A 144,179-nucleotide genomic window follows, 5' to 3' on the forward strand; every position below is an offset into this window, starting at 1 on the left:
TTTGTTGTTTTTACTTGCATTTTGTTTTCTTTCCAATTTGTTCCTTTTTGCTCTAATTTTTCTTTTACAGAATGATAGTTGTGGAAATAAGTTTAGAAGAATTGCACATGTTTAACATATATTGGATTACTTGCCATCTAGGGGAGAAGGTAGGGAGGGAAGGGAGGGAAAAATATGGAATACAAGGTTTTGCAAAGGGTGAATGTTGAAAAATATCTATGCATATATTTGGAAAATAAAAAAGCTTTAATAAATAAAAAAAGCCTTCAGGTGTTTCTAGGTATCTCAAGGATAAAATATAAGCTCTTTATCCAAGCCTAGAGACCTTCCTAGTATGTTGAGTACTTACCTTTTCAGACTTCCTCACATCATTCCCCTCATGAAATTTATTTGACAGCCAAACTGGAGAAGTAACTGTTGAATGAGCTTGATATTCCACCTCCTAACTATATTCACTTGCATTCTATAAGCTATCCTGGAATATACCTCCTAATTTATATTTCTCAGAATCCTTTTTTTCCTTCAAGGCTAAGTTCAGATTTCATGGGCTTCAAAAAGTCTTCCTGATCCAACAATGAGTTACTAATGTTCTTTTCTTAATCAATTTGCTTTGTATTTATGTAGTGAGGTTTGGGTTCATTCCCAGATCACCTAAGGTGAAAATACTAATGAAGATAATGCCAAAGATGTGCTCCTTCTGCTCTCATCCATGTGGTAAATTAATACATAATGTCTTTTCCTATTACACTCTTACCTGGTCATGTATTCTATCCTTCAAGTAGAATGTGAGCACCTTGAGGACAGGGACTATTTCATTTTCATCTTTTTATTTTCAACATCAAACATTATCTCATTTGTTCTTCCAAATCTGGGAAATAGATTGTGCAATATCTTGCTTGAAAACAAATGGAAAAGGTGGGCTAGTCTTATTAGATTGAGTCTGGTGGACAATACTCAGAAAACATAAAAAAAAAAAAAAAAAAAAAAAAAAAAAAACAGAGGCAGAGGCCTCTATGCATATATTGTTCAGTTTTAGTCATATCTGACTCTTTCTGACTCTTTTTGGAGTTTTTATGGCAAAGATACCAGAGCAATTTGCCATTTTCTTCTCCAGTTCATTTTACAGATGAAGAAACTGAGGTAAACATGATTAAGTAACTTGTCCAGGGTCACACAGCCAGTCAGTGTCTGAAGTGAGACTTGAACTTAAGAAGACAAATCTTTCTGATTCCAGATCTTGAACTTTATCCATTGTGCTTCCTAGCTGTTCCTATCCATATAATTAATGAATTCTTCATTCATTCAGAGTAAATTCTCTATGGGAAATTTAAAAGAGGACACAGATAGGAATGCTACACAATGAAAAGTCACAGGAAGTCCTCCAAGAAACTTTCCTTAATTCATCCTTTGTCTCTGTCAAATTTTCTTAGAACACTTTTTCTAGATCTGTCTTTTGACCCTACTTTGCATTAGATTTATATTTGCATGTTTCATATCTGCTATCACCTTTCCTAGCTGTTGCTGTTATTTGTTATTTGTCTTTCCTTCTCAAAGATGACCAGACTTGCAAGTGAATTGAATTTAAATCACGCTGTACAAAGTCATCAGCTTCTCTCGTTTCCTGCAAGGTCATCTGAGTCCAGTGGCAAGGAGTAAGTCAGGATGAGTGCAAATGGCCTCAGATGAAGTGGAAGACCTTGACCTTGTTAAACTAAGATCTGCCCCAGGTCCCAGTTTGTCTGAGGCAATACCCATTCAGTGATGTAAGGGTTAGTAAGAAATGAAGCAAAAGATGGCCTAGTTTGTCTACCAAAAAAATCAGACTAGAAGGGGAAGACTCAGAAACAGTTGCTCTTTACACTCACTCTGGGCCATCAAAACCCAAGCAACAACCAAGTGCAACCACACTTGGCTGGGACCTGTTATTGGCCAATCAATAAGAATGAGGTGATTTAGATTTTTTGAATCCTAATGGGCTTTATTAAAGTCTGGTTTTACAGAACTCTATTTCAAGAAATCATAGATGAAAAACTACATGAGACAAGAGTATATTAGGCTGAATCTTGCTGTTGCCTCTTGAATACTCAAGTTAGTCCATTACTATTGAAATGACAACTTCTCTGTAGTTCATAACTTCAAAAAACTTTCTCTGGTACAAATTAAGTGACTTGCCCAGCATCAGTGGGCCCTCCTTGCCAGAGGAGGGACTTGAACATGAATTTTGCTGGTTTTGAGTCCAGTTCTCTGATTCTCCATTGTTGAATATTTGTGTTTTATAATTACTATTGATAATAATATACATTTATATAGCACTCATGCATATAAATTACTTTTACAAACTTGGTGTACTAGACAATTTTATTATTTCCATTTCATAAATGGAAATGGAAATTAAGGCTCAAGGAGATTTAGTGGCTTGCCTATAGTCACAAAGCTTGTAAATGTTAATTAGTACTCTAGACCTCCTGATTTTTCTATTATGTCATAACTGTTATTCAAATAACAATTTAAAAAAATAATCTCACTGAAAACAATATATTATAATTGCCAGTAAGGTGGCTCAGTAGATAGGGCTCTGGCCTTGAAGTCAGGAAAAACTGAGTTCAAATATGGCCCCAGGCCTTGGGCAAGCTGTTAAACTTCTATATACCTCAGTTTCCTCAAATGTAAAATGGTTATAGATTTAAATCAAAAGAGACAATGTTTGCATCGTGCTTAGCACAGTGCATCCCAGATAGTAGGCACTTGTTCTCTTTCCCTTCTCTTTACTGTTGTGCTGTTTCATTATAGTGAAAAAGTAGGAGCAGGGACAATGTTCCACCAAAAACATGAGACTCCAGGGCATTTGGCAATGTCTGTACTCCTTGCATGCATCCTGGTCCTGCTAAGAGATGCTGACTGCAATTCAGGTGGTGCAGGCTCGTGCCCTTGGGGCCGTTCCACAAGGACAACGAATGACATTTATGCAATGCTTTATTGTTGTTACAAAACACTTTACAAATAATTCCCATTTGAGTCCTTGGAGGCAGTTGTGCAAGTATGAGGGTCCCTAGTTTACAGACATCCTCATTTTACAGAATGAGAGACAGAGGACTGTTCAAGGTCATACAGACTGAGGAGGGGCAAAGTTGGGCCACAAGCTGAGGAGGCCGTTGCTGGGGCTCTTTCTAACCATAGCCTTGATGGTGAGACCATGCTAGATCCCACATCACATTCTTAGTTCCACAGAAGGTAAACAATCCAAAGGCCTCCTTTTCTTTGTAGAGTTGTGAGTGCATTGCCTACCGGACAAATTCAAGTTACATGTGCTTTTTTCCCCCCTTCTCAATCTTGCTGAAAATAACATGTCACAGGACTTGATTGATGTGCTATGTTTGCTGTAATAGGCATAGTAAATAAAGATTAATATTCTGTGTGTGAGATATTGAGAGAAATGAAGTATAACCCTTATCATGGAAAGGGCCCACAATAACGAAACCCAACGTTTCTATGGTACAGAGAAGATTATGTACATCATCTCTATTAACAAAGCTCACAACACCTCTGTGCTGAAGGTATTGCAGGTATCAGGTGCATATTATATATGAGGAAACTGAAGTTCGTGAACATTGAGTAACTTGCCCATTTGAATCTGTCTTCCTAACTCCAAATCTAGCCAGGATGAAGCATCAACATTACTCCCTCTTTTCCTTTCCTACTTTCTGACATTTTAGGGTCATGCCTCTGGAGAGTCCTGGGGGAACTGCTACCCCATCTGAAAATAACTTAAGTTGTTGAAGGATTTCAGAATGAGAAGGGATCGCAGAAATCAACTGATTCAACCTCATTTTAAAGATGAGGAATCTGAGATTGCCCAAGATCACAAAGGCAGTAAGATTCAGAGGTGGGATTTGAACTTGGGTCCTCTGACTCCAGTGTCACCTTGGGAAAATTATTTCTGAGCCTCAGTTTCCTCCTCTATAAAATGACAAGGGTAGAAGATTTCTAAAATTCCTTCTGGGATTAAATTTTCCTCAGGTTTAAAATGAATTGAGGCTGACAAAGAATGTCAAGGAAAGCAAAAAAGAGGTTTTTGGTTTGCAAGAAATGTTGGGGAAAGGAGAAGCAGAAAGCCAAAATATAGTGAGCATGTTTTGGAGTCAGGAAGACTTCATCTATGTTGGCTTTGTGACCCTGGGCAAATTACAACCTTTCAGTGCCCAGGACACTCTGCATTGGTAAAAGTTGTTTCCTCATTGAGTCTTCCACATACCAGTAGAATGACAGGCCCTGTCCTATTCAATTCCATTGTGGAAAAAGAGAAGGAATTACAACCCAGGGATGGATGGGACAAGGGTACTGAAGATCAGGCAGGATAATTCAATTTTAAATTTTCTTTTAAAAATTTTTTATGTCAAAGAGAATAGAAGAAAAAAATTGGTAATCAGAAGTTGATAGTCAAAATAAGTAAGGAAATAAAGACTCTCACTCAGCTCCTCTTATATAAATTCATGCTATCTAACCAGAACTATATTCCAAGGTAATGAAAAATTCAGTAGAAATGATTATGAAACAATCTTCATTGAGCCTTCCAAGATTGAGAAGAATGGGATGGGCAAAAGACTGGGGAAGGGCAAATGATTTCATTTTCAAAGAAGGAACAAACTATTGGTCAATAAACTTGGTTTTAATTCCTGACAAAATTCCTGAATCTATTACTAAAGGGGTGAATATTAAATTTCTATAAAAGGAAGCAGTGATCACAAAAAGCTCATATAGTGTCATCAAGAACAAGCCAAGTCAGACTAGTTTCATTTTTTTTTTTTGACAGATTTCCAGAATGATGGATCAAGGAAATATTGTAGATATATTTTACCTATATTTTAGCAAAATATTTAACAAATTCTTTTCATTTTTTCTTAAGGATAAGCTATATTATATGATGGTATAGTTAGGAGGACCTGAAACTCAAAGAGTTGGATTGAAAAAAGTTGTATTAATGGGTCAATGTTATTTTATAAATAAGTCGAAAGTGGAGCACTAGAGAGATCCATGCTCAGTTCTGTGCTAGTTAACATTCTTATCAATGACTTAAACAAAGGAATAGAACACATCCATATCAATTTGCAAAAGATACAAAGCTTAAAAGGTCAGCAAAAGGTTAGATGACATAGTCAAAAGTTGAAAATTTTTTGACAAATTGGAATATTGTGCAAAATCTAATTAATTGACATCAAAGAGGATTAAATTTAGAGTTTTACACTTAGGTTAAAAAAATCTTTATAAGTACAAGATGGGGAAAGTGTGATTAGATAGCAGTTTTTCTCAAAAAATAATCTGGGGGTTTTAATGGCTCAATATGAGTCAACATTATGAGATGAAAGCCCCCAAATTGTACGTGACTTTAGGCATTATTCAGCGGCTGTATTCAGAATGACAAAGGTGATAGTCTTATATTAAGCTGTACTGGTCAGACCACATCCTGAGTACTATGTTCTAAATACCACAATTTAGAAAGCACATTAATATGTTAAAGTTCAGAGGAGGGCAAACAGGTTGATGAAGGGACTGTAAAGTGGTAACTACATGGTGATAATTTAAAGGAACTGGTGGTATTTAATTTGGAAGAGAAATTGTGGGGGTGAGGAGGAATAGGAATATCACAGCTGTCTTCAATTGCTGTCATTTGGAAGAGGAACTGCACTTGTTTTATTTTTACTCTTTGGGGGAAGAATTAAGAATAATTGATCAAAGATGCAGAGAGTCACTTCTTCACAATAAGAGATATCCAAAAGGGGAATGAATGGGTGGCCTTGGGAGATAGTAGATTCCTTTTTCCTTACTAGAGTCCCTTAATCAAAGGTGGGATAATCACCAGGAATACTGTAGAGTGGATACTTAATTATTAGTTTTATTTGTTGGATTAAATGGCCTCTGAAATATTTTTCAGTTGAAATATCCTGTTCTACTTGTTCTTCAGGCAAAATATCTTGAACTGTTAAAACAGCAAATGAATCCTCAATCAGTTTGGGCTTTGTGTTAAGCAAATCTTAAAGAACTACATAAAGTATTTTACTTATGTCTGTCATCCAAAGACCAAGCTATCAGATGAAAAAATCTTAGCACCAGAGGTTTGGTCACCAGGAAAGACGATGATGACTATTTTTTGCCCACAACAATCCATGAAAAACACTGAGGCATGTCAGAATTTCATTAGGGGATGAAATGTCCATATTGATGAAATCATAGATCCTTTTAGGAAAGAGAACACAGGTGAAAGTTATTAGGACCCTGGGCAAAGGGATTTTGAGTAGATGTATACTGTTGGCCAGGCTACTGTTGATTCGGGCAATGCCCTCTGGGCCCTGGTTGGGGGTGGTGGTGGAATTTTTAATTCCATTCTATATGTGAGGTTCTTTTGTTCCTATTGTTGTTGATCTTAACTAGGAAGCTGGTAAATCTGCTGGGGTGGGGGGGAGGATCAAAGCCAAGAAAACCCCAATAGCCGGGGATTGAAGTTTGCCCCATGTTTTTACACTTTACTTCTTCCCAGTCAAGTAAGACCTACCTAAGACATCTGTAATTCTTTCCAAAAAGAGTCTGTGGATTTCCAAATAATTCTAGTGTTGATATAATAAGGCTTCTTAACCTGGGGTTTAAAATGTCAAGATAACTGTATTTCAACACAAATGGTTTTCTTTGGAATTCTCTATTTTATTTTATGCATTTAAAAACTTCCCCAAACTTCCCAAAGGCTCTATGACAAAAAAGGTTAAGAACCTTTGATTAAGAAGCCGTTTAATGATATTAATCTTCAGGATCTTTCTTGACTGTATTGTTCTGTCATAATTTCTAGCTTGTCACAAAGGGATAGAATTTCACTGGAGAATGAGAAATCTAGTGCTTTCTAAAATGAGTTCTTCTTTGAAGGAAGATTGGTTAAAAGGAGGGTGACTTGAGGAGGGAGCTACATACTACAGAAGATAAAGGATATCACACACAGGATCATAGAGTTGACAGAGACCTTAGAGATCACCTAGTCTAATCCTCTTGTATAGAACAGGAAATGAGAGTTCAGAGATTAATTTATTTGCCCCCTCCCATATTACTTCAGTAAAGAGTAGCTATTTATGTAGTGTTTTATGATTTTCAAAGTTCTTTACACAGATAATTTCATTTGAGCCTCAAAATAAGCTTGTGAAGTAGGTTCTGTATTATCACCTCCATTTTATAGATAAACTAAAACTCAGTGACCCATGATCACAAAGTTGGCAAACCTCAGAGCTAGGATTTAAACTAAAGATCTTCTGACTCTAATGCTCTTGCCTTAATTCCTTCTCCCTAGGGGAATATAAAGGAAACCTTCAAAGAAGAAATTGGTTTGGGGAAGGGCAGAGTACCCACGGGACCCCCATATTCTTTTGGGATGGAGCTGAATGACCAATTCATTACTACCAAGATTCTGAGTTGAATCAGACTGAACTCTACAGATTTCCTTAGAGCTCATCTGCTACTACAATGGTCTGGAGTTCTAGGCACATACCCCCCTAACCGATGAGCTGTCAGATTTCCAGGGGTACCATTAGTAGAGGTAGAAAACTGAAGAAAAATCTTGTAACCAGACTCATGTAGCCTGCACAGCCTTTCTCTCTATATGTACGGACAGACTCGCGTGCCAAGTTGAAGAGAATTTCCAGCTGCCTTTAGTGTGGCTAGAAAAGATCCGTTAGAGCACTCTACTGAATTCCCTGGAACAGGTATGACTGTGAATCTGATCTTCCAGCTTATGCAGAAGGGTTTTGAGAGCAGTTTCTATGGTGATAATGCTTATGAGAGTGTTTTCATGGGTTGTTGTGGGCAAAAAATAATTATCATCGTCTTACCTGGTGACCAAACCTCTGGGGCTAAGATTTTTTCATCTGATAACTTGGTCCTTGGATGACAGACATAGGTAAAAAGTTAGGCCTCAGTGTGAGTTCAGGTCACCCAGGAGCCAATCACCACTGCCGCCATCCTCGGCTGTTGAAGTCTCAGGACCACCCCATGAATCAGGACAGAAATATCCTAGAATTCTCTCCCTTCCTGGGACTTGTACAGAGCTGTTCCACATGCTTCTAAAATGTCTCCTCTCTCACAGTTCTGGGTATGACCCTGTGAAAACTGGCAGAGTGTGACTTTAGTCCAGCCAAGATGAGAACAATTGTTCTTTACTAGCAGGACGTAACTCCCTGCTTTTTCCACCCTGTTCCCAGTATTTGGAGTGACAAGCCATTAGCTTTAAGCTGACACCGTATTCATCCTGGAGAGTCGGGGGAGGCACCTGATTAACTGCTTTTTAACTGGACAGAAGCTGCATTTACTTTCTGCTTGTAATTCACCCACCAAATGCTGGGGTGAAAATCCTTTCCTTCTGCTGGGAGTGCTAATGCTTTCCTTCTTTTTACTCTCATCATTATCGAGCCATTCCTCTACAACCCAAATCATCTACTATTTCACTTTGCCTTGTGAAGCCCGCGTTCTATTGGTGATTGTTTTCCCCTAGGTCTCTTCATTTCAAACTCTTTCCTTCTCTCAGCCCACGTGGAAACCTGGTTTCCTCCAGAAGACAACGCATTACTAGTCCCTCTTTCTTATGAGTTACACACTGGACCAGGAGGAAGAGGAGCAGGTAGTCCTTGACACTTCAGGATCATCTCTCCGCTGTTTGTGTGCACCAGCTTCTTGAGGTTTTTCTGCTACTTAAATGTGGATGTTCTCTAAGGCTCTGTGGGGGTCTCTCTCCTTCACTCTTATCTTTTTTCCCCTGGGAATCATTAGCTTCCATGAATTCAATTTTCATTATATAGCTTGCCCTCCACATCTAAATATTCATCCCTGATCTTCAGACCTCAATGATTAATTGAATATAGGGCATGTCTATCTGGATGTCTCATAACAAACTTAACAAGTAAAAATAGAACCCATTATACCTTCCTACCCAAATGTAATATTACTCTCTTCTAAACTTCCTTATTTCTATCATACATATCACCATGTTTCTAATTATATGAATTCATAACCTGAGAAACACAGCTTAATTATTCTTTCTCCTTCAATCTCCTTATCTAATATGTTTCTTGTTTTGATATCCATATCATCTCTAATGTCCATCTCCTTTTCAGCTACCATATTAGGTCTGGTCTCATCACTTCTTCCCTGGGTAACAATAATGACTTACCAATTGTTCTTGTTGATCCCATTTTCTCTTTCTCTAACCCAATATTTTCAGTTATCAGATTAACATTATTAAGAATAGGCTTGACCCTGTCATTCTGCAGATTAAGAATCTTTAGAGGTCCCTCCACTGCCAATTAAAATATAAACCCCTCATCCTGAGTTTTGAAACTCTCCACAATTTGGTTCCTAGATATACTTCCACAATGATCTCAGATTACTTCCTTCATAACTCCTTCCATAATGACATATATATATATATATATGTGTGTGTGTGTGTGTGTGTGTATGGACACATATATGTATATATGGACACACACTCATATATATATATATATATATATATATATATACATACACACACACACATATATGTGACCTACTGACTGTTTCTCAAATTTAGTATTCTGTCTTCAGTCCTTTGTAAAAGTTATCCCACCTCTCCCATAATTCCTAGCATCTTTCAAGGTCCTTTCAGTTATCCTGCAGGATAACTGTTTCTGGTCTCACCAGTTGCTCATTAAACCATTTTGTATTTACTTCTCTATGTACTTTGTGCATCTCTTAAAGGAATGTAGATTGCTTGAGGGCCTAGCCTATACATTTGTCTTTGTATTCCTAGTGCCTAGGAAGGGTGGAAGAAAAGTTATTTAGTTGACCAAACAGAGACAGTAAAGTGGAGATGTGTGACAGCCATCAATTATATGCATCTCCAGAAACCTGGGTTCTAGATCAAACTGATTTAAAAATCATGGAAGTAGTAAAGCAGTGACACTGGTTAGTCTGGAATAATTTCAGTATTCAAGATAGTGACATAAGACCCCTACCACTCGTGGTAGATCTGAATGTCAGTTTCAAGATCCCAGTACTTTCACAAATGTGGGAAAATGTATGTGTGTGTATGAGTATGTGTGTGGAAAGGGATGCAAATGGACCCAGCGTCTAGAATGTGCACTTGTTCCACTTGGAACTCACTTGGGTTTCTTTGCATACAGCTGCCAAAAAGAATTCAATTCAATATGGCCAGAATGGAACTTCCTTTTCCCAGCTTGTTTTGAACTGAAACTTGGTTTTCCTCTGAGGTCACTCCTGTTTCTACTTTCTCCAACTCACAGGGCCAGAAGGAAGGTTTAAATATCTCTTCTACTTTCTGAAGGACATAGAATCTGTTTACCCCACCTTCTCCTGATCACTTGTATAGCCATACAACCAGCTTCTAGATAACTTTCCCAATTTTCTCAAAGACTTCTGCAACTGGTTTCAACCTCATTTCAACAGGATTAAAAGTGGGAGTTAATTTGAAGAGATTAACAGAAATACATAGGGATTTACCATCCAATAGAATAAAATTTAAAAAAGAATTGTATAATGAAAGGGCAGTTGGCAGAGGGCAAAAAATGTGCTATGGTTCTATAAAGTCTGACATATTAAACTCAGTAAGAGTAAAGGCTGGTAGGGAAAGTCCAGTGCCATGAAAATGGCTCCCCCAAACCTTCCCCCCTCTTACCCTTTTTTTCCCCTCATGTTGGAAAGAAAAAGAGAACTATTGAAGGGAAAGGACAGTGACAACTGAGGTCTTATTTTGCTTTTGTTTTCTCTGGCAAGAAGAATGATATTTATTAAGGAAGTAACAACAGAAAGGCTTACAGGAAGTTGATACCAAGATAAGAAAGTGTCTATTTGCCCTTGATGAATTCAAGTTACTTGGCTCAGATAACTATATTTTAAGAGTCCTGAAAAAAGCTGGCAAATATGACATCTGAAAATGACATGGAAAATAGGAACCCTTAGAAAAAGGGCAAATGCTCCTTTTCGAAAAAGACGGGTGATAATAGAATTTTAGAATGGTGAATTTAACTTTGATTCTTGGAAAAATTCTATAGCAGGTTGTTAAAGAAATTATTGATGAGCATGTAGGAAGGGAATTGGGCATTTAAAAGAGCTAACATGGCTTTAAGAACAGGTCATGTCAGAGAAACCATATTTCCTTTTTTAAAATTTTATTTTGACAAAGTGACAACCTGTGGTTGAGGGGAATCCTAGATATATAAATTATAAGCATTTTTACATAGATGGAAAGAGGTGGCTTAGATGATATATTTAAATGTGGATTAAAAGAGGAGTTATTAATGTTTCAATGTTCATGAAGCCTCAAGTGGAGTATCCCATTTATAAAAGTACTCATAAAGAGTACTCATAAAGCTGTAGGGGGAAAAGGGAGATGATAGAATCAAGATCCCAAAAGATATTGATACATTGATTTGGATTCAATCTAATAAAATAAAATTCAATAGGGAGAAGTGTGATGTCTTGCATTTGGACTTTAAAAATAGCCACAAAAACTGAGTAATGGAAGTATGGTTGAGTAGTAGTTTGAAAGATATATTGGGGTTTCGATAGACTGCAAACTCACTATGCATCAGCAATGTAATGTGACAGTCAAAAAAGCCAATGCCATTTTGAACCATATTAAGAGGCAGTTTCTAGGTAGAAGGAGGTGATCAAGTTCCTTAGAACTCTGCCTTTATCTGACCTCATTGAGAACACTGTGCTCTTTTCTGGATGCCAGTTAAAAACCGTGGATGCTGATAAGCATCCCCATGGGCAACCAGAAGGTGCTATCCTGAAGATTAGTTGAAGGAAACGGGAATATTTAGCTTGCAGAAGAAGCCTTTGGGGTGTATGATAAGTCTTCAAGTATCTGAAAAGTCATAAGGGAGAATATGACTTCTTCACTTTGCTCCTAGAAGACAGAATAAAGAAAAAGGGGTGGAAGTTGCCAAGAATGAACTTTAAGTTGAAGTCAGGAAAACTTACACCAATCAGAACTGTCCCATGGTGAAATCAGCCGTTATGACAGCAAAGTGATTCCCAATCATATAGGGATGGGGGTGGGTAGGATATTCTTTAAATAGACTGGATGACCACTTGACAATTCTGTTATACCGGGGATTTCTTTTGCATTTATGCTTGAAATATAATTGCAGAAGTCCCTTCCAACTCTCTGTGATTCATAGCCTTCAGTCCTTCCTCATCCCCTGTCAACATCTGCAGATTTTAAGTACTCATTCTGACAGCCCTTCCATCATCTTAACTATACAATTTCCCAAACCTTTGATTTCAGACCCCTCTTCTGTCACATACAACTTAATCAAACTTTTAATTTCATCATTCATCATCTAGAATTGTACTTTTGAGATTCTGAAATCCTATTTCTGTTACTACCCACCTTTCCATCTCTCCCACTCACATTAAAACTATTCTTCATCCTTGTGACTCATATTGTAACTATCAAATCTCTCTTTTATATTCCCCTCCCAATCCAGCTTCATTCGCTTCTATATAGTCTTTATACTAGTCTGCCACCAATTTATTAGCTACTACATGAATTTCTTTGTTCCTTTAATTTTCTGCTCTTTTCAACTTGCTAACAGTGTTTATTATTTCTGGGTAACTTCTGAAATCTGATTTCTCCATTTCTTCACTAGGGGTTTTGACTGTCAGTGAAGAAAGTGAATATATTTCATTCATTACAAATTTATGGTGCATCATCTTAGGTAGCTCCTCACAACTGTTTGACAGTTATTACATGCCTCACAGCAAACCTCATGCCATGTGCTTTAAACTTAGGTTTCTAGTACACTACTTATCCTCCAACTTCAGTGAGAAAACTAAGGCCATTAGAGGGGAGAGCTCTCAACTTCCTGCACTTACTATGCACTACAGAATTTTATACATGAGCCACATCCCTTTACTAGTCCACAAGCTCTTGTGGCAATGATTGTACTTTTAACTTTTTGTCATCTCTAGGGTTCATAGTAGGCACTTAAATTTAAAAAAAAAAAAAATGGAACCACTCCTTTCCCATGCACTGCCAAAATCCTTTCTCCTGACAATTTCTTTTAATGTTACCATCATTCTTCCAGTCACAACCTTGGGGTTATCTTTGACTCTTTTTTCATCACACATCAGTCATTATATATTTTGCTGATTCCACCTCCCTGATATCTCTTACACCTGTTATCCCCTTTCCAACGTATTCTATGAGAAGCAGGAACAGAATAAAGAACTCATCTTGCATAAGTTACTTAACTATCTTAAATATATTTGTTTAAAAATTTTTTTTCCAGCTCTACATTTCTGATGGTGAGATTATGTAGAATGGTAAAATGAAAAGACTGCAACTGTTTAATCTGTAAAAGATTTAGGGGAAGGAGAATGGACAATATTGCTGTACTAAGTACCTGAAGGGTTGTCATTTGGCATAAAGGGTCTCACCCAGACGACAGAATGGGGAAAAGTGCACAGAAGTTGAAGACTGGCAGATTTAAGTTTCATGTAGGAAAAAGCTTCCTGAAAGTTATTCAAAAGTTGCAAAGAGCTGCCTCCTGAGCTAGTGGATTTTTTCCCCATTAGAGATCTTTAAGCAAAAGGTGCATGATCATGTGCCATAGATATAAGAGAATTTGCTTATTCAAGTGCAGACTGATCTAGATGGCATAGGATCTCTTTCATACGTTAAACTCAATCAAGAACAGCCTTCCCATGTTCATCTTTTTCTTTTGATATTGACTGTAGATGAGCAGCATGCTACAAACACAGCAGAGTATTTGGCAATATTTCTTAAGTTACTCTTATGAATAAGATTTGTATGTGAGTTAAAGTATAACCAAGTAGATTCAGAACTAGTTGAATAGCTATGTCCAAAGAAGTCAACTAGGAGGGAGGTATCTATTGGAATGTTCAAGAGAATTTATGCTTAGTGTAGTTTTAACATTTTTATCAGACTTAGGTAAAGGCACGGATGCATACTCATTGTATTTGTCAATGAACAAAGCTATGAAATAGAGAATTATTATCCATAAATTTGTCAACAAGGTAGAGCAATGGGCCAGCTCGAAGGGGACAAAATTTAATAGGGACACATGAGTCTTACCCAAAAAATAAGTTGAAAACTTCAAAGGTATGTGGGAAGGTGTGATTAAACACTGTAGTGAAAAATAACTTGGGATTTTAGTGGACTATATGCTTTTCTAGATGCTGTGAATGGGGAGAGATCCTTATAAATGTAGTTTCCCTTAAAAGATAAAGCAGTACCTTGCTCACTCAAAGCTCAACAATATGGTGCTCCCAATATAATCTTAACCTCTATTCAGAGATTTAATCCCTGGGGGAATGTGATGCCCTGTTTGATTAAGACATTTTTAGTACTGTATCCCTATTTCTACAATAGTATTTTTGGAAGGACATTGACTGAAAAACTGAAAGCATGTCCAGAGGAAGACATAGGATGCTTACTTAAGAGAAGACTGTGCAATGCAAGAACTGAATGAAAGAATAGGAAACATTTAGTCTGAAGGAAACCGGTGACACAACTATGTTGGGGATACTATATGGATGAGGTTAGGCTTATCTTACTCTCTTGAAACGCAATGAGTTCTCTCTCAATGGAAGTTTTCAGGTAAAGGATAGATGCCCACTTAAGATATAACTTTGTTAGGTACTTAATTGGATTAAACAATGTTTGAGGTTTTTGTAGTTCTGATTTTATGGTTCAATTCCTGTTGTCCTCAACTTTGTTCAAGTTCTTATTTTTCACTCTAAACTTTTTTATACTGCCAATGTACATAACTTTATATCCTATTGATTTGGTTTACTATATCTTGAGAGTTTTTTAAAGCTTCTACAACCTGATTTGTACTTTAACAGAGATGTACCTTTGTCTCATTAGCACTAAACAAAGACTCAAATGCTTATGATATCCTTTCTTTTCCAAGGCCCAATATACAACAAATTCTCTCCACCTTGTCCGTAATCACAACCACTAAATAGGGGCTACAGAATCACAACAGTATGACACTTAACTCCTATTATTGCAGCAATCTCTGTGGCTGCTTGTGTGGAAGTTTGTGTACGATTTTTAAAAATGCTCGATTCTAGGCTCTGCTTTATGTCACTGTCTGACAGTGGCTGGGCACTCAGCTATCTCATATGGAAAATGCTAATATTGGAGCTAATGATATCTAAAGGCCCTGTCCAACTTTCAAATTCTGATTTTATGGATTCAGATTAGAAATTTTCATTTCCTTCAGTCCCATTTTGGAGCAATTTTGCCAGTTATCTCTTCAGAAACTTTTATTATTGGGACAGTACAGTATTCAAGGATTTCTTCATTCCCAGGGATCTTTAGAATGTATCTCCTGTGAATGGGGAAAGATCCTTAAAGGATGAAGCTGTACCTTGCTCACTCAAAGCTTCTTTAGAGATAGCTCACACTTAAATCGCTTCTGCTCCAGACCCCTACAAACAGACCAATGCTGAGAAGAAAAATGACAAGTCCTAGAAAGTTCAGAGAATACAAGGAGTCACATAACAGAGGCCTAGGAGATGAATGAAATGGAAGTTCCTTTATAAGGGGGAAGCAGGTACAGAGGTGTTTCATTTGGATGGAGAAGCTGGCGTTACCAACGCGTATCAGCTAGGGCACAGAGTCTACCAGGTGGCACAGTAGGACAGAGTAAGTCAGGCACTGAATAGAAAGACCTTCTTCCCCCTTGTGCTTTCATGCTCAGACTTTGTGTTCCAAAGATAGGAAAAAGTTCCTCCTGTCTACCACACCCACATTAGACAGACCAAGTTGGGTCTCTGAGTTGCCATGGCAACTTGCCTTATTTCCATGGTAACCCTCATCAGGCAACAAGGGTTCTTGGGAGCACTGAAAGATTGCTATTGTTTTGTCACTGACACAAGAATGGAGCTAAACACAAAATAAAAGGAAAAAAAAGCTCACAAATGCATTAAAATCAATCACTCCTAATATGATCTCTTAGTTCCCAGATGCTGGCTAGAAAAGTTGAAGAAAGCGGAAAATGCCTGAAATCTTTTCCTGATATGAGATACAATATACTATGCAGAAATTGATAGAGCAAGATATCAGCAGGAAACCCATTCAACTTTTATGGACTGGGTTAACTTTTTCTTGATTTTGCGAGGTCACTCTTAGCTCTTCACCTGGTAGACTCTCCCACGGAATTATGACATTCTCTTCAAGATGACAGCAGTATCATGATACCTTTCTAAACTGTTACTACTCTTGAATTCCCATAAAAATATAGAAAGGGGGTAGGAGAAAGGATGGGAAATTACATCTTTTAATTTAAATTCCAATTGTCTTACTTATTTCCTTGCTTCACCTTGAGTTAGAAGTATTTCCTGGGACAGAACCAGAAGAACCTGGTGGAACAGGAAGGAAGCTAAGAGTGTGAATGAATGGCAAGAGAGAGAGCCTGAGCAGAAAGAGAGGCCCCATCTTTGGTAGGAGACCTTCTGCTCAGCCCCATCTTAGCACTGTTTACTACAACCTTGGCAAGTGGGAAGGGAGAAGCCATAAAGGGCCTCCATCAACAAGCCTTGAGTGCCTGTTTGGTAAGAACAGAATTCTTTGCCATTCCACCCTGTACCATCAAAGGAAAGTGCATCAACAGTGTTCTCTTTTTTGAGATGTGGTGAGTGAATCACAGAAAGGACATGGGGTCTGTCTGTCCAGGGTTGTCCAGTGAATTTGTGGCCAAGTCAAAGGGCCCTACATCTCCTGTCTCTCAGTCAGGGTTATCTACTGCCAGGCAGAGACCCAGAAAGCCTGTGGCTCAATTTATGTCACTTTTTACTCAAAAAAGCCAAAATACCTTTAGAGACACCACAGCCTCTCTTGGGAAGGTGTCTTAACCACATCTCCTTAGCTCTCTCTCACTCTCCTAACTTATCCCAAAGAGGTGGAAACAGAATCCCTCAGTGGAGAAGCCCTACTGGGTAGCAGAGAAAGAAAAAATGTCCCCTCAAAGCAACAAAGAAGATTGAGAGGATTTTCACGAGAACGCAGAGGGAGGAGAGGCAAGGTCTGGGGTGGCCAGTGGGATTCCCTGTAAGAGGCCCCTTTTCTAGGTGAGAGGGTGGCTTTTCTCACAGCCCGTCCTCCACTTGGGAGTCTTTTCTGAGTACAGCTCTCTCTACACCCGAGTCCTGTAAGAGAGTTTTTTCTGAGTGGGTCCTCTGATGCCTGATCAAGTGGTATCCTCTCCCGAAGCTTTTCCCACAGGTGGGGCAGGTGTATGGCTTCTCGCCTGTGTGTGTCCTCTGGTGCCTGACAAGGTGGTCTCTCCGGCTGAAGCTTTTCCCACACTCATTGCACCTGCAGGATCGCACAGATGCATGTCCTCGCAGGTGCTTGGCGAATGCTGTGCTGTGGCTGAAACACTTGCCGCACTCGTTACAGAGGTAGAGCTCCTCGGATGAATGGGTTTTCCGGTGAGCCAGATAACGCCTGTGGTCACTGAAGTCCTCCCCACATTCCCCACACAAATAGGGTTTACCTCCCAGGTGGATTCTTTGGTGCGTTGTGAGGACAGACTTCTGGCTAAAACTTTTCCCACAAATGCTACAGAAGAAGGGTTTCTCTCCTGTATGTGTTCTACGGTGCCTGATGAGGTCTGAAGTCCAGCGGAAGTGTTTCCCACATGTTTCACATCTATAAGGTTTCTCAGTTTGTGGGATTATCTCATGTCGGAATGACTGAGAGATTTCATCAAATCTGTCCCTGCTATGAGGAAATGTAAATGGTCCTTGTAACTTATGGATCTTTTGATGTCTGACAAGGTGTGAGCTACGAGTATAACTTTTTCCACAGTCAGGACATTTATAAGGCTTCTCTCCTGTATGGGTTCTGAGATGCCTAATAAGATGAGAGTTGCAACTGAAGTTTTTCCTGCACACAGGACACTCGTGAGATCTTCCTAATAGTGGATGGAATTGTAAGTTTTCTTGAAGGTTCATGAAATTATGTGTTGGAGAAAAACTCGTACTCATTCTCCTTTCACTAGGGCTACTTGGCTCATCCTCAAAGAGTAGTTCCCAATCAATATTCTGGGAAATTTCTGGACTTCCCAAAATAGTTCTTTGCAAGTCTTCAATATTGAGTTCTTCTTGTTCAAGAAACTCTTCCTCATCCTCACTCCTATCACCTATGAAAATAGTGACAAGAAAAAATGGAGAATCAGACACAGTCAGTGATGTTTTCCTCACAATGGGAAAAAACAAAACAAAATGACAAGTGGAGGGAGAGATCATGGAGAAGTCAGGCTAGAAATCGGGAGAGAGATCCATTGACAGGAGAACAGAAACAAGAATGTTACCTTATGTCCAAGCCCCATAAGGAAAGACTAGGTAGGAATGAGGATTTCCTCTTGGTTGTTTAGACTTAGCCACAGACATCAGCTGCTAAGTGAACACAGGGGACAGACCTACTCCAGAATGGGAAAATACTGGAGTAACTCCTAGAGGGACACTAAACTTAACATCTTATTCCTTACCTGTATAGGTAAAACTCAGAATCTCTGTTTCTTCAGGATCTGGTGGATATTCCAAATCAGGGACCCAAGATTCTTCCTCCTCTTCCACCTGGGAGACCTCATCTAGTCTGGGGATTGGAAACGCTATTCAAGGGAAGGAAATAAGAATTTCAAGATGGTTCAGCAGGTTAATCCGGCATTAGAAAAAAGCTAAGATTTGGTAAACATTGGCAAAGTAGCTATGGAACAATTGAGTAATAAGGTCAAACCCTTGTTCCCTCTAGTTTGCTATCCATATAAGTATTACATATCTTCTATTTGATTTTTTCAAGTACTCCTTTTCAATCCTATTACAAATCACTTCTGAAGCTGCTTTCCTTTTTCAGTGACTAACTTCTCCAAATTTTGCCATACCTATTGTCATATCCAAATAATAAACATGAAAATGGACACCACTTTGCTCCCATCACAGTACTCCCTTTTTCCTTTTGAAGATTTCTTTAGCACCTCCAACACTATTCTTCAATTTTGAAAGCAGTAGATACCAGCAATCCTCTCTTCACTCTAGCCTGAGAGACTAGCAACCTCCCTTCTAGCCACAAACCCACTCCATTGGTAGGGTTGGATATATAAGAAAAACCTATGTCTAATTAGACAAATGTCTATGTTTATGTTATATAGAAATATAATATATATGTAATATCTATATATCTCTATATGGAAATATACCTATACCTATATATAAGAAAAATCTATGTCTAATTAGATCAAAGAGCCTGAGTTCAGATTTTAGTTCTATTTACTACCTGCTTAACTTTGGGCAAGTCAGCCTCTTTGGGCCTCAATTTTTTTAACTGTAAAAGGAAGGGATTAGACTAGATGACGTTGTGATCTTAGAAAGTTCCAATAAGGGAGAGAGCATATGCATTAAAAATGCCTTCAAACTAACTATCAAGGGAAATGTGCCCTTACTTAGTGAGACTACAATGCCACAATCCTCCTGTAAGACATATTCTCCATAGAATTCTTTCTGTGTTGGATCCAGTTCACCCCACTGCTCCTGGGAGAAGGACAGAGTCACATCCTTAAAAGTTGCAAGCCCCTGAAACAAGAAGAAATTTCACTTAGTAACTGATGCTTCAGGAACAAGCCTATACTCTGGTTCTGGAAAGAGAGGCAGAGGCAGCTATTGTAAAGGTAGGATCCAGGGGGAGGAGGACTTCCCAACAGGACGGAGCTTTATTTCAAATGATCTACTAAAAGCAGGAGTTGGCAAATTCTTAACTTGCCATAATAATTAAATTCAAAAGATAGAGAAAGCAAATATGCTATACTTGTTATCCTGGAACTGATTCTAATCAAAAGGTGGCACTGGCTGCTAAAGTCAAAATGATGGGAATATAATTTCTGTTGAGTGGATGGCTCTCAGTTGGGAAATGGCTGAATAAGTTATATTTATGAATGTAATGGAATATTATTGTTCTAATGAAATGATGAGCAGGCTGATTTTAGAAAGGCTTGAAAAGATTTACATGAACTGATGCTGAGTGTAGTGAACAGAACCAAGAGAACATTGTACATGGCAACAAGATTATGTAATGATAAACTGTGATGGACTTGGCTCTTTTCAACAATTAAGTGATTTAAGGCAATTCAAATAGACTTGTGATGGAAAATGCCATCCACATCCAGAGAGAGAACTATGAAGACTGAATGTGGATCAAAGCATAGTTTTTTTCATTTTTGTTGTTGTTGCTGCTGTTAATCTGCTTGGTTTTTTTTTTTTCCTTTTCTTGTGTTTTTTTTTCTCCTTTTGATATGAGATATATATATATATATATATATATTTACATAGCATGATGCATATGGAAATATGTTTAAAAGAATTGTATGTTTAAGCCTATATTGGATTGCTTGTTGTTTTTGGGAAGCAGGAGAGGAAGAAAAATTTGAATCACAAGGTTTTGCAAAGGTGAATGCTGAAAACTATCTTCACATACAATTGGAAAAATAAAATACTATTTTAAAAAAGAATATAATTTTTGAGTAAGAGTCTCTTTCAATCAGGCACATTCTAAATTTTGTAATAATGAACCTCAAGCAGCCTAGAGAAAGGTTAGGTAGGATTCCACAGCCTACAATTTATAGCAGAAACTAGTAAAAAGAAGATAGGAAGTATCTATCTCGTATATAGCTTGCTTTGTATATATCTGCATGTTGTCTCCTTCCTTTGTGAGCTCTGTGAGGGTAGGGATCATTTTTTGCCCCTTTTTTGTATCTACAGCACTTTTAAGCAAAGTGTCTGGAACATAGTAGGCACCTTATAAATGTTTATTGACTAGGAGAGAGAGAGAGAGAGAGAGAGAAAATAAGAAGCTACAGGATCATTAAAACATAGATCTGGAGTCAGATAGGACCTCAGAGGCTATCTAGTCCAATCCCTTCACTTTACTGTTGGGGAAACTGAGGACCAAGGAAGTAAGTGACTTGCTTATAATCATATAGGTAGTAAACATCAGAAATTAAGATTTAAACCCATGTTCTCTGAATCCAAAGCCAATGTTCTTTCACATGTACCATACTGCTGCCTAAGTTTTCAATAAAGAAATTCTATTGAAAGGATAGAAGGAATTTGTCTAAGGCGGAAGAAGTAGATGAACAAAAGAATTCATCTGCTAAAATTAAAAAAAAAAACCTACACACACACACAAAATAAATATGGATAAGAACAGAACAGCATAATCCTATTTAAAAAAATACACATAAAGTAAACAAGGATAAGATTATAAGAATAGCATAGGCCCATAAAAATGTCAGGAATGATAAGGTTTAGAAGAAGCTGAAGCTGATAATCAGAAGTTAAGAAAACAAACAGTATTTAGCTATTCTGAAAGAGAAAGACCAAAGAAGAAACAGAAAAAACATTTTTCAAGATGCATAAGAGGTTAGAGATGTTAAAACTACTCCTATTTTGATGTCTTCAATGCCAATGAGAATAACTTTAGAATCAAAAATGTTAACAGAGAAACCTAATGTAAATAAGAGACAATCTGGTTGCTTTCCATTAATTTCAAAACATCAAGGTTAGGCAAACTGCATTATACTGAAGGAATTAGCACATAAGTAACTGCTGGACCACCTTCAGTGACTTTTCAAAGATTATGTAGAATGTGAGAGGTACAATAAATTTGGAGGAAAGTATTAATCATTTTAAAAACAGGAAAGACAATACAATAGTCAGTCTATAGGCTAGCTAACTTGAATCTGATTTCTGGATCATTAAAAAAAAAATTATCCTTTAGCATTAAAAAAATAAAATGACCATTGTGAAAAGCCAGTATGGCTTGATCATAATAAGGTTGTACCAGATTAACTTTTTATTTTCTTATTAATTTTAATTAAGTTAATTTCAATCAATCATCTTAATTAATTTTCTTTTTGATGGATCAATAGATCAGAGGAATAGCAGAGACATTATCAAACGCTTTGCTGAAATCTGGAAAAAATAGGTTTCCATCCTTATGCATAAAGCAAAAGAGATATAGCCTATTTGATAGCATAGACACCAGGCCCAAAGAGTAATGATTAAGGTCAATTTGGAAGGACTTTCTAAAGGCATATCACAGAGATTGGTTCTAGGACCTGTATATCTGAAGATAATATAAATCTGGTATATCAAACATACCAAAAGATAGAGTCAAGCTCCAAAAAGACCTGGTCAGGCTAAAACAATGAACTAAATCTAGTAAAATAAAATTCAATATGCTTAAAAGTGAAGTCCTACAGAGAGGATAAATAAATCAATTTTCACAAGTACAGGATGGAAGAAGGGAGGCTTGATTAAGAGTCTTAAAAAATATCTAGAGATTAGAATCCAAAGGTATAACATGGCATAGCAGCCAAAAATGCTAACAGTCTTAGGTTACATCAAAAAAGGCATAAGGTCCCCAACCAGAGAAGTGACTTTTGTTGCATCATGTTCTTTTCACACCAGTTTGGGGTGTCACATTTCATCAAGGAGAAAGACAAACTGAATCACATCCAGAAGATGAATGTGATATTGAAATGACTTGTGATGAGACCATACAAAAACAAAGTACAACATGCTGGCTCAGGAAATAGTGAAGTTCTCAATAAAGTTCTCTAAGGGGACTTTTGTCAGGGATGTTACAGAAGGAAATGCTATTCTGTAAGAACTCTAAACTCCCTTCTAATTCTTAGATTCTGTTATGCTCTATTCTGAGCTTGTTCTGCCTTGCATTCCTTTATGGAATACTTGTTTCAATCTTTCCATTCCTTCTCACTAATTCATATTTCTTTCCCTTTTTTCAGTCACAGTGGTTGAAAACATAAGTTCTTGGTGAAGCCATTATAAATTAACCCACTCCACACATGAAGTTTGCACTCATTTGTTATTATTTTCATTTGTTTCAAAACAAACATTTAAAAATACCTACCGTGTAAAAAGTATTGGGCTAGGAAGTGAAGACAAAAAAAAAAAAAAAAGATAACTATTATCCCTGTTCTTAATGCAAAACAAATATGCATGAAAGTAATAAACAGCATGATAAAGATTCTAAGAGAAAAGTTAATAAGTTAATTAAAAGTAGGGATGTTATTGACATGGAAAAAATTGTGACATTTGGGTTAAATCTTGATTGAAAGATGGATTAGTCCTGAGGGCAGAAATGGGTAGAGATAGGGTACGTTATAGGAATGGAGACAAGTAAAGACTCAGTAGCAGTTGAGAGTAGAATATATACAATAGAATATATTTCTTCCAAATTAAGCTATTCTCATGTATTTCAATCCCAACAACAACTAAAATAAGCTTTCTCTAAGAAGGGACTGTGGATCAAACTTCATTTGATCCAATTTGTATAGAAGTACAGAGGTCCTCCCAATTCCTTCAAGTAATCCAAAACATTAAAAAAAACAAAAACAAAAAAAAACAACCCAATTCTATAACCACACAGTTTTCCAGTCAGTAAAAAAAAAAAAAAATGTATTTTTATCAGCTTCCTCCAGCCTCTTGCTCTCTCACTTCAGTAAAGGGAGGAAAAAAAGGTTTTAGGAGTAAAAATTCAAAAACTCAAATCTAATGCGCTTTGCCACCTCATTTCAGGAAAGGCCAAGTGGGCAGTTTTACAACCCAGGCAATTCCTTGTATGTGTGTGGGGAAGGTCTGTTCCAACTGGGGCACAATTCAGAATTAGGGTCTGGGTCTAACAAACACCATTAGTAATGGGCTGCCAAATCAGCAACACTGTACCTAGGGATGGCCACCACAGCTCACCTGGGATATGGCTGTAAGAAGGTTAACCATCTCCTGGTCTCCATTGCTTCCCTCCTCAGGAAGGACATGGTCCTGGGGGACAGGAAGGCCTGAGGATAAGAAAGGAGCCAGAGCCGAGAAAGATTAGAGCTGGTATCCCTTTTTACTCTCAGTGATGAAAGAACACTCCCACTCCCCTTGGGGAATTCAAGAAGCTCTCTACTGAGAAAAGCTCAGGTCCTTTGCCTCCACCCAGCCACTTAATACTGGTACATATACTCACACACTGCCAAGGAATAGCAAGAACATTTGCATCATTTGGGGTCTGCTTAGGGAATCCAATTGAGATTGTGCCTCCTTCCAACTGCCAAAGTCTAAGGCTCAATCCCCTCTCAGAGCCCACACCAGCTCTTGGTGCTGCAAGACCCTTCCTTTCTTCCCTCCCTTGTGCTGTTCCAAGAAGCCCTTTGCCCCTTCACTCTCAGGCTCCCCACCGCTCTCCTGTAGGGGCTGGGCTTCCTCTTCGAGGCACTGGCTCTGCTCTTCCCCGCTCAGATCTGGGCTCTGGGGCCCTTCCTCATGTGACTCCTCATGGGACTCCTCCAGGGATGGGGTGTGCACAGGCTCCGGCTGTTCGACTGGTGACTCCAGGTCTTCTCCCAGACTTGATGTCTCCTCTGAGAGGACTTCCTGGCCATGCACATGGACCGTCACCTGGGAACAATCCCCATCTCCTGTCACCACAGGGCCCAGAGGAAATTCTGGGGCAATCAGAGCTTAACCTACAAGGAGCTGCCTGCAGGAAAGCTCCCCTAGGGACACAAGACAGGAAAGGAGGAAGAGTCTCATTCCACTGGGGAGCAGCAAAGGGGCTACTGGGAGCAAGTCCTAGGCCAGGAGAGGCCTGGACACTCCACTGGGGAGCCACCTTCTCCACCTCCCCCACTGCTGTCCCCAAGTCGCCTAGGCTCCCTCCCACTTCCCCTGCCCAGCCTGCAGCCCTCTCATACCTGCTTTTATACCTTACCAACCTGAAAGGGGGTTTTGTAATTGGGGACATAGGGGCACGCTTGAGGAAATGACAGAACTTTCCTCCCCCAGCAAACTGAGAATCAACGTCTGAAAAAGGGAAAACCAAAGCCAGTATCTGTGGGTGGCAGTAGCTATCAACACTGCCATAGCTCTAAGGACAGACCCCTGGCAAACATTTCAGATGCTAAACTCAGCTGAAAACTTCTCACAGACACCAACCATCTGCCCCAGACCCAGCACCCAAATTATGACTAAGAGTCGATAAACTGAAAAAATGAGGCCCATGTCACCCCCAGACCCCAACCCACCATCAAGCTTTCCTCCTCCAAATCACACAGATCAGGACTCCCCCTCCTCACCCACCGCCTTGGTCTCCTAGGCTGTTTCTGCAAACCCTCCACCAGTGTCACTGCTTCTTCGCCACTTTCTGGCCGTTGCCCCCGCACCCAGCTCTGCAGTTCCCCAGGAAGAACAGTCAGAAACTGTTCTAGCACCAGCAAGTCCAGGATCTGCTCCTTTGTCCTCCTTTCCGGCCTCAGCCACTGATGGCAAAGCTCCCGGAGCCGGCTCAGGGCCTCCCGGGGCCCTGATGCCTCTTGGTAGCGGAATCTCCGGAAATTCTGAGAAGTCTCGAGCACAGCATCATCCTGCTGCGGGTCTGGCCTCCAAATGGTATCATCTTCCAGCTTCACCATTAAGATTCCCTCCTCCTCCCAGAGGTCCTGGTCCTCGGGCTCCAGCACTGTGGCCATTATTTGGCTTTGGAGCTTGCCTAAGTACAGCTGGAGTTCACCGTGCCATTTCCCGGTCTGACTGGAAACCTGTAGAAGGGAGTTCTCCCAAAGGAACTAGAGCAGAAAGAGACATACAATGTCAGTATGAAAGCTCACATAAAGACATGTGTTTGGGGTCTAACCCAGAACCACTAACTCTCAGGCTATCCCCTAATCTATTGCATTTTAATTCACTCTATTTTTGCAGATTTTACTTTAACTTATTCCCACTTAGGGCAGGAAGGTGATTTTATAAATGTGTATCAAATTCCTACCCCAAAGGAAATCACCACGTTTCTTAAATTCATTTCTTGTTGTTACAACTGAATCATGTCTGTAAAGAACTAAAAGGGAAATTAGGAAGGACACTAAGGAAAAATCAGAGTAATTTACTATTGAAATGTGTGGTGATATAGGTTTGATTCTAAAGGTACTACATAAGCACTACAGGGCCAGTATGGTTTAGAGTAATCAGAGAAAAAAGTTTGCAAGCGACAGTAAGAAAGTTCTTCCAGTAGTGTCTCCTCCCTTCTGTCTCTCAATTTCCTCAGCTCTATGACGAATGTATTTGATTAGATGGTATCTAAACTTTCAGTTCTAACACTAAGATTCTGGGTTGGAGATTATTAAAAGATAAAATTGAACAAATAGCACAGAACCAAGATTGAATGAGTCTTGAAAGCACGGGGTTCTCGTTACATGTAGCAGAAAGGAATTGATCCATTTATATTCAACAGACACTTACTGAGTGCCTGCTATGGAAGGTAGGTGACAGGGGAGCAAAGCTGTGAATGTGTGGAGGAGGGGTTCCAAATGCTGATAAACTAAGCCTGATTAAACCAGCATTATATAACAAGGGTATTTATTCTTTTTGAGGCCCACTCACTCATGTTAAAAAATATACATTGAACTATAACTCAATATAATTGGTTTTATTTGTAATCCTATATTTTATGCATTAAAAAATTTATTCTGAGAAATCTAGACTTTACCAGATTGCCAAAGGAGCCAAAGATACAGAAAAGATTAAGAATACCTAGTTTAAAAAAATATAAGATATAAATATAGGTAATATATATAAAGAGGTAAATATATATTATATATATATGTAATAAATATACATAATACAAATAATACATCATGTTATAGAATAAATGCACAGGGCTATTGTGAGACCTGAAGAAGATATATATGTAAAGCATTTTGTAATCTCAGAAGTGTTATAAAAATATTATTAGACAAAAGCAAACACAATTTTGCTGTAGTAGGAAGAAGACAAGCTACTAAAGGGCAGAGACTATTTCAAATTTTTTCTTTAACCTGATGATCTAGCACTGTGGCTTGTACATAAGTGATTGATAAATGCTTATTGGATTGGATTAGGTCATCATGAAAGGTTTCATCCAAGAGGTAATTTTGAACTGTGTTTTGGTGAGAGGACATCCCAGGTATAGGAAATACAGCTATAGGGGTGGGATATATTGAGGGAGGCAATGTGGACAGATATGGGGAAGGAGAGGACAGAATTGGCATAGTACAGTTTGACTGAAGCACAGTGTGTATGGAGGGTGTGATTTCAGTATTAGAAAAACACAGAAGGCTCTAATTCTGGAGGACTTTGAGTGTTCACTTTCTAAGTAGGCAACAGGCAATATGTCCATATGAGGTCATATAATTGAATGTGGGGCATGCTGAAAAATCTGGCAACAGTAAAAGGTATTAAATATTCCACTAAGACTTAATCTTTATGTAAAAATAAACAAGCACATTCATCTCAATATAGAAATTTGCTTTCTTCTTTAATGAATGGTATAATTATATGTATACTAAAGAATAGTTTTAGAATAAATTTATTTATGACTTATTATCAGTAAATGTTTGATTTGCATACCTATATAACTAAGGTCACATAAAAATGTTTTGGGTGAAAAGGGGTTGCAAGTGGAAAAAGTTTAAGCCCTGTTCTAAAACTTTTGAGTAGAGGGCTAATAAGACCAGCTATAACCATAAGAAAGTTCATTCTGGCAGTGGAGTGAAAAAAAGATGGGGAAAAGGAGGAGAGGGGAGAATGGAGATGCATTTACTGCAATAATCCCTGGACCTATAATTGGAAGTGGGGCAAGAATACATCCAAGAGACGTGCAAATTTTGGAACTGATATGACTTGTAACAGGGAATATTAGGTAAGAAAAAATAGGCAGAAATAATCAAATGGAACAAATTTTAGTTATGAAGATGTAGCATGGTATATAAATTCTCCTCTGTTAACAAGCTTTGGATCAACCATTTCTTTAATTCTCAGTCTCTACTGACTCCTTCCCTGATGCCTACAAATACAAAAAATGTTCACTTGACTTTACAATCCCCTCAAGATACCTAACAAGAGCTAACATTTATATAGTGACTACTACTATGTGCTAGTCACTGTGCTAAGTACTTTATAAATATCTCACTTTATTCTGACAGGCACTACTATCCTCATTTTACGAATGATGTAACTGAGACAAAGATGTTATGTGATGTGCCCAAGGTCCCCTCACTGTTAAGTTATCTGAATCCAGGTCTAGTGATCCATTCACTACATCACCTTGCTGCCTATCTCTCCTTCCCAGCAAAGCTCAATTTCTACCTAAAGCTGTGGATTCTTATGTCTTCTATTTCTTCACATTTCATTCTACTTTAAAATCCCTGCAATAATGCTTCCCATCTCAACACTTTATTGAAACTTTTCTTCAAGCTTACTAAAGATCTTACCAGCCAAATCCACTTGTTCTCAGTCCTCATCTTACTTCTGACTACCACTTCCAATATTTTCTCCTCCCTGAATTCATGATATTATTCTCCTAGACTTCTTCCTCTCATCATTCTGACTTCTTCACTGAACCAAGAGTTGCCCCATCCCTTTGTTTGGGTGTATCTACTACAGGGTTCTAAGGCATCCTTAGAATGCGAGAATTTCTGAGGAAATTCAGGAGTCACATAGATTCAAGTATTAATCCTGTAGAAGAGTCCAAATCTACATCTTTATTTCTCATGTTTCTCCCATATTCCAGTCTCCCTTATGACCAACTGTTGGTTAGAAATCTCTTACCTACTTATCTTATGGCCATCTCAAACACCAAAACAGAACCTGTTCTTTTCTTTGAAGCCCACTTTTTAAGTTCTTGATTTCTACTGTAGTTACCAATAACCTTCTAGAAACCGGTTTGCACCCCAAGTCATCTGACTCTCCTATATTCCCTATATTTCATCAGGTAGAAAGTCTTGTTCAATTCTACCTACATCTCTTTTCTTCAGTTCCCTTCTCTCCACCTAATTGACACATTCTCACTTTCTCTCACTAAATCATATTAAACTAACTGGATCCTGAGTTTATAAGTTTTCTCCTTACTAATCCACCCTCCAATCTCCTTTGTCATCGGAAGCCCTAAGTAACCTGGCTCCCACTCATCTTTCTAGTATGGTTTCATGCCACTTCCCTCATGTACTCTTGTGTATCAGATGATTGTGGTTCCTCAAATAACCCTCCAGTCTGTGATCTTTGTACTTTGGCGCATTTGAAATGTTTTCCCCTCTTTACCTTCTGCTTCTTGGAATCCCTACCTTCCTACAAGACTTAATTCAAATGCCACATCCTCTATAAGGTGCTATGACTAGCCCAAAGATACGGTTAAAGAACTTGCAGAACCACAATTTGAACTCAGCGTCTGACCCCCAAATTCAGTGTTCTTTCATACACTGTATCATGAAACTTGAACAGCAGGTGCTTGGTAAATATTTGTGAATCAAACTGAATCCAAGTAAGGATGTTCTTTTAAGGACTTGGAGATTCAGGTCTGGAAAGCTGAAGTGATAAGAAATTTATAATAATAATGAGCACCATATGCTTAATGGTCATAATTGAAGCTATGGAAGAAAATGAGACAGCCCAATCAGGAATCTTAACCTGAGATCCATGAACTGTTTTGGTTTAACAAACTTTAATAATTGTCTTACTTCCTAATTGGTTTCTTTTGCATTCTTTTTATTTATGCATGTAAAACGTCAGAGGCATCAGACTGCCATGGGGACCAAGACCCACAAAAAAACATTTAAAAATCTCCCTCTTAAAAGAGAATAGAGTTAATGTCAGATGATAACACTAAGGATTCAGGAAGAAAACAAGTTAGCAAAGGAGACAGAAAAGAGGGGGGGAAAAAAGGAAATGGAAGATCCAAGAGAACAGTGTTTTTGAAATCAAGGGAAGTATATCCATTAGGAGGGAATGAGAAGTAAAATGCTATATAAATGTGAATAATAATGTCAAAGAATCCAAAAAGAGCAAATGGTGGAAACTGGATTTGATTACATCAGAATATTGGTAGAAACTCAACTATTAAGAGTTGATAGAAGTGGGGGCATGACTGAAGATGCACTGGGGGATCAGGATGATGGGCCTAACATAAGGTCTTGAAGAAAGGAAATAGGATCAAAGGTACTGGCAGAATGTAGACCAACATGCATTAACAGAGACAGAAATGAACCACTGTTTGTACTTAAGAAATTGGAACTGCAGAAATAAATGATGTTGCTAAGGGAGAACAGAGTGAAAAAGAGTAAAGAGAAAATTTAAGAAATGGAAAAGAATTAAAGAGGCTCTGATTAAAGGTTAAAAGAGATTTAAGATATGCTCAATGAAGCTGGAAAAATATTTCATCTGCTGCTTTATGGGAGCTAGGAGTGAGGTAAAGAAATCTGAAGAAAATGGTGGAACATTTGTTCTTAGAAATGATAAGAACTAGACTATCTTCACAATCTCACGATTGCCCATGGTCTGGCTTCAATGGTGGAATAAGCTGGTATACATACAGGACTGTGAGAAGCCTATATAAATGAACAAGGGGTTATTTCATCACCAAGAAACAAAGTACCAAAAGTGTTTGGAAATAAGTGGAAATATCTTGGTCTCCCATCTGTGCTAAAGTTTGAGGGCAGGCTATTACTACTTGGTTTTAGGTGATAAATCTTCAGCTTCCAGTACTTTCTTAATTTTCTTATGAGAAATCTCCAGTTCTTTTTGGACCTGGGGTCATTAGGGAAATAAGTCATGACAATGTGTATCAAATGAGGGCTACTGATAAAGTTTGTTTATAGATAGTCCAAAATGTATGATGTTCATAACTATTTAAAACACATACTGAAAAATCTGTATTTACACGAATCATTCTTTAATAATTAAAAGACACCAGCAATCCTATTAATAGTTATTTAACTATGCATTCCATAAGCCTGTGTGTTGAAGGGGTAGTGGTGGAGTGATGACCGATAGGAACCTTTTTTGTTCTCTGTCCATCTTTTCGTAAATCGATTCCTGAGACCAACTGATTAAAGTAGTTTTTACTACATACTAAATAGTGGCAACCAGGTGGCACAAAGGACAGAGTGCCAGGTCTGGAATCAGGAAGACCAGAGTTCAAATCTGGTTTTAGACACTAGTAGGTGACTGATTCTGGACAAGTTATTTAACCCTGTTTTCCTCAATTTCCTCATCTGTAATATGAGTGGGAAAAGGAAATAGAAAACTCCAGTATTGTTGTTGAGAAAACCCTGAATGGAATCATAAAAAATTGGCCATGACTGAAACAAAATACAGGAAATGCTCTTCTAAGTAACTGAATTCAAGAGATATCCTATGCCTGGAAAAGTCAAGGGCACATAAAACTGTCACATTCCTCTGGAATTTTTTTTCCAACTTTTATGTATTTGTGATTGTATTGAATTTAACTGGGGAGAAGTAATATGTCAGGAATTTATAAGTCGGGGGACAGCAAGAGGATCATCTTGAAGGGGGTTGGTTAAATAACCTCCTAATAAAAGCAAAGACATTTGCAAACACTGCCTCATCTGATCTTCCTAGCATCAGTGTGAAGTAGGCAGCACAGGTTTTAGCCCCACTTTGTAAACGGAGAATGAAATACTTATGATTTCCCCAGCTAATAAGAACAAGGATTCATACCTAGTCTTGTGATTACAAAATCAAATTTCTTCTCATCAGATAAGTGTGAGAAAAATGTTAAGGATAAATAAGGGTTTGCCAAGTCTGTTTTGTAACTTTAGCCAATTAACCATACTCAAATTTTTTCCTGTCCTGTGAAGTCAGAAGTCAAGTTTTATAGGTTGGAAGGGAATGGAGAGGTGAAAGGAGGAGCAGTGGTCAGGCACAGGGACAGTTGGAGGCTGGAGCAAACAATGCTGAGAAGCTGAGCAAGCCAAAAACACCAGAATAGTACTGATGCAAAAAATTTTGTCTGGGACTTGTCTGCAAAATTATTGGGGTGAGTGGTACAGATGACTTTAATGTCCCTTTCAGCTCTAAAATGTTTTTAAAAATAATTCTGTTCAGTAGTCTGTGTTGTAGAGATAAGGAGAAGGGAATGGTAGTGAGGAGGGGCGCTTTCTTGCCCTGAGAGTCCATTCTCTATGAACCTTGGCTGAAGGTATAATGCTTGTTACATGAGATGCCAATCTCAATTCTTTTGAGTAACAGCAGATAAAACGATTTACCATTGATAAAAAGTGCTTAGAACAGTGCCTGGCACATAGTAGGTACTATGAAACTCCTTATTCCTTTTCTTTCTCCCTAAATGCAAGAATTCTCTATTCCTGAATTAATTTTTAATAGCTAGTTTCCAGAACAAATCCAAATTTCCAGAAAAAAAAATCACAGGATTTTTTATCAAGAATATTACCTATTGAATGTAAAAAGATGTATATCATATCATAGACGTTTTCTCAATTTGGTGGGGTTGGGGGAAAGAGGAGTGTCAAAGGAGAGAGAACATAGATGAGATGGTTGTATACGTAAAGCTCTGCTAGAAGAGCTTTTCTCTTGAGCCCTTTCCCTCCAGTATCAGGAAAACCCATGCAGTAAATACCTCAGTCTGCTTTGTGCCAAAGGACAAAGCCCCTGTGCTGAGAGTTTATTGTGTAAGAGTAAATAAAATGCTCAAGCACAAAATAGGACCTTGTAATAGGTTCTTTAGCCAAAGTCCATGAGTCTCTACATTTGCATTGGCTTTGGCTACCAGCACTGATGCCATTCCCAGGACACCATGTCATGGGGAAAAGGGGACACAAGTATGTTCTTCTGACACCAGGAAGTGGTCCCAGACACAAATTCTTCAGGAATCTGTGTTTTAAGCCAAACGTAATGGTAAACTTAAGGGAACTGATTCATTTATATGAAGCAACAGTGACTCACAGTGGTTAAGAGAGCTGGCTTTGGTCAGGAAGGCCTAGCCAGAGCTTCACCTCTGGCACACACTACCTAGAGGGCACTGGCCAACTCCCTGACTCCTCAATGCCCCCCAGCGAATTCTAAGCCAAAGCTGTTGGAGACCAAGCAAATCTGTATTGGCAGTAAGAAGTTTCCTACCTGGAAGTCTTCTATACCAATAAAATCACAGATTCAGTGTGTGTGTATGTGTGTATACACACACATACATATATCTGTATATAGAAGTAAATCTATATAATACGTTTATATAAATAAAAAACACACACAAAACATGTAAATATATATGTATATATACATACACATATGTAAGTATAACTATATACAGTCATTTGTAAATATCTACAAATAACACGCATGGCCTTTAACAGATCTCATACCATAACCTGCAAAACTAAATTTGACCTGTAGTAGATAGTGTGGCCAGAGAACCACAGGCCTTGAGCTTTTTCTCTGAACACTTACTTTGTAAACCTTAAGAAAATCACAAGTGAATGAGCTGAGGGAGATGAACTAAGGTCATCTCCGGCTCTTAACATTTTATGGTTCAAAGTACTTTTTTAATCCAATACAATTTTTGTTTTACTTTCTTTATTTGTTCTTTATTGGGTTCAACATGATGGTATTTGAGGTGAGGAGAAATCAAAACAGAACCTGAGCTGGCAGGCAAAGGTTTGCAATGACAAAAACAAAACAAAACAAAACAAGAACAAAAACAAAAGGCAAAGGGTGGAGAAGTTTAAGAGAAGCATTAAAAAACAGAAAGTAAGAGCTGATTGGGAGGCCAAGTCACATGAGGCTGCTGAGGGGATTGGGAACACTTGGCCATAAAATTCTTGTGCGCTGACACTGCTGGGGGTTGTGACTGGGGTAGAAAATCCTGAGGGAAGAGAAAAGAATTAGACAAATATCAATGTAAATGTTTGGATTAGAAATACAATTCTTGTTTTTAAACACTCAAAGACAATCCTGGCTCTCTGTATGACCCAGTACTATTTTCAATAAATCTTAGAATCTCAGGCCTGGAAGGACTTTCCCTTCACTCCTCTTTCTACCATTGAAAAGTGGCCATCCAGCCCCTTTGCTTGATGCCCTCCAGACTAGCCCCTCAGTATCTTCCACTTTTGCACAGCTCCAAGAAACTGGTAAGACGAAAACAGGACTGGAAACAGGACTGGATTTGGCATCTGAGAACCTGGGCTCAAATCCTAGCTCTGCCAGGTAAGTAACTGTGTCCAAGTCACTCTTTCCGTGTATGATTCCTCATCTGAAAAATGAAGGAGCTGAAATACATCATTCAGTCAACAAGCATCAAGCACTAAATACCAGGCATTATGCTGAGGACAATTCCTGCTCTTAAAGAGCTTACACTCTGCTTGGGGAATGCAACATGCTCACAGATATATACAGTATATAAATTCTCAGTGTGGGGGAAAGGTGGGGGAATTGACCTCTTGAAAAATACAGAACTTGCATGGAGCCTTAGAATGTGGAAGGTGAGGACGGATAGGATTACAGGCACGAGGACAGCTCGGACAAAGACGCTGCAGAAGGAGATGGCACACTGTGCACGGGGGATGCAGAGCGCATGGGGGGGGGAGTCAGGAGCATTCAGTCTGGAAACAAGCTGGAGTTGAATGGGGAAGGAGTCTTTAAATGCCAAGCCCAGGAGTCGGCATATGCTGTTCTTCATTTTATCTTTGTACTTCTAAAACAGAGCGAAATAGAAAACCTGCACAGAAGTGCTTTAAACTCCTAATAGCAAACTCTGTACGTGTTCCTTCCACTGTTTTTCAGTTTACCCTTGCCACAGCAGCTTCCTACTAGTAACACGGGCAGACAGATGCTTTAGAAAGAAATATCAATCTAGAAGCCTAGTGGAATGGAGACAGGAAAATGAATCAGGAGACTATTGCAACAGTTCAAGAGTGAGATAAAAGTCTGACCTAGAGTAGTTGTGGTGTGACTAGAAAAGAGGGAAAGAGCAAGACAGGTAACATACCTGTCATCTCAAAATAATTGTGGAACTTAAAGGGCAAAAAATCTTTGTTCTTGTTTATCTTGTCAGTTAAAGCCGATAGAACATTTTAAAAAGAATGATGGAACTGCAAGACAAAGTCTTACTGAAGAGAAAGAAACAGGTTCTGGGTGGAAATAAAAAGCAGGCATTTCTATTCAGTTAGAGACCTGGGTCCATTCTAACATAAACAGAAGTTTAAAAAAAATAAACACTCAGAGTAAACAGTGAATGCAAGATTTTAGTTTCTCTTCTAGCATAAGACTTGGCAAACTGATTTGATGGGGATAAGTGGGGGAGAAGAGTTAGAAAAAGATGCAAGAGTTAAGGATACCTCCCTAGTTCATGAATTTGGGTAAGCAGAAGAAATTGGTTAGTTTTGGACATAATGAATTTAAGAAACTCCCTAAAGGACTAAAGCTCAGGAGGAATCAGAAGACTGGACTTGTATATTTGGGAGTATCTGAAGGAAGATGAAGGGCATGAGTTCACTTAAAGTTTAGGGGCCCTGTGTCAAGCTCTGGGGTACATCACCACATAGAAGGTGGGGATAATGAACCTGCAAAAGAGACCAAGAAGGAACTCTTTCTTTTCCTATCACCTCTTTGCAAACTTACATAGTTGCTCACACAAAATATGATTCCACCACTGGACTTCACTCTCCTGATCAGTGATGGCTTCTCCCAGAATATTAGCTGAGGAAAGCCCTAGTCATGATTCAATTTCCTCACTCAAACATAGCCATTCTTCCCCTCCCCCAGTTTGGTGACCATGATCAAATTAACTCTGCCAGTGCTCCAGGATAAGGTTTATCAATATTGATCGATTATGCTATTATTCTACTCCACATCCTTATCACCTCAAGTGCCCCTTCTTATCCACTATTGCTCATTATTTGTTGCTTAGCCGAGGGAAAGGACTAGCTCTGGTTTTGTATCTGTAGTTTTAGAGCTTAGCATAATACTAGGAAAAATTAAAGGCTTAATATTTTTTATTCACTCATTCATAGGAGGAGAACTATGACAAATGTCACAAAAATTCAGGATGGGAAAAAAGTACTCAAAATAACAGGGTTGGTCAATGCCACACATTGTAGAGAACTCAAGAAGGATGAAGACAGTGCCACTGGACATAGCAATAAACAGATGTCGCAATTTCAGAGAATAGTTTCAGATGAATAATGGGATGGAAGTCAAATTACAAAGGGCTGAAAAAGCAGAGGCAATGAATGCAAACAGTTTTTTCTAATCACAGATCATCACTGATTTAGAACTGGAAGGGATCAGCTATGAAGTTCATCTTTCTTTTCCAAATGGGAAATCTATATAGAGTCTAGAAAAGTTAATGGATCTTCTAAGAGGACACAAATGATAAATTGTCAGCTCAGATTCAACCTCAGATTTTCAGAAACCAAATCTAGTGATAAAAGGAGAAAGGCTATTTTATTATCTGAGATTGAGAAGTGGAAGTGATTGCTAAATAAAACCCTATAGCTCTTTATATTATATAATACTAAATGTTATTAGGTTTTTCCTGAAAACTGAAGTTTTCCCTGTTTCTAGTTCTGATCTATGTGACTAAGTCAAACAATTCTAATTTTTGTTCCACATGCAGTCTTTCTGATACTCAAAGGCCTGTCTTTTCCACTTTTTTTCTTCCCCAATTTAAACAGACTGTTTCTCTGAATGATTTTCAGTTTCCAACTATTCTGATACTCCTCATCTGGATATCTGACAGATTATATTCTTCTTCTAGCTCTATAATAATAATAGAAGACTTCCCAAGGAACAGTCAGGGTAGCTCCTGTAGTCCAAAGACTGAAGGTACCATATGATGAGTAAACAATCCCAGCCTCTGGAATGGAGAGTAGTTAGCAAATGCAGGGGGAACAAAGTAAACTTCATAGTGCAGCACTATCTCTGGAAGGAGAGGGATGATGAATACGTCAGCAGAGGAAATCCCACAATGGCTGAGAAGAGACTCAGAATAAAAATTTAGGCACTATACCCTTCAGTGTTTAATGCTCAATATGAAACTGGGTGTCTGAAGAACTAATTTGAAACCCATATAATCATCAAATGCATATAAATGAAAAGTTCACACACACATGATCCAGGATAGTAACTATTATTTATATATTACATATCACTTTAAGGTATACAACGTACTTCACAAGTATTATCTTGTCTTACCCTTCCAACAATCCACAGAAGGTAGGCACAATTATTTTTGCCATTTTATACAAGAGAAAACTGAGACAGACAAAAGTTAAGTAACTTGCTCAGGGTCCTTGGCTGTGTCTGAGTTTTCTTGACTTACAATGCACTAGTTTGCTAGCTAAAAGATACCTTTAGAATTAAAGCTTTGAGGAAAATTCATAACCAAAGAAGCAGATAACACAAAAATACAAAATGTACAATTTTGATTATATAAGATTAAAATGCCTTTGCGTGAGGAAATCAAACTAGAAAAATTGCCAACTGGAAAAAAATTTTCATATCAAATATCTCTAATTCAAGTTCTGATATCCAAGGCACATAGGAAATTGAGGTACATATATGTATACAGAAGTAATTCTGATTTGTGGTCAAAGTATATGAATAAACAACTTTCAAAAGAAGTGCAGATTATTGACAACCTCTCAAATGTTCCAAGAAATGTGAGAAATGCAATTGAAAGTAATGCTGAAAATAAAAGTAGAAATATGTATAGAAGAATTGCATGAGGGAAATTTGGAACACATGGTTTTGCAAGGGTGAACGTTGAAAATTATCTCTGCATGTATTTTGAAAATAAAAAGCTATTAAAAAAAAGTAATGCTGAGATTTTACCTTATATCGATCAAATTAGCAAAAGACTGAAATACTGCCTTTTGGCAGAGTTACAGCTATACAGAAACATAGCCTTTGACCTAGAAATGTCACAATTTGGCATATACAACAAGGAAGACAAAAATAGAGAATAGAATCACAGATTCCAAAGTATTTGTAGCAATTTTTTGCAGTAAAAAAACTTAAAAGAAGTTATATATGCAGATTGGGGAATGGTTATGGCAAATAAATGTAGTACAAAATTGTTGTTCAGGCACGTGACTCCATGGATCACAGACCACTGATAGATACTGTCCTGGGCAATTTTTTGGCAAAAAATTCTGGAGTGGTATGCCAAGAGGTTGTATCTTGTCCAGGGTCACACAACTACTAAGTGTTTGAGGTCAAACTTGAACTCAGGTCTTTCTGATTCCAGGCTCAGTGGCCAAAGGAAACAATGAATATAAATGAATGGAAGAGTGATAAGAATTTGTGAAGTAACACAGGCAAAACGAAAATAATACATACAAGGTTTACAAGGATGCAAACAAAAATAAAAATCTAAAAGACTGTCACAAAAAAGCAGTTAGAATTTAGTCAATACAATAACAATACAACAACAATTGACTCCACAAATGATTAAACTTATTTGATCCTCTTGAGGCAGAGATACAGAGGGTGGGTGAAAGAATAAAACCAGGGAAGAAGGAAAACATCTAGCTCTGGGACCAGCTGACATAAAAAAGAACAGGAAGAACAAAAAAGCATTTCACACAGAGCCCACATTTATCAGAGGAAAGTAATGGAAGCACTTATAATCTATCTTTGTTGCTAAAAATACTGTTTACAAATCACAACCTCTCTATAACTTGGTAGTTGTTTACTGAGAAATGCTGTGGCAGAAAAAAATCTATAGCCAACTTACCAGGTGGGATGTACAGTTTGAAGTCAGGCCCATACATACTACTTTTTTGGACTAGCAGGGTCTGTCATGGCCTATGGATAGCTCAGATTAAATCTTAAGGCCTTTAAGGTCAACTGAAGGCAAGAAAAGGACTAATGATAGTTTGCGGTGGGAAAGATGCAGATATTTGCAGTGAGCACCTAACCAATTATCAAGCAGCTTTGCTATAGAGAAGTTGATACTTTAAAATGTAATTAATTTAGATTATGACTATTGCTTGAGCCAAAAAAAAAAACCCAAAAACCAAAAACCAAAAAACGGTGATTTAGTTCTGGCCCTGCTATTTATTAAGAGAAGATAAGAAAGCTGGGTTCAAATCCTTTTTAAGACACTGTGACTCTTAACAAGTCATAATTTTTTTGCTCCAGGTTCTTATGTGTAAAATATGAGAACTACTTTTTGCTGTGAGGATCAAAAGTACAATAGTGTTAATTACTATCATTGTCTTTATGAGCCACAATTAGTTCCCAAAATGTCTAACCACTGATTTTATTTAAAGATTAAATTTATTTTAATCCAATGTCTTTTTTTTTTCTTTCAAATTTTGCTTGAATATATATATATTTTACTGGAGTCAATATGATACTTGAGGCTCAATAAGAGACTAAAAAAAAGGTAGTAATGTGTTAGGATAAGCAGATAAGTATGTAGAATGGGGAAATCAAAAGTACAATGTAGGAGGAAAACAATGGACAGAGTAAAGAGAGATCTATTTTACCATCTGGGGTAAGTCTATGCCTTTTTTAAAAAAAAAAAAAAACAACAAATTCTTTTCTTCTTCTGGTTAATAATCTTAGTACTTTAGACTGATCTTCATAGTCATCATTTCCAGTATCCTTACCAACCTGGTCGTCCTCCACTTGGCTGTCATACCCATTTACCAATGACACTTGTAAAACATGGCCCTAGTATAGAATGCACCATTCCTGACAAGGACCAAAAATCAGCTGAAAACAACAGTATCACCATTTTGTTCTAGATACATTACTTTTAAGGTAATTTAAGATCTCCCTTCTTGGGGAGCATGTAGTCAATACTATCCCCAGGCTTTTTAAATAGTAATTGCTACTTAGACAAGTTTCTTTTAAATACTTTTTACTGATGATTTTAAAATTAAATTCAATTTTAAAAATTCAATTTAAGTTTTAATTTAAGTATAGAACCTAATATATGTCCCTATTTAACCTATTTTGCTAAGATCTAAAAATCCAGTGTTTGTGATTCCAATTATCATTTCTGGAAATGGCTATTTTACTGACTTGTATTTATTTTGCTTTTAGAATTCATATAGTTACTCACCTCAGTCTTTTTTGGACTCAGTGTTTTCTCAGTTATATCCAAGGATTTTTCTCAGGAGTAAGGCTAATAGGATTACTGCTGAATTTGAAGACTGATTTTACAATTTCTATTCCACAATACATTGGAGTCTGAAGAACAACTTTATGCCATTCCTATCATGGACACTAAGCTACAACAACAAGGATAGTGCTTTGCACCTGTCCTGCATCCTAATGTGTCTTATTGCTATTTTTAACCTTTCCTATCTTCCTACAAGATCAGTTTCTAGAGAGTAAGAATAGTGGCCCATCTATCATACCATCTCACCTCCTTCAAAATCTAGTGTAAATGCCTCCCACATAGAAGGTAAATATACTAAGATCTGGGGGATAAAAAGATAAGAACTAAATGATCCTGCTCTCAAGGAGCTTACATCCTGCAGGAGGTTGTGACATATACACAAACACATACAAAATTTTAAACACTGAATTTTAACAACTGGATTTGCAGGGAGAAAACAGAAAAGGACTCACTGTAGATGGCACCTGAGCTACACTGTGAAGCAAGCCAGTTAGAAATGAAGAGGGAGTGCATTTTAGCAGGCCACCTGAACAGAGATGCATCAAAGAGAAAATATGAAATAAGGCCAGAAATGAAGATAGGAGACATACTTCAGGGAGACTTAACACAACAAAGTAAAGTCTGTATTCCATTTTAGAGGAAAATGAGAACCATTGCCGAGTTCTACACTAAGGAATAAGGTTTATGTTTTAGAAACAACAATTTTGCAGCTACGTAGAGGATGGATTGGAGAGTGGAGGCTAGAAGCAAAAGGAGTAGTTAGGAAGGTACTGCAACAATTCAGGTGAGGTCATCAGCATCAGTGCCTAAACCAAAGTAGAAGCTCTGGATGGAGAAAAGGAGACAAATGGAAGAAATTCTGAGGAGCAGGCACTTCACGTTTAGGCTTTTCTTCCAGGATAATGCTAAAGATAGTTCTTATAAATATCTGTCTTAAGAGTCTGCCCCAGCATATCACAGAAGGCTAGAGGTCTTGATTAGACTTTGAGAGGGGCAATTTCACAAAGTGGCTATATTCACAATTAGTTGGTTTTCCTGGGGCTACTTCACCTCTTTCCCAATTTTCATATCACAACGCCATTCAGGATCTGATGTCTATAATTCTTAGTAGTTTTATAGGATAATAATAATTAGATAGCATTTTAATGTGTGCCTGGCACTATGTTTAGCACTTTACAATTGCCTCATTTGATTCTGGGAGGTAGATGCTATTATTACTCCCATTTTACAGATGAGGAAATTGATGCAAATAGAAGTTAAATGACTTCCCCAGAGTCACCCAGTTAGTGTCTGAAGTCACAATTGAACTCAGGTCTTCCTGACTCCTGAACTGTCACTCAATAGCCGCTGTGCCATTCAGCTGCTACCAAGAAAAAGTAATTCCTAAAAAAGTACTAGAGGGATTACTGTTGAAATTCTTCCTTTGATCCTGGAGAGGTAGGAGAGTCAGTTGGCACCAGTTACATCCTGACACCATTCCACTTGACTAAGGGGGCGCTTCCTCCTTGAGGGCTGGAGAATCCGGACAGTGATATTGCCTGTACTGAATATTCTGCTACCCCTAAATTATTATAGAAGGATAGGAATTCTATGATCATCAGGTCAACATGTGTTACAGGGAATAAAGCGTAATATTTTAATACTAATAATATAGGTGAATAAAGTAGAATAACATACAAGTGTTACAGGTGAAAGAATAATCAAGAAACACTATGATAGGATGTGCTCAAGTGTTAATCTGAGGCTGTCTTGCTAAGTATTTTGCTAAAAAGCAACCAAAAGAGTACAGTAATTTGTGATGGAAGGCTGGTATCTCCAAACGACACAGATCCAATGCAGGAACAAAGATGAGAGAGTAGTTTTGAGGGGGATTTTTAAAGAAATCCTGTGGACTTAAAGAGTGAAGCTAGAGTAGGATGGATAAAGAATCAAAGATGTAATCAAGAAATGCTCAAACTCTTGGAGGATGTCAAGAAGTTTCTGCGGATAAAGATGTATGGACTTTTTAGAACCCGAGATTGAAAAAAGGTGGATCTCTCTAGTAGTTCAAAATCTGTGCAAATAAAACCTCAAACACTAGCTAGTCTAATCCCTTGAGGCTAAGTGACTTGTCTAAGAGCATGAAGCAAGTTCGTGCTGGGAACTATGGACACTGAAAACTCCTACGCAGTTCTCTTTCCACAACAGTATGACTGAACTGGTGACTGACAGGTCTCAAAGATGTAGTGAGAAAATGATCCTGCTGCTCCAGGAGCCCAGCGGACTGAAAGACTGGCTGACAGAGAGCTTAATTTATGGCAGGGAGTGAAAGGTGAACTGTGGAGAAAGGGCAGGGTTATACAAGGATTACTAACGAGAAGGGGAGTGTCAACAGAGAAAACCAGGCACGGGAAAGTTGTGATGTACTCCGTTTGGATATTCTTTGTATCCCAAGACTCTCACTATAGAAAAGTCATAACCCGACAGCCGCAACAGTCCTGTGAGGGGAAGGTGGGTAAGAGAAAGATGGGAAACTATGAACTCCAAAAGATGGAAAACGCGCGCCCCGCCCCAGCCGTGTACAAAGGCCCACTCCCAATTCCAAGACATGCAAGGTCCCAAGGCTACCCAAGAGCAGCCGCTGCGGGCCCTGGGAGTGACTGTCACGCTTCTATCAGGTGTTCTGCGGTTACTGCCCGGGGGCCAGTGCCGAATGGGGAGGGAGCAAAGCCCGAGGGGCTTCCTCTCCGGGGGTCAGGCCGAGCCACCCAGCCGGGCGCTAATGGTGGCCAAAACAGGCAAGACAAACCCCCCGAGTTCCGAGCAGAGGCCCGCTTCAGAGGGCTGGGTAGGGCACCGCTCCCTCCGGGCTTCGGCCGCTTGGACAAGACTGACGCAGACTGCCAGAAAAGAGGGGAGAAGCGAGGGGCTGGAGCACAGAGCTGCCCCAACGTCCGGGAGGGCGAGGAGCGGAGGCCCCAGCCCATGACACTGACACTAGGCTTCCCTCCCCCGGACACGACTAGCCGGGGAAGCCGAACCCTTCCCCGCCCCCTCCCAAACGGCCAGGGCCTTAACGGGAGAAAGAGCGGCTGCGCTGACAGAGGTGCTGGGGTAACAGACGAGTGGCCGGGCTAGGGCCCGGAGCCGGGGGCGGGAGGCGCAGCGCCGCGGGAGGGGGAGCAGGAAGAGACAGCCCCGCTCCCCGCCCCGGCGCCTCAGAGCCCACCCCCGACTCCCGGAGTAGGGGGCTGAGAGGCTGGGACCTCACGGGGGAAGGACTCGGGACCTGGGCTGACGGGGTCACCGCGTCATCTGCTGCCAGACTCAGGACCCAGGTCAGCACCTGCTTCCCCCGCCCTAACAGAGAGAGCCCCCTTTCCCTCCTTTAGCCCCCTCAACTCTCCTCTGGCCCAGGGGCGGCGGCGAGGCAGGGGCGGGTCTCCGTTCCTCTGCCCCTCCCCCTCCTTTCTGCCCAGCCTAACTCAGCCCAGCCCGTCTCGCCTGGGTACGGCGGGGCACCCACCCCCAACCCCCCGTGCCTGCACTCACGGCTCCGGCAGCTCCGGCGGTTCCTCCCCAGGCTCTCTCCCACCCACCCCGGAGCCAAGCGGCAGCGCCGGATCCGGGCAGCGCAGGGCCAGACAGGTCCCGAACACGTGGGGACGCAGCGTGCGGAACCGGAAGGCACAGGTGGCTCCGCCCCCAAACCTCGCCTGGAGCCGTTCTAGGCTACGGGAGGTTAAGTGGTGACTCTCTGGTGCTCTCCCTAGGGAAGAGGCCCCTAGCTGGGCGAACCGGAAGTGCACCCCCGCGCACGCGCCAAGCCTGCTGTAGCCACTCCCCCAGATCTGGTCTCGCCCCTCGCAAGCCCGTCAGTTACTCCTGAGCCTTCGGCTCTGTCCCCCGTGCTTCCTTTCCTTCCTGCTTACCTATTTTGTTCCTTCCTCGTGCCTCTGCCCTTCGTCTCTTCCCGACTCTCTGCAGCTGTCTCTTTCTGTGTCGTGTCTCTAGATTTCGTCTTCTCTGTATCCCCGTCCCCCTCTCTGTCTGTCTCTCTTCCCCGCCCCTCCTTCCCCCGTCTTCCTGTCTCTCTATCTCTCTGTCTCCCTGTGTCTGTTTGTCTCTCTTCCCCGCCCCTCCTTCCCCCGTCTTCCTGTCTCTCTATCTCTCTGTCTCCCTGTGTCTGTCTGTCTCTCTTCCCCGCCCCTCCTTCCCCCGTCTTCCTGTCTCTCTATCTCTCTGTCTCCCTGTGTCTGTTTGTCTCTCTTCCCCGCCCCTCCTTCCCCCCTCTTCCTGTCTCTATCTCTCTGTCTCCCTGTCTCTCTATCTCTGTCTCCCTATCTCTGTCTCTCTGTCTCTCTTCCCCGCCCCTCCTTCCCTCCTCTTCCTGTCTCTCTCTGTCTCCCTGTCTCTCTATCTCTGTCTCCCTATCTCTGTCTCTCTGTCTGTCTCTCTTCCCCGCCCCTCCTTTCCCCCTCTTCCTGTCTCTATCTCTCTATCTGTCTCCCTGTTTCTATCTCTCTGTCTCTGTCTCTCTTCCCCGCCCCTCCTTCCCTCCTCTTCCTGTCTCTATCTCTGTCTCCCTGTCTCTCTATCTCTGTCTCTCTGTCTGTCTCTCTTCCCCGCCCCTCCTTCCCCCCTCTTCCTGTCTCTATCTCTCTGTCTCCCTGTTTCTATCTCTCTGTCTCTCTGTCTCTCTTCCCCGCCCCTCCTTCCCTCCTCTTCCTGTCTCTATCTCCCTGTCTCCCTGTCTCTCTATCTCTGTCTCCCTATCTCTGTCTCTCTGTCTGTCTCTCTTCCCCGCCCCTCCTTCCCCCCCTCTTCCTGTCTCTATCTCTGTCTCTCTGTCTGTCTCTCTTCCCCGCCTCGCCTCTCCTTCCCCCCTCTTCCTGTCTCTGTCTCTATCTATCTCTCTGTCTCTGTCTCTCTTATCTCCCTGTCTCTGTCTCTCCCTCCTATGCCCAACCCAATTTTATTGTCTCTCTTTTAGCCTCCAGGAGTCTCTTTTTATACCCTTCTCTGTCCCTTCTTTGTGTTTCCATTTCTTGTGCCTCTTCACTTCTGTCTCTTCCCTCTTTCTCTCTCATGTGTATTTTTGAGTTCACGTATATGAGTTCCCCTTTTGTGTGTAGGACCCCATCTCCCTTACTCATCTTTCTATGTCTGTCTCCTTCCCGGATTCTCTTTGCCCCCCTCTCTCTATTTCCCACTATTCTGTTCTTTGTGCCTCCCTGATTTTCTATCTCTGACCGTCTCTTTGCCTTGGTGACTTTCCCCCCTCCACAAATCTCTCTGCTTTTACCAAATATATATTTTTCTTTGAACCTTTATGCCTAACGCGATGTGTCTACCTTTTTCTTTTGGCTTTCTCTTTCAATGCCCTTGGAACACTTAAGCACTTTTTTTGATGGTCAGGCTTTTAACTACTTTAAGAACTGTGCTCCAACATAGCATTTTCATTCTTTCTGTTGTTGTTTGCTTGCTTTTTGTTTTCTTTCAGCTTTTTTTCCCTTTCTTGATTCGATTTTTCTTGTGCTGCAAGATACTATATATATATATATATATATATAATTTAACATATATCTTAATATATTCAACATGTATTGGATTACCTGCCTAATTTAGGGGAAGGGGTGAGGGGAAATTTGGAACACAAGGTTTTGCAAAGGTCAATGTGGAAAAATTACCCATGCATGTGTTTTGTAAATAAAAAGCTTTTAAAAAAAGAATTATGCTCTGTATCAGCTGAGAGGTATATTATGGGGAAAACAACAAATTTGCATTTCCCCACATAAAGATTTTGCAAATTGATTTAGTAAGCATCATGAATTCCAATTTCCTTAGACCATTGGGCGTGGCCATTAATGGCCTATTCTTCAAATATTTATCAAATACACAATTTTAAGTTAATTTGCTAGGTGCTATCAAGTTAAGGCAATAGGAGGGATTGTAAAGAAAGAAATTCTCTTACAAAGGGGAAGAGAGGGTGGAAGGGAAAAGGATGCAGTTAACAGAGAAAGGATTTATAGGAGTAATTTTCCAGGTGCTAGAGCTAATGAATTCTTTACTCTAACAACCTAATGCCTGAACCAGAGGTATAGCTTGTTTTACACGATTTCCTGAGTTGAAGACTATTTTAAATGCAAGCAGTAAGAGAATTTAGTTAAAATATTTTGACATCCTTTTGTAGTCATGAACTCTTTTCTGTTTTGAATAATTCTTTTAAGTTTACATTTTCTTAAATTAGGTTTTTTAAAATGTGGAGATAGACATCCACTTATAGGGGCTATGAAGAAAGAACTTCAATCTTCTGAGCTTGAGAAGAGATCTAGTTAGTATTGTGCACTAATTAATACTAAGTTAGTACTGTGAGTTTGAATAGGACACCTGAACCTCAAAGGAAGCAACTGATTCTTAGCCACAGGAATGGCTGGCTTATATCCTGAATAGGTCTTTTCAAATACAAAGGAATAATCTGATTCTATATAAAGGCAAAGATAAGAGATAGGCCTTGTGTTTAGCAACCAACCTACTCAAGGTCTCAGTAATCTATAAATAAAATAGGATTTGGTTCAGAGCTATCTCTAAGCCTTTTCATCATTAAAAATTAGTAGAAAAATAATATCCAGGGGTCCAAAAAGAAATGATGGTAATAGGCTGTTTCTGTTTTATTGGCTGTAATTTTTTATGTGATTCCTTCCTAGTATGGCAAAAGCTATAAAGGGGCACAGGAAATTGGATAGAACAGGAGTCAGTGACATCATGATACATATTATTGAATCAAAAAATTTGAACACTCATCTGTGTTTGACCTTTTTGGTATGAATCATGAAACAGATCAAAGATATCTGGATTGAGTAATGAAGTGGGAAGGACATTCACTGGAGTTGAAATTGGATAATCTGAATTTTAGTTCTCACTTTTCCCTTGACTAATGCTAGGATGTAGACCCAGTCATTTCATTTCTCTGGGCTTCAGTTTTCTCATGTTTTAAATGAGGTAATTATATTAGGAGATAACCTAAATTTTCTTCTAGCTCTAAATCAATGCTTCTATATACTTTGATATTAAAATGTGAAGAGATAATATTATATAACAATAAGTTATATAAAGTTTTGTATTATATAAAAAAGATAATAGGGAATAATACTCATTACTATAAAATAACTAGGGGTTCTGATTCACTTCTAATGGTTTCCTTAATATGCTAATTCTGTGAGAACACCAGCTTAGTTTGAGGCTTGGGCAACTGGGTATTTCCCAGTTACTACGGTCAGTTGTAGGTATTACTAACCATGGAATGGACCTTCAGACTTGTCATATAACACATTGGGTTTCCAAAAGGTAGAAGTAATTCACTTCATGTGCCTATAAACTACCATCAAAACTTATCAGGGAAAGTATTCATATTTCTCACCTTGTACCACAACCAACTAGGGGGAAGGGAGTGTTTTTCCAAAGCAGCATTAGGTTTTTTTCCTTCCATCTAAGCCAGAAGCTCCTTTCTTTTCATAAGCAACACATTCTCAAAGAACAGATTGGTCATTTTACTTCATTGTTTTGTGTGATTGAACTAAACAATATTTTCTTAGAAACTTGGGTTCTACCCCTTTTCACACTGATTGAAGTCACTTTATTACACAGCATATCTCACTGATGGTAATGGGCTTTTTGACATGCCATTGCCTTCCACAAGGCTCCTTTTACCTCCTTGTTTCTAATGGTATAAATGAAGGGATTCAGAAGTGGGGTGAGGATAGTGTTGAGCACAGATACCACTTTGTTCAGCTTGAATGAAGAATGTGTTGTGGGTCTCAAGTACATGAACAGAACTGCTCCATACAGCAGAGAAACCACAGTTAGGTGAGAAGCACAGGTAGAGAATGCTTTCTGGCGTCCAGTGGCCGAGGGGATCTTCAGGATAGTGGACACTATATAAATATAAGAAATCACTGTGAAGGCAAGTGACCCTGGTATAATCAGAATAGTGGCCAGGAGACCCAGAAACTCCAGGAGGCTGGTGTCTGCACAGGCCATTTTCAGGATGGGGCCAATGTCACAGTAGAAATGGTTGATGGTGTTGTTGCCACAGAAAGGTAACTGAAAAAGCAGAATTGTCTGACAGAAGACAATGGTGAATCCTATCATCCAAGAAGTAAGGGCTAGCTGGAGGCAGAGCGAGCTGGTCATGAGAGTAGAGTAGTGGAGGGGCTTGCAGATGGCCAGGTAACGATCAAAGGACATGGCTGTGAGAATCAAAAACTCAGTTGTGCCCAAAAAGAAGTGGAAGAAGGCCTGCAGCAGGCAGCAGGGAACACAGATGATTGTCTTTTCCACCACAAAAGTTTCCAGCAGTTTGGGAATGACAGTGGTGGTGTACCAAATCTCCAAGAAGGACAGATTGCTAAGGAAGAAGTACATAGGGGTTTGTAATTTAGGTTCTGCCCATACAATAGCAATGATAAGTCCATTTCCAAAAATGGTTAAAATATAGATGAGGAATATCACTATGAATAGGGGAACCTGCATTCCATGGATGTCTGGAAAGCCTAGGAGAATAAACTCTGTGACCACTGTGCCATTTCTCATATCCTTTGCCGTCCCTAGAAAACAGGTAAAGAGAAAGTAGGATCTTAGAACTATCAAAATGTGGTTTGAATGTATTTCCTATACAAAGGGGAAACTTTCTTACTCTATTGTTTTAAAGTCTCCTGGAATAGAGCCAGAAAATTTGAATAGTCATCTTTCTACCCAAAATTTTATACATCTGGTTTCACTATTTGGTTTCTTTTATCTTTTTTTAGGAAGAACTGGGAACCACAAAGAAGAAGGAGGGGGTAAAGAGTGGAAAGAAGATGATAAACTTTACAGAATGTAGGGAAAGGAGAATTCTGGTTTTAAAGTTTAAAAGTTTTGATAAGTAACAAATTTTGTTGAAAAAATTTTTTGCAGAATGAAAAAATTTATCCTGAACTATTACCAAATTATTAATCTATGTATGACATCAAGTCAGATATTAAATGTGAAAAGGAAGGAGTTGGCTGAATATTCCCTGTGAGTATCCAGACGGGTACTACTGTTTGATAACCATGCTAGGAAGATTTCTTCCAAAGAATTTTTTTAAATGACAAAAAAAATTTTTTATACAATAAAACTTCTTCCTTTCTGTTCATATTCTAGCAGATGAGCACATTTACTACAGTCCTGGCTTCCTATTTATTTTATAATTGCTAGGGAAAAGAAAAAAGGAAGATAGTGACCTTTTTCCTTAAGAGTTACTTATTATATATGAACTACTACATAGAATTCCCAATCCCTCTATTTTTGTCCACCTGCGTTTTTGATTTCCTTCACAGGTTAATTGTACACTATTTCAAAGTCCGATTCTTTTTGTACAGCAAAATAACTGTATGGACATGTATACATATATTGTATTTAACTTATACTTTAACATATTTAACATGTATTGGTCAACTTGCCATCTAGGAGAGGTGGTGGGGAAAAAATTGGAACAAAAGGTTTTGCAATTGTCAATGCTGAACCCATGCATATATCTTGTAAATAAAAAGCTATAATAAAAAAAATAGTTACTTATTATGTATTCATCTTGTTTGGAGGAAGACTTCTTTGTAAAATGTTAAGACATTAATTACACAGTTTTCAATATGTGTAGTAAATCTTAGCATGGACAGCAGCACAAAATTACTTGTCATGCACTGTTTGATTCTTTCTCTATGTAATGGAATATGAACTCCTCCAGTGCTCAGGGAGGAAACCTTATTTCTCCCTTCCTATATTATCTTCTGAAGCTTGTAGTTATCTTCAAGAGACAAATGTTCTCAATTTACACGGCTCAACTCTTAACACTTTCCTGTGAAGCTTTAAGTATTTTAGTTTGTGCTTAAGAATCAAGTTACTCCATGACCCTACACATCTGGCAGATGTGATAATATCTACTCCCACAAAGGAGTGAGGAGGCATTTTCTCAGAGGCAAACATTCTTACATGTACCTGGATTCAGATCCATAGCTTGGGATAACCAAACAGCATTTATAGAAATGAAGGTGAATAAACATTGTACCCAACTGTACTTTTCAATATAGTCTTTATACTCTATGCCTTTAGAAATAATCACCATTTATAGTTTATTGTTCTTGCATTACTATTCTTGCCTAAAATCTCATATTCAAAATGCTGCTGAAGATGTCCTCTGCAGTATTTTTACATAGTTTCCTGGATGGCTGCTTTCATGTTGCTTTCTATTTTCAGTTTTCTCTTATCATAATAGTTTCCCATTCTTGGTTTGCTGCAGGCAGATCTGTTGCTAACTTTCCCTAATAATAGAGACACCATTTCATGTGGAATTGCTGGTTTGCCATGCTTTTTTTATTATCATGAAATTAATTAATTCAGCTTTCAGTATTTTGGGATTAATTATATTTATAGTACTTTCACAACTAAGGCCTTGCCTAATAGGGGAAATGCTAGTTTTTATATGAACTTTTCAGTCTTAGTTCTTAAAATCAGACAAGAAGGAAAAAGTCTTAGTTTGGTTCCTTATATTATGTCTTTAGGCCTTTAATGATTAAAACACACATTAAAACTTTCAGGTTTACAAAGACTTTTCCTCATAATCTTATGAAATAATATAAATGTTATTATCCATGTCTTACTAATGAGGAAGCTGAATCAGGACTTAAGCTCATTACAGATAAATGGCAAGGTTGGTATTTGAACATAGATCCTCTGAATCTGATTAATTTTATTTTAACTCTTGTATGACTATGCTAAAGATAATTTTGCAAAAGTAAATATGTTCAGGATATCTTCTATGTTTCTACTTTTAATTTTTTCTGGGTTAGATACAATTTTAGACTTCATGGGACATATTTGCAGTTGAAGTTGCCTTCTCTGGTACCTTACACAAAGTAGGTACTTAATAAATGGTTGTTGGATTGAATCTAAGGGAATGGACTAAGTTGATCTGAAGAAATTAAGTTAGAGCCCATGCTTCAAATGAAGAGCACAGAATACATTCAAGTCTGATATGATAGGCTGCAGAGATGATAGACTGCAGAAGGTATGAAACCACCCTCCTCCTCCTCAGGAGCTTTTACTGAGATGAAATGTGGCTACCTTGTACTTAAAAAGAAAGAATCAACATCATTAATTTGAAATTTATTCCAAGAACTGATGGTTCTGGGAAATATGCATTAAGACTTTTTCAAATAAAAGGAGATACAAGTGTGAGCTCTTCTGCACAAGAATGAAACTTAATTTAAATCAACAATCACTATTATGATCAATGCCTGACTGAAGAACTCTCATTTTTCCTTCAGAATAACACACATCATACTCACTGTACTCCTGATTCCCAAGAAAATGTTCTTAATCTTCTTCTGAAGGGCTGTGCTCCACAAGGACTTTCACAAGTGAACTAAAAAAAATGGATGATTTATGGTCATATACCAGTTAAACCAAACAGAAATCTTTTCTTCCCCTCCTTTTATGAACAAGAAAATGAGTCTGTTCTAGGACTAGTATCAAGTACCTGTGTAAATTACTGTGACAAATGTTTCCTGGAAGTGGGCAGTTTCCTTGTGCCTTAGGAGAATTATATTGAGACAGTATGCAATTTCAGTTTACTTTTGGTCAAAATTTACCTTCTCAAAATAATGACTTCTCTGGTTGGGCTTTTTCATATTGTCCCCTCTGGGACTCTAGTCTCTGTAGATTTTCACTCCCAGTTGGGAGAGACCTCAGTAGAAATTTAATCATCATTCATGCTAAGGACTTTCTTTCTGTTAAGTTCTAATTGATACAAATAATTCCTTTGCCTGTAAAATGGGAGCAGAGGAGGAAGGGTTCCAAATTTTTATACCTCTTGCATTTTGCAGCTCATTTTTGAAGTGGAATGAATGAAAAAAAAGCATTTATTAAATGCTTCCTTTGTGCCAACCACTGGCCATGCAAATAGAAAAGTGAAATTGTCTTTGCTTTCGAGGAGCATAAATTCTATATGGAGTAAATAACACATAAAAGAAAGTTCAGTTGGGAGGAACGAGGAGCATGGCAAAGCCCAAGTCTACAGCAGTGGTATAAATAGCAAGGTCTAGAGATCCTGTGGTTGTATCAATAGATCAGAAGACAGAGCCACAAAGGGTCTAAATCAGGGCTTGTTACAATGTTTTTACTCTCAACCCTTTTTTGCCTGAGGAGTTTTGACATGATCCCACATACATAGGCGTACAAAATAAGTAATACAAATCAGATATTTACAGATAAATCAAAAAGAAATTTGTTTTAAAACAATTCTTTGGTATACATATAATTTTACCATTTATCAAGGAAGAAAGCAAACTTGCATACTAATAAGATGGATGTGCTTGCTTATTTTTACATCAAGAATTACATCTTGGCAGAATATTTGATACTGCAGGATATAGATCATCTTTAACAGTTTTTAGATTTGACCAGTATTTTGATTTTATAATTGTTATTGCTGGAGAATGCGGCTTCACATAAATACATAGTACAGAATGACAGAAATATGCTTAGGGACAATTCAGAAATTGGAAATTCTGTTGTAATCCCAATTTCCCAATTGAAAATTCATTTAACATTTTTTTAGGAAACTCAAATTTCAAACCTGTGTTGCTTGATAACTTGGCAACTTCTTAACTTTTAATGGCTGATGACTGATGTTTTTTATTTCAATTGAGTGTGGTTTATGAACCCAACTTAGTTTTTAGAATCAAAATTAAAAGGAAAATATTTCTAAAACCAGGCTATTAAGATGATCAGTTATTATTCTTTCAATTAAATCTTTGGGAAGGTTATTTTCCATTATAAAATCATCTGTAGTTGTAAACATTTCTAAAAAACCATTTTTCTATCCTATTTTTTCATATATTAATTTTTTTTTAGTAAAACTTTCAATTTCATCTTTTAACAGAAATGTAACAAATTTTTCTTTGAGGGGATATGTTTAAATCATTGATTTTTGAAACTATCTGACTAATAACAGTCTTGATGCCATGTCATTATGAGAAAAATTAACAAAATTGGATTTCTCCTCAGTCAAAAATATAGATTTTACTCTCTTGAGAGCTACTTTACCTCTGGATGTAATAATAAGCTTTTGAATTTCTTCTCATTGTGTTCTCAAGATTCTGACAAGCATTATTTGAAAAACAACAACAACAACACACAGATAGTAAGCATACCTTTGATAAACAATACATTTTTTTCTGTCTAGTTGGCTTTTAATGGGATTTATATCTTAAACCATCAAAACCTGTTTATTTCCATCTGAGAAATGTTCCTAACTTATGTTATGTACATCAAGGTACAAGATTTGTTGTAGTATTTTATCTCCATCTGAAAATTTTTGTGATTCTGGAATGAAGCTGCTTCTCAGTATTACAATGTTTTTTTTTTTTTAATCAAAATTCTTTGCCCACTGGATATAAAACAAATCCCAGACTTGTTTTTAGATGTATATTTTATATTGTAAAAATGTCTATAAACTCATATAGACTTTTTGAGGATCGTTTTGGCACATAATTGCATGAAAGAGTGAATTTCATCAGTAAAAATGACATTTCTCCTCTCTCCTCAGTATTTCAGTTTTCATATTGTCTTGCTTATGAACAAACATTTTTTGTTCATAGCAATGATTTTTACTGGTATTTTTGCTATTTTGCCACCTTAAGAACCCTATACCACATAAAGGAATCAGTAACAAATCCTCCATCTGCCAGATCTCCCTGAAAATCTTTGTTTTCTAAGATTACTTTGACTGTTTTGGAACCATAATTCTAGTTTTTGGCTTTGTTTCTTATTTTTTGACCAGTGTCCTTTGTAACTGATATTATTTTGTTCTTGAAATATTTGACTTATACCAACAACTGCTATAATATCTCTAATAGTGTCTGAAGTGTACTCTTTAAGAGTCCCAATTTTGCAAAACTTTCTTGAACTAATATTCATCTCTGAAACAATGGAATTAAACACAGTAAAAGAGATCAATTGAAATGCATGACATGGAATTTTGCTCTCCATTGATAAAGAACTAATTAGAGATAAGAGATAGTCAATCTGGTTTCATTTGGACAAGGTAAGATATATTAAGTCAGCCTAGCATAAGTAGAAATACGAACATATCAATAGTTCTGTCACAAAATGAAACTATATCATAATTATTGCTTGTCTCAAGTTATGTGCACCCTACTGTAAGTAAGATGTTCCTTATCTTCCTTACTGAAGTAAGAGGCTAGGTCATTTACTATTACTGTAGCAACCTGAAGTAATTTCCACTAATTCACATGTGACTTTTCCAGATAAGTTTACCCCAGATTCTGTGTACTCTTTGGATCTGCATCCACTCAAAACAATAATTCACATATTTCTCAATGCGTTTACTTTTACTAATCCAACAGAGAACATAATTAACTCAGAGGAAAAACGGTCAGTTAATGAAATAGCATACTAAGACAAGTAGCAATGAAATATCCCTGCCCCACAAATCCATATGATCAGTGAAAATATATAGGGAATATGTATAGCCAGGCCATACATGTGAAACAGCATATTATATAAGGAACACCTATAGCTAAGACATACATGGAAGAAGTACTCATGTTTCTGATGTTGTTCCCTACTGGTTTTGTATGGCATGCATTCTTTTCTGGATGTGTAATTTTTGTTAGACATTATTTCCTGCTGGTTTTGGTTGAATGTTATTTTGTTGATCTACTGGCTACTGCTAGATGTAGTTGAACTGAAAATAAAATTGTGGACTTCACCTTTAGCTATTGTGCTATTTCTTCCTTGTAGGGATAGGAATGGGCTTTTAATCTAAAGAAAAGTTCCTTCCCTCCCCTTCCCACTCCTCCCTTCTTCTTTCCTCTCTTCTCCTTTCCCTGGACTGGTAGTGAGGGGATAGGAACTAACTAACCAAACAAGCAACAAATAACTTTTCTTATATTAAGAGGCTTCTTTTCTTTCTTTCTTTTTTTTTCTTTTCCTACAAATCTTGACTGGAATGGCCTTTTCCTCTCCAGAAGGAGACCTTGATGTCAATCTTTAAAAAAAAGAAAATAAAGTGGTCTAATAACCAAAACCATGAGACTCTATTCTAGTTCTTATCTTGTATTTGTGGTTACTACCTTCCTCAGATACCTTTGCCATTCTTCCTTAATCTTAGAAGTTGCCTTCCCTTTGAGATTATCTCTAGTTTATACTGCATTTATATCTTGTTTGTACCTAATTATTTATGGTGTAGATGAGGTATTCAAGAGATCCAACATCTCCTGATGGGAAAGCTTGCTAAGTCTTTTCAAGGTTTCTCAACTATTTTTTGTGTATACCTGACTCACCCAACTTTCACCTGAAGCTCTAAGAATATGTAGCATGCACAGAAGTTACACCCTGGTAAACCATCTTTACAAGTTGAAGATGATCAGCAAGCCTCAAACCAATCAATGACTTAGGAGCATATCTACCTTGAGTATATGAAGATTTCCCTCAATGGAAAGGATGGATGTTTTCATCCATCAATTTGTTCCAACAGCCATCAAGACAGCTGAAGCAGGTGCTGTGGAGTTCTTAGAGCTTGGTTAGACACTGAAGACACCAACGGCATCCACTACATTCTGGGTTATCAACATTTGCCTTGACTTTTGTCCTGAAACTGGATTTCAATGACTCAGAGAGAATGGAGCTGACAATTTTCTGCAACTATTTCACTTAAATCCAATTCATATGCGAGTCATGACATCACCCATTGTGTCATTAGTCCTCTTTGGAAAAATGAAAGACAAACAACAGTTAGTTTATATATTGTTTTCCCTACTAAACTGTGATTTCTTTGAGAGGGGAAACTATTATTTTTATTATTTTTGGCATTCTTGGTATTTAAACAGTTTCTTTTGTGAAAATTAAAAAGTTTGAGAGACATAGCTTCTAAGTAATTCAATCATTTTATTAATAAGAGAAGCAGGTTATTAATGAAAGGGTGGTCATTTGGCCAATTCTCAGAGAAAAAAGACTCTCGTTTATATAGGTCACAGTTTATATGCCCTTCTAAGAGAAGGTATTCCTTAGGGCTGGCAATTAATCTAGATTGGTTAACACAAAGACAAGTATAGGTTATATTAAAATGAAAGTCTTGGAATATGTGATATCAGTCACTCAAATCTTAATCAAAGAGACATTACTTTCCATATCATTTGTCTTTATAATAGAAAGTAGAAAGTAGAAAGAATCAACCTTTTCCAAGTCTGTCTGACAAACACAATGAGGAGGAATACACCTAGGAGTCCATACCTGGAATTTCTTTTACTGTCTTACTGATTTTGACCTGAGTAAATCTCTAAGAGAGATTTCCTACACTGGTTTGTTTCTACATGAGGAAGTAGAAAAGAAGAAAAACCTTAGTCCTAAAATGATAATTAGTTATTAAATATAAGAAAGAAATATTTTTTCACATTGGTACATAGTAGGCATTAAAACACACTTGTTGACTTCATCTGTTTATTAAGACAAAGTTTCTATCAAAGGTTTCACTTTGATTTAGAGTTTAAAGCTTTCTTTTATTTTCCTGCTTAATCTCTTATTACACAACTGCTTTGTGTTAGCATCAGTTTAAATTAGTTCCAATAAAATTTGATAGGGTTGCTTCATGGGAAGACCTTAATATTTTTTAACCTCAAAATTCTTATGGTCTTTCATGCGAGTGAATAAGGAGAAAAGGTAAAGGAACAGTTGCTAAGGTCAGTGAGCAGAATGCATATAGCTCATAAAATGAGGTCAAATGAGATAAGGAAAAATATTTTAAGTGATCTGTAAATCTCAAAACATTATATAAATATTAGTGATTATTAGGATTGTTAATAATAAGAAAGATAGTTTTTCTAGACTTTGAGACTGCTCTACATTTGCATGGGGAGAAGGGAAGATTAGAATAGTTGAATATTTATAAAGAAAAGACTTGTTACAGAAATTATGGGGAAAGAAGAAATCAATAACTACAGAATCTCAGAATTTAAAAAAAGTACAGAGGCTACCAATTCCATTTATGTCTGGAAAATTAGATGATGGTGATGAGGGGAGCCCCAAAACTCTTTCTCTTTCTCTCTCTCTCTGACTTTGGGGGGGAATGCTAAGCTCTTCCCTGAGAGACCCACCCCAGGGAATCAAGATAAAGTGGTTTTCATTCTGTTATCTGGGTGGGACTGGTTGAGTCTAGGACTACTCCTAACCCTATTGAGTTGGAAATTGGTCCAGAGACATTCATTCAGTTCAAAGATTTTCTATTCTGATTCTAGCTCAAATTGCTCTCAGCCCCCACTAAGAACTGCCCCCAGCTTCTAGCCAAAGTTTCAATTATAAAAAGAAGCAACTTAGGGCTCACTCCTTGCAGAAGACCTAACATGCCATGCCAAGGAACCTCTCTCTCTCCCCTTGGCATAAGTTGCAACCCTCTGGCCACTGAAATGATATTCTCTTTCAGTATTACTCCTTCTTTTTCACCTATTTCCCTTACAAGACCTTATTCACTTTCTCTGCTAGGATAGAATTTTTTTGCTAAAAACTTTATATCCCTCTATTGGGACCTTGCTACCAAGCAAGTCAGTTTTTCTATTCAGGCAAAGCAAAAGCTGACTTCCTAATGCCAATAATATACTTCTTTTTTGCCAGTCTAGCTTTTTGGGTTTGTAAATTCCTTTACAAAGGACCTCTGCACCGACCAAAGGGGTTCCCACAACTCCCTGCCCTGCACTGAATCCTAGGGGAATTGAGGGGACCCTGCACCAAACCTCATCATTTGGGGATACAACTCTGAACCTCTTCATTTGGCTCCCTGACCATCGGGAATCAAGGGGAGTGTAACTTCTTCAATGGGAGTCAACCAAGTCTAAGAATTTGTAGGTTCAGATTAGCAAAAGGTCAGAGGAACAAGGAATTCTGGGGTTTTAGCTAGTGGCCAACCCTGACATCAGGGCAAGGGAAAGCAAAGTGGGTAAATTAGATAGAGAAAATAGACAATTGAAAATGATGGGGTAGAGTGCTCCCAGGAGATGCGTAGCAGAGATGAGATCCCCTGAATTTAGAGTGCTTTTATTCTAACCCAATTTGTCTGATTCTAAAGTTTTCTGACTTTAGGATAATCCTACAAACGTTGCTGATTTTCAAATGGCTAATTTGCTGGTCAGTGATAACCAAATTTCTGAGACAATAGTGAACAGACCACTCCTCAGTTCTACTTCTAGGTCATAAAATTAGCATACCAGTGGCATGAAACACTTGATCTCCCTCTCTTTTTCCTATAAATTTAACTTCTTGCTCCTGGTTCTTTACTAAATCCTTTTGGGATTTATCCTGCTTCAACTGGAATTACAATTACAATAAACTTTGCCCTTTGACCTAGAGATGGGGTCAAGCCTTGGAAATTCTTTTGAGACACTGGGTGACATCAATCTGTGACACCAAGTTTTTGGAGTCTCCTTTCTGAGTCTCAACAAAAGGAACAAATTTCAACAAAATGTCAAAGAGTAGCTTTTGTATGAGTAGAGATTTGGAAGAGATTCTGGTAAGAGAAAAGGATTTCAGAATTCTGTATCTTGGGAAGAGAGAGGACACATGGGATAAATCATCTTAACTCATTCACGATTAGAATATGGAGATGTGGAACAAGGCAAGTAGAAGGCAGTTCTTATAGGTCCTGAAGAGGCATCAGTTCCCATGAGTTCAATTATTATTGCTATGCACCTGACTCTTAGATCTACACATCTAAACTGAGACTCGCTCCTTAGTTCTATTCCAACTACAGTTAGCATTGTGAGAATTGGATGGTGATCTAGTTTCCATAATAATGAAAATTGAATTAGAGAAAGGAAACTTAAATTAGAAAATTGAATGCTAAGAAATGGGAGACTGGGATCCAGAACAAGGAAATAAAATAATGAAATCAGGGGTGGGTCTTTTAGATTTGAAGAGTAACCCTCTGGATTTTGTCCCCTACTCCTTCTCAGATTCCTTGTAATATCTCTCCCCATAAGAATATAAGCTCCCTGAGGGCAGGGACTGGTTTATGTAACTAAGGATGAAGAATTAGAATAGGAGATACTTTTGAGATGTAATGAGGGGTAAAACCTATCAGGGAAGGGACTTGCATTTCAGGATAGGAAGTAAAAGATTGCTTTTGAGTTTTGAAAAATGTGTCCACTAACCTTAGGCAGCCATTCTTGTAAGAATATGAAATAAAATCATTCTAGCATTCTTCAGGGAATCAATGAAGTTTTTGGTAATGAATAGATTTGAGGTTCGGCTCCCCTTAATTCCTGATCAGGGAGCCAAATGATGAAATTTGGCGCAGGGTCCCCTTGATTCCCCTAGGATTCGGCACAGACAAGGAGTTGTAGGAACCCCTTTGGTCCTCTCAGAGGTCCTTCATAAAGGAATTTATGAACTCGAAAAGCTAGACTGGCAAAAAAAAAAAGTTGATTATTGGCATTGGGAAGTCAGCCTTTACTAGAAAGACTGAATTCCTTGGTGGCAAGGTCTCGACAGAGGGATATAAAGTTTCTGGTGGAAGAGTCCTGGCAGAGAGGGAGAGAGAGTTTCTAGCAGAGAAATCCCAGCAGGAAGGTAAAAAGGGTTGGGGAAGTCAGCCAGAGAGCAGGAAGGTAAAGAGGACATAGTCCTGTTAGGAAAATAGGAGAGAAAGAGATAAAAGGGAGTAAGGCTGAAAGAGAATATCATTTCCATGGGCAGAAGGTTGCTGCTTATGAGAAGGGGAGAGAGAGGTTCCTTGATATGCATTTTTAGGACCTCTGCAGAAGTTTCAACCAAATGAGATTCCCTCCATGCTGTCACAGGCCTAGATGAGACCACTTACTGGGAATGGTTTTGAGCTAATTTTCAGCTCAATAGGGATCAATAGAAATCTAGATCTCCAGCTAAATGAGATTATTTAAATTTGAGCTAAGTAGGAGTGGTCCTGGACTCAACTAGTCCCACCAAGATAACAGAATGAAACCATTTTATCTTGATCCTGGGGCAGGTCTTTCACTGAGGAAGGGTTCAAGGAGAATCTCTCCTTCAAGGAATTTCTCAAGTGCTTTACCTCATGGCTCACCCCCAAAGTCAGAGTGAGAGAAAAAGAGTTTTGGAGCTCCCCTCATCAGTAAGATATTTTGTTTCTTACAGTGTTACTTACTTACTGTTGGACATTAATCTATCAGCAAACATCCATTAAGCAATTACTATGTGATACTGTCATAAGTACTAAAAATTCAAATACAAAAATGAGATAATACTTGTCTTCAAACTTATATTCTACAAGAGAAGATAGAATATGTTAATAAATAAATACATATAGCAGGAGTAGGAAACCTTTTTTTTTTTTTTTTTTTTTTTGCCAAGAGCAATTTAGATATTTATAACATCATGTTTGGGCCATACAAAATTATTAGTTTGTAGGCAGTGGGAGGTTGTTGTACCTAGCTTTCAGTTCATCATCGTCTGCAGTTGGTGGCTTTGGCAAATGATTTTGCTGGCATTATAAGGCCTGTGGACCAGATGTTCTCCACCCTTGCCATATGGGAATGGGGTTGGGGGTGAGGGCAGCTAAGTGGTACAGTCAATAATAAGAGCACCTGGAATCAGGAGGGCTTGAGTTCAAATGGGACCTTAGGCATTGACTAGCTATATGATCCTGGGTCAAGAAAACCCCAAACCAAGTCATGGAGACTTAGTCACAACTGAAATGACTCATCAACAATAACTAGGATATATGCAAAATAAATACACAGCGATGAGGACTTTGGGGGAGGGAGAAGACACTAATGACTAATTTGCCTACAATTGTCAAGTAGACTTTTTGAAAACAACCTGTCCAAAATGGAGCCTTTTATCTTCCTTTCTAACTCAATCTCTCCTCAAAGCTTTCTTAAATCAGTTGAGAATACCTCCGATCTCACTCTCTTTTATAGTTAATAAATTTCTTTTTATATTGTAAACAATAAACATTAAAATCTCAGTGTCAGAGAGAAACAAACAAGGGGGCATTTTCTGTGAAAATTTGAACTTCCATGATGTAGTTTTTCTTTTTACCCTTCTTTTTACAATTTTTCGTGCTATAATTCAAATTTTACATGTTAATTCTGACATAACCCTTTTTGTGCTTATGTTCTTTTTGGAAATTTAATCTCTTATTAGCAAATGCTATTGGACATTTATCACTAAATGACCTGCATGTATCTCAAACTCAACATTCCTCAGAATTATTTCCACTGACCCCAATCTACATTTTATTAATGTCCCTATTTCTATTGAGGGTATTATCAGGTTTCTGGTTACCTAGGTTTATAACCATGGAAACATCCTTAACTCTTCTGTATCTTTCACCCTCTATATCTAATCATTTACCAAATATTGTTGATTCCAACTTCAATATCATCTCTAACACAATGCCACAATCAGTCAATCTTTATTTAGCTTTCATTATGCTAGGTGCTGTGTAAGGTATTAAGTATACAAAAAGAGGTAAAAAACAGTTCCTGCTCAGAAGGAGATTACAATCTAATGGGAGAAACATTATATACATACATACATACATACATATATATATATATATGTATATACATATGTATATCAAACTATATATAGGAAAAAATGGGAAATAATTAACAGAAGGAAGCCCTGAGAATTAAGAAGAGTTGGAGAACATTTCCTGTAAAAAGTAGAATTTTATTTGAGACTTAAAGCTAAGAAGGTCAATAATTGGGGAGGAAAAGAGAGAAAGCCTTCCAGACACCAGGGACAGTCTGAGAAAATAACCAGAGCCAAAAGATGGAGTGTATTATTCATAGAACAGTTAATTCTATGTCACTAGAACTAAGAATATATGTTGGTGAGCAAGGTATAAGAAGACTGGAAAGGTAAGAAGAAAGCTAGATTATGAAGAGCTTTGAATGACAAAGTGAGCATTTTGTATTTACTCCTGGAGGCAATAAAAGATTATTGCATTTTATTGGACATGGGTGTTACATGATCTATGCTTTAGGAAAATCACTTTAGTAAATAAATAGAGGATAGATTAGAGTGGGGAGAGACTTAAGGTAAGCAAATCCACCAGTAGACTGTTGCAATAATTCAGGCATGAGGTGAAGAAGATCTGCATTAGATTGGTAGCAGTTTTAGAGGAGAGAAGGACACAAATTTGAGAGATATTGCAAAGATAAAATTGACAGTCTTTGAATATAGGGAGTAAGAAATAGTGAGGAGTCCAGGTTGACTCTGAGGTTGTGAGCCAGAGGGACAGGATGGCTAGTAGTGCTCTTTACCATAATAAGAAAGGTAGGAGGGAAGAGAGCTTACAGAGTAAGATAATAATTTCCATTTTGGATATATTGGGTTTAGGATATCTACTGGATGTTCAGTTTGAGATGTCTGAAAAGCAGTTGGAATTATGAGACTGGAGGTCAGCTGAGAGATTAGGGTAGGAAAGGTAGATTTGAGAATCATTAGCAAAAAAGTGGTAATTAATTCCATAGCAATTGATGAGACCACCAAGTGAAATAGTAGAGAAGGAGAGGGGAAAAGGCCCTAGCAGAGAACATTGAGGGACACCTCTGATTAAAAAGTGTGCTTTAGAGGAGGATCTGGTAAAGGAGATCAAGGAGAGATCAGATAAGTAAGAGAAGAGCCAGAAGAGTGATGTCCAAAACCTAGGGAGAAGAGAACATCAAGAAAGGGAATGTAATCCGCAGTGTCAAAGGCTGCAGAGAGATCAAGAAAAATAACAATTGAAAAAAGCTCATTAGATTTGTCAATTAAGAGATCATTAGTAACTTTGAAGGGAGCAGTTTTGGTGGAATGATAGAGGTAGGAAGCCAGATTGTAAGGAATAAAAAAGACAGTGAGAGGAAAGTGGAGACACCTATTGTAGATGGCATTTTCAAGGAACTGAGCTACAAAGGGCAGAAAAAATAAGGATGATAGTTAACAGAAATGGAAGGATCCCGTGAAGGTTTTTTTTTTTTTTTTTTTTTCTGTAGAATAAGGAATATATGGGTATGTTTGTAGGTGGGAGGGGAAATGAGCCAAGAGGAAGAAATTGAAAATTAGTGAAAAGGGGGGATAGGATGGAATGGGATTATACAAATCAGTAGATTGCTACCTTTGATGAAAAGTAAGGACACTTCAACATATGAAACAGGAATGAAGGAGGAAATAGTACAGAAGGCAGAGTGGCAGGAGATGAGACAGAAGGGAGAAGAGGGAGTTCATAATGAATGACTTCAAGTTCTGTTTGTAAAATATAAGGTAAGGTTCTCAATTGAGGGAAAAGGAGAGTTCTGGGAGGATTGAGAAAGGATAAAAAAAAATTGGAAGAGCTCCTGTTAAGAGTAGCATAGAGAGTTGATGAGTGAAATATAGTAGGATTGCCTAGCAGCAGTAAGGGCCAAGTTGAAGTTATGTAACATAAATTTGTAGTGGACCCAGTTAGAATGATTGCATAATTTTCTCCACTTTCATCCAGTAGTACATATTAAGGAGTAAAGGTGACTGATGGTGGGGGTGATTCAAAGCAGAGAGGAGAACAGGTAGAGTTGAATTGGTTTACTAAGGAGTAAAAACTGGAAGAAGAGGAGGAAGTGACTAATATAGGAGAGAAGATCTGGGAGAGAACTGCAAGGTCAAAGTGAAGGGGGAGGAAAACTGTTCCCTTTACAGGAAGCATGTTAGTGCTCTTTGTTCTCATTTGATCTGTGATCCCTCTTGGAGTTTCCCCCCAGATAAATTATCTTTTGGGGATGCCAGACCCTTTGATTCAATTAGAAATCTTAGTCAAAAAGAATCCTTATAAAGTGTTGTTAATTCCAATAGGAGATCTGGACTGGATACCAATAAGCATTTAGGCCGGGGAACTTTGGCTTTCTGAAATCTGAAGCCTCAAGACCCCTTTTAAAGGGCAATTTCCCTAATAGGACTTTGCAGAAGGTCTAAAGCAGCTAGCTAGGATCCTGCCCACTGAGAAGGCATTCTCTACTCAGTGCCAGCCTCCATTTCCCTAATAAGACTTTGCCACTAAAGAAGTCAGTCTCTTAGGAAAACTGGCTTCCTATCCAACAATAAACTTTCATTTTTGCCGATTAATAATTCGGGTTCATGAATTCTTTCATGAAGAACCACTGCATCAACTATAAGGGGATTTTAACACCTCTGTCACTAACCTCATTAAAAGGATTAGAGGTCAAAGCACATGTGAAAAGCAGGGTTTTGTAAGGATCTTTGTGTGTGGCTAAAGTGGCTTAGAAGAGTACCCCATGCTAGCTGAGTAGATTGAGGAACTGAGTAGTTGGGGTAGTTAAGAAGGATAAAATTTATTTTGAAGTCCCCTAGAAGGCAAGAGTTGAGGAGAGAAAAATTGTGAGCCAGGTATCAAGCACATTGAAGAAGGAAGTACAAATTTGATCAGGTCATTCTCTTTCTCAAAACTTCTCAGTGACTTCTAGAACAAACTACAAACTTCTCAGTTTTGCATTTAGGAAAAGACAGTATCCTATTTCTTCTCAACATGCAAAATTAGGTTACTTTCCTTAAAAAAGAGATGATTCTGTACCAAGAGATAAATTGTTAACATTACTTCCTGATGGTTTTAGTGGGAAGAATCCATGAGGACCACCAGGAGAACTCTATGCTTGGTTAGTGAGCCAGTGAATCATAGAGGTGAAGAGAACTTCATTATTAGCAAAGGAATTGATCCCTGAGGCAGACAGGAAAAAGGCTCTGCTAGAGATCAGTTTAGCTCTCACAGAGATTAGTTTCCCATGGTTCCTCCCTCTGAGGAGGTCATCCTCTCAGAAATCCAAGTTATATCAAACCCCAGAGACTCACCCTCTGTGGAGGGCTCTAGCTGTCTCTCCTTGTCACCCCCTGCCAGAAATCCCAGTCATGTTCCTGAGGTTGTTTTCAGTATAAAATCTACTTATGGGCTATCTCATGGCTGCTGCCTTCCTTTGAGTAAGTCTGCCACAACACTCTGCCTAAGGTGTCTTTTCCTTTCCCCTTTCCTCATACTACATGGTATCTCTCCTAACTCCACTCCGCTTCCCAATCCCACTTCTTTCTTCCTTAAAGTTAACCAATTCTTTTAGGCTCCCTTTCAGGATTTAGCTTGCCAGCTAAGGACATAGCCCAACCTCATGGAGTGTTCCCTTTCGACTAGGTAATTGTGAATTCCAGTGAGGAATTTGTTTTTCATATGCTCTTCCACTCTATTTCATATCTACTATTCTCAGTGTCTATTATACCCTTTCATTTTACCAGTAACCTTTTCCCTAAATAAATCTACCTTTTGCTAAAGAGAATGGCCATTCCATCCTCAGCAACGAGATCAACCAAATCATTTCTAATGGAGCAGTAATGAACTGAACTAGCTATGCCCAGAAAAATAACTCTGGGAGATGACTAAAAACCATTACATTAAATTCCCAATCCCTATATTTATGCACACATGCATTTTTGATCTCCTTCACAAGCTAATTGTACAATAATTCAGAGTCTGATTCCTTTTGTGCAGCAAAATAATGTTGTGGTCATGTATACTTATTGTGTATCCAAGTTATATTTTAATATATTTAACATCTACTGGTCATCCTGCCATCTAGGGGAGGGGGTGGGGGCGGGTAAGAGGTGAAAAATTGGAACAAGAGGTTTGGCAATTGTTAATGCTGTAAAGTTACCCATGTATATATCCTGTAAATAAAAGGCTATTAAATAAAAATTAAAAAAAAAAAAAAAAAAAAGAGAATGGCCATTGTGAATTCTTCACATGACATGGAGCCTGATCAAATCCTCAATATCTATCCTTGTTGAATGTCTTTTTTCTAGCTCCTACTAAATCAATTTCTTTTTGTTAACTTTTTAATAACCTACTAGAGTACCATTTTATTTCATTATCAAACTTAAATTATTAGTAAACTGTACTGAGTTAGGCACAGATTGGAATAGCATTTTAAACCTTTCACAATCTGGTTCCATCTTATTAAAAAATTCACTACACATTATTCCCCTCCTTGCACAGTATGTTCCAGCCAAAGCAAGCTACTTGTTGTTCTTTGGACTTAGCATGAAGTCTTTTATATATATATATCTTTCTGCCAGTGGACAAATCATGCTTGGAATATATTTCCTTACCACCTGTATTTCTTAAAATTCCATTCTTCCTTCAGGGTGCTGCTTATGTGCCATTTTCTATAAGAAACTTTTCCTGATCCTTTTAGTTTTCAGAATTTTCTCTTCTCAAATTATAACGTATATACTTATGTTTACATATTGTATTAGCTCTGCATTGTATCATTCTACTGAAACATAAACTTCTCCAAGTCAGTGATTCTTTTTTTATTTTGTCTATCTCCAGTTTCTAGAATAGTGCCTTCTATTGCTTAAAAAAATGCTTCTTGGCCAAGATTAATTTAAAAAATAAAAACACAATAAGAATAAGTAACCTGGAGCTATTCTGTTCTTAGAGTTCTGGAAGAGTTGGTAAAATATTGACACATTCACTATATTATCTTTATTGTTTATATACTCAAAGCTGGCATTTGAACTGGGGAGAAGCTACTATTAGAAGATAGTGCAAGGAGAGCCAAATAGTGAAGAGTGCAGGAAATGGAGTTATAGTATCTCATAATAGAAAGTGAAAAAGGACAATGACTGGGAAAAATACAGTCAAAATATGCAAGTCTATAGAGACCAAAAAAGTCAGTTATTGAATAATGTCTGGACTAAAGAAAAAGCATAGAAACACTAAATTATCTTAAAAATTTATCCTTGAATGTTTATATTGATAGGAGAACAAATTAGTTGCTTGTAATTAATGAACTTAGAAATTGAACAAAATAATAATAAAAACAAGTTTCAAAAAGAAATTGTTAAAATATGGGGCCAGATTGGCAGATCAGAAAATTTGTGCTGTTTGTCCTTTGTTCTTGAAGAAGACTATGACATCAGGGACTGAGTGAATTTTAAATGAGAAAGGGCTATTCAAAGTTACCAGCTTCACTTTCTTTTTCAGACATCTGGGTCCAGTGGCAAGATATGGAATAGCCCTGGTTGCAATGGGAGACCTTGGCCTTTTTAAGCTAAGGTTCTTTCACATATGATTGAGGCAAAACTCATTCAGTGATTAAGGTTATATAAGCATTGAGGCAAAGAATGATCTCTTTTACCTAGCCAAAAAACAAAACAAAACAAAAGAACACCAACCTGGGAGAAAAAGACTCTCAGAGTTTCTGGTAACATTTGCTACTTACATTCCCAATCAAGCCCAAACAATGACCAAGTTGGAATTGTACCTGGTTACCTATTGCTGGCCAGTGAGTGAGAGTCAGGATGGTTTAAGGCATGGTCCTTAAGAAGAATTGGCTGTTGTCCTTCTGAAGAGCACCAAAATAACATCACTATGTTAGAGTAGAATCACAGTGTGTCCGGCTGGGGATGATCAGACCAACATGAGCTCCGAATGCTCTGCCACAGGTCGGACACAGATTGTTCCTTTGAACATTTGGGGTGGACTCTCTAACTTTGAGCATCTTAACATTTCTTCTGGGGTAATTCAATTTTTCTTTGCTCATAGAGCACAGCATCCTCTCTGATGAGGGCATGCCATGTGTTAGTGTCTTCCATGTCATATAATCAATTCTTAAGTTCTTAAGAGTGGGCAGCTAGGTGGGTGACACAGTAGATAGAGCATCAGCCCTGAAATCAGGAGGACCTGAGTTCAAATGTGGTCTTAGACACTTAACAATTCCTAACTGTGTGACCCTGGGCAAGTTACTTAATCCCAATTGTCTCAGCAAAAAATAAAATAAAATAAAGTTCTTTTTTTTTTTTTTTGTGATCCTCAGTTTATTTTTTTATTTATTTATTTTTTTAATTTTAATTTTATTTTATTTTAATTTAATAGCCTTTTATTTACAGGATATATGCATGGGTAACTTTACAGCATTAACAATTGCCAAACCTCTTGTTCCAATTTTTTACCTCTTACCCCACTACCCCCTCCCCTAGATGGCAGGATGACCAGTAGATGTTAAATATATTAAAATATAAATTAGATACACAATAAGTATACATGACCAAAACGTTATTTTGCTGTCCAAAAAGAATCAGACTCTGAAATATTGTACAATTAGCTTGTGAAGGAAATCAAAAATGCAGGTGGGCATAAATATAGGGATTGGGAATTCAATGTAATGGTTTTTAGTCATCTCCCAGAGTTCTTTCTCTGGGCGTGGCTGGTTCAGTTCATTAATGCTCCATTGGAAATGATTTGGTTGATCTCGTTGCTGAGGATGGCCTGGTCCATCAGAACTGGTCATCATATAGTATTGTTGTTGAAGTATATAATGATCTCCTGGTCCTGCTCATTTCACTCAGCATCAGTTCGTGTAAGTCTCTCCAGGCCTTTCTGAAATCATCCTGTTGGTCATTTCTTTTTTATTTTTTTTTATTTTTATTTAATAGCCTTTTATTTACAGGATATATACATGGGTAACTTTACAGCATTAACAATTGCCAAACCTCTTGTTCCAATTTTTCACCTCTTACCCCCCACCCCTCCCTAAATGGCAGGATGACCAGTAGATGTTAAATATATTAAAATATAACTTAGATACACAATAAGTATACATGACCAAAACATTATTTTGCTGTACAAAAAGAATCAGACTCTGAATTATTGTACAATTAGCTTGTGAAGGAAATCAAAGATGCAGGTGTGCATAAATATAGGGATTGGAATTCAATGTAATGGTTTTTAGTCATCTCCCAGAGTTCTTTCTCTGGGCATAGCTAGTTCAGTTCATTACTGCTCCATTAGAAATGATTTGGTTGATCTCGTTGCTGAGGATGGCCTGATCCATCAGAACTGGTCATCATCTAGTATTGTTGTTGAAGTATATAATGATCTCCTGGTCCTGCTCATTTCACTCAGCATCAGTTCGTGTAAGTCTCTCCAGGCCTTTCTGAAATCATCCTGTTGGTAATTTCTTACAGAATATTCCATAATATTCATATACCACAATTTATTCAGCCATTCTCCAACTGATGGACATCCATTCAGTTTCCAGTTTTTAGCCACTACAAAAAGGTCTGCCACAAACATTCGTGCACATACAGGTCCCTTTCCCTTCTTTATAATCTCTTTGGGATATAATCCCAGTAGTAACACTGCTGGATCAAAGGGTATGCACAGTTTGATAACTAATAAAATAAAGTTCTAAAAAAAAAAAATAAAAAATAAAATAAAATAAAATAAAATAAAGTTCTTAAGAGAGACCTTGACCTTGGAGAAACTTTCTTGAACTGATGCTAAGTGAAATGAGTAGAACCATGAGAACATTGTACACAGAATCAACAAGATTATGTGGTGATCAATTCTGATGGATGTGGCTGTTTTCAACAATGAGGTTGATGTAATATGATTTTGTGGTCTCCTGATTTTAGTGGAGGGGGGGGGTAGAGGAGGGGGAGGAAGCTTCATTCTAACAATAAGCCAGAAAACCTTAATCTTCTGGTTTTAGAGTCTGCCTCAGGGACTTCCCACATTCCCAATCTAAGAACAACCATCTGTCTGATTCTGAATAGATCACTCCTCAATTCATTGCTAACTGATAATCTTGTCAGTGATAATCTGGTCGGGGAGATCTAAATTCCAGAGACCATTCCTCTCCTTTCTCTGGACCGTAGAATTAGCATGTCAATGATAGAAAGCTCGATAAAGGGGTCTCCTCTTTTAGCACTTTGCTAATTTCTTTTAGAATTTAGCCTGCTTGCAATGATTTTACAATTACAATAAAAACTTTGCCCCTTGACTCAGAAATGAGTTCAAGCCAGCAAATTCTTTTGAGACATCTTGTGACACTGGTCTGTGACCCCAAATTTTTGGGGGACCCCTTTCTCAACTTCAACAAGGTGATTCAGGCCAATTCCAATAGACTTGTGATAGAGCCATCTGCATCCAGAAAGAGGACTATGGGGACTGAATGTGGATCACAACATTGTATTTTCATCTTTTTTTTTTTTTAATTTGCTTGTCTTTTTGTTTTATTTCTCATTTTTCTCCTTTTTGATCTGATTTTTCTTGAGCAGGATGATAAAAGCAGAAATATGTATAAAAGAATTGTACATTTTTTGCACATATTGAATTACTTGCAGTCTAAGGTAGGAGGTAGAGGAAAGGAGGGAGAAAAATTTGGAACACAAGGTTTTGCAAGGGTGAATGCTGAAAATTATCTTTGCATATATTTTGAAATTACAAAACCTATTTTTTTAAAAAAGAGACACCAATGGAAGAAATTCAGTTTCTTGATATGGCATTGTTATACTGTCTAGGTTTCACGGGCATTGCATACAAGAATGAAGTCAGCACAATGATTCTGTAGACTGACAGTTTGGTAGCCAGTCTAATAGTTCTCCTCTCCCACACTTTAATTTAGTGTTTTCCAAACACTGAGTTGTGGTAATACATGTGTCAGTCTCATTATCAGTGGGGACATCCCTTGAAAGTATACTGCTAAGGTAAGTGAACTTATCCACAGCATTCAAAACTTCACTATTTACTGTAACTGATGGTTCCACATATGAATGGTGTAGTGCTGGCTGCTGGAGGATTTGTGTTTTCTTAGTGTTAAGTGTTGGGCCAAAATTAGCACAAGCAGCCTAAAATTGATCCATACTTTGTTGCATCTCAGCTTTGGAGGCCACATTGAGTGCATAATCATCTGCTAACAAAAAAAATCATGTACCAACACTCCTTCCACTTAAATCTACTCCTTAAATCCCAAGATATCTTGGGAGGTTTCTCTTGGGAGAATAATTTATATTCTTTTGGGCAGAGAATTCACAGATAAGGATGTGATATCTTTTGTGGACAAAGGGAAGGGAAAGAAGATAAGAAAAGAAAAGAAAGAAAATAAGAAAGAGCTCTGTTGTGCAATTAGCCAGTTTCTGTTGGATTCCTAGTGGAGGAGCTCCAATTACAACTCACCGGTTGTTGTTTGTCCTTCTTTCTTGAAGGGGATCATGACATCAGTGAGGGGATGCCATGACATACAAGTGATCTGGATTTAAGTGAGGGAGGGCTGGACAAGATGCCCTGCCTCACTTTCCTCTCCAGAACCATTTGGGTTCAGTGGGAAGATATAATTCAGGATGATTGCAGAAAGCCCTCAGACAGGAAATCATCCACAAATAGAAGGCATCAGAATCTAGAGGAATTGAAAAAGGATTACTGTAGAAAGTGGTATTTTAGCTGGGATTCAAAGGAAACCAGGAAAGCCAGAAGGCAGAGATGAAGAAGATCATTTCAAGCATGGGAGACAGCCTGGGAAAATTCCTAGTCAAAAGTTCAAAACTAAAAAAATAAAAATAAATAAATAAATAAAAATTGTTTTAACATGTAATTGGGAGAAAAAATACACAAACACATATATAGTATACACATAAACTATATAAACTATATGTGTATGTATATATGTAATATATATGTTATACATATATATGTTGGGATATACCAAAGATATATTGCTGTGGAGCTGAGATGTATGTAGTCTCAGAAAGAATTCTAGCTCTAACATCTTCAAATTAAGCAAGGGTATTTATTTGGGGTGAGGGATGACACTCTGTGGGCTTCCTCCTTAAGAGAAAAAGGGCAATCTAGCAGAGTGAAGATAGGGATTATATAGAGAAGGAAAAGTAAGAAAAAAACAGGAGATTTGGGTAAAGCTGGGAAATTGGATAATCTCAGATAAGGATGTACATGAGAAAAGTGGCTGTGTGAATTTATTTCAGATGGAAAAAAATAAGACATTTTCTTTTAATGAAGTGGAGGTAGAGAGAGAGAGAGAAGGAGAGAAAGAGAGTGAAAGAGAGAGACAGAGACAAAGACAGAATTAGACAGAGGCAGACAGAGACAAAGAGACAGAAACAGAGACAGATAGACAGACATAAAAATAGTCTGACATTACACTTGCTTGTCCTCTAAATCTACAGTTCTCCATCTCTGATAGAAGAAAAAGGTGTGCCTTCTCTTATGATTTGTTTGAACTGTCTGGTAATTATAATTTCTGTGAATTTAGTTACAGTTTTGCTGTTGCTATTTTTATTTGTACTACATGATTTATAGTTTTAGAGAGTTGCCCAGGGTCAAAGAGAAGCTAACTGACTCATCTTGAGCTACATGGCCAACAAGGCAGAATTAAAAAAAAACTTTCCTTACTCCAAGGTCAGTCCTAAATGACTAATCAAGCACTTTTGAAAATTTTGGTCTCACAGCTCCTTTATATACTTATTAAGCACACACACACAAAAAGAATATTGAGTTGATTAGTAATACAAGAAGCTATTTAAAATATTTATATATTTAATTTTATTTTTCTCAGTTACATTAACATTTTTTAAGAACCTGTTTTTAAAAGAATAACATGATAATGTTAACTATTGGAAAATTTAATTTAAAAAAGGAGTAAAATCAAATTATCAGAATCAGAAATAGAAATGAAAGACCTATGATGAAAAATGGTATATACCTCCAAAGAAAGAACTGATGAAATCTGAATGCAAATTGATATATACTGTTTTTTTAAAATTTATTTTTCTTGTTTTTTTGGTTATGTTTCACTGAACAACTAATATGGAAATATCTTTTAATTATTGCATCTGTATAATCTTTATCAAATTGACTGCCTTCTCAATGAGGGATTAGGGGATTAAGGGTGGGAGAAAATTTGGAAGTTAAAATTATAAAAGAATAAAGGTTAAAAATTGTTTTTAACATGTAATTGAAAAAATAAGAATGTTGAGATCACAGTGAATTAAGATAAATAAAAAAAAATTATTACAATTGCTTATAAATCCCAAAGCCTGAGTATTTAAAAGAAATAGTGTGGAGACTAAATGTAAATCAGCATATGCTATATTCACTTTTTATTTCTTCTATTTTTTTTCCTCTCATGCTTTTTCCTTTTGTTTTGATTTTTCTGTCTCAACATGATCTAAAAGGAAATATGTTAAAAAAAAAAAAAAAAGAATGTACATGTACAACCAAAAAAAAAAAATAGTTAAATATTTATAAAACTATAAAATACTCAGGTAGACAAAAAAAAAAAAAAAAAAAGGAAGGAGCTGCCATATAAATAGACTAAATGAATTGTTGAGACTAGATGGATTTACAAATGAATCCCTTCTCAGACACTAAACCTATGAATACTCTCCAACATGAAAAGGAAAAGGAAAAAACAATCCCCATTAAAAATTGTGCTTTTCTGCCTATAAGAGATGTGATTTTTATCTCAAATCTGGTAATGACAAGCAAGAAAATAAAATGTATGACAAGATCATTAGCAAAGAGATACAAAAATATTAAAACAACATAAACTGAATACAATTATCTCTGTCTCTGATTCTCTGTCTCTGTCTCTGTCTGTGTGTCTCTCTGCTGTTTTTTGGTGTCTCTCCTTGTCTGTCTCTTTCTTTCTTAGGGATGTGACATTATGTTTTTAAATTTAAGAGATAACAGTAAACTTAATCATTGTATTTGGCAAGATTTTTTTTTTTTTTTTTTGTTATTGCTGCTATAGAGATGTGATTTCAATAGTATAGATAATTCCTAGTGGAGGGAAATGAAGCCAATGTAGATTAGCTATTATTTTGAAATTTAGTGTTGCCTGGGTTCCCTGAGAGATTAAGAGATTTGCTCAGGGTCACACAGCCAGGATGTGCCAGAGGGCATCTGATTCTGAGACTAGTTCACTATGTACAATATCTTGTGGTTTCTTTGGCAGGAATAGCTATATTTTGTTTGCCAGTGATGTGTATATATGCATAATATATGTATGTGTGAATATGATATATTCATATATATGATACATACAAATTTATTATGCACAATGAGTAATATGTGTATGAATAATGCAAGGAGAATATTATAAAGAAAATCTGTATAATAAGTCACATTAATAAGGAAAAACACAAAACCATGGTTATGTTAATAGATGGAGAATAAGCTTTTTACAAAAGCATAACATTAATTTATGTTAACAACTGGAAATTAAAGATATAAATAGATTTTTTTTGCCCTTCATGTGATAAAAATTTGAATTAAAATTGATTTAACGTAATACAAAAGAGAGAAACTTGACTGTCTACTATCAATCACCATCATTATTAGACACAAAAAGTCAGGAAAAAAAAATTAAGGAATTAAGTATTGTCAAAAAAGAGGCTAAAATGTTGCTATTTAGACTTGTGATGGAGAGAACCATCTGTATCACGGGAACTATGGGAACTAAATGTGAATCACAATATAGAAGGATTGCACATGTTTAATGTATATTGCATTTTTGCTGTCTAGGGATGGGGGTGAGGGCAAGGAAGAGAGGGAGAAAAATTTGGAACATAAGGTTTTACAAGGGTGAATGTTGGAAAACTATCTTGCATATATTTTGAAAATAAAAAGCTATTATTTAAAAAATTAAAAAAAAGAAAAAGAATTGCACATATTGAACCTATATTGGATTGCTTGCTGTCTAGGGAAGAGGGGAGGTAGGGAGGGAAGAAGAAAAATATGGAACATAAGGTTTTGCAAGGGTGAATGCTGAAAACTGTATTTTGAAAAATAAGCTATTATTATAAACATACTGCAATTTACAAATGATATACTACATTTAGAAAATCCAGGGGAATGATAATAAAACAGCAAATAGACTGTTTTATCAATATAGAAAAAATCAGCATTATTACATATCACTAATAAATCAGGAGAGATTAATAGAAATAATAGCAAAATATGTATCAGGTATATCAGGAATGAAAAGTACCTTACAGTCTTCTTTTATGGGTGAAATATTTTAAGCCAAGAGAGATGATGCATCTTGTCCAAACTCACAAAGGTTATAGGTAGGAGAGCAAGGATTCAAATATTTCATTTCATTCCAGGTACAATGTTCTTTCTATTACCTTCACACTGCTTCTTATATTAAAAAACCCAAATAACTATGAAATACTTATAAAAGAAATAAAGGGTAAATTAAATGTATCAGAAAAAATGTTGAATTTGGACTTAGAGAACCTGAATTTTAGTTTTAATTCTTCTACTGACAATTTCTGTGACTTTGGTCAAGTCATTTGAGCATCTGATTGCGCATCAAGTCATCTGTAGAATGATGGCGTTGTACTAGTACTACTATATTGGCCTTGATGTTTTATTATAACTATGATTCTATGAATGAAATATATACCTTTTGGTTGACTCAATATAAATAAGTATTAAAATAACCCAAATCAATTTACTAAATCTATATAAGACCAATCAAATTAGCAATTAGAAAATATAATAATAATATTTTATATGTGAGAATGGACTGGAATATCAAGAGTAGATTAAAAAGGAAGGAGACTTGCATAGCTATGGTTCAATTTTAAACTAGTAATTACAAAAAATACCTGGCACTGCATAAAAATAGAAAACTAGATCACTAAAAAAGAATAGATCAGCATTTGATAAACCCAAGATTACAAAATATAATGGAAGGAAATTACCATTCAATGAAAACCACTGGGAAAATTTCCCTGCAGTATGGAGACGAAAGGTGTTAGATCTATATGTCATACATGCCGCTTCAATGGATCAATGATCTTGATATGGGCACTCTTGGCAAGAATGTGTATCCATACCTTTTCATCTTGTGTGATTTTTGTTCATATCTTCTCATAACTTATATAGTTGGTCCAACTAACATAATAAAGACATTTCTAGAAAATCTTTAACATTTCATAGGTGCCACTGCAGCAATAAGGCTGCCTACCTGTTATTTCCTACTCTTAGTATGTGTTGGACCAATCCACCTTTCCAATCACACATCTGGATGATGTTCTTGCCTATGAGGTATAAAAGGTAATGTATTGCAGTCTATTTATGTCCACTTTTAACTGATGTATGGGGTTTCTCACAAATTTTATTTTTTGGAAATTGTGATAATTTGCTATGTGGAATCATATACTATCACTAAAAAAATTTAATGTTGAAAAGATATGAAGTGACTTCATGAAGATCTTTATTATCATTGAGATGACTGTAATTTATAATTCTGCACATTTTCTTCCTCTTATTCAATTCTGGACCCATTTCGTTGTGTGTCTTCAATGTCTTTTGCAAACAAATCTCTATATTCATGATGACATGATCCATAAGCTCAGGGTATTGCTCATTTAACTGAATCCTAGTGTAGTGGAAAGAGGATGTTGAGTCAAAGACTCATGGTTCAAACCTAGCTCTACTTTTACCCATGTCACCTTGGACAAATCATTTAACCTGTGTTCACTCCAGTTTCCTCATCTATAAATAAAAGAGTCTCAGGGATCCTCAAACTACGGCCCGTGGGCCAGATGCAGCAGCTGAAGACATTTATCCCCCTCACCCAGGGCTATGAAATTTCTTTATTTAAAGGCCCACAAAACAAAGTTTTTGTTTTTACTATAGTCCGGCCCTCCAACAGTCTGAGGGACAATGAACTGGCCCCCTATTTAAAAAGTTTGAGGACCCCTAGAAATCTAAAAGGTTCCTTCTAGCTTTGAGTTTATAATGCTATGATACCCCCTGAACAGTAGTCATTTTTTTATCTACTTATGCAGATTATTAGGATCTGCTCAGTTGAGTCAGCCAAAAAACATCTATTAGGCACTTAATGAGTATCAGGTATTATGCTAAATGCTGGAGATTCAAAGAAAGGCAAAAATAATTTCCTTTTCCTTAGAGAAATAGAATTGTAATAGAAGAGACAACATGTAAATACATACATAGATCTATATATACATGTATATATGTATGTATATACATATACATAAGATATACAAAGTTTATAGAAAGTCCTAGCGATAGTGAGGTAGAGTTAGGGAAAGAGACCAGGAAAGTCTTCCTGAAGAAGATGGAATTTGATCTAAATCTTAAAGAAAGCTAAGAGTGAGAGACAAGGAGACAGTATTCTAATCATGGGGGATAACTAATGAAAAGGCACAAAGTCGGGAGATGGAATGTCCTGTGTGAGAAATTACAATTAAGTTAGCAAAGCAGTATATCATAGAGTTGGTCAAATCTGAGAAGACTGAAAAGAGAGAAAGGATTCACTTTTGACTGACTTTAAATGGCAAACAGTGTTTTTGATAATGCTTGAAGTAGTAGGGAGTTATTGGAGATTATTGAATAGTGTGGTGGAAAATTCACTTTGGCAGTGGAGTGGATGGTGGAGTGAAGTGGAAAGAGGAAGATGAACCAAAAAGCTATTGTAATAGTCCAAACATAAAGTGACAAGTGGTGATTATGTGAATGGAAAAATGGTGACTATACAAATGATACTATGAAGATGGTAAAAACAATAAGACTTGATAACAGATTGGATATGTTTGGCTTATGGGGGGATGATGTTATCTTTGTCACTAATGGGAAAGTTGAAAATAAGGGAATGTTTGGGGAAAATATTATGACTTTTGTTTTGGGAAATTGAATTAGAAATATCTGAGGGCCATCTAATTTAAGATTTATAAAAGACAATTGATGACAACACCAAAAAGATGAAAGACTAGAAAATTTTCTCCTGTCCCCACTAACTCTCAAAAAAAATCCTTAAATGCCAAACAGAATAAATATAGCTGAATCTGCAAAACAAGAAAAGAAATCAAAGAAGGTAGCAAACATGAATTAACAATGAAGAACATTAATCCTTAACAGGTTCACTCAGTATACTTTTCCTCCCAGATTCCACATCCCTATAGCATGTATAAACTGATCCACAATATTTTATTTTAGGACCTACACAAGTTTTCCCTTCCTACTACAAAGTCTGCTGGAGATTAATCGTATTGTAAGGATTCCTTTTTACTGAAGACTTTGATCAGACCCTACTTCACTGCAATAACCAGAAGACACTGATTGATCAACAAATCAGAAAGGAGGATCAGAAGAGAGGAAAATAGGGCTTCCTTCTTTCTGAGTAGGTTTTGGGTGAAGTAACCCCAAAGCTATAGAGAAATCTCTCTAGAACACCTACTCTGTCTTCCCTTACCTCTGCAAAAAGCAGTAGTTGATTTAGCCCAGACAAAGAACTAATGAATAGATCGAATGGAGTGGTTATACCAGGCTTGAAGGAAAAGGGACTGAAGTTAACTGAGCCACATACATACTTCTAGACTCTACACATAATAAGGTTTTTTAGCATGAAAAACATCTATCCATCTTGGGTGAAGGCTGAGGCAGCTTTGCAGTCTTGGAAATATGCTTACTATCAAAAAGAAAGGAGTCCGAAAGGGAATAACAGGGAACAATGAGAAAAGAAAGCTAAAACTGTCAAAGACTTTAAAAGGAAGAAAATTCTATTAAAAACCTAGAAGAAAAGTAGATAACAGAAAGAATATTAAAATTAAAAAAGAAAGAATGAGTACTCAAAGTTCAAAAAGATTACAAACTTCTCTCCATAAATATTCCAAAACAAAAGCAATTGAACCAATTCATTAAAACAGTTCTTTAGAACCAAGAAAGCAGGCAATTGAAATACAATGTTACATATTAGTTCAAAAAAGAAATGGAAACCATTAAGAGATTAGAAGAGAAGAAAGATCAAAAGTTATGGCCTACATGTTAGAAATAATTAACAAATAGAAAAATGTGAAAATACAAATGTAAATGTCTATAAAAAAGCAAAAAAACAAAAACAAAAACAACCCATGACAGATTGGAAATAATGAAATAAAGGACGATCTAGAGGAGGACAAGCAAATAGCAATAATGTTAAAAGAACACAATTTTCTAAAGGATTCAAAACTACTGATCTTGAAGATAGAATATGTAAAGACAATTTAAAGATCATAAAATCTCTGAAAAGAGCACAGTTTGATAAAGATGTCCTAATTGTACCAGACCTAAAACTACATTATAAAGCAAAAGTCATCAAAATGATTTGGTACTGGCTAAGAAATAGAGTAGTTGATCAGTGGAATAGATTAGGGTCACAAGACACAACAGTCAATGACTATAGTAATTTACTGTTTGATAAAGCCAAAGATTCCCAGCTTCTGGGATAAGAACTCACTTTTGACAAAAATTGCTGGAAAAATTGGAAATTAGTATAACGGAAACTAGGCATTGACTCACACCTAATACCACATACTAAGATAAGGTCTAAATGGGCTCATGATTTAGACATAAAGAGTGATACTATAAGCAAATTAGAAGAACAAATAGTCTACCTCTCAGATCTGTGGAGAAGGAAGGAATTTTTGGCCAAAGAACTAGAGTGCATTATGGAATGCAAAATATATAATTTCCATTATATTAAGTTAAAAAAGTTTTATACAAACAAAACCAATGCAGCCAAGATTAAAAGGGAAGCATAAAATGGGGAAAAAAATTTACATTTAAGTGTTTTGAGAAAGGCCTCATTTCTAAAATATATAGAGAACTGATTTATAATTTATAAGAATGTATTCTCCATTCACCAATTGATAAATGCTCAAAGGACAGGAACAGACAATTTTCAGATGAAGAAATTAAAACTATTCTAGTCATATAAAAAAATGTTCTAAATCACTGTAAATCACAGAAATGCAAATTAAGACAACTCTGAGGTACCACTACCTCTCTATCTTTCAGATTGGTTAAGATGACAGGAAAAGATGAATGTTGGAGAGCATATGGGAAAACTGGGACATTGTTGGTAGAGTTGTGAACTGATCCAACCATTCTGGAGAGCAATGTGGAACTATGTTCAAAGGGCTATCAAACTGTGCCTGTCTTTTGATCCAGTAGAGTCTTTACTGGACTTAGATTCCAAAGAGATCATAAAAAAGGGAAAGGGACCCACATGTGCAAAAATGTTTGTGGCAGCCCTGTTTGTAGTGGCCAGGAACTAGAAACAAAGTGAATGTCTATCAGTTGGAGAATGGCTGTGGAATATTATGAAAGGCCTGGAGAAACTTACATGAACTGATGCTGAGTGAAGTGAGTAGAACCAAGAGAATGTTGTACATAACAACAATAAGATTATACGACAATCAACTATTATGGACTTGGCTCTTTTCAACAGTGAGGTGGTTCAGGCCAGTTCTAATGATCTTGTGATGGAGAGAGTCATCTGTACTCAGAGAGAGGACTGTGGGAACTAAGTGTGGATCACAACATAGTAGTTTCACTTTTTTATTATTGTTTGCTTGCATTTTTTTTTCTTTCTTATTGTTTTTCCTTTTTGATCTGATTTTTCTTGTGCAGCATTTTAATTGTGGAAATATATAGACATAAGAATTGCATCTGTTTAATAAAGAAAAAAAGAACACAATTTGAAAAACTTAAACATTTCAATGTAAGCGATACTACAAGAAAACTTTTCAGAATTTTCTTATACAGAAACCAAGACACAAATGGAAAAAATCCAAAAAACAACTCCAGAAAACAACAGCAACAATAACCTGTGCTTCAAACTCCAAGACATATGACTGTTGAATTAAATAATTCCAATGATACACTACAAATTTTGCAAGTGATCAATAGAAAGACCTTTGATATAAAGAAGAGGAAATCTGAATAACAGAAGACTATTCTGTACCCTCTAGAAATTGTAAAAGGGAACAGAATAGTATATTCTAAAAAGAAATAGACCTCAATGCAGCCCAGTATTAAATTCCCTGAAAATGTAAATCTGATCTTTAACGCAAGATTGTTGCATTGTTCAAGATTGTTCAAGAAGAGAGACATTTGAAGCCTTCCTGGAAAAGAAAAGATCAATTGCAAGCAGAATATTCAATTTATACCAACTTGATGATATAAAACTAGCAGTAGAAAGAGAGATTAGGGACGAATATATATATTAGATGATAATTTACATAGAGCTAATTATTGAACCAATAAGAATTGACAAGCTCAAAAAATAAGATCATATAGAAGACCTAAAAAAAGAAAGAGTCTAGGAGAATAGGGCATTGTCAAAGGTTACAGAGAGCTTAAAAAAGATTAGGACTGAGAAAAAGTGATTAGATTTGAAAAGTAAGAGATAATTAGAAAATTTAGAGAGGACAGTTTCAGTTGAATTAGGAGGTTAGAAGGTAGTTTTTTTAGAAATTTTGAAGTGATTGAGAGGAAAGAGAGTTGAGGCATTTAGTACAGATGGCTTTCTCAAAGAGTTTAGCCATGAAGGAGAGGAGTGATATAGCAAGACTAAATGAGTCATTGTGAATCTTGTTTGAGGAGCTTGGCAGTATTCCAGGGTTGATGTAATCAATATAATATCATTTATCTAATCAAGTCACTGTCATCTTCCTTCATATAATTTTAACCATCTGGTGGTGTTGATAGTTCCTCCACATGATGTCTAGTAAAACAGGATCTGGCTCTGGGGAATATAGTACTCATTTGATTAGGATTTTATTCAGTTGTACAGAAGGCTGAAGTAAATCAAAGTTCACTATAATAAGCAGAATCTTCATGATTTTTTTCTCTCTTACTTTGCCCTTTATCATATTGTTGTTTTTTTTTTTTTTAAATAATAGCTTTTTATTTTCAAAATACATGCAAAGATAGTTTTGTTTTTTCTTTCTTTTTAAAATTATAGCCTTTTGTTTTCAAAATATATGTAAAGATAGTTTTCAGCAAAAACCTTGTATTCCAAATTTTTTCTCCTCCCTTGTCCCCACCCTCTCCCTTGACAGCAAGTAATCCAATATAAGTTAAATATGTGCAGTTCTTCTAAACATTTCCACATTTATCATGCTGCACAAGAAAGGAAAAAAAAAGAAAGAAAAAAGCAAACAGCAACAAAAAAAGTGAAAATGCTATATTGTGATACACATTCAATCCCCATAGTTTTCTTTCTAGATGCAGATAACTCTCTTAATCACAAGTCTATTAGAATTGTCCTGAATCACCTCAATGTTGAAAAGAGCCAAGTCCATTGCAGTTGATCATCACATAATCCTCTTTTTGCTGTGTACAATGTTCTGGTTCTACTCACTTTGCTTAGCATCAGTTCATGTAAATCTCTCCAGGCCTCCCTAAAATCATCCTGCTGCTTGTTTCTTACAGAACAATAATATTCCATAACATTCATATACCACAATTTATTCAGGCATTCTTTAGCTGATGGACATCGACTCAGTTTCCAGTTTCTTGCTACTACAAACAGGACTGCCACAAATATTTTTGCATATGTGGGTCTCTTTCCCTTTTTTATGATCTCTTTGGGATACAGAGTCAGTAGAGACACTGCTGGATCAAAGGGTATGCAGAGTTTGATAGCTCTTTGGGCATAGTTCCATATTACTCTCCAGAATGGTTGGATCAGTTTACAACTTCACCAGCAATGCATCAGTGTCCCAGTTTTCCCACATCCCCTTCAACATTCATCATTATCTTTTCTTGTCATGTTAGCCAATCTAAGAAGTGTGTAGTGGTATCTCAGAGTTGTCTTAATTTGCATTTCCTTAATCAATAATGATTTAGAGATTAGAAATGGTTTTAATTTCTTCATCTGAAAATTGTTCATATCCTTTGAGTATTTATCAATTGGAGAATAGCTTGGATTCTTTAAATTTCAGTCAATTTTCTTTATATTTTAGAAATGAGTCATCCTTTATTCTCAAGGCAACTCTTAGTCAAACAAGAGTATATAAATTTGTTGATTATCTAATTTGTATTCAGTCTCCAACTATTGTAGAAAGCCTACCTATATTTTCTGGACTTGTATATAATCTTCAGACACTGGTATAATAAAATTGACTGATTATAGAAACAGACAGATATGAGATATTGTCCCACTTTGGTTGCTAAAAAGCACAGAAAAAAATAACATTTTTATATGGAATACTGATAAAATCTGCCTAAGAAGAAATACACCTCAATTAATCAGAAGAGGCACAAACTTCTGAGAGAACCACAGAAAAACCAGTCTCTTGCAAAAAGGCAAGATTGGCTGCAAGACTTTGCTTTCCATTAATTCACTTTCATATGACTGTTTTGAGAGTTTTGAGGGATATAGAGAAATTACAAATTATAGAATTCTCTGAGTTTTATGCAAAAATTGCTTATTGCTTCCTTCCCACCCCACTTCCCCTATTGAGGTATTAGAAGTCATAGATAATCAGATAAAAATATAAGAATAAGAATAAAAAGGATGAAAAGTCAAGGAACAAGAGAATTAAGAAATATAGCAGTCCCCTCTAGGAAACGCAGAAACTGCTTCCTTTTGCTTGAACTGAGCACAGCAGAGAAAAACAGGAGAATCCCAAGATAAAGAGCAGATTCTTTAGGCTATCAGCTAAGAGACCTCTTTGAAACCAGAAAGGTTTGCTACTTCCCTCCTTGGGAGAGAGTTTTATAGCTTCTGGAAGCTGATAAGCGCAAGAAGAATTTCTGCTCAAGTTGGGTTTGCCAGTATTTCTCTCTCTGCACTTTCTATAGTCTGAGAGGAGAAACTTCTCATGGAAACTTATATTGTCTTTAGTTTCCTTTTCAGTTTCTTGGAGTCAGGAGGGTCTGAGTTTAATAAAGAGAACATGAAAATAGAAAAAAACAGGATTTATAACTGTTTTGCAAGGAATTATGCAGACAATATTTTTTTTCCCTAAAAGAATTTACCATTTTCTCAGGACCCTGACAAAAGCAGCTGTGTGGTAAAAGAGCTTGACACTGCTTAAAGATCCTAAAAGCAGTAGAGTAGCATCTTTATCTAGTAGGAAAGTTGGTAGGACCAAAAGGGAAGAGGAAAGAAATGAGTATTTATTAAATGCCAGGCATTGTGGTGAGCTGTTTGCAGATATCTAATTTGAATCACGTAGTTAGTCAATACCTTAGGCTGGACTCTAGGCCCAGCATTCCATCTTCTATGCTACTTTATGCCATAAATTGCACAGGTAACAAGGAAGAAATTTTTCCCAATAGGTGATATGAAGTATGGATTTTTCCTAAAACAGGTTAGTGCTAGCCAGCTCATAAGGTTGGTAGAAAAATACTTCAAACTCAATATCAATCAATATTATTGTTATTGTTGCTGAGGTTATTTGCCCAGGCCCTGAGTCTCTGGATCTAGCTCCCAGGGCTGAGGATTGTAGCAATGATCAAGCTTTGTGAGAAGTTAGAAGGGATCTGAAACTAGAGATCTATCCACACTTTCCTGATCATACTTTCAAAAAACTAAATCAGGGTCACTTTCAGGATTGGCCTGTTAGATTCTAAGTCTTGTGCCAAATTAGATCACAGATATTTGATATATTTCCCATGTTGGGACTTGTCCCTTCAAAGACCTGCTTTCTGGAAATGAACTATATAATTTATGGAAAGCTTTCTGATTCCTTTTCTCCCTGCCATTGAACAAAAAGAAAGTGAACTTTTTTCACGATCCCAGAGAAAGATATAGTAGAGCTTAGCACATTTTCAAGGCACAGATTCTTTAGAGCTGCAGAAAATTTTAGTCATTAAATATTTTCATTTGAGGGATTTGATACTAATTCCTTGCTACCACCCTCCCAATTTTTTTCTCTGCATAGTCTGAAATCCTCTAAGTGGTTTATAATTTCTGAAATCCTGTAAATGGTTCATTTAATTTAATTCAATTTGAGTTAACAGTGTGGCTCAGATGTAGAGTTGAGAATCAACATAGGAGAAGAATCCTTGATGGTGGCAGATTCCATTCCAAATTATACCATTGAGCTCTGTGTCCATCAGATCTCCAGCTGAGCATTCCAAGAATTTTTGCCCCATTCAGAAGTAGACACCATGCTATAATATAGCTTAATGTATTTTATAGGCTCATAGATTTAGAGTGAGAAGGAAAGGAGCTAGTTTGGTCCCTTTATTAAACAGATAAAGGAACGGGGATCCAGAGAATGACTTGTTCAGGATCACATAGCTTATAATAATATCAAAGTCAAGATTCAGATCTGAGAATTTAGGAACCATAAGAGAGCATATATGATGCTGTTAAAGTGAGCTTGACGATAAAATGTCATAATCACCTAAGTCGTGATAGTGGGCTTTTTCCTAATCTTCAGTCTGAATCTTGAATAAAATGGCCTAATGGATTAACATAATATATTTAGCTCCTTGTTGACTCAGTCAGATTTGCACAAACAGATCAGGCAAATGCAGAAGACATTATTTACCTATTGTTTCTGTTGTTCAGTGGTTTCAGTTGTGACTCTTCATGATCCCATTTGGAGGTTTTTTTTTTTTTTTTTTTTTGGCAAAGACACTGGAGTGCTTTGTCATTTTCTTCTCCAGCTCATTTTACAGATGAGGAACTGAGGCAAACAGAATTAAGTGACTTGTTTAGGTTCACACAGCTAATAAGTGTTTGAGACTGGATTGGAAGTTAAAATTTTTAACTTTAACAGATAATTTAATTTTAATAGATAAATTTTTCTGCTTCTAGATCTGGCACTCTATTCACTGCAGTACTTAGGATGATTTATTTATTTTAGAGGACAGCAATTAAATTATAGAGCTAAATTCCATTATCTCTGTGTTTAATAGGTTGTTAGACCCTGGGAGTTTCTGTTTGCAGATGATTAGATTTTCTTGGTTTCTGTAGCTCTTTTCCTAGGACAAGATAAGACTTGTTCCCTGTAACAAGTTCTTCTTAGCCTTCTGTCTACTTATAAAGAACTTTGTGCAATTACTACCCCAGGGGATATCATGAAGGTACTGCCAGTATTTTTCATATTTACCTTTCTTTGAGGTACCAAATGCTCTATGTATGATGGAGCATAGAATCACTCAAAGTTTGCTATAGTTTGTAGATTGGGCAAGGTGTTTGTTTTCCCTCATTAAGGGGAAGCTTTGGTAGTAATCAGGAATATAGAGGCCTTATGCTGTAGTAGATAAAGCACTTGAGTTGTAATCAGGAAAACTGGAGTTTGAATTTTAAGACTCTTAATTGTTATGGGACTCTGTGTTTCTAAGTTCTAATTTTAACGTTTTGTAAAAGAAAGATAACAATAAACCCTATTTAAGAGAGTTGTAAGGTTCAAATGAGATAATGCACTTAAATGCTTTGCAAACCTTGAAGTATTTGATGGTGAAGAACTATTATTTTCTGGGATTGAGATAATCTGTTGATTCAGGTCCTGGTGTAATTAATAAATTCACTTGTGAAATTGACTACTGAATGGTACTTATTTTCAAAGAGCCCTATTTCATTTCATAACTGTAAGTTTCTCATATAGGCAATTCCTTGATTTTTAAACTGGAACTTGAATACTTCCCAGTTTGTCCTTCAAGTGAAAATATATACAAAATAGCAAAACATTCAACAAGTTTTTTTTTGCAATTCTGGTGGAAAAGAGAGAAAAATATGGGCTAGTTATATGGCTTCAGAATTTGTCAAATATATCCAAAGAGTTCTTTATGGATCCATTTCAACATCAAATGGAAGCTTTAGTGAAGGACTCCAGGAATTGGTGCATGGTTTTATGATATTTAACATATTTTCATAATAATTTGAAAAAGAGTAAAGTTTTACAAATGTGTTAAATATTATATACATATTATGATTATATATAATATAGTACATAAATATTACATATATAAAATTTATGTGTTAAAATATTAACTTTACAAGTATAAGATGAGAGGAACAGAACTAGAGAGTAGCTTTTTTTGAAAAAGACCTAGAAGCTTTAGGGATTTGCTCAATCAATCTAAGTTATGAGCTTAAACCATATTAAGAGAGGACAATGTACATGACAGATCACATAAAGTATTTAATTTGAATTACTGCAATACATTTAGACATAATAGATATACCTTCAAAATAGGCAATATTGTTAACCAATTATTTTTAAGAATGTCAAGGTTGTTGTTTTATGGTATAAAAATTGATCGAGATTCAGGTGTTTATAGTCTCAAGAACTTAGAACTTAAAATGGATTAATTTCATTATCAAAATATCACACTACAACTGAAGTTTGTTATGTCTATAATCTCCAGAATTGTCAGAAATTATTGAGGCCATATTTGCCTTTAATAGTCAGTCAGTTAGCATCTCTTAAATGCCTGCTATGTGCTAGACACTATGGTAAGTCCTGGGGATAGTACCCTATCTTTTGTTGTTGTACAATTTTGTCCAAAGTCATAATTAAATCATTGTGGGTGTAACAACTTAGATAGCATTTCAAGGAGATCATTACACATATTTTGCTATAATGAGATTTTTAAAACATACTGAAAAGGATTAGAAGTAAACCTTTCTCCAAGCTCTGTTTTTGCATTATGGCTCCTGAATGACATACCCCTTTCCAAACACAGAACAATCAGTCATTCTATCATATTTATGGTACTTTTCTTTTTGTTTAGTCAGGTAAATCTATTGGCATCCAAATCTAAAATTATATCAAAATTTCCCTTCTTTAAAAGTTTCTATGACAAAGAATATGAACAGTTTTCAGATGAAGAAATTAAAGCTATCTATAATCATATGAAAAAGTGCTCTAAATTAATACTGATTAGAGAAATGCAAATTAAAATAGCTCTGTGAATCTGTAAGAATGGATAATATCACAGAAAAGAAAAATGATAAATGTTGGAGAAGGTATGGGAAAATTGGGTTACTAATACATTGTTGATGGAGTTGTGAACTGATTTGACCATTCTGGAGAACAATTTGGAACTATGTCCAAAGAACAATCAAATTGTGCATCCCCTTCCATCCTGCAATGTGACTAGGAGGTTTGTATCCCAAAGAAATTAAAAAAAAAGGAAAAAGACATATCTATTATGTCTGAATGTATTGCAAGAATTCAAATTAAATAAATACTTTATGTGCTCTGTCTTGTACATTGTTTGAAACTTGTTCTCTCTTAATATGGTTTAAGCTCATATTAATCTTTTTGAGTGCCATACCTTTAACTTATATTGATTGAGCAAAATCCTAAAGCTTCTAGGTCTTTTTCAAAAAAACTATTCTCTTGTTCTATGTAACAAAATATTTATAGCAGTTCTTTTTGTAGTGGCAAAGAATTTGAAATTGAAGGAATGCCCATCAATTGAGAAATGGCTGAACAAGTTGTGGTATATTGTTATGGGAGCAACCTGCTAGTGGCTTCTGGGGATCTAATTCTGTCCAGCAGAATAGATCCCTTCATATGAGAAGATAACAATATGAGGAGACTGAGGGCAGTTGCATTCTCTAACCTCCCTCCCATCCTCTTGCCTTTGATTTATTTCATTCCCATTTACAAGCAACATCTGAGGCTGATTTTGTAATTCCTTCAAGTGTGTTACGATTCACAACTATGGGGGCTTTCAGACAACTGACCCATCCCTTAATGGTATAGTCACTTTTAACTCTTTTCAGGCTTTCTGGGTTTTGCACTTAGGCGTGATCCTTAACAATACATGATTTTATGAAATAATATTATGCTATAAGAAATGATGAGCAAACAAATTTCAGAAAAACTTCAAAAGTTTTTTTCAAAAGACTTACATGAACCAAAGTAAGCAGAAGTAGGACCCCATTGTATATAGTAGCTACATCATTATTTAATGATCGGCTAACCCTTTTAATTCCAAAAGGCTCATGATGGAAAATAATATCCATATCCAGAGAAAGAAGTATAAAGTCTGAATGCAGATCAAAGAAAACTATTGTCTCTCTTTTTTTTTTTTTTCATAACTTTTCCCTTTTATTGTATTTCTTTTATTACAATATAACTAATATAGAAATATGCTTAACATTATTGCACATGAAAAACCTATATCAGCTTGCTTACTATCTTAGGGAGGATGGATGAAAGGGAAGAAGGGACAAAAATTTGGAACTCAAAATCTTATTAAAAAAGAATGTTGAAAACTATGTTTACATGTAATTGGAAAAAAAAAAAACTGTTTACCAAAAAAAGTTGACCAAGAGGAGTAGCCAAACGCAAAAGATTTAACAATCAATTGTGTACTCAAACATTCATTAGCTTTATCTATGAGAAATATACTATGAGAGTTTCTGATTTTTTTTTTTTTATCAATAAATGCTATTGGAATCTTTGCTGTATCATTAAAGGAAGAGAAATGGAAACAAAAACAAAATTTTGCTTCATTTTTTGGGCTATCTTTTTCTACCTCATATTTTGTACTGAAGAGACTGAACTTTGTTTATTTTGTATCTTATTTTGATAGAATATATTCAATCTAGACTCATAAAACTTTCTAGATAATTGAGATTAGTGCCTTAATTAATTAATTATTATTTGGTAGGGAGACAATGTATTCTTTGATACTTTAATGCTTCCATTATCTTACTGATGCAGCTGAGTGGTTTAGTGAATAGAGTGCTGGGAATAGAGTCAAGAAGACGAGTTCAAATCTAGCCTCAGACACTTATTTATTCTGTGATCCTAAGCAAATCTTTTAATCTCAATTTACCTTAATTTCCTCAATTGTAAAATGAATCTAATAATAGCATTTACTTCAGTTAGGAAAATCAAATCCTGGTGATAACACTTTTATCAATCAGAAGTTGTTGCTGGGAATCAGTACCCTAAGACAAATGCTTCTGACCTTTGGAATTTGTGAAGTTATCAAAGCTGTAAGCATCTAAGGATCTTTGTTTAGGGTCTTGGATTCAAGAAAAGAAACAGAAAATAGAAGAAATAGCCAGTGGCTTGAGGTCTTGTCTAAGGTTCAAAAAGCAAGCAAATGTTCTCACTTCCATATGTTTGCAGTTGTCATTGATTTGAGGGGAAGGATAGACATTCCTTTTCCCAACTTCTTTGATGAAAATCAGAAGAAGTTGTGTAAATACCCACCTATACACTCTAAAAAGAGGAAGACAGAGACACACAGAGAAAAGATGGAGTGATTCCTCTTAAATTCAGGGGCCCCTATCATAGTCTTTGATCATTTATCAATTGAGGAATGGCTTTTATTCTTTTACATTTGAATAAATTCCTTATATATCACAGACCTTTATCAGAAATTTGCTGCAAATTCCCCCCCCCCCCAGTTATTGCTTCCATTTTAATTTTCATCTGTGTAAGAACTTTTTATTTTTATATAATCAAAATTATCTAACTTATCTTCTGTGACACATTCTAGGTTTTGTTTGGCAATAGACTTTTTCTCTGTTATTTGATCTGAAAGGTAATTTCTTCCTTGATCTTCTAATTTGCTTATGCTATGCTTTTATATTGAAGTCATATTCCATTTGGAGTTATTTTGATATATGTTAGAATATTGGTTTATACATAATTTTTATCAGACTCTTTATTTCGCCAGAAGTTTTTGTAGAATGGTTAGTTCTTGCCCTAATAATTGGAACCTTTGAATTTATCAAACATTAGATTATGATGCTTGTTTTCAAGCATACTCTTTAGCAAGAGACCAGGAAATGGTCTATCTCCACACATGTTCCTCTTGTATTGGTCTGATGGGTTTCTTTATTATTATCCCTTTACTCCCCTTTTACAAGAAGCCATTGCAATATTATGGTGATGAATAAGTGACTGAAGAGGAAGGAATAGATGAGAGAGATGTTGTAGAAATAGATTTAGTAAAATTTGGTAACTAAATATGTGGGTATGGAGGAGTGTGATGAGACAAGGTGATTCTGAGGTGTGAATCAGGGTAACAAGAACAATACTAGTGCCTTCAAAGAGTGGTTATTTTCAGAGGAAAGATTCCAACTTTGAGATTCTATAAAAAATATTCTACTCATCCTATTTCACCAGGTTTTGCTCTGCTGTGTTGATTCCTTCTTTCCACCCCAAAAAGTTAAAACAATAGCAGTTCTTGCTCAGGACTTGCCTAGTTTTCCCCCAGAGAAGACCGGATTATCTTAAATAATCACAAGGAAATTGTGGGCAGGGAGACAGGGAAATTTTCTTCATTTCTGCAATGTACTGGGCAAGATCTAGACATCTCTGTTATTGCTCTGACTCTAATCAGACAACTAAAGGGATCCATAAGATATAATAGCCTCCTACATTGTCCTCTTCTTCCAGCAGAGAATTTCTCCATTCATGACTAAAGAATTAAAATTCAAATACAAGATATATTCATGTCCCCACCTTCCCTGAAACTTTGTATTGTCCTTTACTGACAGTGTGTAGAGCAGAGGCTTTGAGACTCTCTACAAAACATGTATTACTGAAATATCTTAAGGATAGCTTCTCTTGTGTAGAAATACCAGGACAAAAGTTAGCTAAATTAACTCTCACCAGAACATCTTTTCACATGTAAGACAACTTCCATTTTTGTGCTTCTTGCAGTATATTTTTAGTCTTTTGTTTACTGAGCACAGATCTCTTCTTATCTTGACTTTTCTAAGTTGGAGAGGCAGAACTGGGGATACCAACACATCTGTGAGAAGTGACATATACAAAGAATATTAGTCTGTGACCCTGGTAATAGAATCAGAAGGCCTGTGTTGGAAGATAGCTTCTATAATTCCTAATGAAGGGAGGATGAGCACATCATTTTTTCAACTTCTCTAATCTTAAATTTCTTCACTGTGAAATTGAGATTATAATGTCTGCCATATTTTACAGATTCTGAGAAGCTAGTCAGATAATATTTGGGAAGAAATCTGTAAAATAACAAAGCTATACAATTATAACCTAGCATGTTATTAATATCAAGATTATTTAATTCTTTAGTATTTTATGATCATTTAGTTCAGTATGGGAGACCCCTGTAAACAGTAAAATATCTATTCAGTCACTTTTGCTCAATATACCACCTCCCTCAGGTTTAATTTTTAAACTTTTAATTAGAAGTGGGTAGAGGTGTGTGTAGAGGAAAGTCCCTTAGGATATTTAACTACAATGATAACTAACAACATCAAAAAAGTAGTTAAATCTTTAGAAAACAAAGTTTTTATCTTTCAAGACCAAGATGGGACTAGGTTTAATGGAATGAAATTTGAATATCTACTAATAAAGTGGGTTTTTAGAGAAAAAACTTCTTGTCTCTTTTACACTGAGGGGGCAAACACCCAAGTAATTCCTGTATGTCGAGAGCTAACTGGATTTAAAAAAAAAGAACTAGCTGGATTTAATTACCCTTTGAAGAATTCTACAATGTAAATTACAGACTTTTAAATAAATAAAAATTTGGCAAGCTCTTGCTTCCAAATAGTAGTGTCTCATTTGAGCAAGATAAAAAAAAAAATTCAAATATTTAAGTGAGAGGTATTTCTTTGTCTAAGTTTCTTCAACTAGATCATTTAAGTTCCCTTTCAATTAAAAAATGAAGAATATAGAGTGTTAATGCTGGAGGTAACCTTTAGAAATTCTCTCATCCAACTTTACTGAATATAAAAGCACAATAAATATTTTATTTATTATTATTATTATTCAGATAAAGAAAAAAGTGACTTGCCCCCACCCCCACAGCTAGTATTGTAGAAGAACAAAGATTTGATATGAACTTTTTCTTGGTCCAGTTCTTGGTACATTGTACTAGATTATGATTCTACAATTTTATTTTTCATTCTTAATATAATCCTATTCTGTTTCATGCTTCACTTTCATTTCACAAGCAAAATGGGATCTAGACTATTAAAACAAAATCCCATTCTTTTCATTAGTAGATCTGTGTTGTAGATCATTGTACTCAGTTATTATATTTTGAATTTCATTAACAAAACAACTTGTGGAAATTTGTTTTCTTTCTTCTTATATAAGTACCTACACAATATTATCAATTTTAATTCTTGATCCTGATGTGGGCTTACTCTCTTTCTCTCATAGGGAAGAAGCCTATTCACTATTTTCAGGTATAGCTAATTCCCAGACTATCCAGTTTGTATAGAGTGATTGTAAGGATGGAAATTTTTATCAACCTCTATTGTCTATCCCCCAACCTCTGTGCATCTTTAAACAATTTTTGTGATATTGATTAACATATCTTTAGAGAGGTCTGGAACCTGGTCTGCTAGGTACATTCCATCTGGCTTCTTGATCTCTCTTCAAGTTTTCATCTTTATTTCCCTGGTTTCCCTGAGAAACTCTAAGGCTGTCTTTCCCTTGTAAAAGACCTGCTCATGATGATCTTTGCTAAATTCTTTCCAGGATTAAGCCCCCCGAAAGGGCAGTCTTTCTCCTTACTCTCGCTAACTCTGGTTAGTCTGCTAAGCTCCTCTATGGATCTATCCTTTCAGTCAATGACATATCCAGGCCTCATGGAATATTCCTTTAATAGATTCTTCTAAACTCCTTTCCTTAATAACCTTATTATTCTCCCAATCTCTTTCATATTTGCTACTCCTAGAGCCTATTTTATCTTATATTTTTTTCTGTAACTTCTTCCCTTAAATAAAGTTGTTGCTTGATTTTTATTTTTCATAATACATACAAAGATAGTTTTCAATATTCACTCTTGCAAAACCTTGTGGTTCAAATTTTTCTTCCTTTCTCCTTACCTCCCCTTTTCCTGAGTAATCCAATATAGGTTAAACATGTGCAATTCTTCTAAACATATTTGCACATTTATCATGCTGCACAAGAAAAATCAGATCAAAAGGGAAAAAATGAGAAAAAAAAAAGCAAGAAAATAACAACAACAATAACAAAGGTGAAATTTCTATAATGTGATCCACATTCAGTCCCCATAGTTCTCTCTCTGGTTGCAGATGGCCCTCTCCATCACAAGTCTATTGGAACTGGCCTGACTTATCTCATTGTTGATGTGTCAAGTCCATTACAGTTCATCATCACGTAATTTTGTTGTTGCTATGTACAACATTCTCTAGGTTCTACTAACTTCACTTAACATGATTTCATGTAAGCCTCTCCAGGCCTTTCTGAAATCATTCTGCTAATTGTTTCTTATAGAACAAAAATATTCTATAACATTTATACATGATAACTTATTTAGCCATTCCCCAACTGATGGGCATACTCAGTTTCCAATTCTTTGTCACTACAAAAAGGGCTGCTGTAAACATTTTTGCCTATGTGGGTCCATTCTCTTTTTTTATGATCTCTTTTGGATACACACCCATTAGAGACACTGCTGGATCAAAAGGTATGCACAGTTTGATAGCCCTTGGGTCATAGTTCCATATTGCTCTCTAGAATGGTTGGATCAGTTTACAACTCTACAAATAACATATTGGTATTCTGGTTTTCCCACATCACCTCCAATATTTATCATTATTTTTTCCTATCATCTTAGCCAATTTGAGAGCTGTGAAGTGGGACCTCTGAGATGTTTTAATTTGCATTTCTTTAATCAATTGTGATTGAGAGCATTTTTTTCCACATGACTAGAAAAGGCTTTAATTTCTTCTTCTGAAAATTGTCAGTTTCTATCCTTTGACCATTTATCAGTTGGAGGATGGCTTGTATTCTTATAAATTTGAGTCAATTCTCTATATATTTTAGAAATGAGGCCTTTATCAGAAACCTCAGATGTAAAACTTTTTTCCCCCAGTTTTCTGCTTCCCCTTCTAATACTGGCTGTATTGGTTTTGTTTATATAAAACTTTTAAAATTTAATATAATGAAAATTATCCATTTTGCATTTCATAATGTTCTCTAGTTCATCTTTGGTCATAAATTCCTTCCTTCTCTGCAGATCTGAGTGGCAGACTATTCTTTGTTCTCCGAATTTGCTTATAGTATTATTCTTTATGTATAAATCATGAACCCATTTTGACCGTATCTTGGTATAAGGTGTGAGTTGTGGATCAATACTTAGTTTCTACTATATTATTTTCCAATTTTCCCAGCAATTTTTGTGATATAGTGAGTTCTTATCCTAGAAGCTGGAGTCTTTATATTTATCAAACAGTAGATCACTATAGTCATTGATTATTGTGTTTTGTGAACATAACCTATTTCACTGATCTATTACTCTATTTCTTAGCCAGTACCAAATGGTTTTGATGACTGCTGCTATAACTATATTATATATAGTTTTATGTCTGATATACCTAGGTCACCATTGTTTGCATTTTTTCATTAATTTACTTGTAATTTTTGACCTTTGTTCTTCCAGATAAATTTTTTATTATTTTTTCTTATGTCTCACAAAGGATTGGCAATTTTTTTCTGTAAAGGGCCGAATAGTAAATATTTTAGGTTTTGTGAACTAATGAGGTAAGGATAACAATTCCCTAGTTCAAAATAAACATGTGACATATTCACAATGGTCATTCTCTTTGCCAAAAGATAGATGTATTATTAAATCTACTTAAATCATTGGCATTTCTATATGTTATCAACAAATTCTCCTACACTACAAGTGTAGGAGATATGAATAGGGGATACAAGAAGCTCGATCATGAAATATCTGTATGACAGGGCATGTTAACACTGGCAGGAGATCTAAGGTGACTATATTTGCTGAAACACAAATATAATTTTTGAGATAATCCTAAGTTTTTTATTTTATACATTTAAAAATATAATTCTAAGGAGTCCATAAGGATTCGATGATACAAAAAATTTAAGAACTCTTGGACGATATCTTCTCTAAGATTTCTTTCAATTCTGACAACCTAGGATGCTGTGATTTCCCTACCCACAAATCAGCACAGATTTTTTTAGCTGCTTCAACTCAGTGTCAATCAATAAATTTTTGTTGAGTCTCTACTCTGTACAACAGTCCAAGAAACTCTGGATTCACTCAATTTGGTATGAGTTTTTCTGAATTATCACGACTGATGTGTTCTTTCCTCTGTTCATCTTATCTGGGCAGTTTCAGGCTCTTGTATCTGAAGGAATGCAATTCATATGGAGCAGAAATGAAGCGACAAAACATTTTAAGATCTAAAATGTGTTCCTGCCCTCCCCCCCAATAAATTCAGTATCAAGATCTTCGTGGAAATGAGAAAATGACTCTGGTGATGCTTTCTCTTAGGATTTCTTTTACTTTTTCATTCCTTAAGCTGTAAATGAAGGGATTCAGAAGAGGGGTCACCACCGTGGTAAAAACAGCAGTTACTTTGTCAAAATCCAATGAATAGCTCTGATTAGGTCTCACATACATGAAAATGGAACTTCCATAGGCAATGGAGACAACTGTAATGTGAGAGACGCAGGTGGAAAAGGCCTTCTGGCGGCCTTGGACCGAAGGAATACGCAAGATGGTGGTAATGATGTAGCTGTAGGACACAATGGTGAGGACCAAGGAGCTCAGGACAACCACCGAAGACAAAAGGAAGTTGATAATCTCGATGAGATGAGTGTCTATACAGGCAATTTGTAACAGAGGGGCAATGTCACAAAAGAAGTGGCTAATCTCCTTGTTACAATAGGGCAACCTAGACACCACAATAGCCGGACACAGAACTGAGAGGAAAGCTCCAATCCAGCAACCCAGAATTAGCAAGAGGCAGACTCTGCTGTTCATTATGATAGTGTAACGCAGAGGATTGCAGATTGCAACATAGCGGTCAAATGACATCACAGCCAGAAGGATAAACTCAACTGTGCCCAGGAAGAAATAGAAATATGTTTGAGTGATGCAGCCTGCAAAAGAGATGGTTTTTCTGTCATTAAGGAGACAGGCCAACAACTTAGGGGCTATGACAGTGGTGAACAGTATGTCCAAAAAAGACAAGTTACTGAGGAAGAAATACATTGGGGTGTGGAGACGATAATCAGTCCAGATCAGGGAAATGATGATGATGTTTCCTGCTATGGTTAGCATGTATGTTAACAAGAGGACCACAAAGAGGAAAGTCTGCAGCTCCTGGAGCACAGGGAAGGCAACTAGAACAAACTCAGTCACTGTGGTATAGTTTTCCATAGTCTTTGCTGTGGATTGTGGCTGAGAACTAGCAAAGGAAAAAGATCAGTTTATATGATCATGCTTCAATGAACTTCAATGAAAATGCAGGGCATATTGACTCAAAAGTCAGGAGACTTAGGTTCTAGGACCACCATTTGAGCCCCTCTCTTCCCTTTCCTGCCTCATAGGACTCCCATCTTTCTTTTAGCCTCATCTCCCACGATGCCCCTTTTTATATTCTGTGCTCCAGCCATTTCATAATACCCACTGTCCTGAAAGGTCTTTGTTTAAACTCTTTCTTTACATCAAAGGTTTAGTCTAGAGGAGTATGTAAACTGAGGTTCAAGCCCAGAGCACCCTTCAAAACACTCTCCTCATTGGTGGAGAGAATAATGAATCCATGATTGATACTGGGTGGAGCTGATGAGAGCTGCAGAGGGGAGATGATTCTTCTGGATTCTGGCTTTAAGCAGATAATTCCAGGATTTCTTTAAGAAAAGGACCCTGAGGAGATAGAAATGGTTACACTTGTTTCCCCAAATAGAATGTAAGTACTTTGAGGACAAGAACTTTTTGTATTCTGTCCCTCGTACCTAACAAATACCTAGTATATGATGGATGCTTTAAAAAGGTTATTGCTTTATAGACTACATTAAGAGAGATACTTTCCAGGGATAATGTGATGAGAGATCTTTTGTATTTTTTCCTTGTCAAACAATATTATCTTCAATTCTAGGTGTCACATTTTAGAAAGAATATTTATAAAGAAGGTATTATATATATATATTATATATATAGAAGATTGCCCAAGAAAGTCAAACATGATGGTGCATGAACTCAAATTCATGCCAATGATAATTGTTTGAGGAATATGGGGATGTTTATCCTGGACAACAAAAAGTTCAGAGGAAGATATGCTAGTTATCTACAAATATTTGAAGGGATGTTATGGAGAAGAAAGATTTAACTTGTTCTGAATGGCACTAGTTGGCAAAACAAGAAGCAATGAGTAAAAGTTGCTAAGAGGAAAATTTAGACAGTGTCAAGAATAACTTCCTAATAACTGAGCTTATTCAAAAGAGTAATAGACTGTCTCAGGAATAGATTGCCAGTTAGAAACATCTTTAGTAAAAAAATAATATTTCAGATAATTGTCCAATTCTTTATCATGTAGCACATTAGGGACTTTGACAGGAGCTTTTGAATGTGGTGATCTCACTCTCACTGATTAAAAAAATAGCTTATTGTAGATATGGTGACACATTTTTTCTATTTTTAATCTGTTTATAATTCTTCCAGTTTTATATTCTTAAATGCTCTTGTAATGATCAAGTTTAACTTGTAATGATCAAGTCTTTAGCAAGATTTCTCCTTTTCCTTCACCACTAATAAATGTTTATAGAATATAACATTCCTAATCTTAATCTGTTTTTTCTTTCATGAGAAAAATTTGAAAATAAGTTCATATCCTACATTGATATTTGGCTGCCATGTCTTCATTTGATAAGGATGTCAATGTTTGTTGGATGAGGTGATTTCTTGTCTTTTTTGACCTTCTTGTGGTAAAGAAGGTCACAATTAAAATACATATAGCTAATGAAATGTACTTCCTTTCTTTTGATGATGAGTAGTAGATTATAAAGGCAAAATTTTGCTTACATTATGATTGCTATATTGGTTCTTTTAAGTTTAATTATTTTCTTTTCATTGTTATAGAGTGCTGTTTTTCTGGAGAGGAGCAGGAAGCAAAAGGCATCAAAAAGTTTATTCCTAAAATATATAATTACAAATATATATATCCCTGTGTATGTATATAAATGCATGCATATATATATATATATATATATATATATATATATATATACATACATTCTGTTTATAACTATCTAAAATTAGCAATGTGATATTTTGTGGAATATTAAAGCTATAGTAATAATTAACATAGAATTCATACAAGAAAGATTTTAACATCACCATTAATGACAATTAGTATGGTTACTGATCTAGATAGAGCTAAACATTTTAGAGAATGAAATCAAATAGATCTTAGGAAGCATTGCTAACAATAAGGCTAGTGGAAGTGATAGAATTTCTATCTGAAAACCTAAAGGATGATGACGTTAAAATATTGCACTCAATGTGTCAACAAATTTGGAAAACTCAACAGTGGCCACTGGGTTGGAAAAAATCAGTTTATATCCCAATCCTAATAGAATGTTTAAATTATTAAACAATTATTCTCATTTTACATATCAACAATATTAAGCTTAGGATTCTGCAAGTTAAGCTTCAGCAGTATGTGACCTAAGAATTACCAGAAGAGCAGGGTAGTTTTTGAAGGGATAGAAGAACTGGAGACTAAATTGCCAGCATTCATTAGATTATAGAGAGAGCAAGGAATTTTCAGAATAACATCTACTTCTACTTCATTAACTACACTATAACTTTGAATTGTGTGGATCACAACAAAATGTGGCAAGCCCTTGGAGAGATGGGAATACCAGATAATTTTACTTGTCTTTTGAAGAACCTATTTATGGACCAGGAAACAGTAGTATGAACTAAACATGGGAAACTGTTTAAAATTCGAAAAGGAATCTGACAAGACTATTTTTTTACCTTGTTTATTTGAATTGTAAGCAGAGTACATCATGTGAAAAGCCCCCCTGGATGAATGGCCAGTAATCTCAGATATATAGATGATGGTAGAAGTGGAGAATATTTAAGGAGCCTATTGATAAGAGTGAAAGAGGAAAGTGTAAAAGCTGACTTGAATATTGGAGGAGTTGTGAACTGATCCAACCTTTCTTCAGAACAATTTGAAACTATGCCCCAAAAGCTATAAAACTGCATACTTGTGATTCAGGAATATTACTACGGGGTCTATATCCCAAAGGGACTTAAAAAAGGGAAAAGGAATGAAATTTGTACAAAAACATTATACCAGCTTTTTTTGTGGTAGTCAAAAAATGGAAATTAAGGGGATATCCATTAATTGGGGAATGGATGAATAAATTGTGGTATATAATTTTAATGGAATATTATTGTGCTATAAGAAAATAACAGGAAAATTTCAGAAAAATCTGGAAAGACTCACATGAACTGATGTACAGCAAAACAAGCAGAATCAGGAGAACATTGTAGACGGTAGCAACAATATTGTATAACAAATGTGAGTGAATTAGTTATTCTCAGAAATACAATAATGATCCAAGATAATCTCAAAGGATCCATGAAGAAAAATGCCATCTGCTTCAAGAGAAAAAAATGATGCTGTATGAATACAGAGATAAGCCTACTATTTTTCACTTCCTTTTTTTTTTCTTTCAATTTTTTTTTGGTTTGACTTTTCTTCCACACAATAATTAATATGGAAATATGTTTTACATGGTTGCACAGCTATAACTTATATCAAATTATTTGGTGTCCTAAGGAAGGGGTAGGGGAGGTAGGGAAAGATGGAATTTGAAACCCAAAACATAAAAAAAGAATATTAAAAGTTGGTTTTGCATGTATTGGGAAAAAAAAAAGAAAGTATTATTTAAAAAAAAAGCTGGCTTAACGTAACAAATAAAACTAAGATCTTGGCAACTAGTCCCATCACTTCCTGGAAAATAGGAGAAAAAATGAAAGCAACATCAGATTTTATATTCTTGGGCTCAATGATCACTGCAGATGGTGACAATGATCCTTGTAATCAAAGCTACAGTTTTTATAGCAGTAACATATAGATATAAAATTGATCTATAAGGAAAACTGAGCACTGCAGAGTCAATGTTTTGAATTGTGGTGATGGAAAAGACTTTTGAGAATCCCTTGAATAGCAAGGAGATTGAATCAGAAAATACTTAAATTCATTCTTTTCATTGGAAGGTCAAATACTGAAGTTTAAATACTTTGGTAACATAATGAGAAGACAAGATTCATTGAAAAAAACTTTGATGTTGGTAAAGATTGAAGGCAAAAGGAAAAGGGAGTGGCAGGGGACAATGTCCATTCTTTTTCTTGAATTTTTCTCTTAAAAAAGTGCTTAACACATACTATGTATATACATAATATTTTCTGTAACTTACCGTCACATTTCTCTTCTTACCTTTACCAAGAAAACATTAGGGAGGACTATGTATATTTGACAATTTTGATTCTTCACCATCTACTCTTTCCTCAACTCCATGTAAGTGGCTTTTATCCATTGAACTGAAATGATGTTTTTTCAAAAGGTTAGCAGTGACTGCCCAATTACTGAAATGGTCTCAGTTCTCCTACTCCTTGGATTCTTGTAACATTGGACATTGTTATTATCCTCCTTCCCCTTACCTAATTTTTTCCCTTGATTTCCCTTGGATTATGCTGTACTCTTCTGGTTCTCCTACTTTTTTTGTGACAATTTTTTGTTTTCTTCACTGACTCTTCTGCTCTTTCTCTTAATATAGGCTGTTTTCCTGGATCTTCTAATTTCTTTACATTCTCCCCTTTTGGAATCTTATTAACTCCCATAGCTTTAATTGTCATTTCTCTTTAGGTGACTTATTAAATTATAATTTTTAGATTACACTTTTTTCTGAGATTTATATACAGATTTCTAACTGGTTAGTAGATATTTCTAAGTGATATGATCAACAGTTGGTGGCTTTAGAACTAGGAAGTTCTAGGTTTGAATCACAACTCTGATACATTTTAGCTATTTGACTTTGGACAAGCCACTTACTTTGAGTATCCCAGGTAATACTCTAAGATCTTAAAATGTAGGTGAGAAATCTGCATTGGTGGAGGGAGTTTCCTTATCAGGATTTCTCTACCTCAGTGATACGGTTTTGGAATTCATTTCCTTAATATTTTCATTTGAATATCTTTCTAGCATTTCAAAAATAACAGTACAAAAGTGGATTCATTATCTTTCTCCAAATCTATTCCTTTTAATGGTTCTACCATTCTTTCAAGTACAAAATTTGAATTCTCAGAGGCATCTTTGATTCTTCCTTTTTCCTCATTCTTTCATAGCTCATCACTTTCCAAATTATTTTAATTCTGTTTCCAAAATTATTTTGACATCTTCTCTTTCATTTTCATCCTACTGGGCTTTTTTATCTCTCGCCAGGACCATTGTAATAGCTTTCTAGCTTGTTTCCCTATCTCTAGGCTCTTCCCTTAATTCATCCTTCACCATTATAAGACTCTTTGCTCATGTTACTCCCTTGGCCAGAAACTTTTAATGGCTTTCAATTGCCAAGAAATGAAGTCCAAACTCTTAAGCTTTCCTTCCATTATTTCCTTTCCATGATTTGATCTACCTTTGAGTTCAATTCCAGGAATATGTTTGCGGTTCCTATTGTGCTTCATTTTTCTCTTTACCTTATAGTACTCCTGTTTGCATGCCTTCCAGCAAAAACTTGCATCTCCTTATACTTTCTCTCCTCTCTACCTTTATTTAATTTTGCTTCCTAATGAAACCCAATCTTCAAAGCTCATTAAAAGGCCACTTACATGAAATCTTTTTGCATCTCCTCCAATCCAAACCTAGCTAAAAGTAAACTTGTTCTATGAATTCATAATACTTTTCTTGTACTATGGGTTTACACACATTTCATTATTATATGAATATTTCATGTTCAGCTCTCTAGATTACAAGGACTATAAAGTATTTGAAGACTTGGGATATTGGTTATTTTTTGTATTCCTCTCCTATAGTAGATGCCCAATAAACCTTTGCTGTACTGAATTTGTGGAAGTAGAATCTTATTCAATTCCAAGCATTTGCTAATAAGTGTCATAGTTTTAGTTTACAAAGTACTTTCTTCACAAAAGTCATAGTAGGATATGACTATTCTCATTTTAAAATAAAATAATCTCCACCCAATAAGACTCAGAGACTAATCCAAGTTTACATAGCTAGCAACTTCTAGATTTGCAGAATTTCATAGATATAAGAGGCTTCAGTAACAAACTAGTCTAGTCTTTACCTAAAAAAGAATCTCCTTTAGAAGTATCATATGGTTTTGAATAGCTTAAATTAAGAGAATCTCACCCCTTCCAAAGCAGCTCACTCTATTTTGGGATACCTCTAATTGTTAGAAAGTTTTGTTTTTCCTTACATGAAATCTGTGTTTGTTTCTTTGCCACTTCTACCAGTTGTTCATATTTTTGTCTTCTGGAGTCAAGTATCAAACATCTTTCATTTTCCACAAAATATGTCTTTGAATACTTAAAGACAGCCATTATATTTCCCTTTTTTTCTCTTCTCTAGGCCAACCTCCCATTTTTCTTCAATTAGTTCTTTGTAATGATCTTGCAGTTGCATCCTGGTTTGGAGGTAGCATGGAATAATGAATAGATCCATGAACTTGCAGTCAGGAAGATTTTTTAGGTCCAAATCATACCTTGTTAATTTATTAGCTGTGTACTGCTTACTCTCTGGTGTTAATTTCCTTAGTTATAAGTTGGACTGCATAGTGTTTGAGGTACTTTCCAGCTTTACATCTATTGATCCTATGAATGCTTTCCAGCATATAAATGTCCTTTAAAAATGACTGGTTTAAAAGAGGAGGATACATTCTAGGAGATGGGAAGGTAGACTAGATAGATATAGAAAGATAGCATGGAGGATGTTGGTAGAGATGGGGTGGGAGAGAAATGATGAAGTTGGGAGAAGATAGGCTCAGAGAGAATTAGGGGAAACTACAGAGAGGAGGAAAAGATAAACAAAGGCACTGGATAAGTATAGTTGTTTGTACTGGTAAAATTGAAGTCCTGTCCTTAGAGCTGCTCTCCACTTATTATATTTATGGTTTTTCCTCTTATTCACCCGGCTAGTGTCCTTTGGGACCTCTTTCACCCGTAAATACAGGACCCACTGGTTTTCCTTTTCTTCCAGCTTGAAAATAACAACAGAAATGGAAAATGAAAACTTTTGTGGAACTTAAATGCCCTGTCATCTCACTAGAAGTTCTATGCTCTTAATAGTTCAGTTTGCTGAACATTCTCAATCTTTGGGACCTTGATAAGAAATTGAGATAGTACATGATCTCTATGGTGATTATAACCAGTAAAAACAAATATCTTGAAAAGGCAAAAGTTTGAAGAAAATTAAATTTGTCTTTGCATCCTTGCCTTCTTTCCTAACAATTCTTCAAACTTCTAAGCACTTTTTCACTCCCACTCTGAATTATGGGCTTTGTCTTCCTCCATGTGATGTCATACTCATCTTCTGTTTCTCAATTAACCGCTGTTTTCAACAGCCAAGAAAACAATAAACACAAAAACTATAACGATGAAACTAGAAAGGACAATCACCACAAAAGAAGTGAAAGTCAGTGATGCTGTTGAGGTGGATTTTAGAGATATGCTGAACTGGAAATTCACACATTTTTTCCTGTTAAAATGGAAAGAAAGTTATAATATACCTAAAGATGAGAATTTAACAACTATGCTTTTTGCATATACTATTAATAGAACATTGTAATATGACATCACTCTGTAACATATCACACACAACAAAATAAACTCATATCGCTCAGATTCTGTAGAATTTACCTGTTCTTTCAAGAAGTATTTGTTAAGTTCATGTGATGTGCAAAGTGCTATGCTAGGTCCTATGTGGGAAACAAATGACATGGGCTGCTTATCACCTATGGATCTTGTATACTCAGGCATGATAAACACCTTTATTTAGTCTTTAGAACTTCACATACACAACTATTATGATTTGAATCCGTTTTGTTGCTATTAACTTGCTTTTCTACATCAATCTTCCAATTCCCTCTTAGTATCCCTGATACTATGTGACATAATATTTTTTTTCTGCCTACCTGAATTTTGTTGCTAGAGGAAACCAGTAGTACAATGGCTTGAGTAAGTGGCTTGTCTGTGGTCACAAACTCAGTTGAGCATATCTGGGTTAGCAAACAGGATTTCTGGATTCCATACCAGGGCTTTATCCAAGATGATTGGTAGATTCTCAACCCATAAGTTGAATTCATACAAGATTACTCCAACATTTCTCCTTGTTCAAGTGTTTAAAACTCAATGCTCAATATTTCATTTGAACTGTAGAGAAAATTCTGGCCATCTCCAATTCTCAATACAGTTAGGGTAACTTGAATTTAGGAATTTTTGCTTTTGTCCTCTCTTTAGGCAGTTGAAATTAATACTTTTCTTTCATCAAAATATTTTCACTTGAATAAAGTGAGCTATTTCAAGTCTCCTTTCCCTTAGAGCTTTGGTTGAGTGCTCTTGGGAAGATTAGATGAAATAGATTGCTAATTATTTAAAGCAATTAATATTAGTCCTGACCTACCCAATCACAATTACAAAGTTTCATGGAATTTGCCAAATAGAACTTTTCAGCACTCTTGGGAGATTTTCTTTCATGTTTTCAATGCATTCATTTAAAGTAAAAATTGGAATCTGATATATGTTATGGAAAAACTTTAACCTTTGAGAACTTTTTTATGTTTATGTTCCCAAATGATGGTTATCTTAATAATTACAGAGTAGTGATATCTTCATTCTACCATTCCTGGTCTGCTAATAATAATGAACTCTCCAGAGCTCTAAAATAAATAAAACCTTTCTTTTTCAACTTTCCAAAATATTTGTAATTAGAGAAAGAGACATTTTTTCTATTCCTCCATAAACCTAAGCATTACTTCCTTCAATACATACATACATACATACATATATATATATATATATATATATATATATATATATATATATAGTGCTGAGGCAATTGGGTTAAGTGACTTACCTAGAGTCACACAGCTAGTAAGTGTTAAGTGTCTGAGGCCAGATTTGAACTCAGGTCTTCCTGACTTCAGTGTTGGTACTCTATCCACTGCACCATCTAGCTGCCCCATCCCTCAATATTTTTAGAATCTCTAATGCACAGCCTAAAGAATCAGGCTGATTGGCTCTATTTCAATTGTCCCCCCAAAGTTGTGGTTGGTTTCACAGTTTTGTTCAGTCTGACTTCAGTAATAGATTTCTTTTTTTTTTTTTTTCTGACGCAATTGGGGTTAAGTGATTTGCCCAGAGTCACACAGGTAGGAAGTTAAGTGTCTGAGATCAGATTTGAACTCAGGTCCTCCTGACTTCATGGCTGGTACTTTATCCACTAAGCCACTTAGCTGCCCCAGTAATAGATTTCTTAATAAATGCCCTCAATCATATATTATATTCTCTGCCTTGTATCAACCTATTGACAGTCTCAGTAAGCCTGATTCCAGAAATGCATGAGGGAGAGTCCCTTTATGCAATTCAGAACATATGTAGGTATACTGACTGTTTCCTCTCCACTTTCTATATGGTGATGAAAAGTCCTTTAACTGACTGTTGAGCTGGAGGAGAATTTGCATGCTGTTTGTCCTCATTCTCCAAGAGTACTATGGGAGGTGATGCTGTTACTTGCAAGTGAATTGGATTGAAGTGAAGGAGGACTGTGCAAAATCATCTGCCTCACTTTCCCTTCCAGAGCCAACTGGGTCCAGTGGCCAGATTGCTACCTAGTCTTTATTACTCAATGGAGCAGCCTCAGTCAAACTGAGACCCATAGAAGACCTTAGTTTAAAAAGGCTCAGGTCTCCCACTATGTCCAGAACCATCTCCAGTCCTCTTAATCTATATCTGGCCACTGGAGCCAGATGGAGGACAAAGTGAGGCAGGTGACCTTGCCCAGCCCTCCCTCACTTCAAACCAGTTTACTTGCCCATCATGGCATCATTCTCTTCAAGAAGGAAGGACCAACAACCTCTGTGAATAGAACTTGCCCATAAACTGGAACTGATTAGTTGGAAAATTTCCCTCCCTGCCTCCTTTCTCCTCTTCCTTCCTTCCCTCATTTTTTCCTTCTTTCCTCCTTTCTTTCCTTCTTCCCTTTCTCCTTCCCTTCCTTCCTTCCTATTTTCCTTCTTCCCTTCTCTTTCCTTCTTTCTACAAAATCATTGTTAACTCTATCAATTAAAAAATAGTAATGAGAGAAAACATTTCCATTCAAAATGACAACAAAATGCATAAAATACCTTGAAGTTAATATATCAAGAAATACTTAAAAGTTATCTAAAAATAAATTTGAAACAATCTTTGGAGAAATACAAACATTTTTTACTTTGTTCAAGGAAATTGAAGAAATAATTGTTGCTCACAATTTGTGCCAATATAATACAAATGGTAACAAAAAGGACAAGATAAGCAAGAATCAGAAAGAATCGAATTCAGCAGCCCAGTGATAAACCCAAGAATACGAACTACATGGGATTTTATTGGTATAGGTATCTCACAGTAAGTTACTTTCCCTATTGATGCAGAGAAAAACTTTCTTTATATCTTTGTAGTCTTAATGAGTTGTCTTTATTCTCCTCAGTTACATGTATAAACAACATTTTTCTTTTGGTTATACATGTATATTCATTTTCTAAAAATCATTTTTCCTTAAAAATACGTTGGGAGAGAAAAATCAGAACAAAAGGGGAAAATCACAAAAGGAAAAAAAAACAGAAGAAAAAGAAAAAAATTAACACAGCATGATGCTTTATTTAATACTATATCTATTGCATGTTTTCTTTTCTTTTCTTTTCAGTAATAAAATAGGTTGGTCATCTGCTGCGCCAGGAAAATCACCCTTATTATTTAAAATACTATTATTAGTTCATGCAATTCTCAAGTTTATCTTGACTAAAAATTCAGGAAGGGGGAAATATAGTCTCACCTCTAGGTAGATTTGGAGGTACCACCAAAAGATAGCCTTGTGATGCTACATACTGATTACTGGAGGAAGAAATGGTTCTTTAATGACAGAGAATTCTGGAAGTGAAGGAGAGAGGCGGGGAGAGAGTAAGAGAATGAGAGAATGAGATCAGAATGAGAGAAGAGGAGACTTGGTTTCATGACACTCACAAAGCACATTCCATTAGGATGGAAGTATAAACAAGACTATCCTTCTTGACAGGTCAAGGAAGCTGGGACCAAATATTAAGCAAGGCACTCTGCTCCAAGAATTTAATAACTATAGCATAGGTGAAAAAAACAAGATTGCATTTGGTTAAAACTGTGGGTATGATGAGTACACGTGCTAGGCAAATTCAAGAAGGAAATTTAGTACTGGTTTGCTAGAAGCCAATGGGTTTTGGGAAACAAATGGAAATATTTTCTTCAATAGCAGAAATAATTGTATTAAGTATTATTCCTCGTAATTGTTTTTGCTTTCTTAATAGCTTTATTTGAAACATTGATACTTGCAAACTCATACATTTTTCTACATGTGAAGTAATGAAAACACATTTCCATATTAATTGTTTGTGAAAAAAACAAAGCATCAAAAACATGGTTCTATCTATACTCAGAGTTCATCATTCTCTCTCTGGATAACATTTTTCATCATGGAAATTGTTATAGATTATTGTGTTGATCAGATCAGCTAAAGTCTTTCACAGTTGATCATTGTTGAATATTGCTGTTATTTACAATGTACTCACTTCTCTTTGCATCATTTCATGCTTTTAGCATGATGTTTTCAGCAATATTATCAGAAGCCTTAAATGAGGACAAAAACAGCATCAAGGTCAGCTACTGCACTCATGGTAAATTATTTAATTTAAAAAGGCTACAAAGCAGAGGAAAGGTTGTTTGCATGATTCTTTATTCACAGATGAGTGTGCACTTAATGCAGCCTCTGAAACTGAGGAGCAACAAAATAAAAATCAGTTCTCTGCAGCTTGTGATAATTTTGGCTTAATAACTTTAAAATTATTTTATTATTTTTATTGTTTTTTCTGGTTTTACATGTACATTAATTTTTAAAACACACATTTCTTTATTTATCATGTTGGAAGAGAAAAATCAGAACAAAAGGGAAAACCCATGAGGAAAAAAAAAACAATTCATAGTTCTCTCTCTGGATGCAGATGGTATTTTCTATCCAAAGTTTATTGGAATTGCCTTGGATCATTGAACGGTTGAGAATAACCAAGTCTTTCATAGATGATCATTGCACATTCTTGCTGTTAGTTGTATACAATATATTCCTGGTTCTGCTTATTTCACTCAGCATCAGTTTATGTAAATCTTTCCAGGCTTTTCTAAAATCAATTTGTTCATCGTTTTTTATAGAACAATAATATTCCATTACTTTCATATACCAAAACTCTCAGTCATTTCCCAACGGATGAGTATTTACTTATTTTTCAATTCTTTTTGACCTAATAATTAACATATATATATATTGAGAGCAATTGGTTGCAGCAAAGGGAGAAATTTTGAATACTGTGGACACCTTGGAAGTATACTAGGGATGTACACTTAGATGATAAGGTTAACATACACATTGCCAAAAGTAGCTCAGTGTTTGGGAGGCTTTAAAGCAAAGTGTAGGAGAGAGGAGGTATTAATTCCTTACTAAACTGTACATCTACAGAGCCATTATGCTTGACTCATTGTCATATACTTGTGAAACTCTACCAGTGTCATGCCAGAAAACTGAATTGCTTCCATTTTAATCTTCTTGGGAAGATTCTGAAGATCAACTGGCAGGACAAGATACTGGACACTCAAGTCCTTTCTTGAGCTAAACTGAATATTTAAACTGTAGTGATGCATTGTGCACAATTCTTATTAGCCATGTTATTTGAATGCCAAACACATATTTGCCTAAAAGACTATTTCATGGAGAATTCACACAAGGAAAGTGCTCACATGAAGTTCAGAAGAAGTAATGCAAGGATGCTCTAAAGGTCTCTCTGAAGAACTTTGAATCAATTGTGTGTCATAGAAAATACTAGCAAAGGAATGCCTAGTACAGTGTGTCCATATCAAAGATGTTGTACTATATGAGTGAAGCAGAATTGTAGCAGCTGAAAAGAAACATGAAACACAAATTTAGAGACATCTTCACTCCTTGTGATAGAGCTTTTTGCATACATGTTGCTCTGATCAAACTATAACTGGACACCTCTACCTAGATGCCAATGTAATGATGCCATTTTGTTTCTCTTTGAGAATAAAGGAAAATAACCAACCAACTAAGCAACCAACCAACCTAACAACCGACCATCAAACCAATCAGTTCATACAGTATGAACCCCTCATCATTACTATAACACAATAGTTTTCCATAACATTCTTATGTCATAATGTGTTCATCCTTTCCCCAATTAATGGGTATTCTTTGATTCTAATTCTTTTCCACCACAGAAAAGAACAGCTATAAATATTTTTGTACATATAGGTTCTTCCCCTCTCTTTTTTTGATCTTTTTGGTCAATTCACAACTTTATTAACAATACATTAATGTACCTATTTTTCCACACCCTCTCCAGCATCTGTCATTTTTTTTTTTATCTTATTAGCCAATCTGATAATTATGAGGTGGTGTCTCAGAGTTGTTTTAATTTGAATTTCTATAATTATTAGTGCTTTAAAGTACTTTTATGTGACTGCCTGCTTATATTCTTTGACCATTTATTAGGTGGACATTGGATCTTATTTTTCTCAATTTGGCTCAGCTCAATATATTTGAGAAATGAGATTTTTCTCAGAGAAATGTTGTAATTCCACATCTCCATTTCCAGTTTTCTGCTTTCCTTCTAATTTTGACTACATTAGATTTGTTTATGCAAAACCTTTTCAATTTCATATAATTAAAATGATCAATTTTACTTTACATGATCCTCTATCTCTTATTTGATCATAAAATCTTCTCTTATCCATAGATCTGACAGGTAATTTTTTTCCATGCTATACTCATTTGTTTATGATGTCACTATATTTAAAGAATATCTACATTTTGACTTTATTTTGGTATATGATAGATCTTGGTTTCATGCCTAGTTTGTGCAAGACTGTTTCTAGTTTCCCCATTTTGTTGAATAGTGTGTCATTTACCTCAGTATATTTTATATACTTAATCTATTCTGCTGATCATCTATTTTGTTTCTTAGTCAGGATCAGATTATTTTGATGAATACTGCTTTTGTAATATAGTTTGAATTCCTTCACATATTTTTTCATTGAGTTCTTTGATATTCTTGACTTTTTGTTTTTATTTTTAAGTTTATTATTTATTTGTTTTATCATTCTTTTTAAATTCTGAGTTTAAATTCACTACCTACCTTCCATGTCCTCCCCCATTCACTAAGAAGACAAGCAATATGATATGAAATCATGGAAAACACTTCCACATTAACTATATTTTTTAAAAAAGCAAGAAAAATAAAGTGAAAAATTATACTTTAATTTGCACTCAGAGTTCATCAATTCTCTTTCTAAAGGTGGGTAGCATTTACAAAAACTCCAGAATCTTTTGGAATTGTCTTGGACCATTGTATTGAGTAATATCTCTCAGATGATCATCATTATAGCATTGATGTTATCATGCACAATGATCTTTTTCTTCTCACTTCAATTTGTACCATTTTGTAAATGTCTTGCCATGTTGAGTTTGTATAGACAATCATCCTTCAACATTTATGGATTTCACATTTCTGATTTTGGTTGTTTGGGGTTGGTCATTGCTAATTAAATGGGAATTTCTGGAGATTTGCAGCACATTGTAGAAAATTGCAGGCAATGTACATATATGAAGAAAATTTAAAAAAAAATTAGTAAGACATAAATGCATGAATAACATATATTGTTATTTAATTTTTATCATTTGTTATATGTATATATACAAAAATCTATTATAAACAGTTAAATTTTTTAAAAAGTTTCAATGTGCTAAAAAACAATACCATTCTTTTTGGGAATGACTCCTCTTTGTCTCTCTACCATCCAGACTCAGTCAGTCATGTGATTTTTCTCTCACAGTGATCATTATATCTTGCAGTTTTTGTAGGAGAAAGAAATACACAAAGCAGTTGCAGCTTTATTGATGAGTCTCTGCATAGCATGTGAGATACTAATCTCTCTCATGGAGAAATTACACCTTTTAAAATGTGTATAATGTGCTGTTTTACTTGTTTTATGTATTAAATTAATATGATCAAAATTATTAAAAATAAAAATTTGGGGTGGGGCCTAGAGTTATTCCTAGTTTTTCACATTTGCAAGGATCTTGCTCCCCTATTTCCGGTGAATGTTAAGGAATAATTGTATATTCTTCCTTCTTTGACCAGTTATGATGAGAGTGATACTTACCTATGACCCTCTTCTCTATTGTAAAGCTCTTTTCTGTACACCTCTTTTATATGAAAAAATATCCCTATTTATTTTATTAAAAATAGAATAGAAAAAAGAAAAGCAGAAAAATCCCCAAATGAAACAAAACAGAACATTGTCAAGTGATGACCAGAACATTAAGGAAGATTCAAAATATATAACAATAAATTTGTTATAAGAATATATAATAGTAGAAGAAGTTACATTCATGAGAGCCCATCTTTTCTTGGCTTTCTTGTAGGTTATTCTTTTGTTCTCTGCTGCAAGCTTTTTTTTTTTTTTACTTTATTCTTTTTCCCCCTTTCAATCCCTCCCCCTCCCCCAAGTAGGCTATAGTTAAGTACAGATATGTGTTTATATATATATATATATATATATATACATATATATGTGTGTGTGTGTGTGTGTGTAGGGTGGCAGGTAAGTATGTGTGTGTGTGTGTATAGGAGTATGGGGTGTATATGTGTATGTACACACACACACACACACACACACACACATATATTCACACCCATCCACTCACATACACATATATTTACATATATTCATACACAAAGCAACATGCAAACATATCTATGTATACTCTCTCACACATACATATATACATATACATTTACCCACAATGTAAACATATCTAAAACAATGTTAATATGGTTGACATATAATATAGATTTCTCTTTTTATTGAATCTTTAACTTTGACTTGTTTTTTCTCCTATCCCTGCTAACTCTTCTGCTTTAATTCTACTCCTTAACTTGCCTTACTATTACTTAATCTCCCCCCACCCATGGATCCCTCCCTTATCTTCTTCTCCCACCTTTTGCTTTCCATTCTGCCCATCCGTCCCTTATTTCCTTATAGATTTTGGAGGGTGTTTTATCCTAAGGCATTGTATCTATGTAGTGTTGCCAGAAGTATGAGATCTCCTCCCCGCTTAATGCCTCTGGATCTATTCTTTCTCTGTACCTCATTTGTATAACAATTATTATTTCTACCTTTTTCTAGGTAGTTTTTGGTTTTTAGGCAGTTTGCCCCAATCTTTCTTTTGAGCTACCTAATTGTTGATGTCAATCTTAAATATATGGCATATATTTTCATGTAAAAAACAAACAATATGCTCATGTTAAGTTTCTTGAAATTAATCTTTGATATTGGCTTTTACATATTAAATTTTTTATTGAGTTCAAGTTTGTTTGAAAGAAAGTCCTAAGGGCAGCTGGTTGGTACAGTGGATAGAGCATTAGCCCTGAAGTCAGGAGGACCTGAGTTCAAATCTGACCTCAAACACTTAATACTTCCTAGTTGTGTGACCCTGGGCAAGTCACTTACCCCCAAATGCCTCAGCAAAAAAAAAAAAAAAAAAAAAAAGAAAATCCTGAAAGTCTGCAAGTTTGTTAAATGTCTTTTTTTTTTTTTTTTTACATTCAATATTATGGATAATTTTGCTGGATGTGATATATATATATATATATATATTTTTTTTTTATTATAGTAACTTTTTATTGACAGAACCCATGCCAGGGTAATTTTTTTTACAACATTATCCCTCGCACTCACTTCTGTTCTGATTTTTCTCTCCCACCCTCCACCCCCTCCCCTAGATGGCAAGCAGTGGATATGATATTTTTGTCCACAGACCTAGTTATTTTGATTATATATGATTCTAGGATCTGCGGTCTTTTATCGTGGCTGCTGATTAAGTCCTGTACAATTCTAATTGCAGCTCCAGCATATTTGAATTGTTTTTTTCTTGTTTCTTGTAGAATTTTCTCTTTGATCTGGAGGTTTCAAAATTAGGCAGTAATATTCCTATGTGTTTTCCATAAAGAATCTCTATGAGGTGATCATTGATAGATTTTTTTCCTATTTCAACTTTTCCTTCCTGTTCTATCACTCCAGGAAAATTTTCTTGGAATATTTCTTGCATTATTGTATTCAAGGTTCTTTTTTTGATCACAGGTTTCTGATAGTCCAGTTATTCTTATATTTTCTCTTCTTGATTTGATCTGTTGTTTTTCTTATGTTTCACATTCTGTTCTATTTTTTTATACTTTATATTCTCTTTTGTTATTTCTTGGTCTCTTAGAGCTTCATTGGTTTCTCCTTGCCCAATTCTAATTTTCAAAGAATTATTTTCATCTTTAAGACTCTGCATCTCCTTTTCTAGTCAGTTAACTCCTTTTTTTTTTTTTTTTGGAATCTTGTTTTTCTTGGATGGTTTATATTTTTTTATTTTTAAAATTTTTTTCCTCAGTGTCTCTCATTTACTTTTTAAATTCTTTTTCATGTTCTTCTATAAATTCTCTTTGAGCAGGAAGCCATTTCATTTTACTCTTTGAAATAACAGAGGCTTTTTTTTTTTTTTTTTCACTTCAGTGTCTTCCTCTGAAGATGAACCCTGGTCTTCCCTTTTCCCATAGTAAGTTCCTATGATGGTGTTTTTTTTTTTTTTTTTTTAAATGAGAAGCATTAGTGTAAGCACCTGTAATCATGGCATGGGATGCCTTTAGCTTCCTGCAGCTTTCCTGGCATCCCTGCCCCCTGGCTCAGGACTCACTGATTCCTTCTTTGCCAGCACCATGTCTCTGCAGCACAGCCAGGCATGGTATTTTCAATTAGCAAAGCTTCCCTCAGTCTTCAGACTCTCTACTATGCATGCTGCCTGGGAAGTGAAATTTCCTGTAATTCCTTCTGAGGCTCCAGTTGGCCCCAGCGCTCCCCACTTGGTGTTTCTGCAGAGCTGGCCTGGAGATGTTTGGCCTCATACTAATTCCTAGACTGAGGTCCATTTTCAGATCTTCTTGGGTTGTTCCAGGAGGACCCCTGTTCTGCCCCAAATTTTCTTGATTTTTTACTAATCTGTATTTACCCTGAGTTGTAAATTTGTTTGGAATCTGGAAAGCTTGAAATTTACTGAGCTACTCCTCCATCTTCCCAGAATCTTTTCCCTCTTTAATTTTTGAGATGATTCCAACATAATCAACTAATACTCATGCCCTCTATCTACGTGATAAGTTCTCAGCAGTTATATATATCATCTTCCCATATAAGGTTTGCAGTTTAAGTTTATTGAGTCTTATGATTACTTTTTCATGTTTATCTTTTTCTGCTACTCTTAAATCTTATGTTTGAATGTCAAATTTTCTATTCAGCTCTGGTCTTTTCATCAAGAATATTTTAAAGTCCTCTATTTCATTAAGTATCCAATTTTCCCCTTGAATGATTATGCTCAATTGTAGTTTTAATTCCTTTGTCTTCTGGAATATTGTAGCCCAAGTTCTCTGCTTCTTTAATGTGAATACCACTAAATCTTATATAATCCTGACTGTGGCTCCTTATTAGAATTTTTTCTTTCTGGCTATTTGTCTATTTGCCTATTTTCTCTTTTACCTGGGAGTTCTAGAATTTGGCTCTAATATTCCTGAGAGTTTTCATTTTGGAATCTCATTCAAGAGGTGATTGGTCAAAGTGGTCAATTTCTATTTTATCCCTGGAGCCAAGATATTGGGGCAGTTTTCCTTGATAATTTCTTGAAATATGATGTCTAATACTTAACATGTATTGGTCAACCTGCCATCGTGGGGAAGGGATGGGGGGAAGGAGAGGAAAAATTGGAACAAAAGGTTTGGCAATTGTCAATGCTGTAAAATTACCCATACATATAACTTGTAAATAAAAAGCGATAATAAAAAAAAAAATATGATGTCTAGGTTCTTTCTTTGATCATGGCTTTTTTGATGACTATTTTCACATTGTTCACTTATTCTGAGTCTACGTCTTCCTCTTCCTTGCCACTATAGTAGTCTATGTTTACATTCTTTGTTGTTAGTTCATTTTTTAAATCTATTTCTTGACTTTGAACTTTGTTAAAAGTTATACTCTGCTCATTTTTTGCTAGGAAGACACTGTCTTAAGTTTCAGTCTTTTTTTCCTTTTTTTTTTTTTTTTTTTTTTTTTTTTTTTGTACTGCTGTTTTCAGTGCTAGTTCTCTGGGCTCTGCAAATTTTTGGTGTTATCCTAAGATAGGCATGATCACTGCTTTCATAGTATATGCTCTAGAATTTACCAAGAAAGGCCCCCGGTTTTCTTCTATTGCTTGGGCTAAATACTACTCTTTGCCTTGGAACTATTAGGATTAAATTATCTGTGCTTTGGAATTATAACCAGTAACTGCATATGGGCAGTAGGGGTGCCAATCAATACCAGCTATACCCATTGCCAGCAAAGGGTCCCTTTTATTTTCGTTCTGACCTATGTCTTGGCCCCATTTACTCTTTACCAGCTCCCAAAGCTGCTGCTAGTGTTATGGCTGCTTTTGAGGTCGCTGCTTGTGTGGGTTCTGGATAGAATTTCACCAGATGCTACAGACTTCTGCTAACCTCTTAAATTTTCTTAGGATAGAAAAATCTCACGCTGTATTTTTTTAAAGCTTTATTTCTCCAGAATTTGATTTCATTTAAAGTTTTTTAGAGGAGACTATTGGGAAGTTTAGCTGGGTGGCTAACCCAATCAGCCATTTTGTCTTAGGCCATCACTGGTTATCCTGACTTTTGTCTTGTTACAGGACTCTGGTGTCTCTGGAGGAGAGAATAAGGCTGATTGATGACTTTGCACAGGTTTATCTTATTTAAATCCAATGAACATGTCAAGACATCATCCTTGTAATTGATATCCTTGGTCAGCTTCAAGAATAAAGGATGAACAACAATAGCCACTTTGGCTTCCTAACAATTTGTTTTTCCAGATGAATTTTGTTATAACCTGGACTTATATGAACTAATATTGAGTGAAGTGAAAAAAACCAGGAAAATACTATACATAATAATAGCAACATTGTGTGGTGATCGATTAAGACTTAATTCTTATGCAATACAATGATTCAAAACAATTTTAAAAGACTCATGTTAGAAAATACTATTCACATCCAGAGAAAGAACTGATGGAGTCTGAATTCAGATCAATGCATGCTATTTTCACTTTGTTTTTTTCATAGCTTTCCCTTTTTGTTCTGTTTCTTCCTTTACAACACAAATAATATGGAAATAGTTAAAATAAAAAATAATTAGTTTTGAATGATCTTTTCTTTAATTTTAAAAATTCACTTGAAAACTTGTGGTTCTGGGAATTTTTTCTTGGAGAACTCATTTATGGATTGTTCAATTTCTTTTTCTAAGATAGGTCCCTCCCTCCCCCTGTCCAAATATTCTATTTCCTCTTCTATTAATCTGGACAATTTATATGTGTGTATATTTTGCAAATATTCACCCAGAGAGATTACACAGTGGTGGGCTTAGAGTGAGGACGACCTGCATTCAAATTTGGGCCCAGCCACTTACTAGCTATGTAAACATGGGCAAACTACTTAACATTGTTTGCCTCCTTTCCTTACCTGTAGAGTGAACAGGAGAAGGAAATGGAAAACCACTAAGGTATCTTTGCCAAGAAAACTCCAATGAAGAGTTGAAAATGACTAATCGAATATACAACAACACTACAAAAATATTCATCAGTTTCATGCATATTATGTTGTGTTGGCATAAAATTGGGCAAAATAGCTCCTAAAATTATTTTAATTTCATCTTCTTCATTGGTAGTGCATTCACTATTTTCATTTTTGATAATTCAGTTTTCTTATTAAAAACAAATAAACTAATGATTTATGTTATTGGTTAATTTCTTAATTTTTTAGCTAAAAATTAATTTTTTTGGCTAACTTTTGCAAAGAATTTCAGTGGACTTTTCACTTTTACTTTTCTTCTCACCCTAAAGAGATTAAACACTCTAAGTTAACAGTAACTTCTCCCAAGGCTATTTTCAGAATAATAATTCCTAAACTGAGTTTGATGTTTACCCTGAGAAAATAGTTGTAACTATGGTCAATGAATATATGTCATTATTTGGTTAATTATAAGAACCCTGTGTTTCATCAAGTTTTACCAAACAATATCTACAGACAATTTTGCTCACTGAAATTCATAAATATGTGCTCAAAAGACTAGTCATGAATTTAGAAGAGTCTATTCATGAATTCCATTATGCTCACTCTACCTAAGCAGCATTCTTAAACCTTTAAGGCTAATTGAAAAGCAACACAAATTGATGAAACACAACATTAGAAATGGAGCCTTTTCTCTTATATAAGCAGGAACAATCCAGTTTCATATTGCATTGCTGGTAAAAATCCATTCTCTGATATTTATGCAGTAGGTGTGGCTAGAAGACAACTAGGAGTTCCACTGTTACAAAAGAATATTCTTTCCACCTGTATACATTGGAGGAGGCTCTTGAAGCTTTTGTAATTCATGTACATATTATTAATCTGAGATAATACGTGCAATAATCTTTTAGTAATACCTACTGCAATATATGAGTTGTATATTGTGTTTTGCTTTCATATTTTAATATTACAGAAGAAATGTTTGACATACCTATCTGTTTTGAGAGAATTTGCTACCAAATGCTAAGGAATTGACTAAAGAGACTGGTCATTCCCTCCAAATACTGTAATCAGCTCTTAAAATGTAGGGTATAAAAATGGACAACTTTGATTACATTAAATTAAAAAGTTTTTGCACAAATAAAATCAACACAAGGGAGGTACAAAGCTGGGGAAAATTTTTTTTGCAGCCAGTTTCTGAAAGGCCTCATTTCTAAAATATATAAAATTTGTGTCAAATTTATAAGAATATAAGTCATTCTCCAATTGATAAATAGTCAAAGGATTCAGATAATTCCTCAATGATGAAATTAAAGCCATCTGTAATCATATGGAAAATGCTATGTTCACTTCTTTTTTCATTTTTTTTTTCTTCTTTCATGGTTTTCCCCTTTTATTCTGACACTTTATCTCCCAACATGATTCATAAAGATGTGTATTAAAAATTAATATACATGTAAAAATAAAATAAACTACATATGTAGGGGAAAACGTAGGGCATAAAATTGGGGATTGAGTGTCAACTCAGGCTCTAAAGGAATTAACCTCTGACTTACAGCCCTGCTTGAGTTCATTCCACTTATAGAAGACTTATAGAACTATGAGTATTGACAGTAGTGACTGAAGATGTATAATATCTTGCCTTGCTAGATTGGAGGTATCCTTGACAGTGTAAATCCCTTTTAGTTATGAAAGACATTTGAAGCAAGTACTTTATACTTTGTGCATGGGGCAAGGACTCTGGATTGAATAAGGATTGCTCATGGTTAGGTTATATGTTATTAAATTAGAATTTTCAGTGGAAGTTGGTGTCAGAAGACAAATTCCATAGTCCTAGTCATTCCACACTCTTCAAACATTTCTGGAATGTCATTGTCCACTGGGACCAATTTTGACATGGTTAAAATATTGTCAGAATATTTTAAATTTTAAGTTGGATTTCATCACCTGAACATACTGACAACTTCATGTTTCTTGGGAATAAACTGAGAGGATAATACAGGTCCTTGGTGGCAGAAATTATCAAACAAGTACTTTGAGGTGCTTCTTAAGCACAGTTCTAGAGAAGAATTCCTTTTGTGACCCTGCAATAATAGAATAATAGAAGAGTTATCGAAGGAAAAACTTGATATAGTCTACCTATATGACTGGAAGAAGGTATCTGAATAAGACACACAATCTAAATTCAATGCTTTCCAAATTGTTTGAACATGTTCTTTTGATGGGAGAACCAAAAATTACCTGGAGCAACTGTTGGTCAATATTATTTGACTACCTTACAGTAAATGGTATGGAAAAGGATAGGAAGATCTAGACATATATGCACTATGGGATTAAATATGAGAAATAGGTTTAATCAATACATCTTTTCTTGAGTTTAAAATGCTCTAGATTGTTAAGATATCAATGATTCTCAATTTTGGATCTGAGCAGGGGATACTCTCAGGAATTCATGTGAGAGGAAGATAAAGAGAAGATGGCCTCCATCTGTCAAGTAATTAGAACTTGGGCTCATTACAGTAACTCAAATTTTGAGGGCTTTTTGGTTTTTAAGGTCTTTTTGTAACATGGATCTTTCCTACTTTTTCCCCTTCAATTTTTATTCTCTTCCATATATTCTGTAATCCAAAAACGTAAGGTTTCATATTGTTTCTTGAACAAGATATTCCATATCCTGACCCCATCCATTCAAGTCCCTTACTTGGAACTCTCTCCTCTTAATCTCTACCCCTTAGCTTCCTTTGAATACCAGATAAAATTTTACCTTCTCCCAGCAGCTTTTCTAGGTTCTTTCTAGTGTTTTCCCTATGAAATTATCTTTTATTTATATTGTACATATATTGTTTGTACATGGTTGTTTGTATTGTTTTCCCCATTAAATTGTAAGCTCCTTGAGAGCATGGATTGATTTTTTTTTTCTTTGCGGGGTGAACTTTCTTCATATTCCTACTAAACAGTACTTGACACAGAGTAGGTAGTTCATGTTTTTTTCCTTTACTTGGCTTAAATTTTTTTTCCTACTGAGTATGTACATGTCCATGATGTAATCTAGCAATAAAGATTGGATTGGGTAGGTACTTGCACTGTGAATTACATAATTACTCATATTTGATTAGTCTTGATGAATCTAAAAGTGGTGAAAGTATATTCTACACCAGAATCAGATTCCTCTACTTCTTTTTCTTCAAATCCTCTTCCACTAAAAACTAGTTCAGATGCTACCCTGTGTTATCTTCTTAACTAAGTAATCACTCCTTTTGATTTCTTAATATAGTCTATTTGGTCTCTCTTATGCACTTTTCCATGTTCTAAACTTATAGTTATTTTATTTTTCTTGATTCTCTACTAGATTGTGAGCTACTCGAGGGCATAGACTATATATATTGCTTTTCATTTTTGTCTTCTTAAGTACATACACCTAAAGATGAAGGACTCATGATTTTGTTGATGTATAAAGTCCCTTCTTCACATTTAGTCTAATCATTTAGTCATAGAAACTTGCTTGAAGCTGAGAGAAGGTTAAGCAAGTGACTTGTCTACAGTCAAGAGTTTATATGTCAGAAATAGGAAATATAGTTCTCCAAAACTCTAGTTTTGTTGCCATAATTTGTTGCCATACTTCCTTTTATTTATTACTTAGTGATGAATAAAAGTTTGTTGAATTCTTCAGCAGCACCATAAACTCTCAGATCCCTTCTAAGGACAAACTACAAACCACTGAAATGTGTTGATTTCTTTTATTGAAATTCCAAATATACTGTCCATAGGAAAATCACCTTTATCTAGTATAGGAATATACACTACTATCATTTGGCACTCCTATACATAGTCTTTTAAGTCATAGAATATATAATACGTATGTACAAGCTTACAATAAATGATGCATGAATATGACACCTGACATACATATATAAATATCAGCAGAGATATAAGCATATGCATGAAGAAAAAAGACTCCTATGGCTTCCCTTAAGTGTCTAAGTTCCAGGTCACCCTGCGGCCTGGAAATTTGTGCTTAGCAATCGGTTTTGTTTGGTCCAAGTCTTCAAGAGGTCTTTTGTCAGCTAAAATTCCCTTCTTTTCTCTACTATCACTTTCCATTTGCACATTACATGGCTGTTTCACTGTAGATTGTTTGGGAGAATCTTCAAAGTTTAGGGAGTCCTCGGAGTTAGTATGGCTCAAAAGACAGAGGATACCTAGGGAAAAATGATCAGGGGAAAGAATTGAAGGGAAAAGTAGGTAATAATAGCAATAGCATGGAAACAGGAGTTAGACTCTTTCTTGGTGGCAGGATGATGCCTTGAGAAGCCAAAGGGGTGAGAAAGTTGTAATTTAGCTCTAGAGATTGCCCAAAATGCAGATCATAGAATCCATTGGAATAATTTAAAATACTTTTATTCTTCTACAGGATAATAAGGCATAGAGAGATTTAAAAACTTGGTAGAAGTTATAGAACTTAGATAGTAAGCATCAGAAGGAGGATATAAAACTAAGTTCTCTAACTCCATAGCTAAAATTCTTTACACAGCACAGTCTGGTTCCCCTCTTAGTATCTAAACATATTAAGGTTATAGAATGTTGTCTGAGCCTGTAGTCTGAAATGTCCCAAGTTCCTTTGGGTGATAAATTCCAGGACATCAAAGTTTAGGGAAGAAGAGGAGGGGCCCTGGAAAGTAGAGCACATTTTAAATTATCTAATTAAGATCAGGTCCATTTTGAAATTGGAAATATGTCTCTTGCATTTAGGATGTTTCTTTCAGAAGAGAGAATACTAGAAAAAAAGGGACCGCTATAAGAGACTGTGATTTACTATACTCTTACATTGCCTCTTCCTGTTTTAGCACTGTCTTAATACTATCCTTGATAATATCTTTATCCTTATTTTGTTCTCTAGATGCCTTCATACTTTTTCCTTCAGACATTCCTCATAGCCATGCATTTCATGGCCATATGTGCCATGAAGGAGGGGAAGCTGTGAAAGACAATAGAGGAAGAGAAAGGGAAGGATATTCATTGGATCGATTCACCAGGAATTGACCTTATCTGTAGTCCCATATCACAATTCACCCTTAGAGAAAGTTATACCTAGAACTGAATCTAATCAAGTTTCAATAAATTGGGGGTGAAACTCTCTCCTATGTTCCCCAATATCCCTCCTCCAAAACCACAGGTGGGTAGGCTCTGATCTTATTTCAAGGGCACTGGGAACACTCACCACAGACTAAATATAAGAAGATAATTACATAAGTTGAATGAAAGATCCATCTGTTTATGATCACATATTGGTGTCCACGAAAACTTTTCTTCATTGCTCTCTTGTACAGTACAATTGCTGTGAACAGAGAGATACCTGCTGTCCAGACAGAAAAAGAAAAAGAAAAAGAAAAAAAATCTCTTCTGGAAGACTTGAACCCCACACTTATGCCTTAACCAAAGAAAAGACATTCTAGTCAATAACTAGAATGCTTTTATTTAAGAATTCATTCAATAATAGATGAATTGGTAAACATCTCAGAAGCTAAATCTATGATCTTTTGATAAAGGGGATATGATTTTAGATAGGACCAACAATGTAAACCCCAAATCAATCTTATTAGCAATCTGGGGCAAGGGGAGCATGTAGGTACCTGTCAGGAAGCTGATAAAGCCAAAGATGAAGTAGCGAGCTTTGAATCGAGGAATCAAAGAAATATGGTCCATCCCCAAAATTAGACACAGCATAACAGAGAGACAGACAGTTACGACCATCAGATTCCAGATTGTATTGTCCTTATCTGTGGGGAAGCAAAGATTAAGTTGGGACCATTGCAAGTACTTTTTTTGTAATCTATTCCCACCTGAGATCTACATAGGGGAGATGAGAATAAGGAGAGAAGAAATAGGAAATGTGACAGAAGGAGGAAGAAGAAGAAAATGTGGTCAGGAAACTTGAATCTGAATGGGAGAAAAATCCAATGGAAAGCCCTCTCTATCTTTGTAAATCTTTATTTCATTATTCTTCCTTAGTTGTTAAAACACCCACTATTCACAAAATCTCTTGACCTTTGCTAATACTAATTTTACCTAATATCACTATATTCCAGTTCCCAATCAACCTCTTTCCATTTGTCCCATTCTAGTTTGTCCACTCTCCTCCAGTGACAACTCCCAAACTTCCAGCCAATTAAAAGTCTCTAGTTTCAACTGAATTCTGTCTTTTCCAAACATAACTGAAATTTCATAGAAGTCTCAACAATTAGTTGTAAAAGTAATAAAGGTGCTGACTAAAGGAGTTATAGACTAAGAAAACTATCAAGTAGCAAGAGGCTAGGTGATGAAAAAGCTGAGTTGCCCAAGAAGGCAAAGCCCAAGACTCCCTCCCTCCGTAGCTTATTCCTGACCTTTTGAAAACTCGGTGCAAACTGAACCGCTACAAATTATCCAGGGGCTACTGGAAATTTCTATCCCTGATGGTTTCTTCTCCACTTTAGTCCATTCCTTGTGGATTAACCCCACTATCATCAACGTTAGGGCTAAGCAGGAGGAGATCAGGTTTAGGGTCTGCAAAGTGGTAGTAGATTGGAACATAGCTTTATCACTGAATGATGGAAGGATCAAGGGGAAAGAGAGAGATTTTTTCTTAACCATGCTTCTACCTATCCGAAGTGAAGACCAACCATAAACCAAGGCAAAGTATATTTTTTGATTATTTTCTAACCTAATATCTCACACCTAAAACAGTCTCTTCTGGGAACTAGCTGATTTTAGCAGTAGCAGTTAGAGGACAAGTAAGGTTTCTGGGTTTTGAGTAGTGGCAGTGGTAGGATTTGGGAAGAATGATCAAGCTAAGGGATAATTTTCATCTTTGCCAGTTCCATCCTTTGCCCTGACTGACCTCAACTGCCATGGAACCATCTTCTGATGTGACCCCTGACCCCAGAGACTTGTACAGGGGAAGGATTCTGCAGAGATGGAACAGAGAGATAGAAGCATGGAAATGGAGGGGCAATTTATTCAACTACCAATATGCCTAGGGTATATAAAGGGCTGTGCTAGTTTCTTGGAGGAACAAAGGATTAAAACAATCCCAGACTGAGGGGAATACAAACTAGTGAAGGGACTATGACTTGTCCATATGTTAAAAAGGAAGACTAAAAATCTTATAGATAAAAGATGAATGTGATATTTTATGTGAGATATGAGAAAGGAAAGATCTTTTATTATTGTGGGGTATATGAGATGAAGAATGAAGGAAAGTTTTTATCATTAATTTAAGATTGTGTTGCCCTCCAGGTTTTGGGCAGATAGGCAGATAGGCAGGGACATAAGGAAGTAAGTGATAGAGAAGAAAAAAGTGGATCCATAAGCTAGTGATTAAGGACATGAGATTTCACACATACACAGAGACACACACATATATATTATATATAGTGTGTGTGTGTATGTATGTGTGTGTATATATATATATATATATATATATATATATATATATATATACACACACACCATAGTCAATACCAAGGCAGCTAAGGTTGTATAACAGATAGAATACTATATCTGGAAGACATAATTCTAGTCTCAGATACTATTTGTATGTTCCTGGACAAGTTACTTATTTTCTGTCTCAGTTTTCTCAGTTAAACTATGGGATAACAATACCCTCTATTACCCAAGGTTGTTGTGAGGCTAAAATGAGAGAATTTTTGTGACATACAGAACTTAATAATTGCTTGTTTCCTTCATTCCAAGGCAAATGCCTTCCCTTTCGAAGCAACACTTTTTGTTCAAAGATCTCTAGGATTCATGGACCTCTTTTATAGAGTCTTTTCAAGGATTTCTTGATAACCAGATTTTTTTTGGACTTGACCTATGATTTCATTGGTATAGAGAACTTGCAGTGGGGAGACTCTATCAATTCGGATCAACAGAAATCTAAGAACATTTCTTGGGGACTCTGAGAAAATAAATGACTCGCCCAAAGAGTTACATAGCTTGTGTGTAGCAAGTGCAAGACTTGAAAGCATGTCTTATTGACTATGCAGCATTTCTCTACCACTAGATCATATAGCATTTCGGCTAATCTGTCTTTTCTTGGGAGATAGAGTTAAGGATGAAAGTACAGGAATAGAGAGAAGGAGGCACATGCTGTAATTTTTAATCAGATCTGTTAATTTTTTGGGGGGATACTTTCAAGGGCGTGGGAGGATTATTGTATTGGAGGAAATGGGCTTGAAAAGTTCCAGAAACATCAATATCTAAGCAGCATTGGATAGCCCACTCAAGCTTTATTTTTATCTCATTTTGAGACAACCCAGTACTCTATTTTTCTTAACAAGAAAAACCCCAAACAAAATATTTTAATTCTATGCAGACTAATCCACAGGATATTTAATCACTTTGACTTGATGGTCTACAGGGCAGGTCTTCCATCTTTCTATAGGGGAGGCCAGAGGGATGATATTATTATTAACTCCTTTTCTGCATCACTCTTTAACACAATAGTCCCACTTTGATTTTGTTTGTTTTGTTTTGTTTTTCAAGGATGGAAAGAAAAATTATCATGTGATAAAAAATGGATGCTTTATTAATGTGCAATCTTTTCTAGCTCCCCAGACTATACTAACAGAAGAGACAGACTGAAGGGAGGCCTGGGGGAGGGAGGGAGACTGAATTGACAGGGAAATGAATGGTAAACGAAAATACCATTCTATGTTCCATAGCTTCCTATGACAGTTATATGGCCCTCTCAAGAGTCTGACCATGGAATCAGAACGGTCAAATCTCAGATGATGTCTAAGCCTTGTCTGCAGACCAGAATCTCATTAAGGAAAGAGGCTGAGATAGTGATGGTAGTTTTTCATTTTTTTGCCCTTTGCTTGATAAATGTGGATATGTCAGTTCAAAGAGGAGAAAGAAGAAACTCCTCCCTTCCATCATTTCCCTCAAGATTAGTATCTACATGATAGATTTCCTCTTAAAGGCAGCTTAAATTTTGATAGTCTAAATGAAAGAACACTTTGGAGTTATTGAGAAGACTTAGGAATGGTAATAATAAGAGGGGAAGCTAAGTCAATACAGTTGTTTCCTTTAGTGATTTCCATAATAGGTAGCCCATGAAGGCACAGAAATCATTCTCCGGAAAAATTAAGATCTGTTATGGACAAAGAACTATCTCAGCATAGAAGAAGGAAGAAGGGAAGAGAATAAGTATTTATAGTATGCCTACTGTGCTAAACACTTTATAAATATTTTACTATTTGATCCTTGCAACAACCATGTGAAGAAGATGCTGTCATCAAATTTATAATTGAAACTAAGGAAAACAGAGGTCAAATGATTTGCTCAGGGTCACAGTTAATGAAGTCATATATATATATATATATTTTTTTTTACTCCAGGCTCACTGCTCTGTCCACTTTGTCAGCTACTTCTTCTCCTTTTTTTTCCCCCAGTTACTTTTTAAAGGAGAAAGAAGTGACAGAATTGAGGCTATGGAAATAGGAAAAAGTTTCATTCATTGTTCTATAGCAATAACTGGGGAACTGACAGATGTTGATATGTATTTACACATACGCATATATATGTGTGTGTGGGTATAGTATAAACAAAAGGAATCAGGAAAGGCAAAGGCATTTGCCTTTATCCTACTAAAGAAAAATCTCCCTCAAGAGGGAGGACATTTTGAATTTTGGGATGGGTACAATGAAGAGGAGAGACAGACAGACAGACATTCTTCTGGTCTATAGAATATTGAAGGTTTTGGAATTCTGAAAAAGTAGCCTAAACCAGCCTAAACTAGGCCGTCTGGTGGCTGACAATATAGGAGATCAGGAAGCTGAGTAATACTGGAATGCTCTTTGTTGGAGGATCAAAGGGAATGGACTTCTAACTAATGTGGGAAGTCTCTTTTTTAGCATTTCCATATTGGTTTCTGAAGGAATGGAGGAAAGCCATAAATATCTGTCAAACTTGTGTTCTGCATAAATAAACAGAAAACTACTGGTTCTTGGTGGAGAAGTCTATTCAGAACTTTGTAAAACTCCTAGGCCTTGGTCTGGAAGATCTCCTTTAGTCATTAATTTTCAAGTTCAGATTACTTTTTAATTGCTTCTTCAGATCTGTGATCGCCTTTGAAGTCTTCAGGTATTTAGCCATTTCCTGTTTGGGGGGAATTATGCTCATTATTTTAAGGCCTGGATTAAATCATGCAGTCACTTGGCATGCCTGGTGTTTCTATTGCATCTTTGAGACACAATATAACATGGCAAAATATCATCTCTTGCTGTAGGACTTTACATCCAGCAGATTGTGAACTTGGTAGAGTGAATGCTTAGTAACAACTTCTTTAAGTTTGGGTCTATTTTCTCCAGGTATCTGTGTAGGAGAGGAAAGAGTATACCTCTGGTTTGGAGAGAGGATACTGCAGAACTTCTATTATTTCTGTATTTTCCCAGTAGACCTTCCTTTGTAAAAAATAATGGATGTTAATTGGTTAATTTTTTTTGAGTTTATTGTTTTATTTTAATTTATTTTACTGAGCTTTTTAAAATTTATTATTTCCCCCCAGTTATATATGTAAAACAAAATTTACATTTTTGAGACTTTTGAGTTCCAGATTCTATCCCTTTCTGTTTCTCCAACACCCTCATTGAGAAGGTACATGTGAAGTTATGTAATACATTTCCGTAAAAGTCATATTTTAAAAGAAAACATAGCTAGCTCTCCCCCACCCCCCCAAAAAAAAACTCTCAAGAAAAATAGAGTGAAAAAATATGCTTTAATCTGTATTTCAGTATTTTTTCCTTGACCTGGTAATTCTGGAATTTGCTATAATATTCCAGGGACTTTTCATCTTGGGATCTCTTTCAGGAATGAGATGATTGGTGGATTCTTCCAGTTTCTATTTTAGCTTTGGTTCTAGAATATAAGGTTCTAGAATAATTTCTTGAAATAAGATGTTTAGACTCTTTTTTTTTTTTTTTTTTGGTTTGCTCATGGCTTTCAGATAGACCAATAATTTTAAAATGATCTCTCCTGGATTTATTTGTTGTTTTTCCAATGAGATATTTCATATCATTGATTAAATTATTAAGTTAATCAATAAAGTTGGAGAGATACTAACTGTAACTGATGATTTATATTTTAGGGAATAAACTGGAATTTGTATTCTCAATCCAACAATATGAGAAAAATATCCAGAACCCTTTAGGCTTACTCCTAGAATCTTGAGGGAAGGTATGATCAGCAGCCCTTTGGGGACATGATTCACCAGTGTGAATTTTAGTTGGAAAAAGAATCTCTATGATCTGCATTATCATATTCAAATGCAGTACTTATTTGACTCAAGTCATAGTGATCTTGGTAAATTTCTTGAGATATATCTCAAATATAACTTTATGAAAAATGCTGCTTACATTTGTCCATCATTATTATTCATAAGATTTTATAAACAAGTTTATATTCCAATGTAGTAAGTCCTGCCTTTGGCAGATCTATCTCTCCATTTGGTAAGTAAGACAGTTATTTTCTGACTTAGATCAGCATTAAGAGCATTCTAGGCTCTTTTGGTTTCATTGTTATGGCAATTAATATACATTAATTAAACTTTTGGATAAAATATTATAGTCAATAACTATGTAATTTCTGTGGTCCTTTCTCTGGTTTTGTTTATACTAATTGTATCAGGCCCCAGAACACTTTAAAGTTTCTTTGAAGAGATCTATAATCTATCAAATGAGTTTGGTCTGTCCATCCACATAGAAAAGAGAAAGTGGAAGAAGAATTTTACTGCCTGGATTTCAGCCTGCTTTGGATGGACAAATCTGTTGGGATTTATTTATATCAGGAACAGACAGTACAGACGGACAAAGAGTTGGGCCCAAAATTGAACACAAGGAGAAGCATGAATTTTCATTGAGAAATTGCAAAGTTCCTTTGTTTTATAGGTCAATCTTCCTATAGAAACAAAAGACCACTTATTTAACTAATATTCTTCAAATTTTACCATATTGCTGTGAGACATGGAATATGATCATCTATAAGACTAAAAATGAATATCATCCAGAGAGAAATGAAGAGACATATGATAGGCATGAGCAGACTACAATGTTTACCTAATCAAGAATTCTAAAGAAAAGAGATAAACAGTCGCTTTAAGGAATTATATGATAGGAAGAAAAGATAGATTGGTACCATGACCAAAATGAGAGATGGATATGAAAAACTAGAGTGCTCTACTGAAAACCTTACGATATTACGAGAAAGTCAGAGATATCAAACATGTTGGGTGAACATATGGATAAGAGTTGCAAAGAAAAAGTGAGCATGGCTAGGCTGTATTGTTGGAGGGAACTTCCAAATGACAACACAAATGTTGTCATTGTTGTTCAGTTGTTTTCAATTGTGCCTGATTCTCTGTGACCCAGTTTGGCGTTTTCTTGGCAAAGATACTGGAGTGGTTGGTCATTTCCTTTTCCAGCTCATTTTATAGATGACCATTTGAGTTATCTTTGGCAATTGATGCATGTACAGTTGAACTCCAGAGTTGTTTTAATTTACATAATTTTAATTATTATTGACTTTCCCAAATGGTTTTTTGATACCTTGCATTTATTCATTTGAGAATTACCTGTTTATTTCATTTGACTATTTATCTATTGGAGAATGGCTATAATTCTTCTAGTTTTGAATAATTTTAACATACCTTGGATATGATAATTGTATCAATGTAATTAGCTGTGATTTTTTTCTTCCTAATTGTGAATGCAAGTTGATGAGGCAAGTTGTAGTAACTGCAGAGCTTAATATTCAGATGTTGTGATATTAACTTTTCTAAGGATCTGTTCATACGGAGATTCTATATACCCAAAGACTTCCCTGGGGCAGTCTGTAGTTAGCAGTTTCACTTTTATAGTCTCCTTGATTGCTGGTAACTTACCTTGCATATTTACAAGAGCTGTTTCCTATTTCCCAAGTTAAGAGTAAGTTGACAAGCCTTTATTAAATGCCTGCCATTTACCAGGCACTATGCTCAGAGCGCAAAACAAACAAAAGACAGTATTTGCTTTTGAGGAGCTCACTATATAATGGGGGAGAAAACATGAAAACAGCTATAAAAGACAAATTGGAGATAATAGAGAAGTCATTAGCATTTGGAGAGATTGAAAAAAGATTCTCTTTTCTTTTTTTAAAAAAAATATTTTTTAGCATACATTGCTTTCTGAATCATGTTGGGAAAGAAAAATCAGAGCAAAAGGGAAGAACTATGGGAAAGATAAAAAAAAACAGAAAAAAAAGAAGTGAACATAGCATGTGTTGATTTACATTCAGTGTCCTTAGTTCTTTTTCTGGATGCAGATGGCATTTTTTCTCCAAAGTTTATTGGGATTGCCTTGGATTTCTGAATTGCTGAGAAGCAAGTCTATCATAGTTGATTATCACATAATCACATTGCTGTTGTATACAATGTTTTCCTGGTTCTGCTCTCTTCACTTAGCATCAGTTCTGCAAATCTTTCCAGGCTTTTCTAAAAGTTTCTAAATAACTCTGTTCATCATTTTTTACAGGGCAATAATATTCCATTATATTCATTATACCATAATTTATTCAATCATTCCCCAATTCATTCAATTTCCAAATCTTTGTCACCACAAAAAGAGTTGTTACATTCTTGTACATATGAGTCCTTCCCCCTTTTTTATGAGCACTTCGGGATGTGAACCCAGTATGGACACTGCTGGATCAAAGAGTAAGCACAGTTTGATAGCCCTTGGGGCATAGTTCTAAATTGCTCTCCAAAATGGTTGGATCAGTTCACATCTCCACTAATAATGAGAGATGGATATGAAAAACTAGAATGCTCTACTGAAAACCTTACAGTACTATGAGAAAGTCAGAGATATCAAACATGTTCGGTGAACATATGGATAAGAATTGCAAAGAAAAAGTGAGCATGGCTAGTGTTCTGGTTTTCCCACATCCCCTCCAATATTCAGCACTATCTTTTCCTATCATTTTAGCCAATCTGATAGGTGTGAGGTGGTTCCTCAGAGTAGTTTTAATTTGTGTTTTTCTAATTATAGTGATTTAGAACATTTTTTTTAATATGACTTCAGTTGGATTTAATTTCTTAATCTAAAAGTATCTGATTATATTCTATGACCATATATCAATTCGGAAATGAACTTGCATTCTTATATACTTAACTTAATTGTCCGTATATTTTAGAAATGAGGTATCAGAAACACTGGCTTTAAAGTTTGTTTACCAGATTTCTGTCTCCCTTCTAATTTTTGCTGTATTGGCTTTGTACAAAATCTTTTTAACTTTTTGTAATCAAAATTATTCATCTTGCTATTTCTTGGTTAATTCTTCTCTTCTCCAAAGATCTGAGAGGAGAACCATCCCTTTCTCCAAGTTTGTGAGTTTCAATACTCACTAGTTGGTACTCACACTATTTGGAAAAACTACTTGGAATAAGAGGCCCAGGGATGGATTTTCTGGCAGCTTAACTCTGTGAAGAACTAGTCCCCAAAACTGACTGGCTTGACTCATCTCACTAATAAATCAATCATTTTATTGTTGTTTTGTTTTTCAGTTATGTCTGACTCTTTGTGACCCCATTTGGAGTTTTCTTTGCAGAAATACTAGAGTGATTTGCCATTTCAACTTCAATTCATTTTAGAGATGAGGAAACTACCACAAACAGGGTAAACTGTTCATGATCACGGACCTGGATTTGAACTCAGGAAGAGTAGTTTTCCTGACTCTTGGCCAAGCAGTCTATCCACTGACAACCTAACTACCTAGAACCAACCATTACATTTCTCTAATTATTACTGATTTGGTTAATTAAGAAATGTGTTTGGGGAAAGCATGTGTTTCTTCATTTGAGAACTGACTATTCATATTACTTAACCACTTATTTATTGAGGAATGACTCTATTTATATATTTTTGCTTCAATTTTTAATATATCTTAGAGATTCATTGTTAGTGTTTAGAAGTCCTTGTTGTGTCCTGCTTTTTAGAGCCCCCAAGTTGGAGTGATTAAAATATTGAGTTAGAGCTTCTAGAGCCCCTACACTGGGGTGATTAAAATATACCTTCCTAGTGGAGAAGTAATGAGGTGGGACTCCCAAAGATGGTGGAAAAATGGAGTCCGTTTATTCCAAGGACTTTCCCCTTTATATAATGTAACAAAAACAATACTGAGAACGTGGGACCACATAAACAACTTGCTTTGTATGTAGTTTGCTATCTGGTATCACTCTGCTTCAATCTCAGCACAGGTTGTCACTGCCCCCTGACTTCTTGGGAAGGCGGAGAGCCCGGGGAGATGGGGAGCTGAACCAGACATTGTCAGCAGATTCCCTCTGGGCTGAAGAGTCTTATATCTTACTCAGAGTTTCCCCACTGACTGTGACCCTCTACAAGTCCTGATTCATCAGTTATTGGTAAGGTTTTGATGTTTTTCAATGTGGTTTTCCTGTATATTATTGTATTTATTATGTAAATTATTCTTTTGGTTCTGCTTCACCTAAGTTCATATAAATCTACACAAGTATATTAAAAGTTTTTATATTTGTCATTTATTAAAATGAAATGATATTCCATTTTGCCATGGTTGTTGAGTCATGTGTGACTCTTCACGACCATGTGGACTACAATGTCTGTAGGGTTTTATTGGCAAAGATCCTGGAATAATTTGCCATTTCCTTCTCCAGTGGATAGAAATTAAGTGACTTGTCCAAAATCACATAGCTCATCAATGTCTGAAATCAAATTTGAATTCAGATCTTTTTGTTTCTGGATATAGCACTCTACCATTAAGCCATGTAGCTGCCTCCAATATTTATTACATTTTCTACCTATTATTGAACTGTATGAGATATATGCTTAGCAATGAGATTTCTATATCAAAGGATATGGATATTTAGTCACTCTTTTAAGAAAGTAAGTTTACAAATGACATTTAGAATGATTGGACATATTCAAGACTTCATCAATAATGCATTGACATATCTGAATTCCCTCAACACCTCAAACATTAAAAATTTATATTTTTTCACCATCTTTGTTGAGTTTGAGGTAAAACCTCAAGTTTCTTTTTAATATTTCTATTTTTAATGATTTGAAATAATTTGTTGGTATGATTTATATGGTTTCCATAAGGTTGTTAATAGCTTGCAATTCTTCTTTTGAGAATACTTTGTTCAGATGATTTCAGAGAGGCCTGGAGAGAAAGACTTTGCAAGAACTGATGCTAAGTGAAATGAGCAGAACCTAGAGATCATTGTACATGGCAACATTATACGATGACCAATTCTGATGGACCTGGCTCTCTTCAACAATGAGATGACTCAGACTAGTTCTAATAGTCTGGTGATCAAAAGGGCCCTTTACACCCAGAGGGAGGACTGTGGGAATTGAGTGTGGTTCACAACATGGCATTCTTATTCTTTTTGTTGTTTGCTTACATTTTATTTTCTTCATCATTTTTTTTCTGCTTTGATATGATTTTTTCTTGTACAGAAAGATAATTGTATAAATATGTATGCACATATTAGATTTAACATATATGTCTAGGGAAGGGGGGTTGGAAGAAGAGGGGGAAAACTGGAACACAAGGTTTTACAAGGGCTAATGATGCAGAATTATCCATGCATATATTTTGAAAAATAAAAAGCTTTAATTAATTTTTAAAAAAGATAATACTTTGTGTTATTCTTTCTTTCCTTCCTTTCCTTCTTCCCTTCCTCTCTCCTTCCTTCCCTTTATCCCTCCTTCTTCTCTCTCTCTCTCTCACTTACAGAGAAGCTTGGAGGGTGGAACAAAGATGGTGGAAAGCAGATATAGCTTTCTGTGACCTTTTCTGACCTTCTCTCAAAGTGTTAGGCCCTGGAGAGCAGGCCAATACACCCTCCTCCCCTTTTTCATTTCATTTCATTGGAAAAATTGAGTTTAAAAAGAAAACTTTAAACCATGAGGTTCTGACTCCTCTTCACATATCAGGGCGACCCAATGAAGGATAGAAAAGAACAGTCTCTAGGTGCTTGCCTCTCTGATTTCATCCTGGTCCAAAAACTATTCTGGGGATAGAATTATTGTCAAAGACAATCTTGTGTCCTACAGTTATGCCCTCCTTATAGCCCCTATTTATCCAAGAATGGTCCTTCTTCTCTGTCTGACAGGGCTTGAGCCACAATCTTCAAGCTGTAAATACCAAGTGAATTCCTCTCTCCCTGCCCTCTCTTTGAAGTAAAGATGACAACAACTGCAAGGCTAATTGCATTCTCGTTTCTGTATTTTGCTTGCTAAAAATCTTATATAAATGGTGTGCCTCAGTTGCTCTGGACTGAATGTTTTAGAAGTATATTTCCATTTTGGTAAGTTAGCTTAAACTCTACACATTAAAGATTAAAAAAAATCTCTTCTTCCCTCAGTTTCTCTGGTATTACAAAATCAACAGCAGATTAAGCCTCTGAACTTGTTTTGGAATGACAGAACACACAAATATTTGGAGTACAACACATTTCCCGAAGAAGATACTTTGAAGGAACATCTGTTTCAATCAGGCAGGGTACAGCCTGCCCGAGCCCAGGACATAGTGTAGGGACCCTGGGGCAAGGAACTGGGGAACCAGAGCACTGCACCATCCACACACCAGGGAATCTTCTGAATCAACTCCAGATGAGCTGGTTCCCATTTCATAAGGCTTTCTTGGAAGATTTCTAAAAGGATCTTAAAAGAGACTTAGAAGAAAAATAGGGAAAGGAAATTAATCTAGGTGAGACAATCTAAGGATTATTGAACTTCCTGAAAGCCATGATGAAAAAAAGAGTTTATACATTATCTTTCAGGAAACAAAGGAAAACTTCTCTCATATCCTAGAATCAGAATGTAAAATAGCCATTGAAAGAATTCACTGATCACCTAGAGTCTCTATCGCATATCCCCATCACAAATTGGAACTACAAAGGACAGTCCATGAGCACCTTGGGAAAGAAATATTTTCATTTTTTCTAGAAGAACTTTCACAATACAGTATAGCCTCTACTTTTCCCTGCCCCCTTTTTATTTTGCTTTCCTTTCATGAGCTTTAGTCTTGTTCATTTGATTGAATGAGAAATTCATTACATTACTTTGGTGCTTAGTAAAGAAATAAAAATCAGGAATTACTAGAATTTAGAGAGGAAATTAACAAGGTAGTAAAAGGAACATTGTATTTGACTCAGAAGAAATTTGGGCACAGACTTTGTCTCTGAGACTTGTTGGCTGTTTGACTTGGGTTAAAATTACTTGGTCTACCAGGATCTCAGTTTTGGTTTGCTTAATTATTTGTCTTATAGATTTGCCATGGGGCCTGAATGACATGGCATATTTAAAGAGCTTTGTAAATCATGAATTTCTTTGTCAGATATTATTTTATTCTTTCTCTTGATTGAATAACTATTTCTATGATCTTTTAAGTTATATAATCCTTTATTGTAATTGTTTATTATAAGTATTTAGGTTTAGGAGAACCTCTCTTACTGTCTGAGTATATATAGTGATCAGCTTAAGTAAAGGGATCAAATATAAGGGGAGAATGATTATACAATGCCACTGGTGCTTTAAGGTTGTATGTGTATTTGTATGTATATGCGTATATATGTATATATATATATATGATTACATGTAATATAGGTTTGCATATTATATGCATTTGCATATATGTGTTTTCATGTATGGTTTGATACCATAGAAATGTACCAAGACTTTTGGAATATGTTTTATATATAATAATTCATTTATGTATATATGTTTATATATACTCACACATGTGTATGTTTACATCACAATAAGTAAAATAAGCGAGAACACAGAGAGCATCTCTTAGAAACAAGATAAATAAAAAGACTGAGAATATCTAAAAGGTAATGAAAATATGAAATTGGAGTACCTTTTAGGTGTTAAGAAAAAGTTATTTGTACCAGCATTGAACTATGACTCTTGATTGTCATCTGCAGCAGTTTAGCTGTGCTATCTGCATTGTGGCTCACATATGGATTTTTAATTTATTTCCTAGAAATCTGAATATAGAACAATAATACCTAGATCCTTTGGAACCTTTTCAATATGATATCATGCGAAGGAAGGAGTAAATTCTTCTTATTTTGATTGTTGAGATTTATTTAAGTCTTTCTAACTCCTTGGTAATGTTACTTCTTATGATGCTATTTGCTCTTGATGCTTGATGCTTGTTGCTCTTATTAGTCTGATTATTGACGGTTTGGTTTGAAAGATAATAAAATGATAATGCCCTTCCTGAAATTCAAGTCTCAAAGTCTAATATTAGTATAAAGAGAAGAAAGCTAATCAACCACATAGTGTATGTAGATAATTTCACATGTCTTGTTGCTATTATGTAAACAGTGAATATTACTGGTTAGGGTAGAATCCATTAAAACTATATAACCAGAAAAATATTGTACAAAATACCAGCAACACTATGTGATAATCAACTATGAATAACTCAGCTGTTTTTAGCCACACAAAACCCCAAGACAACTACAAAGGACTCATGAATTAATTAATATTCTATAACATAATTGATTTTATATTGTATTAATTTTACAAGTGAATCTGCATCTCTAAAAGCTAGCTACATCTTAGAATTGAAGTTAGAAATTTAGCTTTCCCTCTGATGTTAACTACCATACCTTGCCTTTAAAGACAAGACCTTTAAAGACCTACAAGCTGATCTGGTATATTTCCGCGAGTGTCCTTAGTTGTCCTTGTACAATTAGGAGGTTATTTTCTTAGCAAAACCTTTATATGTCTCAGAGAGTCTGCTAACTCAGGTCTGCTAAGAAGGTTTGCAAGGTATGCACGAGTCCCATAAAACAATTACTATTCCTTAACTCTCACGGAGACTTAGTCCCATGTGAGTGCTAACCTAATTTCTTTAAAATAACCAATCATCAGGGGCAGCTAGGTGATACAGTGGAGCACTGGTATTGGAGTCAGAAGAGACTGAGTTCAAATCCAGCCTGATACAGTTGTTAGTTATGTTACCATGGGCAAGTTATTTAACTCTGAATACCTCAAATTCCTTTCCCCTCAAACCAAAATAAATCACCAATGATGTTGTTCCCAAGTCTGTCCTGCAAGCAATTGCATGATCTTTCCCACCTATCCAACTTTTTACTTCCCAAAAATTATAAAAAATATATATAATGAACCCTGCTTTAGGGTATGTAGTCATTGAGATAGTCCATTGACCCAATTTATTGATTATTGCTACCTTAACTAATACATTTTTCATTCTCTGACTATTGTTAACCAGTTTGCCTTAATTTTCAAACATAACATTGGCTGTGGTTATGACAAAATGGGCAAAGTGGAAGATGAAGTATAATTAGTGGCCAGTAGAAATAATGGGCCATTGTGATGCATAACCAAGGAGAACATTTAGGTCCTAGCATGAAAGTTCCAGAACTAAGAGGAATAAATGTCCCTTAAGGGATAATTTGAAATGTTTGATGAACTATCATGTGAATGAAAGATTAGATTGATTCTACTTGGCTTCATAAGGGACACATGGAATCAAAACATGGAAAATGCAGAATTATGGATTTATATTTGATGTTAGGAAAAACTGAGAGGGAAGCTTTAGTTAATATTTAACTGTCCTTAAAAAGAATAGAAATAATGGGCTGTGGAAGAAGAAAAGAAGCATCATTCTAAGGAAACATTCTGAGTGACTAAAATAACAATTTTGTTCTTTCCTTTGGCAGAGGCCTTCCAGCTAACTAGCTACAAAATCACAAGCTAGGATGGCAACATTAACAGCTCACTAAAAAGGCTACATAATAAACTGCTGAACATCCCATTCTAGGAAGTCTGGTAATCAGTTTTCCTTGTACAACAGAACAATACACCAATGCTTCATGTAAATCCACAGAGAATACTTCTAATTGGTTCTATACACTAAGTGGATTTGAAAAGTTATATAAATCAAGGCTGTAGAGCAAAACTGCAATCATTGAGCAATTCTCCTTAGTGCTCTGAAAACTTTCTTTTTCTTTCAGTTTGGCTATTCACTTTACTTGACCTTTAGTCTTTGGATCACTGGCAGGAAGGATTCTTCATGTACTCTCAAGGAACTCAGAGAATTCCCTCAAAAAGGTTTCTCTTCACTGGAAGCCATCTAGTAGAAGTTCGATTGACACTTGATATAGATGACTTTAGAATAGATTCTTGATTAGTTGAGGATAGGAGTAGATAAATTCTGAGGTCCCTTTAAGTTCTGATGTTTTGTGATTTAGAGGATGTCCAGCCTTGGTGGAATTGCCTTTGTTACTGGTTCTATTTTCTTCCTCCAAAGAAACAAACAAAAAAACCAAATTGGTTTACCTGTAGATTGTAGAATGTAGATTGGTCTGATTTGGCCAGGTGATCCAGTCAAGACAGTGACTCTTCCCATCTGTAGAAGGGGGGAGGCTTTGGAGGCTACTTTCTCTCAAAACAAAACAAAACAAAACAATCAATTAGAAGAAACATCATTAAAGATGATTTTTCTTGTGTGGATCTGAAACCCATTTGAGAAAGTTTGTACATGAAACTAAGCTTGAAAGTAGAAATATTGATATTGCAACATTAATACTCACAGCATGTCTGTGCAAATAGCTGAATTGTCCCAATGGGTACAATTAAAAGTTTTTCTCTTCAACGTGAGGCAGAGAATTATTGAACAATCATTTTTCTAATTCAGGATTTTTCTCCCTCAGGACTCTGACCAGGTCCTCTTGTGACAAACTATGATTCTAAAGCTCAATGTGCTAAAACAAAAGTGGGGGCCTCTGTTAACCAGGCTTGGGATTTCCATAAAATATTTTCAAGTCAGTGTACCTATTTCTCCAAACTCTTGGACACTCAGCTCTTCCAGTCCATACAGATAGTCTTCTGTCTTTGAGGGGTAAAGCTGAGCCTACTTTGCATGTTGGCTTGCTCTCTCCCATTAATTTCTACAAAAACCTTTCTTAATTAGCTTCCAGGGAGTATGCTTTCAGTGTACCATTATTATCTGGCCCAGAGTCCCATTTAACGGGGAATCTCTAAGGATAATCAGGGATTTTTATGTAGGTGAGATCAGGTTAAAATGAATGATGAGACAAGCTTTTAAAGTAAACAGACATTCCAAGAGTGTATCCTGAGGAAATATGTGTAAGGGAGTAAATCAGTCCAATCATTTTGCCTTGGCAGTGATGAGGATTTGGACATAGTAAATTGGAATTAGATGGGTTCACGGAAAGCTTGTCACTATCTGATTATGTGCACACAGATAGTCCTCAATTTAACAAGGAAATATGCTTCAAAGGTTAGTCAGTATTGATATATATTCCCTAGAAGCAATGTTATATGTAATAGGCTGCTAGGTGAAGTCACATAAAAGCCAATGAACTTATTTCACACCCAAAGCTTAGTAAAATGAGTGACGCTATCAAACCTAAGTGCCATCTAAAACTGTATTTCTGTAGAGTGACATTTGGGAATCTAAAGCTCCCTTCTCCTCTCTTCCTTGCTTTAAGTACAACTATAAGTTGTAGGGGAGAGAAATATGACTAGACTTCCCTAACTCCAAGTCATTGTTGATGGCTTTGTAGAAAGGGTGGAGAGTCCTGACAGGACAGAGTAGTTTTGACTACCTAGTAGGCTTAGGAAGAATGGGTAAAAAATTGTCAAAAATAGGGCCTTCTAGATGATTATCCAAGGACATAGATCTGAATGTATAGGGCTAGCTTTTCCCTTCTTTTCTTCTTGAGTTCTAAGAATTGGATCTCTTGCTTGTTTCTTAATTCCTAGGTATTAAAAGGCATACATTTCTGTCCTGTTTCCATCTTATTACTTAGACAAGATAGGGGAGATCACAGGATTTAGAAGTAGAAAAGATCCTAGCAATCACTGAATCTTCAGTCTCCATTTTATAGATGAGGAAATCAAAGTTCAGAGAGGGGGAGTTAATGATTCAAATACCTATTAAATAATGAAGTAAGGATTTGAACTCAGATTTCCTGACTCCTTACTCTGATTCTTGGCCTCTAGACTAATAGGCTCTTTGGGCATTTTGCAGAATCTTAGGGGTATTTAGGTATGGATATATTAGGAAGCACTTTAATTAGCTGATGAGCATCCAGCAAAGGATGGCTAGGATGACGAAGGCTCTTGAAATTATGCCAGATGAGCATTAGTTGAAGGAACTGAGGAAATTAATTTTTTTCTTTCTTTTAAAATAAAAAAATGCCTTTTTATTTTTAAAATATATGCAGATAGTTTTCAATATTCACCCTTGCAAAACCTTGTATTCCAAATTTTCCCTTCCTTCTCCCCTCCCCTAGACAGCAAGTAATCCAATATATGTTAAATAAATACAATTCTTCTAAACATATTTCTATGTTTAATAATAAAATAACACATAGGATATTAATTATATTTATTAATATTAATAAAATTAATAAAAATATTTATCATGCTTCACAAGAAAGATAATATCAAAAGGAAAAAATGAGAAAAAAAATCTAGTAAACAACAATAAAGATGAAAATACTGTGTTGTGATCTACATTTAGTCTTGACAGTCTTCTTTCTGCATACAGATGACTCTCTCCATGAAGATATTTATCCTAAAGAAGAGATGACTTAGTGGGAATAGGTTAAGGCATAATTAAGCTGTCTTCAAATATACAGCTCTTCTTACATTGGTTTTTATTCTGTTTGACCTCACAGTACTAACAATGGGTACAAATTGTAGATGTTTATTTTACTTTGATGTAAGGAAAACCCACCTCTTCTCCCCACACCTCAACTTAGAGGAGGTAGCAATATTTTCAAGAAAAGGCTGTATGCATACTTTTAAAATTCATTGATTTCTTGTGTATGAATAGCACTAGAGACTTCCAAAAACTCTGGTGAGCTGGGTCATTTCCTTTGTTCAAGGTCTTTTCCTTTTTCGTTTACATAGCCTTAATGTCTTGCACATAGTAGGTGCTTAATAAATGCTTGCTCAATTTGGAACTATGTCCAAAGGGCTATCAAACTGTGTATATCATTTGATCCAGCAGTGTTTCTACTGGGGATGTATCCCAAAGAGATCATAAAAGAGGGAAAAAGACCCACTTGTGCAAAAATATCTATCTACCAGCCTCTTTTGTAGTGGCAAGGAACTGGAAAATGAATGGATGTCCATCAGTTGGGAAATGTCCTGAATAAGTTATGGTATATGAATGTTATGGAATACTATTGTTCTATAAGAAACAACCAGCAGGATGATTTCAGAGAGGCCTGGAGAGACTTATATGAACTGATGCTGATTGAAGTGAGCAGAACCAGGAGATCATTGTACATGACAACAACAAGATTATGTGATGATTAGTTCTAATGGAGGGGCCTCTTCTTAATAATGAGGTTAATTAGGACAGTTCCGATGGTCTTGTGATGAAGAGAGCCATTTGCACCCAGAGAGAGGACTTTTTGATCTGATTTTTCTTGTGCAGCATGATAATTGTAGAAATATATAGAAGAATTGCATGTGTTTAACATATATTGGATTTAACATATCTGGGATTACTTGCCATTTGGGGGGGGGGAAGAGGAAAAAAAATTTGGAATACAAGATTTTGCAAGGGTGAATGTTGAAAATTATTTATATATATATTTTTAAAATAAAAAGCTTTAATACAAATATGTGCTTGTTAATTGATTTAAAGGAATGAAATAAGATGTATTGTTTCTTAGTGGAAAAAGAGATGATTTTCCTGGTGAAGCATTGTATCAAGGGAACTAAAGAGGGACAAGATCAGGACTAAAGAAAAGAGCAGGGTATGCCTGGAATAAAGTATATGCTTAATAAATGCTTTGTTGACTCACTGATTTCCTAGGGGAAGGGAATGAGAATATGGTTGAAGAGGCTAGGGATGATGGTAGAGTAGAGTAGCACTTAAAATACTGAGAAGACTCTGGCAGTATAAGAAAAAAGGAGCAACCTTGAGGCTCTCCTTCACCTCACTCTCAACTTCCCTTCAAGTTACTTGGGTAGAAATCCAGAAGCAGGGACTATGGAGGTCCTAGGTAGCAGAAGCAGGAAGACGGTTCAAGAGAGGGAGTGTTTTTGGCTACTGGCCTAGAGCTGCAGTTCTAGCATGATTACCTGAACACATGTAAGAGACCAATGTCAAATTTTGAAATTGAGATGGTATATCAACATTTACATGAATATAATGCATACACACATGTGTGTAGATACTTCTAAATATGAATATAATATGTACATATATACATGTGTGTTTGCATATATGTATATTGTGCCAAGAAAAACTCACAAAGAGTTGCATGTGACTGAAAAAATGAACAAGAAAATCTATATCATCTATCTATCTATCTATCTATCTCTTTTCTTTATCATCAGCTGGTTAGCTCTTACTTTTTTGTCCTGAGTCACTGCCTGGTAGCAGCACTGAATCTCTTCAAAGCACTGAGCTAGAGCAGTTTACTGTACCTTAAGGAATACCTCAACTAGCAAACCGCCTGAGGGTTTTGACATATAAATATAGCACAATCTTGTGCTATCTCCAAGAAAATAGAGTTTTGTGATTCCCAGATTCCAAGGAAAAACTGATCCCTGAAGACACTAAGGAAAACTGCATCCCCAGAGTTTCTCCAGGTTACTCTTTGCCTTAATTTTTCCACCTCTTTTCATTTCAGATATTCACATGTCTCTGGTGGAAACTGGATAATACTTCTATCCATTTGGCAATGTGGTTCAGGAACTTCCTGGCACCTTTGCTTACATTGTATATATCTTACACATGTTCAGATAAGATAAATACTAAATCACTCATATATTATGTACCCTGTGGGAGGAATTCCTGCTATGAACATCTATAAATTATTTTAACTACAGTCAATTACATATGTTAATGATGGGGAATAGCAACATGAATAATTTAGTTTGGAAATGCCAAAATCACTTTTAGTTCTCTTAGTTATGTTTTGCCCAAAATATTATGCATTAGTTGTATTTCCAGAATTAATCTCTACCATCTAGGTAATAGGTACCCCATGGTACCCTAGCACTGGATAGGATTGAAGAAATTGTTCTGAGGTAAGCAAATCACTACAGATAACCTATCATGAATATAAGAATAAAGGAATGAAAAAAGCATTCAGTAAGCATGTATTAATTTTTAATTTAATTGATTAATTAATTAAATTAAGTAATTAATTTAATTATAAATTAATCACTTTGCTAAGTAGTCAAAATACAAATAAAGATGAAACAGTTTGTGCTTTCAAGGAGCTCACCTTTTAATTGAAAGAGACAACACATATAGAAGTGAAAAGTGGATGGAAAGAAAACTCTTATGATCCTTAGAGCATAATAACTGAGAGCTAAGAAAGTCAGTAGGCTGCATTTATACCTGCACAGTGTCCAGAGCTTATATCAGTGTTTAAAAGTCCTGTACTTTCATTAATGTATAAAGGTGCTTCCTGCATGAACATTGATTACAACACTCCTGCACCTTATTAGATGGCTTTGTGAGTTGGTTGTGTCCATAAATTTCATCTGGTAGTCAGAATTTTGGTGAAGGACCTCTTTGAATTCAGTACCATCTAATAACCTTTCTTTAGAAGTGTAGAGTTAAGAGGAAATAGGATACAGGAAGCAGAGTCATCTTTGATGGATTGTAGAATAGCAGTTCTCTAGAACTGGCAACATATAGAATCCTTTGAATTTTAAGATCACTGATTTTCAAGAAAGAGCTGAAAGGGACTT

The 144,179-nt window shown here is 36.0% G+C and overlaps 5 protein-coding genes across 9 annotated transcripts in view; 1 reads left to right on the forward strand and 4 right to left on the reverse strand.

Annotated features, from left to right (window-relative positions):
• Positions 1–11,175: 11,175 nt before the first annotated feature.
• On the reverse strand, positions 11,176–43,825 carry ZNF202 (zinc finger protein 202). Of its 2 annotated transcripts, none has more exons than XM_023499380.2 (7): positions 43,571–43,825; positions 25,152–25,691; positions 24,306–24,525; positions 23,833–23,921; positions 19,509–19,638; positions 18,558–18,680; positions 11,176–18,209 (listed from the first exon to the last, which is right to left on the reverse strand). In XM_023499380.2, the coding sequence occupies exons 2-7, from the start codon at positions 25,593–25,595 to the stop codon at positions 17,152–17,154; spliced, it is 2,064 nt and encodes a 687-aa protein (XP_023355148.1). In that variant the 5' UTR covers positions 25,596–25,691; positions 43,571–43,825; the 3' UTR covers positions 11,176–17,151. The 2 variants fall into 2 exon arrangements, with proteins under 2 accessions (XP_023355148.1, XP_031816063.1); XM_031960203.1 differs by having other exon boundaries at positions 25,203–25,691; positions 43,571–43,824.
• A 3,789-nt stretch (positions 43,826–47,614) lies between these two features.
• On the reverse strand, positions 47,615–48,624 carry LOC105749869 (olfactory receptor 6X1). Its single transcript, XM_012544919.3, has one exon. The coding sequence runs from the start codon at positions 48,608–48,610 to the stop codon at positions 47,672–47,674; it is 939 nt and encodes a 312-aa protein (XP_012400373.1). The 5' UTR covers positions 48,611–48,624; the 3' UTR covers positions 47,615–47,671.
• Positions 48,625–95,876: 47,252 nt separating this feature from the next.
• On the reverse strand, positions 95,877–96,818 carry LOC100924481 (olfactory receptor 6M1). Its single transcript, XM_003766748.1, has one exon. The coding sequence runs from the start codon at positions 96,816–96,818 to the stop codon at positions 95,877–95,879; it is 942 nt and encodes a 313-aa protein (XP_003766796.1).
• Positions 96,819–121,106: 24,288 nt separating this feature from the next.
• LOC116422430 (transmembrane protein 225-like) lies at positions 121,107–124,255 on the reverse strand. Of its 4 annotated transcripts, none has more exons than XM_031960206.1 (4): positions 123,768–124,255; positions 123,015–123,161; positions 122,603–122,719; positions 121,107–121,583 (listed from the first exon to the last, which is right to left on the reverse strand). In XM_031960206.1, the coding sequence occupies exons 1-4, from the start codon at positions 124,012–124,014 to the stop codon at positions 121,354–121,356; spliced, it is 741 nt and encodes a 246-aa protein (XP_031816066.1). In that variant the 5' UTR covers positions 124,015–124,255; the 3' UTR covers positions 121,107–121,353. The 4 variants fall into 4 exon arrangements, with proteins under 4 accessions (XP_031816066.1, XP_031816065.1, XP_031816064.1 ...); XM_031960205.1 differs by having other exon boundaries at positions 122,603–122,737; XM_031960204.1 differs by having other exon boundaries at positions 122,603–122,740.
• Positions 124,256–141,585: 17,330 nt separating this feature from the next.
• LOC100926993 (olfactory receptor 8D4) overlaps positions 141,586–144,179 on the forward strand; it is a 7,777-nt gene continuing 5,183 nt past the window's right edge. The window contains exon 1 of the mRNA XM_012544920.2: positions 141,586–141,595. Within this exon, the coding sequence (XP_012400374.1) occupies positions 141,586–141,595 (10 nt within the window). The remainder of the gene's footprint in view (positions 141,596–144,179) is intronic.

This window comes from Sarcophilus harrisii, chromosome 3 (assembly GCF_902635505.1).
Source record: "Sarcophilus harrisii chromosome 3, mSarHar1.11, whole genome shotgun sequence".
Lineage (NCBI taxonomy): Eukaryota > Metazoa > Chordata > Mammalia > Dasyuromorphia > Dasyuridae > Sarcophilus > Sarcophilus harrisii.

Bases quoted from the DNA above. Each gene is read 5' to 3' on its own strand.
- LOC116422430 (XM_031960204.1), bottom strand. From the start codon at position 124,014: ATGGTTAAGAAAAAATCTCTCTCTTTCCCCTTGATCCTTCCATCATTC. The intron at 123,162-123,767 runs GTCAGGAATAAG...GCTTCCCCACAG, and splicing joins TTGCACCGAGTTTTCAAAAG to ATAAGGACAATACAATCTGG. The intron at 121,584-122,602 runs GTGAGTGTTCCC...ATTTTTCCCTAG, and splicing joins CTTCTTATATTTAGTCTGTG to GTATCCTCTGTCTTTTGAGC.
- LOC100924481 (XM_003766748.1), bottom strand. From the start codon at position 96,818: ATGGAAAACTATACCACAGTGACTGAGTTTGTTCTAGTTGCCTTCCCT.
- LOC105749869 (XM_012544919.3), bottom strand. From the start codon at position 48,610: ATGAGAAATGGCACAGTGGTCACAGAGTTTATTCTCCTAGGCTTTCCA.
- ZNF202 (XM_023499380.2), bottom strand. From the start codon at position 25,595: ATGGCCACAGTGCTGGAGCCCGAGGACCAGGACCTCTGGGAGGAGGAG. The intron at 23,922-24,305 runs GTGGGGAGCCTG...TCTTATCCTCAG, and splicing joins CCAGCCCCTACAGGAGAGCG to GCCTTCCTGTCCCCCAGGAC. The intron at 18,681-19,508 runs GTAAGGGCACAT...TCCCTTGAATAG, and splicing joins TGGCATTGTAGTCTCACTAA to CGTTTCCAATCCCCAGACTA.